Below are 144,179 nucleotides of genomic sequence, written 5' to 3' on the forward strand. Positions count from 1 at the left end.
CAAGAGCATCTGTACAGGGAATCTGTCACAAGCTGTTCAGTGATACGTTGAAACTGGTGCCAATGGTGCCTAAGGGATGCTTATTAGGTTCCAGGGATTTTCAAAGCCAGTTCTTTAACTGCTAACTTAAAACAGACTATAGGAAGAGAACTTACACCATGGAAATTGGTTCTTCCTAACAGTGCAGAAAATCAATTGTGAAATATTTCACTGCGAAGAATGCTGGTTACTTTGGTCTCATGACCCTCCTAAGAAAGTGGGTTTTAAAGGGAGATTAAGTTTCTAAACATAGGACTATTGTTTAAACACCTTTTACACTAACAAAAATAAAAGTCATTTGTAGCAACATTTACCGCCTTTGTCAAAGTATCTTTTGGTACCTAGTAATACAGAGGGAGGGAGGAGCTCAAGCTTGCCTAACTTTAAGCCAGGATTTACAGCCTTGATCCCTTTGATTGCACATCCTCTCAAGCAGCTCTATCTTTCCTAAAGGACTGTTTATTAAAAGATGAAAGGGAATCAAGTTGCCTTTGAAATGCCACTGAAGGAAGGGGCCACGGGCACCCTGGCCAAGTGTACTATTCTTTCAGTAGAAGGTCCCCAGGAACTGATTCCCAGGAGGGACGTTAAGAGAATAGACTCCAAGGATAAAACAACTGTGGCAGAAACGGTCACCTAAGAAATCTGAGAGATTATGGAGTCAGAGAGAAAGAAGAAAGAGGACAGGAGGGGGGGAGGGGGAGGAGTTGTTAGAGGAAGAAGAGAGATTTAAAATGAGGGATTTAACGGACAGGTTTTAGAGAAATGGTTTTGATGTTAGCCTCTCCTCTGGGAAAGAAAGTGCACATGCTCTGGTGGGGAGACAGAACTGTCTCTAAAGATATTGGAGAGGGAGAGAGTGCAGATCCTGAATGTGTGTGTGTGTGTGTGTATGTGTGTGTGAAATTTACTTTGTCATTCATCTTAGTATTTTTTTTTTATTTTTCCTTTAGTCATTTTGTGTGCGTATTCACATCTTATATGTTGTTAAAATCCTACTGTGTATTCTGTGGACTATATTCTTCTTAATCTTAGAGAAATTATTTCTAATCATCATTTGAAATAATCCCATGACATATTCTATTATGATGGTAGCCATATATATATCCTAGACTGTCAGCTCGACAGGGTTTAGAGTTTCTATGAAAATATACCTCTGAGGATTTAGTGTGGGTTGTCCTACCTCAACTAAATGTGGGTGGCACCATTCTATAGTCTCGGGGCTTGGACCCAATAACAAGCAGAGAGGAAGCTGAGCAGTGACATTTGTCTCTCCACTTTCTGGATGTGGTTAAAATGTGACCAGCTGCTTTGAGCTCCTGCCAGCAGCCATGACTGCCCTGCCTTGATGGACGTACTGTCAGGCTGTGCTACAAAATAAACCCTTTTTTCCTTGAGTGGCCTAAGTCCTATGACAGTGATACAAGTAACTTATACAACGTGCATATATAATATACACATCTGCCATCTCTTTGTCTAATCCTTGTAAATGTGATAACCTAAGTGAGTATGTTTTTATTATTTCTGTAAGAGTCACACTGCAGAAATAAAATTAGAAAGCATTATAAAGACTATGGAGATGTCTTCCTGAGCCGATTTCTTCAATTGTCGTTCGGTTTAATGTGATGCATCCCAGACTGGCCTCCAACTTATTATGCTATTTGAGGATGAATTTGAACTTTTTGATTCTCCTGTCTCCATGACCTGAGTGCTGGGGTTACAGGATTATTATGTCCAGTTTATGCTATGTGAGGGACTGAACCCAGGGCTTTGTGCATGCCAGGCAAGCATTCTACCAGCTGACTAGGAATGAGCTTTGAAAACAGAAAGAATTGAATTGATATTCCTACCTTGCCATTTCCTACCTGCCTTATTTTGAGCCTCTAACCCGGGCTTACTCAATTGTAAGATAGGTAACTACAACTGCCTTGAAAGATTGCTCTATGGATTATGTAGGAGAATGCAGAGGAAGCTTAGCCCATGGCTGGGCCCATAGCAAGTATACAGAACACTTCATCTACCTTAGCATGTTGTCAGAGTGGCCTTTGCCCTGGGGCTAGAATGGCAAGCAGACCCAGATCCCTAGGTACAGGTGCAATCAGACAGTTACTTTACATCGTCTTTTCCTGCCCTGGCTTCTCCAACCCCCTGCTGAGGCCACTCTATGACTGCAGTGTGGAAGCATGGGAGATTTAGTCCCTGTTGTGTGACAATACTCCTGGGGAGACATGAGCAAACACCTACTCACCCGAGACACAGCAAACCAAACTACGGACCATCAAAGTCCAACTTGGCGAACCAATGAGTTTTATTTGGGTTGCAGGAATCTGGGTGAGGGGTTACTTACAAGAGCAAAAATAACTCACAGACCAAAGCTCACTCCAGCCAAGGTGACAGCTCATAAAAGTTGGAAACTTGGAGTACTCTGCACAGCCTGCAGGCAGCTCAGCAGGCTGGAGAATGTCCTTTCCAAGCTGTTCGGTAGGTCTGAGCCTCTTACAGGCAGCTCCGCTGGTCCCTGCTTCTTCCAGGTGGTGGGGCTCCTCTGAGAGTGACGCTCAACAGTTCTTACAGCTTACACTTGCTTGGGGAGGGAGTGAATCTGGTTGGTTTCATGGACATCCTGAAGCTGTTTTGTGTTGTTTACAGTCTTTTTTAAAATATATTTTTATTACATATTTTCCTCAATTACATTTCCAATGCTATCCCAAAAGTCCCCCATACCCTCCCTCCCACTCCCCTACCCACCCACTCCCACTTTTTGGCCCTGGCATTCCCCTGTACTGGGGCATATAAAGTTTGCAAGTCCAATGGGCCTCTCTTTCCAGTGATGGCCGACTAGGCCATCTTTTGATACATATGCAGCTAGAGTCAAGAGCTCCGGGGTACTGGTTAGTTCATAATGTTGTTACACCTATAGGGTTGCAGATCCCTTTAGCTCCTTGGGTACTTTCTCTAGCTCCTACATTGGGAGCCCTGTGATTCATCCAATAGCTGACTGTGAGCATCCACTTCTGTGTTTGCTAGGCCCCAGCATAGTCTCACAAGAGACAGCTATATCTGGGTCCTTTCAGCAAAATCTTGCTAGTGTATGCAATGGTGTCAGCGTTTGGAAGCTGATTATGGGGTGGATCCCTGGATATGACAGTCTCTAGATGGTCCATCCTTTCGTCACAGCTCCAAACTTTGTCTCTGTAACTCCTTCCATGGGTGTTTTGTTCCCAATTCTAAGAAGGGGCATAGTGTCCACACTTCAGTCTTCATTCTTCTTGAGTTTCATGTGTTTAGCAAATTGTATCTTATATCTTGGGTATCCTAAGTTTTGGGCTAATTTATAATAACCAGAAGCTGGAAAGAACCCAGATGCCCCTCAACAGAGGAATGGATACAGAAAATGTGGTACATTTACACAATGGAGTACTACTCAGCTATTAAAAAGAATGAATTTATGAAATTCCTAGCCAAATGGATGGACCTGGAGGGCATCATCTTGAGTGAGGTAACACAATCACAAAAGAACTCACACAATATGTATTCACTGATAAGTGGATATTAGCCCAAAACTTAGGAGTTGTTTACAGTCTCAAGTAGTTTCCCTGCAGGATGAAATGTCTCACTTCCCTGTAAACATCCTTTCTTAAAATATCCTGTTGTTTCACATGCCCCTCCTCCTATGTTATAGGAAGTTACAGACATCCTCCAAGATGGAAGACTTTCACCTCTGGAAACTGCTACCTGATATCCCTGTGAGGGCATTGAGATGTCCTGCGCTTGACCAGGGCACGGGTATCTCACTGAATGAGCCCTGCCCGGTTTCACTGTAGATTGGGTACCTCGGAGAAGCTTTTCTGAAAGGAGGGGCTGGGGATGTAATGAGCAGTGGACCATATCAGAGATCAGAGCCATATGGCATTCCAGTGTCCTGCTTCCCAGAGACAACCACCTGCCCCACACTCTTGGCTTCTTGCATCTCACTCCCTTCAAATCCATTACGAGCTGTGGGGTTTTGTTTAAGGCTTTGCTTCTGAGGTAACATGGGCTAGAATAGGAGGCCTCATACTCTGACTTCACCAAATAAAGGTATTTTCCTTTTTTCTTAGAAAAGTACTAAAAAATTATTATGGCTGTTAAGTAAATATTGCTGAGACGTGCTGTCTTTTTCCAGAAGATAGATATTTTAATAAGGGAAGAGAATAAATGACAGTTTCAAAGGCAAAGGCAACAGCTGGCTTATTTCTCTCCTTTGAGAGCTTAAGAGGCTGGTTTTGTTCTCACTCAGGGAACCTCAGCTCCATCTCTGCCTTTCCTTAGGCTTCCCATGGGTTTGGTTCATTTCCTGAGTGACTGACTGGACTGGCCTATAATTTCCCTTCTCATTACCCTCCCATTTGTGATGTCCCTCATAAAGGACAAATAACGTTACTGCCACCAGGGCTTGGCATCTCTTAATGGGTCTTACTTTCCAGAAGGTGAGTGGTCTCTCTGTGGAACCTGGGTTCCCATATGTCAGGCCAATTCTATTTCTCAGGACATTTTCGTCTACTTTTGCTCACCGTGCTGCATGTAAACCCACAGTTCTTAGCACCAACATCACCAGGAAACTTGTTAGAAACTCTTATTTGTGGGTCCAGGTCGGATCCAGTCAGTCAGAAACAAGATGTGACCTAGTGTCCTTTGATCTAAGTCAACCAGGTGCAACGGCTGATGTCTGGAATGCTCTCAGCCCCTAATGCTTCAAGAATTTCCTGCTCATCCTTCAACAGCCAATTTGGTCATCACCCTCTTTCACAGAGACTTCTCTGCTTCCATTAGACAACATTTACTTCTCCTGGGTGAACCATTCCTACCCGCCTCTTCCACGGTGAAGCATAATGTGTAGTTTCAGAATTACTGCAATTTACCTGTCCATCTCCCTGACTAGGCTGTGAAATTCTTGGGTGAATAGAGACTGTCTAAAAGGTTTTAACCTCCCCCCTCCCCTTTCTGCTGAGGATTGAACTCAGAGCTTTGTACATGACTCAGACCGCTCTTTTATTTGATGTAGAACGAGTCCACAACACCTTTACATTCATGATCCTCCTGCCTCCATCCTTTAGTGCTGAGATCATTATTATTCACTGAAATGAAGTTGGAGTTTATTAATGAAAGGTTTTATTATAAACTTAGGTATGGGCACCAAGAGAGGTGAAAAGAGATGCTTAAGAGAAGTCTCCTGGAGTAGGTGCAGATTCTCAAGGGGATTCACCAACCAGCGCTGACTCTCTTTTAAAAATGGATTGTTTGTAGCTGTGGTCAATTGTCTTTTCCTTTCAATTTGAGAGATTCAGATAGCATGAAGTAATAGCCTCTGTATTTGCAATGCATGTGTTGCTGGGATAAAGTACTATACAGGCAATTGAAGGAAGGAAGGAAGGAAGGAAGGAAGGGAGGGAGGGAGGAAGGAAGGAAAGAAGGAAGGAAGGAAGGAAGGAAGGAAGGAAGGAAGGAAGGAAGGAAGGAAGGAAGGAAGGCAGGCAGGCAGGAAGGCAGGCTTGCTTTAGATTACAGTACTAGGGGACACAGTCCAGCATGGCAGGGAATGCATTCAGCAGGAGCAGGAGGTGGCTGCTTATAACATATCCACAGTGTGCTGCTCAGTTTTCGTCAACTTGACAAACTAGAGTCACTTTGGTAGAGGGAGTCTCAACTGAGAACGTGTTTCCATCAGACTGATCTGTGGGCATATTTGAGGGACAATTTTAAAACTGCTAATCAATGTAGGTTTAGCCCATTGTGGGAGGTGCCATCTATAGAGGGATAGATCCTCTGGGCTCCAGAGACTGTCCCACCTGGGGATCCATCCCATATACAACCACCAAACCCAGACACTATTGCATATGCCAGAAAGATTTTGCTGACAGGACCCTGACATAGCTCTCTCTTGTGAGTCTATGCCAATTCCTGGCAAATACAGAAGTGGATGCTCACAGTCATCTATTGGATAGAACACTGGACTCCTAATGAAGGAGCTAGAGAAAGTACCCAAGGAGCTAAAGGGGTCTGCAACCTTATAGGGGGAACAATGATATGAACTAACCAGTACCCCCTCCAGAGCTGTGTCTCTAGTTGCATATGTAGCAGAGGATAGCCTAGTCAGCCATCAATGGAAAGAGAGGCCCTTGGTATGCGAAGATCATATGCCCCAGTACAGGGAAATGCCAGGGCCAGGAAGTGAGAGTGGGTGGGGTTGGGGAGCAGGGTGGGGGAGGGTATAGTGGGCTTCAGGGATAGCATTTGAAATGTAAATGAAGAAAATATCTAATAAAAAAATAATATTTTTCTATCAAACACTATGTAAGCATATGAAACACCAGGTGGGTTAAAGGATAGAAAATTTGAGAGGTATTTCATTATAATTTCTGTCTTCATGATTTTAAACTACTATGAAAGCAAAATTACTGGACATGTGTTTTAAAATGCAGAAAGGAGAGCCCAAATCAAGTCCAACTCTTGTTTCCTCTGTAATTGATCCAACATGCTGAAGAGAGCAAGCCCGGAAGAGGAATTGCTGTGGAGGGAGAGACAGCCACTGTGCACAACTGAGCTACTGTGCACCTCCTGGGACACAGAGATGGTATTCTGATGTCATTTCAAGATGTGTTTACATTTATTTCTTCCTGTACTGTACTTCACACCATCCACTTGACTAATTCTTAACAATTTTGCATGGACTAAATATACATCAGTCACAGGCATATTCTGCTGAAGTTCTGGTAATAAACTTTATGCTTTTTTTCTTCTGCAAGAACTACATAAAGTATAAAGTAACATTAGTAGTTAGTAACATTTCTATCACTCATGTTGCATACACTAAAAGTTTATTTCGGATTTTTACTTGTATGAATAAAACTCTAGAGTTTTAGAAGTTCAGTTAAATTATGATTTTTTTTACATTCTGTGTTTGCTATGATTGATATGTACTATTGATAAAACGGCAAAATATTTGGAACAACAATAGCTAGAAATGGGGGAAAAACCATTACCAATTGAGATGTTTTCCATAACAGAAACAAGATATTTGAAAACATCTGGATGGGCCAGTTTTATATCATTTCACTTTTTGTAGTCATGTGAAGTTGTAACCACCATAATTAGGCATATTAAGCTGTTAATAACTGAGTCAGCTCTGAGGTACATTCCTGAGAAAATGGAATATCCTAAGTTACCTTTAAATGACAACTTGCAGAAGTTAATCATATTTACTAACAATGTGATTATTTGGTAAAGTTATGACACTTTTAAAAAAATTGTATTTTGTAATACTTCTTAAAATTTTATTTTAGTTTTTATTATATATTTTCTTTATTTACATTTAAAAAAAGAAAGAAAGAAAAGTAGCTGAGCAAGCAAGCTGTGGGGAGCAGGCCAATAAAAAACACTCGTCCATGGTCTGTTGTCCAGTTCCTGTTTCCAGGTTCCTGCCTTGAATTCCTGTCCTGAGTTTCTGGAGTGTTTTCTGGAAGCATAAGATGAAACAATCTTTCTTCCCTAAGTTGCTTTTGGTTGGTGTTTTACCACAGTACTCCAAGGCAGACCACAGCAGTTAGAAAGCAGAGAGCAATGAGTGATGCTAGGCTTGCTTTATTTTTAGTATTGCTTTTTGGAGTGTGTACATGTGCCAGTGTAGGAGTGTGAGAAAGTGTGTGTCTCTGGCATATGTACTTGTTAGGTATATTTATGTGTACGTGTGTGTGTGTGTGTGCGCGCGCGCGCGCGCGCGCGCGCGCGCGCGCGTTGTTTGAAGGCCAAAGGTCAACTTTGGGTGTCTTTCCTAGATAGATTTATTTTTTGAGATGAATTCCTTCACTTAACCTGAAGCTCCAAATTCATCAAGGACGAGCATCTCTGCTGTCTCTGCATGCTCCAGTGCTAGGCTTCGGCACACACACCATCCCTGGCTTTTTATGTGTCTTCTGAGGGTCCGAACTTAAGCCCTTGAGTTTGTGCAGCAGACACTTTATCAACAGAGCCATCCACCCAGCTGCTCCCCCACCCCCACCCCTGCATTCTTCAGCCCAGGATCCCAGCCCATAGCATAGTACTTCCCACTTCTAGGTAGGTCTTTCCTACCACAGTTATCTAATCTCGATAATAACCCATAGTAATGTCTAGAGTTTTGTTCCCATTTTTGAACCACCCATAGTGGTTCTAAATTCCTTTAAGTTGACAATCAACAGGATCCATCATAGCCACTCAAGAGAACTACATTGTCTGTTGAGAGTCAGTTGCTTGCTTATGTAGAATCTAGGACAGATCCATCTGATTCTACTCTGAGTCTAGCTTGGATTAGAGAAGCCTCTTCTATAGGACACTCAGAAAGGAGACTTCAAGAGAGCCAAGGATGGGGAGAGACAACTCTCTTTTGCTTGCTTCTACTAATGTCTTTATTATGGTTTGAAATTAAATGTCCTGTTGGGGGCTGGTCCTGCGCACTGTGTATTCAAATGCTGATTTCTATGCTCAAACATCTGTCTACAGTGGGGATGAATGATCCAGCATCTCTGGTCTCATTGTTATATAAAATTGTTTTTCATCGTCTCTGACTGAACCAATTCAGCCTATGACTGGGCAGAGGAGATAGGAAGGATGGACTTCTGATTCCAGCCAGGGGTCTCAGGTAACGAGAGGAGTAAGAGAAGGGCTATGGGGAGGAGAGAGGTGGCCATGAGTCAGAAGGTCTAGGAGGAGTCACGATGAGCAGGTAGCCAAGGGATTCTCCATGTGGACACTTATGGAGCTGAGCAAGCCAGGGAGAAATGCAGATTGAAGGTAAAGGACCATGTGGCAGGGAAATAGCTTTGAGGGTTAGAATAGATAATAGCTGCCTAAAGCTTGCTAATAAACTTTATAGGTCCTTATGTCAATTATTTGGGATCTAGAATGGGAACTAACCTCTAGAGCACACCTCCAGTGACCCACTCCCTCTACCTAGACCCTCTCCTTCATATCACAATAAATTATACATTTGTTAAAAGAATAATCCACTGATGCAACTGGGGACACTGTAACCCAACCACTTCACAGAAGCATCTACTACTAAACACTTTCACTGGGACCAAGTGACTAAAGACAGAAGCCTCAGAAACTGCGAGCCAAAACCAACATTCCTTCCATTAAGCTCATTTCTCTCAGGTGTTTTAGTCATAGCAACTAAAAGCTAGCTAGCACAGTCTCCTTAGCTAGAGAGAAGTTGCTTTATTACATTCAGTATTTATAACCAGGAAGGAGGATGCTTGTGTCCATTGGAAACGGGGAGGAGTTGTAAATATGCCACTTCAGGTTCATGGTCAAGGCTCCATTACATTTACCTTATGTAGCTACAGGTGGCCAGAAAAATGCCTAGTATATAATACATTCTAAACAGGCTGTGACTGAACTTTTACAATCATATATTCTAGCATTTGTGTGCAATATGATATAGAAATATTTACTTTTCCCTCTGGAGTTTGGGTTGAACCCTACCCTTTCTTGAAAAGTCTTAAATTGAAAATAAGCAAGAAGCCTGCAGCTGCATCACAGTTTTCTCTAGGCCAGAGCTTCGCTATAAATCACTCGAGGAAGCAGCAGATGGCAAAGTTACAACCTTTGTATCTCTGAGACTTAAGGAGCAATGATCAACTACAATCATGGGCTGCCTTGTAACCCAGATTGGTGCTTTTATTGTGGTCAGATGGACTTCTCACTTGTTCTGCCTCTTTGTTAATTGTGATAAAACCACTATCATTACACATATTGAACAGTAAATTTTGGGCCAATGTCCTTTGGATATAATTTGAGTAACTGAACACTCTCTTTTGAGTATCACTTTAAGGAAATAGATGGCTCTCACAAATCCAGGGCATCTCCGGATGAGTGTGAATTGGGATATAATGGACTGTGCTCAGAGGCTAGAACATGGTGAGACGCTTTGTATTCAGAAGAGCTCATCTGGGTCCTGGCAGCTAAGAATTCTGGGACACTGACTTTCTTCAGCAAAACTCTTTAATTTATTCCCATACTAGTCCGATTAAGGGTGTCTGTAGGGTGATGCGATGACTAGCTCAGCTTCTTCTGGCTGATGTGAGAGATCCCATGAGCCACATATTCCATTACTGTGCCGTGCTGCCTGACGATGGGACCTTCGAGGTGCACCAGGAGTGTGAATGGATGCCCCTCTGGTGTGAGGTATCTCAGACTGACAGAGAAGCCTGACTTTTGTCAGGCATTAGAGTCAGGAAGATGAAAGTATTTTCTCCGGGTTACAGTTTTTGCTTCTACTTCCAGTATGCTGTAATTAGAAGGCCGGACCGAGGATGGGGACATGAATAATGGCTCAGCTCAGCAGTAGCACAACACTGCGTTCATCACCGCTGAAGGGCAAATGTTAACCCTCAAAACAATCCCGGGAGAGGGAACAGAAGGGAAATGGTGATTTAACACTCAGCTGGGAAGGGGATCTCCATGGTAGAAGATTCTACATTTTCTGGATTTTAAGAAACGTACTGACATTTTTAATTGGACAATTATGGGGACTGATTAATCACTTTATCAGTGTAGATATTTTTCTAGGTAAGCATTTGATTTCATTTACATGTACTCCCTGTTCATGAAGGAACATTTATAGACCCACCATTGAATGGAAGCTAAGCTCAGATGTGCCATCACAGCAATCTGCTTTTCCTTTGTTTCAGAAGCCTTAGACTGTTCTTTAATAGCAACACAATTACATTAGAGCTTGGTTTATAGTTTGAAGGGAGGAAGCTGTGGATATGAGGTTTTGTGTTTCCTCACCAGTACAGAATATTCTGAAGCCTACTGCAAACCTCCTAATCCTCCCGGATTAAATACAAAGGCTTCACAGCAAAAAGGACAAGGACAATAAGTGAAGAATACAGTGTGAGGAAGGGAAAGAAAAGAGGATTTAGTTTCAAGGAAGCAAGGAGGAGTGTGAATGTAAGAAGGGGAAACTAAGGGAGGTCATGTCAGATAGTCTGGATTAACACTCCAGGGCAGGTGAGGGGAAAGAGGTAGGAAGGACAGCTGTGACTAGGGGGTCTACCAGATGGCCTCAAATTGATCCCAAGTCCATGGGTGTGGTGTCTACTTTTGTGTGAGATATAATACCTGCCAGGAAGCATAAAGGAGGGAAGATTTACTTCAGTTCATGTTTTCAGAGGGTTCAGTTCATTGTGGTGGAAAATAAAAGGTCACACCATGCAGTCTAGAACCTGAGAAAATAGGAGATGCAGGCTAAGATACAGCCTCCCGGGACCTATTCTCAGTGCCCTGATTAGGCCTCATCTCAGACCTTAGAACACCTCCTAATAGCACCATCGTATAATGAGTATATTGAACAGTTCATTAGGTCAGAGCCTTTATGGACGAGCAGTATCTAGAAACTCACTCGTACCCAGGAGTTTGCCTCACCACTCCTGTAACATCTCTCTATGTAGTCAGGTCAGAGGTCAAGTTTAACCATCACAATGAGCAGCAGAATCTGGTCCAGGCATGACCTTCTTAAAATCTAAGGCTGCTGTTGTTCTTCCTGCTCCTGCCACACTGGGCCTGGGGCTGAATCTTGAAATAAAGCCACAGTGAGCTAGCTTGCACATGCTGTTTCTCAGGCATCCCTTGACAGAACCTTGTTGGGAGAGAATTACAACTGAAAGGGAAACAAATTCCCTCTGGCAAGAAACTTGGCTTAGAAATGCTCATTTGGGGAAGCTCTTCCCCCCCCCCTTCTTCTTCGTTTTCTGTTTAAATAAACTCACTGCTATAAAATCAGTGCTTGTGAATATTAGAAAAGACCAAGTAAATAAATGAACCCCAACATATTTAGTACAAGCAGAAATGCCCTAGAGGTTCTTCAGGGGAAGAAGGAAAGCAGAATTATTATTTCTTACACAGAGAGAGTTAACTGCTTCACCAATTCAGATAGAAGCGCATCTTTATTTAAAAGTAGCTGCTACAGAGTTCTTGTCAGTGTTGTCCCTTGTATTGGGCCCATGAAGCATCAAAAACATTAAGTGCAAATAGCAGCATTGATTCTGTCCTCTGAATATAATGATGCAAAAAGAAACATACCTCTTGACGCAGGGGTAGTTAGTCCATGGTGCTTTTCTGCAGAGCCTGGAGAATTCATAAGACATTGACACTGGATGAGGGACCTTGAACAGTGCTGAAGAGAGAATAAAAAGAAGTGAAACAACTTCATAATGTTGTCCAAGAGCAGGGGGAACAAAACTAGTCATAAAGATAGTAATACTCTCCTGTCTTGGCTAATCTAAGTGATATCACGGCTTTGGCCTGGTCACTCTTCTTAACTTATAGACAAGATTTATTCAGATACCCAAGCTAGAGCTGTCTTTGATCTTACACGGCATCAAATTCATGGCAAACTTCTGCTTCCTTGAATCCTTCTCAAGTCACCCAATGCAAATTATGAAATTAATTCTTTATTGTCCTTCTTTACCGAGATGCTCTGTGGTTTTCCATGATGCTCATTCTCTGTTACGGCCATGAACACTTAAGACAGTTGGCTATCTGATAAGTGTATTGATGAGGGAGACGATGCTGGTGTTCTCGATTCGCTGGCTTCTCTGCAGCTAATCTCCTAGCCTATCTGTCTTGCAAAGAGAATCATAGTGTTATGGCCAGGTCTTCATCTCTCTCCTAACCCTGGAGAATTTGTGAGTTTTTTTAAATTTTATTTTTATAAATATTAGCTCTAGGGTGGGCATGACGACTAAGTCTGTTCATAAATTGCCTGTGCTCCATTTAACCAGAAGCGTGCCTTTGAATGACTCTGTTCTTATTTAGTCATGGGAAAGCCCTCACTTTTGGAAGATTAAAAATCTTTCACTTATGACCGAGAATAAAACTGAAGAAATCTAATTTATATTCCCATCCACTTACTTCATTAGGTCCACATAAGGATATTAAACATGAAATAGTATTTAAGATCTGGATTCTTATTACTTGATATTTTGTATCATTTCCAAGGATTATTTTTTTAACATGCTCTGTTTCATTGAACATATTCAAAGCAATACCTTTTTTTCTTTCTTTCCTTTTTTCTCCCCTTCTTCTCTTCTAACCCCTCCTCATTCAGTAGTTTGCCACCATTCCTTAAAGTTTTATTAATTCTTCTTTCCTATGAATTGTAATTTGGGGTCACAATGTTCTCTCCTCAAAGCTCAGTGAATGTCGACTCTTTACTTTCCTTCCCCCTAGAAACTATAGGGTTCTTAGTTCATTAAGGAGTTGGGAAGGCGAATGGAAATGCTGGCCTACACAGCTTCCCCTAACTTCAGATTCCTCTTCATTCCAGCATTCCCTATTGCCAACAAACAAGTTTGCTAAAAGGCTTTTTCTTCCTACTTAACATTGTCTGCCAACGAGGTGCCTGAAAAGAAGTTACTACTAACTCACATTTGCACTGTAGCCAGAGATCTTCCTCTCTCTAAGAAGTTTTACATATGCCAACAGACTCTGCAGCAACAGACAGGAGGGCAGAGTGCCAATGGCTGTAAAAGACTACAGGGGAAGCATCAGATACATTGTGTCCTTAGATCCCTGGCCATGCTAAGACAGGACTGATTAAACCAACCGAGCAGATCATACTGTGTCAAATGACTTTGGCATGGCTCTGTAAACATAGTCGCAAGTATTATCTTCAGAGACAACTCTAAGACACAATTGTAGTCTGATACAAAAGTACAGAGATAGGTGCAGGAATTGTCAGCCCAGGAGGAAAGAAGACCTCAATAGGAACCATCAGAAACTTGGCTGTTTTACATAGCTCATTTTGAGAAAGTCATATTTAGCACAAAAGTAATTATAGCATAAGCAACACTTCCTTCCCACGGCCCCCAAACTTGTCAGTCTTCAGGAACACTATAATCTTCAGGGAGCAGAGATGTGTAAGGTGGCCCTAGATCCTGACATGAATTTTAATCTCAAAAAGCTTGCCATTCTGAGGGTGACATATTTGAAGACAGCCATGACAGCAGCTTTGATAATGCTAGACATGGGGGCTGTGACAAACTGGGCCATAAAAAACGTTGGGAAAGAGCCACCAATCAAAGCCCATACAAGATGGAGTTAACCCATCAGCACCATAGAACCCAGGTTACAGAAAGGTACAGCTGGGAAGGTTGATCAGTCTGGTGCGAGTACCACGGTGAGGGCAGTTGCCAGTTTCATACTGATGCCACTAGAGAGTGATTGGCCTTGTGTCAGAGCTTTCCTCACAGCCTAGGTCATTTGTCTTCCCCAAACCCACAGGCAAGTTTAGATTCTAATACCATCCCAGAATAGGTGCCGTGGATACCATCACCTTTAAAGAGACCTCTGTGTCACAAACAAAGCAACCAGAGAGTGGCATTTGTTGATATATTTGTCCACAATGGTCAAATGACCTGAAGCAAGCGGCCAGGATCTCCAGGGCTTGGAAGAAGGGACTTCAGCTTTATCCCACAGAGTCACTGCCTCCTTTCCTTCACCTGGATCCATGTTTACATAGATGCTTATGTCCATCTCAGATGCCCAGTGAAGCTAAGACACACCACTGCATCTACTGCTATAATTATCCATCCACTCAATGGCTCCTTCATGCCGCAACCCTTCTGTAAACGTTCTCCCACATAGAATGAATTCAGGGGGATGGCATATTAGCACAGGGTAGAAATGAAGCTTTGCCATCGCACCTCATGGGCTTGTTACCATTTTGCCAGAGGAAGGTTATGAAGAAGTCTATTGTACCAGCCACGGCATGATGTGACTGCGGTGACCAGTGGTATTTACCTGATTTCTGGCAACTTGATTGTTCCTTGCTATCTCTGCCAGTCTCTTCTTTCACGTTTCTTAGGGAGAAAAGCCTCTGTCTCTGGAGCTCACTATAGCTGGTTGAGGTTGAGCAAGACTGTTATCTCTTTAACTGCAGCCTAGAAAAAGCCAGTGGCAGAGAGGACAGAAACAGCATCTTATTTTGGGTGTCACTGAGAACAATTTTGTTTTTTCCCAGGAGTCTTTCAAACATTGGTTTTGTTTTTTTTTTTTTTTTTTTTTAAACCAGAACAACAACAAGATTTAAGCTTCATTTCTTTCATTTCCCTTTTTATCTTGGGTCAAAGAGGCAGATGGTAAGGGCACAGGAAACTGCACATGCCCCTGAGCTATGGATGGCACCCCACAGAGGAAGCTTATGAAGGCACAACAGTGCAGTAGTCCTATGATGGAAAAGAAGTTTGTCCCAACTGTACAGGAATAAAAACATTGGTCAAGGTCACAGACCATTAAGAATTGGATCTGCTTTATGAAAGATGAGTGGGCGGACACGGAAGAGTAAATTCCAGAATAATACCAAAAAGCTGTTGAGAGACAACCCCCACCCCCAAAGTCATAATTTTGTCATCTCAGATCATTTGGTATCCTCTGCCTCTTTGCAGTGGTGAAGAAAACCTATGGTTGCACTGGCAACCCAATGGTTTCCAGAAATAAGAGCTTGTAATTGAAGCTACCATCTGTCATGCAGAACCTGACACAGGCTGGACGGCACCTCCATTCTACTGATGGAGGACCGCCATCAACAGTTTTTGGGTAGAGTTGTACATTGTCACATCAATGAAGTCCTTCTGGCTAGATTTGTTCGCTTTGACCCCTTACTCTACCCTGGTTAAACTGAGCCTACCATTTCAAAGATGCTCACTGGGATACAGGCTTGTCTCAGGGCCACTTATTGTTACCAGAGCTACATCTGTAGCACGTGGACTTGCTACATCACTGACTTTAGGGAGAGTGCCAAGACAGATGCAACAGTGAGGCCAGTGATGAGTATTCATGGGGAGACCACCAAGGACCAACAGTAACTGTAACAATCGAGCACTTAGCAGCCTTAAGCTTCCTCTCAAGGAATGATGTTTAAATTAAGAGAATTGTTGAGCAGTTTTGAAGATGTAAACAGGACCAGGGTTCAAAAATGCCACGATAAATAATAAACATGGCAGGATGAAATAACATGGCAAGCCCAGCCAGGGGGTTATTTCTTTATGGGCTTACTTCTGGAAGGTGCAGAAGAGAGGTCTATGCAGAGGACAGTGGGCATAACTGCAATCCAGAAACTGAATCAGAAGAATATAAAGTGATGAGTCCCATAGGTGCCAGTCCAGCATACCATTCTGCCTATTGGACCAGGACCTTGCTACTCCTTCTATCTGCTGCTCCTGTCTCCACAGATCACAGGAGATAGCAGGGCACATGGTGCGCAGAATCCCTCTTGTCTTTTTGTTTTTTGACATCTCAGTTGGGAAAGAAGTTTTATGTTAATCTCATAATTTTTTTCCTTTGAATGTATATTTTAAAAATAATCTTAATCTTAAAAAATATTTTAAAAGCTGTCTTGAAAATTCTGTCAGTTTGCTTCCTGAATAAATTATAGTCAGTTAAACTGTTGATGAAACTTCCTAGAAAAGAAAAAAAAAAGCAGTTCCCATACTGCATAAGTAAGGGTCTAGTTCTCATCAACTGTCAGCATTATAAACGTCAGCATCCTCATGGAAAGATAGTGGCTTCTCCCCGTGTTTCTGGCTTTGATTTTCTCGATGACAGATACTGCTCAGCATTTTCTCATACGTTCCCTCCCCATGGATATAAATGGTGCAGGATGGTTCAACTGAAAGATTTTTTTTTAAATTCTACCATGGTAGGAAAGTGTTGCATGAATTTCAACACCAATAAGCTCATATATAAACTACACCATCCAGTTATTATAACTAAGCTATGTGCCTCACTTGGGAAGCTCTAGCACTGGACTAACTTACTTCCCGGCTACTTTGCAACTTGCAGTTTCTCCTGGCCATGTGATTCTACTCTATCTGGGCTTCCTCTTCCTCTTCTTCTGGCCTCCCTCTCTTGCTTTTCCCTCTCCTCTTTCCTCTCCATAACCTCTCATCCCACCTTTCCCCTCCACTGCCCAGTCACAGGCTCTAGCCCTTATTGACCAGTTAGAATGGGGAGAAGGTTCACATGAGATCACCTGAATACGTGATCCCAGGGGCAACCTGTCTTGGGGAAGCAGAATTAACATTACAGTACAAACAGCACCAGGCAATCCACAACGGGAAAGAGGTACACATTTGGTTGATAGTCTGCTTTGATGTTTGTAATTTTATTTCCAAAAGTAGCCATAAGTGGGGCAGTGCTTTCTTGACACCCTAGACGGTGGCAATATGACCCAGTTCCTGAAGAGCTGCTCCATTGTCTGTGTGAATAACAGTCACTAAGTCATGTTCAGTGGGTTGGGTGTACTGAATGGATTCTAATATGGCATTGTAAATTTGCAATAGGCCTTATTAGAACTTACCGTAAGCTGAGGGGTATCTTCATCTTCTCTTATAAAATACCCTTTTAACTACTTTTCACATATGTTTGTCTTTCTTAGTCTTGTTTGTCTAGGTAGCTGTCTTCAGGGTCCTTGTCTCTGCCTCTTGAGTGCTGGTATTATAGGTAGCACCTGCATGGGTTTCTCCTGGGTTCTCGGGGGCTCAACTCCAGTCCTCCCTCCTTTACATGGTGAGCATGTTGTCAACCAAGCCATCTCTCTAGCCCTTAGTCTTTGTTTTAAGAGTGATTTTTATATTTGGATAGTCTTTTATTAGATATCTGCGTTATTTCAAAGATGTGACACTGGAAATTATAACCAAATAGAAGTCTAATTTAAGACTTCCATCTATGATATACATCTAAATAACAGTTTTGAGTGCTAGATCAAGTGAAGGTAATTACATGTATACCTGCCTCCCTTCCCCCCATTTTTCATTGCTGGTGCTTTCTTTGCCACTGAGAGCAAGGCATTATGGGCATTCCAATTTTCATGTTGTGACTTTTCAGTTTTGCTAAAACTACAGTGTTCTCATGGGTGGTAATACTATGCTGCAATGTGCAAATATACCACTATAGCTTGCCAAAACCTATAGAATAAATGACATATTTACTATATGTGTATTACTTTCTATTGCTGCTCTGGCACATTTTACAACTTAGCTGCTTGAAAAAGCATAACTGGAAGGCCTTCCAAGGTCTGTGATGTCTACTGGGTGACAGATCAAGTGTGAGTGGGGCTCCAGTCCTTGTGGAAGTCTGAGAATTTGCTCCCTGGGCTTTTTGTCCTCTGTGTTCCTTGGCTGTGGCTCCATTCTTTTACCCTCAGCAACATTAGGCTAAACCCTCCTCAGGTTGTCACGTCTCTGGTTGCATTACTTCTGTCACCCTTCTTTACTTTGTGATCTTTGTGATTGTGTTAGATCCATGTTTATAATCCAGGCTATGCTCCTGTGTTAACCTGAGTTGATTAAACTCCCTCTTTAGCCTTAATTCCCCTTTGCCATATACTCAAGATTTCTAGGAAATGAGATGTGGAGATTTTTGGGGAACATTATTACTTTGTGTGTGCATGTGGAAGAGGATTTTGTGAGTCCCGTGCTACTACTACTACTACTACTACTATTATTATTATTATTATTATTATTATTATTATTATTATTATTATTATTATATGTCAGGGTCTCTCACTGAATCTGGAGGTAGTGGTGGCCCTCAGGACCCAGGAATCTACTTGTCTCCACCCTCCATAATGCTGGAGTTACAGGTGTGAGCAGACATGCCTGGCTTTTTTTGTGAGTGCTAGGATCTGAGCCAAGGCTCTCGTGTTTGTGTAGCAAGTGCTTTTATCCACTGAGCCATCTCCCCAGCCCTGGGAAATGTTATTCTGTCAACTATGGAATATATCACTAATTCTTAACATGTCTATATTTAGCATTTTGATTTATCCATATAATTTGGAGCAGGTTACATTAAATAAGAAGACTTCTATAGTGTCTGAAGGGTGTTGACAACGGGCCAGAGAAAAGCTAGGCTAATTACCGTATTATGTGTGTAGGAGCTTCAGGATTTAGAGATGTTATTGCTGAATAACATTGAAAAGTGGCAAAGCCCAGATATGAATTCAGGTCTTCTGATTTCATGGGTATGCTTTTGATCAAGTCCTACTAGTCAAGGGATTAGAGAACTAAAATATGGGAGGCCAGAGGAAAAATTGTGTGTGCGTATAAATAGCATGAAGAATGTCAATCATATTTAGAAAGTTATTGTGGGTGCAATCATATGGATCATGTAGTGTACCATGTATTGTGGCAGAGACACGGACAGAGAATGTTGGTAAATTCCTCAATGCAAAGACAGTTAGAGACTGGCAGCAATACCACACTCCCTGTGGAAGTTGAATAGAGAAGTCTGTGGTGATGGGAGATGCCAGAAGAGTACTGTTCAAAAGGACTGTAGGGAAGACAACCACTGTACAAACACCCACCATAACAAAGTATGAATGACTGTGGACAGCAAGGGACTCAGCTGGTAGAGGCTGAACTTGAGTGTTATGGCTTGACTTCACGGACTTGCTGGATTGATATGTCCTGAGAATGGAGGTTCACAACACAGTTTGGAGCATGCTTGATAAGTAATGTGCCCATGATGCAAATAACAAAATTCAATGAAAACAACACATTCACGATGACAAATGCCATCACTCAGGAATGTGCTCATATTATAAGATTTATAAATAGATATAAATGCAATGTACGAGCACTGATCACAAGTTTCCGTGGCAAACAAAGTGTGCTTACTAAGGACCAGTTGTCCACCCCCTTTCTGAGTTTGTTCAGAGGTTTTGACTTTGTACTTGCAAATCTGCCTCCCGTATAGCTGCAAGAATAGCCTCCTGGGGTTCTTGGTTCCTGTGTGATCATTAGTGGCTAAACCACTAATGGTTCTATGGGTTACAGCAGAATACCCTGAATCTTTGAGGGCCATTTGTCTAAATGTAACCTTGCTTTTCTCACTGCTGTGATAAGAGTCTCCTGGGCAAGAGAGGGACTGTCTCAGGTTCAAAGTTAAGACAAGGGACTGTACTTGGAGGAGTAGTGATTCAAATTAGAATCTAGTTCTATGAAGAGTCACAAGCTATGCAATTAGGATTTTTTAAAATGAAAGTTAAGCAGAGCAAATAAACCGCAGGGCTTTTTCCCCCCACAAAAGCTCACTAAAAACAGACATTGGAAATTTAAAACTTCTTCCCTCTTTTCTCTCTCCCTTCGGCTTCCATTGTGTCCGTGGCTCTCACATCCTCTTTGTAGGTTAAAATGTACCATGTATATTAGGAGCCTGTTCTAAGTTCCCATTTTTAAATCTAATTTTTGGCTGGCTTTGATAAGAAGCGGGCTGCAGAGAACCTCCCCCAGCCGTGGAGAAGTGATTTCAGTGCTTGTCTAGTGCAGTGGAGCAGCCCCCTGCTCTTCACACTGAGGTGTACTGTCTAGACTCACTGAACCACAGCAAATTGACCGACTCGAGGACTCAGCAGACGGTTGACGCATTAGCCCAACTGCAGCGACGCTGTAGAGTACAACTTCTGATCACTGGGAGACTGTATGTGTCCAGGTTTCCTCCTGTTCCTGGGATCAAAGCTGAACTCTATTTGCTGTGCAACTTCCCAGAGGCTCGTAGGCAGTTTGTGTTTGTGCGCCTGAGTGCAGCTCAAAGGGCAGGGTAGACACTGTATTCTCCGTTGATTTCTCAGGTGGATTTTAGAGGCTACAGAAAAATTTCTCCCTCCATCAGTCAACCCTCTCTTCAAAAAATACCTCATTTGCAAATTGATTTATGCAAATTATTTCCTTTTGGTCTCCTACTCTTTCACCAGACATTTGCAGATAGATGTGTTAGGATCTCCACATGGGCCCATTTGTGATTAATAAACATTTGTTATGCTCGCATGATTTCTGATGATTTTGGTTTATTGTTGGCACACAAGATTGCCCAAAAAGTAGAGGGTTTTGAAGTATTAAAGCTAGTTTAATGACTTTTCACTTAATGTGAGCCAGGTTTGGCAAATGCCAAGAGTACTCTTGATAGCAAATTTGAATGACCCCGGTTCTCTGAGTTTGGACAGGACCCATCTGGATCTTTGAAGGTTTCAGCATGTGGGCCATTGTGTAACCAGTAACTGTTTGAATCATTCAGATTGCAAGCTAGCCTTCACATCAGTCAAAGGTGGGAGTTTTCACTGGTTCATTGCACTTGGCAGGAAGTCTCAGAGCAGATGTTTTTCTTTGGCCTTGATGTACGTTGGGTAGGAGGAACAGGATAAACCTGGCCTTTTTTTTTTTGTTGTTGTTGTTGTTGTTGTTGTCAATCTTCATAGTCTTCAGTCTAGAAGAAGAGGAGAAGTCCTTACAGAAAAACGTTAGGATCTCCCTAGTCTGAAGCCCCTTCAAGTAAGTGACAATTAATGATGTACTTCCAACAGGTTATAAAGAAAAGGATGATTGACTCTTGGCAGGGAGGAGCTGAGGGCAGATATTTGTCTTTGTTTCATTTTATGAGTTACCAGAAGGCTCGTTTGCATGCATGCTTAGGAACATATCACTCACATGTCAGTATTCTCTGTGTCTGGTATCTCTTCATGCCCAAACCACATGGAATGCTTGGAAGATAAGGCCTAACAAATATAAACAAACATTCACTAACTTGTAATCAACAATGAAGGGTTGTATTTGGAAGATCTCGTTGCTTTGGCATGAAGTCGTACTTTTATGCTCTGCGGTAGTATTGACCCATTTTATCCACAAACTGCCAGTGTGTCTGCAGGAATGCTATTTTATTCAATGGCTAATGATTGTGTGATGAATAAGACAGGTGCTGTTCTTCCAGATGAAGTGAGGGAGTGAGTCTGTCACAGACTCTGAAGGCTCCGATTTTGCTGTTCTTGTAATTTAAGAAGAAACGGCATGTTACTCTATGCTTTCTGGATGCTAACAGAAGACACAGATTTCCTGGACCAGGAACAGAGATGAAAATGAACAGCATAAGCGTTCTGCTGGTTTTACTCCTCCATGTCCTCCAAGTCCTGTGGGTGGCATAAAGAGGTCTACATGGATGCTGTGCCCCTAGGGAATGGTGCTGGACCACGATGGGTTGCTATAGGAGACAAACTATCTTATCTAGGTGGAGATGCTACCTACAGAGGTGCCTGTTACTGACACAGCTGAGCCAGTAGTTGAAAGAGGGGTACTGGAATTCCTAATATTGTGTTAAAATCTGTTTCCCCTCTCAGAGCGCTTAATACTTATTTCATGCATTTAGAGTCTCCGTGATGAATGAACATGTATTTTCAATTGTATATTATATTGCTGTTGATCCCTTTTATTATTTGACCAAGCCAGTTCAGTCAGTCAAAAGGTTTTGGGGGGGGGGTGAAGATTAAAGAAAAAAAAAAGACAATTAGACAATACTGTAGCATGACTCCAGCAAGTGCCAAGGAGGGTTTATTTTTTTCCAGTCTGCTTTTATTACATTCTAGGTACATGCAAAGAATAGGGTCAGTTCTAGGTCAGAGACAAAGTAGCCAAGGAACAAACAAGGCATAAACAGAATAGTTAAGGAACAAACAAGGCATAAATAAAGGTCACATGGTTACTGTATTCAGGGACTTAAGACGATCAAGTTACAAAGGACACCTTCCTCAGCTGTATTCATCTTGAGACTTGTCTTAGTCCAATATCAAACTCTTGCCTGATCCTACTTCCTTGTCCTAGCCCAATGTAAATATTCTTGCCAATATCACTGAAGTGGCACCAAGAGTTTACCACAATTATTATTATATAACGACAAAGAGTCTCTGTCAGTCATTGCATTAAAGTCTATTTATAAATATGAGAGTAGCTATCCCAACTCTATTTTGCCTCTCTTTGCATATAATATCTTTTTCTATGCTCAGTTTTCAGTATATGTGTTCTTAGCCAAGAGGTGACTCTTATAGACAGCACACAGTTGGTATTTTCTTTTTCATCTATTCCACTCATTCATGTTATATCTTTTTCTGAATAACTCAGTCCATTAACACTTAAGGTAGTTGTTTACAAGGAAGGACTGACCAGTACCATTTTGTTAGTTGGTTTTCAGGTGTTTTGCGATTCTTTGTTCTTTTATTCTGCTATTGTTGTCTTCCATACATTGATTTAGTATTGAGCTGTCTATGGAATCCATTAATTTTCATTTTGTGTTTCTGATAGAGAGTTGTTCTTCATGGTTATCAAGAGGTTTGCATAGGAATTTGGAAGAAAGATGTAGTATCAGTGGCACCCTCCAATCACTAGCATCTCCAGGGTGTAGGGCTGGCCCAGCTGGAGAATATTGTGAGACCATGAGAAGCAGCCTGGTTTCTGGTTGAGCTAGGTTTAAAACCCTGGTGACATAGCAGGTGACCGTAGCCTGCAAGGGACAGTAGGTATTTTGCCATGTTCCTAGACACCAGGCTCCTGACACGAGGCCTCAGCTCTACATAATTCTGTGTCCATCAGTCACGTAGGGCAATGCCCCAAGCCCCTCCACAGGTAGAGGATGTGACCACAGATCAGGTTGCCTCAAGGCAGATCTTCATTTTAATAAGGTACCTAAAGACTTGAAGGGCTTGGCAAATTAAGCTCTCCTTCTCAGAGACTCCTCTCTGTAAAAGGTATTTAACCTCAGGCCCACCCTGAGAAAGGGGGTACTGTTTTTAATCATAGTCACTCTCCACCATGACAACAAATGCCTTAAAACCGTCTCTTCTCATGGAGACCTGCTGTGGGGAACAATGGAGCAGGTCTTCATCTAAAAAGCTGAGTCTAATTTCCCACAGGAGACCTCTCAGTGTTCCCAGGTAGGGTCTCTCTCCACCAAGGCAAGCCACCCACTGAACAAGCCAAGGATTCTCTCATCCCCTTGGGACCCAGCCAGAGCCATCCTACACCTCCCTTTCCCTTTGGCCCTGGGCTAGATCCAGCCTGAGGGCCCTGACTCTGTTCTCAGCTCTTCTATGGCATCCAGTGGTGTCTGAGATCCCCAAGAGTCTGAGAACCTGACTTCCTTGGCCTCTGTGTAGGTCTATTCCCCCCCCCTCCCTGACTCCCCCCCCCAGCTAAATCTGGCAGTTCCCTGGGGACCTCAGACCTCATTCCTCCACCCCCAGAGTGGTGTTTTGTGGCTTCTCACAGCCCTATACCCACCTGGCATTGGCCTGGGGTGTGCATAGTCAAACTCCCCGTCCTACCTCGCCAAGTGGCCTGAGCCCCGAGTGGACGTGGGACCCCCACCTTTAACCCATGGAACATCTACCTTTTGACATGCATGACCTCATGCTAGGTTTGCTAGCATTTCTGCCTTCCTCACAGGCAGACTGGAAGGCCCACCCCACATTAAATTTCCTTGGTTTTTTATCTCAATTTTATAGAAAGTCTTTATTTTTCTTTTCATTTTTTGAAAGATACTCCCACCAGATACAGAAACTGGTATTGTTTTCTGCCTTCTGCTTTCCTGATAAGTCTTTGGTAATTTTTTATTTTTCTTCCTCATACCTGGCTGTGCTTTAGGAATTTGTTATCGTGTTTCTTCTTAGTAGCTCAGTGATAGTATTTCTACTTCTCTTTTAATTTATCATGCTTCCTGTTCCCCGAGCTGCTTAGGTATTCTGTGTCATGGCTGTCATTAATTTTAGAAAATGGTTGGTTATTATTTTTCCTAATATATTCTTTGCCTCTTTCTTCCTTTCTCTTATCCTGTTACCTGGTCTCTTTTTGATCCCCCTGCCACTGTCAAATAGCTCCATATATGAAGAAAGTGATGGGAATTGCTTCAGCGTGCAAGCAGTGCTCTGAGCTGCTTATCAGGATGTGTGTCAATCACCGGGAAGCACCGCTCCAGCAGCTTTCTGGAGTAGACAGGAGTAGCCCAACAGAAGACACATGATGCTCCATGCTAGAAAATGATTTTCACTAGAATAAAAAGATAAAGAGAGGTGGGGATATGTTTTGTGGAGGTATAGTCAGGTATGGAGAAAGGGGGTGCCTCCGTAGGCCCATGCTGAGGCATCCCTTCCCCCTGAGGGACCATCCACAGTACGTTATAGTATACAAGGATGGGGCAAGCAGCACCTTTTATGGTGAGTCAGGCCTACCTGGCTGTTGCCAGGTAACTTAGACAGAATGCTAACAGTAAGGGTGATTCCCACAGCACTAACTTCAAAATTTCTCTTTCTCAAAAGCTTTATCTCTCCTCTAACACACACACACACACACACACACACACACACACACACACACACTAATCTAGGTATAATTTTATACATTATTATGATTATTTATTTGTGTGTGTGTGTGTCTGTATGTGTGTGTATATGCATGCACATGTGCTCACACCTGCCACGGCATGCATGCAGGGGTCTAAGCACAACTTGCAGGAGCTAACTCTCTCCTTCTACCCTGTGGGTTCTGGGGAACAGAACTCAGCTTGTCAGTCTTGGTGGCAAGTGCCTTTTCCTACTGAGGCATCTCACTGGTCTTTATGTAGGAATAGTTTTTAAGACGTGTGTAATGGCTTCTTTTTCACTCAGTTTGTCACAAGTGTTTCCTCTCCTTGCCAGTAATCTCCCCTGAGGAGTCTCCGCAGGCCTTGTTTATCTAGACATGTTCCCAAGGCCCCAGTGTGTGTCTGGACAATTAACCTCAATATAAAGAAGCACAGTGGTGCTTTAAATCTTGAAGACAGTCATGGCCCAGCATTTATGCTGGTTGCTCTTCAGGATAAACTCGCCCCCCTCTCATTCTTCCCTTCTGGGTTGAGGTCTCACATTATTGTCCAGCCTGGCTTTGAATTTCCATGGTGAGGAGCTCCTCCTGCCTCAGTTTCCCCAGTACCTGAGAGCACAGGTGTGCATCACTGCACCCGATGATAGCTTGCTTTCTGATCTGTATGTGGGGAAATATGTATTTACCAGGGACTATTTTGTTTTGACACGTGAATAGCGCATTTCTTGAAGATCCCCCTTCACCTAACCCTATCCATTTGGCCTTGTATCTGCTTGTTTATTCATCTGACAGTCTTTGGATGCTTACTGCCAAATACTTTGCGAGTAATACAGAGGTGCTGCTTGTAGGGAGTTTATTATTTATTAGAGGATTTAAAAGTAGTAATAGTTACAATAATATGCAATTTGTTGTTTTTATTGCTCCTATGAAGCAGACAGAGGCTGCAAGGAGCACCTGTTTGCCCTTTCAGTTGCTAACTAATTTCCTGCACGCATTCTCTCCTGCATTCAGAATGCAACTGCTGGGGTTCCTTTCATGTGCTCCGGGGTTAAAAACCTCTCCCCGATGTACGCGTACAATTCCAATAATATTTATGAGAGTTAAGGGTGCCAGCAGGAAGATTTGGCTCTGAAGCCGTTGGAAGGCATTTAAACAGCTTTTCAGTGAAGATTAATGATTCCAGAAAAGAAAGAAAGAAAAAATAAATACACCCAAGTGTGGTTTGTCAGCCAGAAGTTAACTCGAAGGGATACAAGGTAAGAAAGGCAGCGAGGATGCTTCCCCAGTGAGGTGTGCTTCAGGACTTTGCTTTGCCACTGACGCTCTGATGAATTACATAGATAATGCTCCTGACAGGACGATGTCAAAGCTGGTGGATAACAACAGAGAAAATAATGAGGGTTACCTTCCCAAAATGCCAAATCACACCAACGATCTGTTTGCCCAAGAAAATAGGCGAGACGGTGCGTTTCCCTGTATTCATTTTCTTTGCTAAGGCAGGCCGAGAAAACCCTGACCCCCACTCCATCCCAAGTAGGACTGTGTTGTAAATGGCATGTAGGTATATGTCCAGGAAAAAACAGGCTTTAGACTTCCTGTGAGCGTAGCTTCCTGTACTGTTGACATCATGTCACCATGCACTTACTGTCTTGGCCTCCTGGCTCTTTCCACTGAGGTCTTCTTGCACGGAGAACTCTGGCAAGGGCCTGTGCGCACCTTCGTTCTGCAAACCATTTGGTGCCACCGTAACAGTCCCTCATTTTCCACTTATTGTAATGAACAGGTGGATCTCAGCTATTCTGCCACCTTTCACTGGGGTCAGTATTCTCACAATGAAGACAGACTGCTCTGCACCTGATACAGGCTCTGCAGTAAAGGTTCCTCTTACATCCCAGCTGTCCTGTTGCCCTGGCCAGAACGAGCTTCCCATGTAGACCTGAACAGATGGTCACTTTCAGCGATGGTCAGCTTCCTGGGGCATTGCTGTTGGTTTGTTTTGAAACGAACCCAGGTGCTCTTCCATTCCAGGCAAACATTCCACCACTGAACTAGACCTCTAGCCCCCGTTTCTGTTTTTCATAATTTCTTTAAAAAAAAAATCTCATTAGAGCAAGCAATTTTCCCTGGGCAACAAATATGACAGACTATCAATCTGTATGGCCTCTCTTGCATTTCACGAAGCACAATGAACTTAATATCCTTAAAAGAAAACGAGAAAGTCTGGTAAGCGAAGTTTGCCGTGTATTGTAAGAAACTAACTGTGCATTGGGAGACGATTATATTTTTTTAACTTTGAGATTTGGGCAAAGCACGCTCTGAATGATTGTGAGCCCCTATTTATTTTAAAAAGAAGTTCCGGGAGAAGAATTTTGTTAGTATGATACTCAGTCATACTTCATACTAAGATGTTCTTTTGAACGTAATCTGTTTCATGTAATGCTCAGAACACCTCTACCTACCAGGCATTGCACACAGAATACTCATTTTATAGACACACATAAAGTTAGGTGACTTGCTGATCTTTTTTGTCACACAGACTTTAATCATTCAGCCAGAATTAGAACCTTTTTGCCATTAACTGCATAAGATGGCCTTCCCGGTGCATCCGGTCAGTGCTGAATCTTAAATCCAAGTCATGGCGTCTCGGGATCTCACTGAACAGCCACTAGCACCTAGAGTTTACTGTTGCTTGAACATTAGCCAAGGAAGGACTATTCACACAAATCTGGGACAACTAAAGTGCTCACAGTAGAGTTGACAGGAAGTCCCTGGACCAAAGGGTTAACAGGGCAGACTGACTACACATCGGAGAAGAAAAGTGCCTAACTTTGCTTTTGGCCGTAGATTCTCATGTGGCTTCAGCTTCGCTCTGTAATTCACTGGACTGATTTGCTGACATTTACTTTATTATTCTCTACTTGGAAAGCGTGCTGGTTGTAGCTTTGTGCCTTTCCTTGACTTGTGCCGAAATTTTGTAACACATTCTACGATGCATTGAAAACTGAAGTATGAATATGTCGGTCTGCATTGTTTCCAAATAAAATACATTTCCCCTGATTTTAGGAAGCTTAGATAATCAGTGTCTTGTACCACAGGCTGCTCAGGGAGGCCTCCTCAGCCTGCCTCTGAGCAGTCAGCGAGCACCCCGCTGAGTCGAATTTGAATTTGCCATCAACAATTCATCACAAGGCTGGAACTAGCCCTGGGTTGTTAGGACTCTTTCTCTTGGCTGTCACAAATGTTGATTAAAGTTCTGTTTGGCTTCCTCTCAATGGTTGGCCAACTTTGGAAGTGCTATGCCTGCTCTTCAGCTGGGGATGACAGTTAAAATATTATAGACCAGAAATATGTTTTACTCTCTATATGTAGAGGGCATTTCTTTTTCAGGGGGAAGGTTTTCCTGTTGGCCTGTGCTGTTATTTGCAATAACTCAGATGGTTGTTGCCCTCTCAGTGGTCTTGTTGTTGTTTTGTTTGTGTGTTTTTACAGGGATGTTGGAGATTTTAACTCAAACCCACTGAACCATCACCCGTCCCCTACTGCTAAAATATAATTGAATGCAATTTTTTAAGATATAGAATTTAGTATCAGCTGGCTTTTTAATCTTCACAATGCTATTTCCTCATTTTGCAAGTGAGCATGCAGGCCTCTGAAAAATAGACTCACTGGAGGTCACACAGCTCTTACTGAAAGGGCTGCGATTCAAACTCAGCTTGCTCTGTGAGCCCCAGGATTAACCCGTGCTGCACTTTATTCCTCTTGACAAATCTTGATCTTAGGGCTCAGAACTATTTCTTCTGTCTTTTCCAAGGTGGTCTGCATCTCTGTAGATGAGCACAAATGTAAGGTCACGCAAGAGAGGCGAAAAGGGTAAGGCCCGAGGACATGAAAGCATTTTGGAAACCCTGATTCTGCCACCTGTGGCTGTGAGTTTTCTGAAGAGAAAGAAGTCAGGCTAGATTTTTCTGGCTTGAGGTACTTGAGACAGCCATGGGTTGTCGGAAATAGCAGTTTCTTTTATTTCTGTTTGGAGAATAGTCTTCCAGATAGAGCCTTCCTCACTGAGACTGAAGAGCCAGCCAACTCATTAAGGCTTCAGCTGGAAAGAAAATTATCCAACGTTTTGGAATTAACTGCATGTTCCTTGGGTTAGTGGTTTAGAACTAATTGGACCCAGAACTCGTGTAGTGGGGGACACAGCGTTCTCCTGGCGACAACTGAAAACAGATTGAGACCGCCCCTTTCGTCCCCATGCTTACCTGCTAGTGTGACAGACAGGCTGAATCCCATGGCCTGTGAAGGGCAACCATGTACATGCTATTTGTCCTAATCATTATCCTCTTGCTCACGTTCTGGCATTTTCTGCCAGCTCTACTTGCCAGGGATTATCCGCTGGCTCTCTGCCTTTCAACCCGGAAGCGCCAGGTGTTGCGCACACATGTGGGCCTGGGCTTCTGCCGTGGGAGCTGCGATGCTCATCTGCTAGTGCGCCAGGACAATTTCCAGTGGGGTAAAGATCAAGAAGAAAGGCAGCCAAGGATCTCTGTGCATCAGGGCTAGACCCTCTGACCAGATCCAGGCCTGTGTTGAGACCAGTTAAAGGGTTCAAAAATCTAGGGGAATAAAGGTCCCATTACACTCTCTTGCATCTCACAGACATGTTGGCTGACAGTTACCACTTTGGACGACACCAGGAGTGGTATCTCTTAATTTGTGAGACTCATGTCTCTGCGCTCAGCAACGCTTAAACAGCTGCACAATCTGGAACTGGTATTGTTTGGTTATTAAAAGGCTTACTTTGGCAATTAGCAAGTTCTGTGTCCACAGTGGTGCAGAGAAAAGTTAGCTCCTTTTCATCTTGAAGGAGTTCCAACACAGGGTGGACCACATTCCACAGATTTCACTAACAAGAGAGATCCCAGCCATCATGGCTTCTTTGTATATTGTTGCTGGCAGGTGGGAAAATATCTTGGAGATATTTTTTTTTAAAATAACATATTCATGGTAAACATTTGATTGTTGTATATGATCTCCTAATAAGAAAAGGACGGCAGATGAAATAAGAGTTACTCTCCCAGGATAACTATTAAATATTTATGCAGCATGCAGCAAATAGTCCACGTGAAGATACATCTTGATAAGTCAGCAGCACAATTTATCTTTAAAACACTTTACAGAAATGAACCGTTGGGCTGGAGTCACGACTTAACGGTTAAGAGCATTGGCTGCTCTTCCCAAGGACCCAGGATCTGTTACCAGCACCCACATGGCATGACAGCTCACAACCATTTGTAACCTTAGTTAGTTCCAGGGACTCCAATACCCTCTTCTGGCCTCTGAGTGCAATGTACACACATGGTACACAGACATAAATGCTAGCAAACACCCATACACATAAAATAAAATGACTAAATCTCAAAACATTAAAAGACCCTAGAGCTATTAATTTCCTCACTCTTTTCACAATAAAGCAAATATTGACCCTACCCTGCTACTTGAATATCAACTTAGTCTTATTTAAACAATCTGAAGTTTAAATGTAATTTCAATTCTCCTTGATGTCTTCCTAGTCATAGGTTTATTGATGACTCCCCTTCTCGACCCCCTGGTAAGTGCCTCTCCCAGAGAACATACACAGTCTAGTATGCTTGGTTCTTCATAATTCCAGAGTCCATTTGTAACTCTCCAAGACTATGGTTCAATTGGGAACACAGAGATCTCTGTGGCTGTAGACGAGTAAACAACCCCCATTACACATGAGTCATTAGAAGGGAAGTTATGATTGAACCCAATAGAAATGACTGCTATGATTTAATGAGACCACCCAGCATTTTCCCTGCTGATAGATTTGCCGTGTACTTACGTGAGGTGACATTGTGGCCAGTAGATCATCTTTAGTCTTAAAGTTCAGGCCTCCCTTCTATTTTCTAGCCCCCTTCCACACTTCATCCGATTTTTCGTTTTGTACAGATGCAATAGATCAATGAGTCAGACATCATTGGTTCTTTTTAACTACACAGAGAGTGAGCAGTTGGTATTCTCAAATACACTCTTCAATTGCAGTAGGGCTGGAAGTGTAGGACCTCCAAGCCTCCTGGACTACTTGCTATTTCTTCAAAGGCAGATCTGACCATGGAAGTCTTGATTACCATATAAAAATATCTCCCTAGAGTTTTCAAAACACAGACGAAACTCCTTAGCACAGGGGCAGAAATTCATTCCAAAGCTCTCAACTGTGCTTTATCATTAAAGATAAAGAGAAACAACCAAACCCTGAAATACCCTAACAAGAAGAAATCTGCAGAAAAGCATCCAGCTTTTGAAAGACATTTTCCCTGGTCTTTCTATCTCAGTCTGCTGCAGCCATGATGAATTACCTGTGCTCCTAAAGTTGCTCTGGCCATTTAGTGTGCCCTCAGTTGAGTAAGCCCTGTTTCACTCCCTAGAACACCAGCCTCCAGCGGTGCTCAGTTCTCAGTGCTTGACATGCAAGGGTGAGAGGTGTTCTCAGAGGAGTTCTGTACAAATGCCTACTCTATCTATCTATCTATCTATCTATCTATCTATCTATCTATCTATCTATCTATCTATCTATCTATCTATCTATTATTGTACCTGGAATGTGTCTTTGGAATTATTTACCACGCTGTAATCTCTGGGAGGACAGCAGTTATTGTAAAGCCTCTGGAGTCTGGTCTTGAACTTGACCCAAGATGCTCAGCAAGTGGTTGAAGTTTCTATACCAAAGAACTCGTAGTGCAGTTTTAAGTTTTCCCCTTCCTGCCTGCCTTCCCAACTCAGGCCTTGGGGTGGTAAAAGGAGACTTGTGGGCTCTCTTTGACTCCTGTGGTGGAAGGGCCAGTAGCACCCTAATACAGCATCCCCACCAACCCATTTTGGTGGGTGAAAGCTGTGATGGTTTGTATATGCTTGGCCCAGGGGGTGGCACTATTAGGATGTGTGGGCTTGTTGGAGTAGGTGTGTCACTGTGGATGTGGGCTTTAAGACCCTCATCCTAACTGCCTGGAAGCCAGTATTCAGCTAGCAGCCTTCAGATGAAGATGTACAACTTTCAGCTCCTCCTGCCTGTATCATGCCTGCCTGGATGCTGCCATGCTCCTGCCTCGATGACAATGGACTGAACCCCTGAACCTGTAAGCCAGCCCCAATTAAATGTTGTCCCTATAATGTTATCATGGTGTCTGTTCACAGCAGTTAAACCCTAGCTATGACAAAAGCAAATCAGAATGCCAGCAAAAAGGGATAATGGAAATTTGACATAGATCCCCTCCTGTGAGGGGGATCTTTCTAAGCCAAGAAGATTCTATTATGGCTTTCTTGCTGACATTCCTGCATTGATTCTGCGATGGAGGGAGGAAGCAGCACCAAGAACTAGCAGAGGGGATACATTGGGAAGCAGGCAGGGGAGCAGGGGGTGGAGGGCATGTCGGGAAGCAGGTAGGAAAGCCTCTGCCTGAGGACCAATGGCAGTTGACACCAGGCCTCCTTCTCAAATTCTTTAAGTGTAACTGGACCCCAGACCTTAACAGAATTGAAACCATGATGGAAGTACCATTCAGGCCTTGGAACCTGGCACATAGGCAGCACCACCTGTCAAAAGGAGAACAAAGACCTAGTCCATTAAAGTCCGTAGTTTTGGGAAAGTCCCTAAATATATTAACCTTGATTTTTGGCTTCTGAAGTTCTACTTCTGGCTGACTGAGGTTGGCCAATCCAGGATGTGGTTGTGCTTATAAGCTCACCAGTTGCTAGCTGGCTGATCAAGACTTTTGACTTAAACCTGTGTTAGAGTAGTCTACACTGGTGGATAACCACGACATAAGGGGTGAGGAATTAGTGGTTTCTCAATGATTTGATTAACCCACAGAAGATTCCCGTTGATAAGAATGTTACTTGACAGGTGTCCCTTGAATTCAAATGAGACCCTGTGAAAATTAGAGCCAGCTTCCTCAGTGCACTTTGCTGTCACTGAATATGATTTAATCTATGGTGGTTAAAGATGACTAGTCCTGCCTGGAGTCGTGTGAAGAACAATCTGAGGACTCATGAGTGCATGTGTGTGCACTAGGATGGACTCTATGGTTGAACTACAGAACCAGCTTGAATTCTTCCATTTCTTATTGTGTAATTTGGTTTCCTTTACAAAGCTCCCTTGGTCCTCATCTGCATGCAGTTTATATGGTGGCCAAATGGTTGTAAACCTCTCTTTGGGTTTCTCTTCATGCAACAATAGAAAGGGTGACTTTCTCAAGCCTTTTTGGCCTACATAGGCTTAGCCTAAAGATCTATTTTCTGTCTGTGCTTGGCATTTTCACGAGGTTGCCGGTTTTTTTTTTTTTTTTTGTGTGTGTGTGTGTGTGTGTGTGTGTGTGTGTGTGTGTGTGTGTGTGATTGAGGCTGGACTGTTCAAGGTGGCTTGGATGGGCTATTCTCTCCACAAGAGAGAGGAGGTGTTGCTCACCCTAGCATGGCGGTTGGATTTCTCACAGTGTACTTTGGGGTTCCCAAAAGCATCAGTGTGAAAACTTGTGGGCTTTCCTAAGGCATAGGGCTAGATCATTCAACAGAGAGTTCAGTTGTTACATTCTAGAGGGTACAGGCAGACATAGGGACATCTGGATCCAGTGTGGGAGAGAACTGCACATAGGATTGTGACAAAGTAAGTATTTCTTTGGGGGTCATTATTGATAACTTGCTGTCCACACAATACTTTGGTACCTTTTTTGACATCCACCATTAACTGCACACATTTTGTAAAGCAATAAAAAACAACGACATATTTGACTCTAGATGTGACTTTCATCACTGTCACATGACTCTGACTCATTAAGTCAGTGTTGGTGTCTGATATTGGGACCAAGTTGTGGCTCCTAAGTCACAAGCTTATGTTCTGTCCGCCTTCATTATCTAGAATCTTCTAGGCTCATCGTTGGGTAACTGCACCTTTATATGAACTGTTTTTTCCAGTGAAAAGGCTTAAAATGAAATCTGATTTTTCTCAGGAGGTATATCTGCATTTACTTATATACCTGTTTATTAAGAGGCAACAAAACTTCTTTGAAAAAAATGGAAGTTTTGGGCTAGTAAATGGCTTAGTGGATAAAAGTGCTTGACACACAGCATGATGACTTGAATTTGATCCCTGGAAGATGGAGGTGGAAGGAGAGAACTAACCCCTGAAGGTTGTCCTCTGTCCTACACAAGGGTGCCAGAGCATTTACATTGTGTGTACATACACACATATGTATGTACATGCATACATACATACACACACAGGCTCATAGCAAATGAAGTAAGATGGAAACGTGTGTAATAATTCTGTTCAACATTGAAAACAAAGACATACCTATAAAACAATTTCTGTTTGTTTGTTTTAATCTCAGGACTTTAATAATAATATTTAATAGGACCAACTAGGTCAAAAGTAAACACATATACTTTGCATTTGGAATAAATCCCTCACTGGTAGACTGCCTAGCATGCACAAGATCCCCAGCTCTATAAAGAGAAAAAAAGTTACCGTCAGCTTTGGCACATAGTAGGTATTCAGGTATTCAATGAGTAAATGATAATAAATAACTTCAAAGATAAACATTCCAAACTTGCTTATATTTTTTCAACATGCTTTAGGTGTCAGTTCCTTCCTGCCACCATGTGCATGAGATCTAACCCAGGTCGTAAGCCCTGCTCACAAGCACCTTTATTTGCTAAGCCTCTCAACATATCTCTTTTTTCCCCCCCAACAAGAAACGGATGGTAATAACCTTTACTCTAGCATTTTAATTTCAGACACAAGTGTTTAACCTTTCAGACTTGCTTAAAAATGCAAAGTAGGCACTAATAAGTCATCATTTCATTAGTGAATTAAAACATTGTTTTTTTTTTTCCCTTAGTGCTTGCTTCTGCTTAATAATGGAAAAAGCCATCTCATCCACAGCTACGGTAACTCTCCAGTCAATTCCTATCAGTCTGGCCTGGAATCAGAAATGGCAGACATCTTCCAGCAGGACAAATGCAATGGCAGGAAAGGTCTAAAAACTGCAAACAATTTGGAGACAATTTGAATACTTGGTTAAGGACAATTTTATTTTTATTTTTATTTTTGTCAAGGACAATTAAAATTGGCTGGGATCCCACACACTCTTGCTTTTTTTTTTCTTTATTTTCATTTCAAATGTTATCCCCTTTCCTGGTCCCCCCACCCCCGGAAAATCCCCTATTCCATCCCCCCTTACCCTGCTCACCAACCCTCCCAACCCCTCTTCCTTGTCCTGGAATTCCCCTACACTGAGTTATCGAGAGCCTTCACAGGACCAAGGGCTTCTTCTTCCATTGATGTCTGACAAGGTCATCTTCGGCTAAATATACGGCTGGAGCCATGGGTCCTTCCATGTGTACTCTTTGGTTGGTGGTTTAGTCCCTGGGAGCTCTAGGGGTTCTACTTGTTTCATGTTGTTGTTCCACATATGGGGCTGCAAACCCCTTCAACTCCTTCAGTCCTTTCTCTAGCTTCTCCATTAGTGACCCTGTATTCAGTCCAATGGTTGACTGCAAGCATCCACCTCTGTATTTGTCAGGCACTGGCAGAGACTCTCAGCAGACAGCTCTATCAGGTTCCTGTCAGCAAGCTCTTGTTGACATCCACAATAGTGTCTGAGTTTGGAAACTGTATATGGGATGGATCCCCAGCCAGGACAGTCTCTGGATGGCCTTTCCTCCAGTCTCTGTTCCACACTTTGTCTCTATATCTCCCCCCATGGGTATTTTTCCCCCTTCTAAGAAAGACCAAAATATCCACACTTTTGTCTTCCTTCTTCTTGAGATTCATGTGATCTGTGAATTGTATCTTGGGTATTCAGAGCTTTTGGGCTAATATCCACTTATCAGTGAGTTCATACCATGTGTGTTCTTTTGTGATTGGGTTACCACATTCAGGACGATATTTTCTAATTCCATCCATTTGTCTAAGAATTTCATGAAGTCATTGTTTTTTGTTTTTTTTCTTTTTTTATTCTTGCTTCTTTTTAAAGAGGAGTCTTCAATCAGTTGGAGTACAGAAATGCTTTGTGTGTGTGTGTGTCACAAAGTATCTGTTTGGCATTCCACTCTCCTTCTGAGTAGAGTTTATTATTGATATAATTTATCTATATTATCATTATATATCACTAGATGAATACTTTAATTAAATACATTTGTATAGACTGCAGGAGGGTCTGTATCATTTGTGGTAGAGTATGCCCATGATAGTTAGTTTATATGTCACCCTGATGGGCCTCCAGTGTACCCAGACATCTGGGAAAACTATTTCACTCTGTAAAGTGTTTTTTGGAGGAGATCACTATTTGAGTCAGGATACAGAGGAAAGCCAATTAACTCTCGTCCAATGTTGAAAACCCACATATAACAAAACAGAGGAGAACTTCACCTACCTGACTTCTTGGGTGGACATCAGTCTTCACCTGGAAATGACTGTGGCTTCTCCTGGTCCATCGACTTGCTGACAGGATCATTGGACTTCCTAGTTTTCCTAGTTGCAATTCATACTCATCTCTACCTCCGTCTCTATCTCTGTTATTTCTATCTCTGGTTCTGTCTCTATGGTGTCTATTGTTTTGTTTATGTGGAGAATCCACAACTAATACAATATTCCTTAGGGTATCTGTCTGGTCTGTAGTCGTTACTTTTTATTTGGCAACTGTCTGCTATTCTGAATTGATGTATCCTACCAACATTCTGTTTTATATGTCTCCACTTCTCAGTGACAGTTTTATATAGATTGCTTTTCATATAACTACACTTGAATATTAGAAATTCAGGTCAACATGCATCATTGTAATGTAAATTATATCAGTAAGTTGTCATGTGATTTTAACCTGTTAAAGGTCAACTTTGGGGAAGAGAGGGATCCCTGTTGATCTCCTCTAACCCCACCTCCCTGTCGTGGTCAGGGTGACTCCATTGTCCAGGAGAAGGAAACAACAAACAGCAAAAGGATAAGGGCATTAAAAGCATCGAGTCCCTGAGAACAGCTAGGAGGTAAAACATTTCCAGCAGCCTTTACTATCACTTACCTTATGGCATAGAACGGAAGCTGGAAGCTCATCCACAGAGAGAAAGCTCAATTGAGAAGCCACCTGACTGTTCAAGGTCCCCAGTGAAATCCTGATGAATATCCTAAGACCCTGATTTGCTGTTACCTTTGTTTGTTTTCCTGATCATGCTACTCCAGGTGTCCCTGTGGGATGTTCTGAACTGCTGGTTTGATGCTGTTTGGCTCCCTCTCTGTTGTATCTATCTATCTATCTATCTATCTATCTATCTATCTATCTATCTATCTATCTATCTATCTATCTATCTACTTGCTATTTGTTCTTTAATTGTTGCTTGTTATTTGTTCAACAAACCTACTCAAAATCAAAGGTTTAGCTGTCATAGATCATTCTTCAGGTTATTCAGAACATCCATTTGGCATGGGGAATGGTGGTTGGCTACTTTTTTGTTTTCTTTCTGTGATCAAGAGGCAGAAAAACTTGGTCTATGAAGAGAGTAAAAAAGGGGGCTCCTGACCCACTTTTCACTCATATTCCCATATATTGTTAGTGTCTGGAAGCTTCCCTGCCCAGTTCTGTATCTCTTTCCAACCATCACTATCTCATTGGTTATCACTGCTGGCTTGACTCAACTTCTATGAGCTCAGTTGCCTACCTGATATGCTGGCCCTGCTTCTTATGCTTCTTTAACTTGTGAGCTAATTAGAACCGAGAAAAAGAAAGAGTGGAAACCCAGGCAGACATGGCTCATTGAGTGGGAGTCATAAAAATTCCCTTGGAGAACTTCTCATCTCACTTCTTTTTTTTTTTTTTTTTTCGAGACAGGGTTTCTCTGTGTAGCCCTGGCTGTCCTGGAACTCACTTTGTAGACCAGGCTGGCCTCGAACTCAGAAATCCGCCTGCCTCTGCCTCCCGAGTGCTGGGATTAAAGGCATGCGCCACCACGCCCGGCTCTCATCTCACTTCTATTCCTAATATCACACACACACACACACACACACACACACACTCACTGAGTTCAATCAGTGTTGCCCATATTTGCATGTGCTTATGACTGACCACTTAAGATTGGATTCTTGTTCCTGAAAAGACAAAAACAGAATGAACAAACAAACAAAAAAACCACCCCAAAGTGGTTCTCCTTTCTGCAGCAGCCGTTGTTTATCTGTAGATCTTTACCTAGAGGTGGGGCCTTGTGATATTTTTCTAAATCCATGTTGGTCTGTTGATTGATTGTGGGCTTTGCACATCTAGTGCTGGCAATCAAATATATATATATATATATATATATATATATATATGTATATATATAATTATTTCATTTATTTACATTCCAGTTGTTGCCCTCCCCTACCCGGTTTCCCCTCCCACAGTTCCTCATCCCATTCCTCCTCCCTCTTGCTTCCAAGAAGGTGATCCCCGTAAGCCTCCCCTTCCCCTGTGACTTCAAGTCTCTTGAAGATAAAACACATATTCTCTCACTGAGGCCAGACCTTTGCCATATATGTGTCGGGGGCCTTGGACCAGCCTGTGTATGTTCCTGGTTGGTGGCTCAGTCTTTGGTAGTTCCCTGGGGTCTGGGTTAGTTGAGATTGCTGGCCTTCCTATGGAGTTGCTCTTCCCTTCAGCTTCTTCAGTCCTTCCCCTAATTCAACCACAGGGGTCCTGACTTCAGTTCAATGGTTGGTGAAAGTGTCTGCATCTCTCAGTCAGGTACTGGTAGGGTCTCTCAGAGGACAGCCATGCTAGGCTCTTGTCTGTAAGCACATCATGGCATCAGTAATAGTTTCAGGGCTTGGTGCCTGTCCCACCATGAGATGGATCCCCAGTTGGACCTGTCATTGGACTGCCTTTCCTTCAGTCTCTTCTACATTTTTGTCCCTGCAGTTCTTTTAGATAGGAACAATTCTGGGTCAGAAATTTTGACAGTAGGTTAGTAACCCTGTTCCTCCACTTGAGACCTTGTCTATCTATTGGAAGTGGATTCTACAAGTTCCCTCTTCCCAATGTTGGGCATTTTGGCTAAGATCACCCCCATTGAGTCCTGATAGTCTTTCACCTCCTGGGTCTCTGGTATTTTCTACAGGGTCCACCTCTCCCCCACCCCCAGCTGCTTATTTCTGTCCATTCTCCTGGCCCTCTGGGCTTCTCTTCTGTTCCTCTTCTCCCTTACCTGATCCTGTTCCCCTTTCCCTCCTTCCCATCCCCTTTTCCACTCAGGTCTCTCCTTCCCTTTGCCTCCTGTGATTATTTTCTTCTTCCTTTTAAGTGGGATTGAAGCATCTTCCCTTGGGCCTTTCTGCTTGTTTCACTTCTTATGGTCTGTGGGTTGTATCCCAATGGCTCAGGCTCTAAGATCAACTACAAAGCTTCTGCAAGGCAAAAGACACTGTCAATAGGATAAATCAGGAACCTACAGATTGGGAAAAAAAAAAACTTCACTAACCCTATATGTGATAAAGGGCCAATGTCCATAATATATAAAGAACTTCAGAAGGTAGCCTCCAAAAAAACCCAAATAACCCAATTTAAAAATGGGCTACAGAGCTAAACAGAATTCATAACAGAAGAATGTCAAATGGATGAGAAGCACTTAAAGAAATGTTCAAAGTCCTTAGTGATCACAGAAATGCAAATCAAAACAACCTGAGATTCCACCTCACACCAATCAGAATGGCTAAAACCAAAAATGCAGGTGACAGCAGATGCTGGTGAGGATGTGGAGAAAGAGGAACAGTCTTCCATTGCTGGTGGGGTTCAACCACTTTGGAAATCAATCTGGCAGTTCCTCAGAAAATTGGAAATGGTTCTACCTGAAGACCCACCAATATCACTCTTGGGCATACACCCAAAAAATACCCCACAAAACCACTAGGACATGTGCTCCACTATGTTCATAACAACTTTTTTTTGTAATAGCCAGAAGCTGAAAACAACCCAGATATCCCTCAACCGAAGAATGGACATAGAAAATGTGGTTCAGGATCAAAGAACTCCACATAAAACTAGAGACACTGAACTTTATAGAGGAGAAAGTGGGGAAAAGCCTCAAAGATATGGGCACAGGGAAAAATTCCTAAACAAAACAGCAATAGCGTGTGCTGTAAGAATCAAGAAATCAACAAATGGAACCTCATAAAATTGCAAAGCTTCTGTAAGGCAAAAGACACTGTCAATAAGACAAAAAGACCATCAACAGACTGGGAAAGGATTTTTACCAATCCTAAATCTGATAGGGGACTGATATCCAATATATAAAAAGAACTCAAAAAGCTGGATTCCAGAAATTCAAATAATCCCATTAAAAATGGGGTACAGAGCTAAACAAAGAATTCTCAACTGAGGAATACCGAATGGCTGAGAAGCACTTGAAAAAAATGTCCAACAGGAAATGGAAATCAAAACAACCCTGAGATTCCACCTCACACTAGTCAGAATGGCTAGGATCAAAAATTCAGGTGACAGCAGATGCTGGCGAGGATGTAGAGAAAGAGGAACACTCCTCTATTGCTGGTGGGATTGCAAGCTTGTACAACTACTCTGGAAATCAGTTTGGTGGTTCCTCAGAAAACTGGACATAGTACTACCTGAAGATCCAGCAATACCTCTCCTGGGCATATATCCAGAAAATGTTCCAACCGATAAGAAGGACACATGTTCCACTATGCTCATAGCAGCCTTATTTATAATAGCCAGAAGCTGAAAAGAACCCAGATGTCCCTCAACAGAGGAATGGATACAGAAAATGTGATACATTTACACAATGGAATACCACTTAGCTATTTAAAACAATGAATATATGAATTTCTTAGGCAGATGGATGTATCTGGAGGATATCATCCTGAGTGAGGTAACCCAATCACAAAAGAAGTCACTTGATATGCACTCACTGATAAGTGGATATTAGCCCCAAAACTTAGAATATCCAAGATACAATTTGCAAAACACAAGAAAATCACGAAGAGGGAAGACCAATGCGTGGATACTTCATTCCTCCCTAGAATAAGGAACAAAATACCCATGGAAGGAGTAACAGAGATAAAGTTTGGAGCTAAGACAAAAGGATGGACCATCCAGAGACTACCCCACCTGGGGGTCCATCCTATAATCAGCCACCAAATGCAGACACTATTGCATATGCCAGCAAGATTTTGCTGAAAGGACCCTGATATAGCTGTCTCTTGTGAGGCTATGACAGTGCCTGGCAAATACAGAAGTGGATGTGCACAGTCATCTATAGAATGGAACACAGGGCCCCCAATAGATGAGCTAGAGAAAGTACCCAAGGAGCTGAAGGGGTCCACAACCCTATAGATGGAACAACAATATGAACTAACAGGTACCCCCAGAGCTCGTGTCTCTAGCTGCATATATAGCAGAAGATGGCCTAGTCAGCCATCACTGGGAAGAGAGGCCCCTTGGTCTTGTAAGCTTTATATGCCCCAGTACAGGGGAACACCAGGGCCAAGAAGTAGGAGTGGGTGGGTAGGGGAGCAGGGCGGGGGGGGGCGGTATAAGGAACTTTTGGGATAGCATTTGAAATGTAAATGAAGAAAATATCTAATAAAAAATTCAAAAAAAAAAAAAGAAAATGTGGTTCATGTACACAATGGAATAGTATTCAGCTTTTAAAAATGAGGACATTATAAGTTTTGCAGGCAAATGAATGGAACTAGAAAATATCATCCTGAGTGAGGCAACTCAGACCCAAAAGGACATGCATGGTGTGTACTCACTGATAAGTGGATATTAGCTAAAAAGTACAGAATAGCTAGGCAATCATATTCTGAGAGGTCATGAGCACAACATCCATGCCCTGTTCAGAGGAAGCTATTATACAGCAGTCATTTCAGTCCTGGGACTATTACAATACAACAGCCTCTCTCCCCAGCACATGCACACAGTTCTGCCATGTTACCTGTGCCTTAAATGCAGGGCTTATATTATAGATATCGTATTTGTTCTGAGTATCCCACAGTTTCATATTATCTGTAGTTTGACTGGCTGTGGATCTTTCTCATAGTCTCTGTTGAAAGAAGCTTCTCTGATCAGATGTGAGAGCTGCAGTCATCTGTGGGCATAAGGATGAGGATTGAGAAGGCAGCTGGAAACTTCATTGCTTTAGTGTTATGGCAGTTGTAGATTCTCCCCTCTGGCCATAGGTTCTTAGCTAGGCTTATAGTTCCATGCATATATTTCCTCCAGGTGAGTGGACTTTGATTATAGTTAGATGGCTGTTGTCTCCAAGATACAAGGCACATTGAAGGATATCTTGCCATTCTTTTCAGTTTTATTGATAGCTTTCATCCCTTAGCTCCTTGCATAGCACCTTCTGACACTGTGAGAGCTAGTGTGTGTAGTCTAAGCAATAGGATCCCACTTTGATGTTCTAGCAGGCAGCAAAGAGCTATGACAATACTTATATTGTTTTGGGAATCTTTTGGAATTCCCTAACCAATGATTCAAAGGGAAGTACCCCTTGCCCAGCACTGGGGTTTTTGTTAGATTGTCTGTGGTTTGTGGAGGGGAACATATTGTCCTAACATGTGGGGTAACTGCATTAAAACTACATACATATTTTTGCACGTATATATGTATTTTAAAGTAAGCTTTTAAAATAATAGATTTCTTAGTGACTTTCCACATCTTCTGTCCTAGTTAGGGTTACTATTGCTGTGATGGAACACCATGACTAAGGCAGTTTGGGGAGGAACGAGCTTAATTGACTTACACTTCCATATTACTGAAGGAAGTCAGCATAGGAACTCAAACAAGGAAGGAACATGGAGGCAGAAACTGATACAGAGGTCATGAAGGAGTACTGGTTATTGGCTTGTTCATTGTAGATTGCTCGACGTGCTTTCTTAGAGAACTTAGGACTACCAGCTCAGGGATAGCGTCACCCACAATGGGCTGGGTCCTTCTCCATTAATCTCTGATTAGGAAAATGCCTTACAGCTGGACTCTATGGAGGCATTTTCTCAACTGAGGTTCTCTCCTTTCAGATGACTCTAGTTTGTGTCAAGTTGACATAAAACTAGCCAGGGCACCTCCTTAGTATTAGTCATCTCTCTTCCTTTCCTATTCTTCTATATTACCCTCCTGCTCCCTTCCAAATTAAGTACTGTCCCATTCCCCCCCTCCTAGTTCTTGCTATATGTCCTGCAATTCTTCTCTAGAACTGTTTCTCCCAGTTTCTCACGCCTCCAACCCCCATTCCCACCAAACAATCCCTTCCTACTTTCCTAGCTTCCATGGTTACCCCAGGTTACACATTGAGACCTTAAGATCTGTATCTAGCACCCTAAAGTGAGAAAGAACATGTAGCATTTACCTTTCTGGATTTGAGTTATTCCAACCAGGATATTTTCCAATTCCATCCATTTATCTGTGAATTCTATGTTCATACAGCTGAAGAAAAAGTCATTGTGTATGTATACTACAGTGCTACCATCTGTTCAGCTGATGGACACCTGGGCCGTTGAAGCTAATGTTTTTAAGTAATAGCCTGAGATGTTGCAGGACCACCCATATTAAAGAAACATTGATCACGCTAGTGTGCATTGTTCATCTCAGTTCTGAAATACCCATTTGTTGGTCAACAGAGATCACGATTGTACCTCAAAAGTTTCTCCGTAGCTTATTTGACCTTGAGAATGACCAATTAAACCTGTGCTTCTCCTGAATTAAAGTATTGTTCGGTAATTGTGAGCATGTATACAAATTCTTCTAAAGTATGAAAGAGGCATGAAACTCAGTAAGTGAGAATAATTGCGGTTGTTACCTTGGGATTAAATAAAGTAGGCATTTGAACCTGGAACTTCATGAATATTAGATAAAAGGTTTTAGATTTTGAAGTAAAAAGCTGAAGACTGTATTTCTAGTGTTCCTATGGGATTCTTCCCACACACTACTTAAGAGTCGTCATTATTTTCCACACTTATCTGCATGGAAAAGCAATGTAATGGGCATGGAGAAACAAAGCATCGTGGCTCTCACCAGCATCTGAAGACATCCCTGCCATGTAACGCCCAGAGCAGGGCTACTGGAGGTGATGGTGTAATGACCAAATGAGAATAGAATTTTGGCATCACAACCCCAACACTAATTTAAAGCAGCAAGGTCCTCAGTGCTGTGCTTAGCCAGCCCTCTCTTGGCCTCCGTAGACGTGCGGGAAGGGAAAGACAGGAGGTTCATGAAAGTAGCTCTATTTCCTACGTCACAGCTTGGTTATGTGGTGCACCATGTTTAACTGGAGGCTTTTTAAAAAAAGCGAATGTTGCCATATAATGAATACCAAATAAAACTGATAGGATCCTGATTAATTTTTAATAGGCAGAAGTTGTGTGCTGCATGTAATAATATTGAAATTAATACATAATTAAAGGAGATTTGTACAGAATAGTTCACTTGAGAGTTGAATGGTACAGAACAAAGCTGGTCATCTCCAAATGTGACTCACAGCACGGCAGTTTGGAGACATAAGTGAGACTGAGTTTCCTGAGGTAGAGTCACACTTACCAGAGGCCATTAGGAAATCTCCGGGAACTCTGACCAGAGCCAAAGCCTTCATGCTAGTTTATAGGAGGTGGCTTGGGACACTAACCAGGACAAAGTCAGCCATGTAACAGACTTCCCTGTCGCATCTCTCCTGTATTCACACTGGCTAGTGAGTTTTTTAGGTAGGGAAGCAGACTATGAATCCTACTGCTTAAATATAGCTTGAGTTTGTTATATCATTACTAGTAAATGGGGCAATGGCATCTTCCAGATGATAACCTGCAGCTCTGCCTCAATGGCTCACGAGTGGCCACGCTGCTTCAGAGTAGGGAGAGGACACTTGTGAGTTCCACAAGAAAGGTGTTTTAGGGAACAGCTTATGTCCCCTCTTTTGCCATGGCTCCCATTTTTTTCCTCCCACAATTTTTAGTTCATGAAAGCCGGATGGGGTTGATCTCACTCTGGCGTCAGGAACAGGCTCACGGTTTCCAGCTAGCTGTTCTGAAGGCTGCATTCACCCGTTCCCTGTGACTTGTTTAGGGATGAGCATGTTACCCAAACTGGCCCACATTGTCTATAAAGCTCAAGCTTAGTTTCAATTAACACTCTGGGAGAGAAACCTTTCTTTCCACAACTTTAGAGCTGAAAAGAGACAGATCTGGAAGTGAAGGTTGTGCTAAGGCACAGCCATCTACAGAAGAAGCACAAACAGAGAAGACAGATTATTTTAAGCACAGAAGCACAGAGGAAAGCTACCATAGAGAAACCATCTTCTAAAAGGTAGGTCCCTAGCTGTATCGGTTAGTTTTATGTCAACTTGACACAAGCTACAGTCATCAGGGAAGAGGGAGCCTCAATTAGTCGGCCATCAGTGGATAGAGAGGCCCATTGGTCGTGCAAACTTCATATGCCTCAGTACAGGGGAATACTAGGGCCAAGAAGTGGGAGTGGGTGGGTAGGGGAGTGGGTGGGGGACTTTTGGGATAGTATTGGAAATGTAAATGAAATAAATACCCAATTAAAAAAAAAAAGAAAATGCCCTTGTAAGATGTGGCTGTAGACAAGCTGGTAGGGCATTTTCTTAATTAGTGACTGATGGGGGATGGCCACCACTTTGGGTGGTGCCATCCCTGGCCTGTACAGCAGAGTGAGCAATCCACGAGGAGCAAGCCAGTACGCAGTGAGTGCTGCATACTGGCTTGCTCCTCATGGCATCTGCATCAGCTCCTGCCTCCAGGTTCCTGTCCTGCTTGAGTTCCTGTCCCGACTTCTTTCCATGGTAAACTGATATGGATGCATAAGCTGAGTCAACGCTCCGGTCACGATGCTTCATCACAGCATAGTAACTAAGACACACAGGATTGGTTAGTGCTGCCTAAATAACACAGGCTGGGGCTGTGCTTGCAGTCTGTCTCTGCCTTGACTTTTCAGTAACAGCCAATAAATCTCCTCGTCTTTTTTTGTCCAATCTAGTTTGAGTTAGAACTTCTATTACTGCAACTCAAAGATCCAGACTAACACAGCATTCTCAGAAGTCTGAGCCCCCTCTGTAATATTTATGAGTGAGAATTGTATGATTAATGAGAACGTATTAGGAGCTCATGACAGGGGCTCTCAGACGGCGCAGCAGTTAGGAGTGTGTAACGCTTTTGCAGAGGAGCGAAGTTCAGTTCCATGTCCTCTGCATACTCAGTGCTCACAGACAACCACTTGTAATTCTAGGTCCAGAGGATCTGATGCCCTGGAATCTGATGCCCCATTCTGTCTGCTTGCAGCACCTGTATTTCTGTGTAACACATGTAACCCAAAATACAAATTTATCTTAAAAAAACCTCAGGACACTCCTGGGTACACTGACAGTTTGTTGTTGGAATGACTCAAGGTCCCTTCTTCTCTGTGATCTTGGAAACTGGGGAGGAGGAGGTGGATATAAAGTTGGAGAAAATGATGACTCAGCAGTTCCACTCTTCTAGTTGCCCCCTCAGGAAAGGTTCTCCACACCAAAGCGTCCTGAGCTATAAGGAATGCTCGCATCCGTCAAGGATCTTGGAAAAGGCAGATAAGGAGTCAACAAGTCTAGGAAAGGGGTTGTGATTCTGTTTCTAATAAGTTTCTAGCTGGTCTGTATTTTACTGGTTTAAGGACAAAATTCCTGATTGGTAAGCAACTAGGAACTATGTAGCATCATCATCATCAATCATACAACGAAAGAAAGATGGAGAGAAGAAGGAGGATGATGGAGAGACAGATTTTTTTTCAAAGAATGATGATATTTCTTTGAAATATCAGAGAATGGAAGTGAGAATATTGGCATTAATCTCTGAACATATTCACTGTGTGTGTATGAGTGTATGTGTCTGTGTATGTGCATGTGTGTGTGTGCATGTGCATATGTGTATGTGTGTATGTGTGTATGTGTGTGTATGTGAGTGTATGTATACACACTGTGCTCAGAGGATAACTTTCCAGGTCCTGCCTCTCTTTCCAATATATGGGTTTAACTCAAGTCATCTGGTGTGGCAGCAAGCTCTGTTGGCCACTGAGTCATCTCCTAGTCTTTGGGAATTGAGATGAGGTGAAGTCTCTAAGGGCACTAGGATCATTTTGTACTTTGAAATGATGATCATTGGCACCAGGTTGAGATGGAAAAGTTGCTGTACAGATGCTTTTGTGGAAATGATTTTTATGCAAGGTCAAAGTGTTGGCAGTCTGTCACGACAGTGATTATCCCGATTGACCCCAGGCTTTACCTATGCTCAGGCTGAAACAGTGCCTCCATTTTCATTCTGCCAGTGCTTACACATTTCCATCTTTATCACCGTCCCTCAGCCTCTATCCAGGGTCTAGGCAAAACACCCAAATTCTTCAGGAGACTTTAAGAATGATTTTCAACAGGTTATTCTTTTCATCTTGCCCACCTTGTTTGATGACAAAGCATTTGTTTACTTCAGAATCTGAAACAACTCACCTAGCTTATTTTTAGAAACTAAACCAGAAACTCCTTCTTACATCCTTAAATTCAATTTTAAAAATTTTCTAGAAGACAAAGCACTTCTAATAGATGATCAAAAGCCAGTTCTGTCCTAACCAAATTGAGACACACAGGGTCTTCCTTTCCCTTCAGGCAACTGTGAACATCAATATAGATTTTTCCAGACCAACCACTATGTGCTCTTGGAGGAGCCAAAACTATTAGAGTTTCAGAGAAACACACCAGGAGTCAGTCCTTTATTTAATAAAGAAAAAGTATCAGTTCTGAACCTCCAAGATTTTCTTTTTAACCTTTCTTTCTAAAATGACAGATAATGATAAGAAGGACTCCACATCGGCACTGAGAGAACTCAGAGAGAGGGCTTGAGCGTTTTCTGGGATGTGGAAGGCAATGAGGGAGACCTAAGAAAAGTGAAGGGGAGATGGAGTCTTCACTGCAGTACAAAGGAAAGGGCCCTGGAAGGGAGAGAACAAACCCAGAGGGACCTGGGCCATGACCCCTGTCTGTCTGTCTATCTATCTATCTATCTATCTATCTATCTATCTATCTATCTATCTATCTATCTATCTATCTATCTGTTTACTATCAATCTATTAGTTTTTGAGATTATAATTACAAGATTTCTCCCTTCCCTTTCTTCCATGCAAACCCTTCCATATACCCCTTCCCATTCCCTTTCAAATTCATGGCCTCTTTTTTCACTAATTGTTATCGCATGCATATATATATATGTGTGTGTGCGTATGTATATATTACATATTATGGACAACCAATCTGTGTGCTTTTTCATTACCTCTCCTGTTCCCAGCCTTTCTTGGTTGCCTGCAGTTCTGTGTAGTGTGTAGTATGTAGTATCAAAGCTTTTCCTGTCCATTTTGCTAACTCTATTTTTGTCCTTGTTGGTAAGAATTCTGATATGACTAGGAGACACAATCTCACAGCAAAGTCCTTAATCCTTGGGTTTTTATAATCTTCCCTCCTCCTCCTCCTCCTCTTCCTCCTTTCCCTGAGTCTTAGGTGAAGGAGTGTTTTTAGTTGTATCCATTGGGAGTGGACGGGGCTCCACATTTCTGCATTTTGATTGGTTGTGGTTTTCTGGAGTGGTCTCTGTTGCAAAGAGGCGTTTTCTTTGTGAGGGATGAAGACTAAATTTATCTGTGTGTATAAGGACAAATGGTTATAGATTACTGTTAGGGGTTATGGTGGATTAGTAAATTAGAGGTTGTAGATTTTCCTCCAGTAGCTATGATGTCATTGTCACTGAGTAGTTGGCTAGGTTTGCATTACCAGGCATGGATTCCCTCCTGTTGAGCAAGACTTACATCCAAGTAGAGAGCTGTTGGTTACCCCCAAGGAATGCCCGAAATACAGTGTACCTGTAAGGTTGTCATTTCATGTTGGCCAGGATCTTGTTTTGTGAACCTGGCAGACTGGTGACCAGTTGGCACTTAAAAGGAAAAGTCAGTAATGATATTGTGTGAGCACACGTATGTGTGTGTGCATGTGTGTGTATAGGCATGTATGTATATGCATGTGTATGTGCATGCATTTGCATGTGTGTGTTTGTGAGTGTGTGTGCAGCTGTGTGTGAGAAGAACACTTTGAGTCAGCACCAATACTTTCTCAGAAGGAAAGTTAAAAGAGACAATGCTGCAATATTTAGGCTTCAGAAATCTGCCTCTTAGAATTATTAGAATAAGATACAAACTTGATTAGTATTCCTGCTGGGCCTTTTGTTTAACTTTCGGCAAAGGGTTTTATTTCCCTGAAATATGATTCCAATATGATGATCATAAGCCTCAGTTAATTCTGAGACATTTCCCTTCACTTATGAAAAAGGGCTCATCAGCAGTCCCTGCCGAAAACTCATTAAAATACCTTTTAAGCTCTACTTTAAGGCCATTTTAGCATCCGCTGAAGTGTTAATTAGGAAGCAGCGGTTCCCTCTTTCCCTGCTGAAACCATCTCAGGTAGCATCTCGGGCTTGGCAGCTCTGCTGACTGTTCTGTTCTCAGAGTTAACTTTTAACGGACACATGGCTCTAGCTTCACTTTGTCGTGTTTTCGTTAATCATTAGTTTTTCAATTTCTGATTAACTTAATTTCTGCCACTTATTAATTTATTGCGATGCTATTGACATTCTCCCCAGTTAAAGTAGATTGCCACCAAAGTGAGTGCCACAGAAAATATATGTATACACTCATAGCACCAACCTTTGCTATTCATTGAGTTCCACTTTCCCAAAAGTACAAAGTCCCCCTGTTTTTATTATTATTTCTTGGAAGACACTCAGCAAAATCACTCAGCCCTTGTCTTCAAGAAAATGCACAGAGGAAAATTTAAGTTTTAATTTGCATTTGAGGGAGTTAAGTTGAAGAGGACACAGGAACCCTAGCTTCTTGTTTAGATTTTGAATATTTCCATAGCAAGTCAGAGACCAATATGAAGCTAGAGGTTTTAAATGTGGTCTTGCTTCAGAATTACACTGTAGGATTAAGGCCCCGTAACCTTAGTGTGTCAAGACCCCTAGGTATCCTGAAAGCTATTCTCTCAGGTCTTTGGTGGTAGAGATAAATAGAAATAATGAGGTCCAACATATTTATCTGTATTAATTTAATCCAGGCAAAATGGTGCAGGTGCATCTCAGGAGTATGCTCTATAGCTAGAGATAGACCTCAAGCCAACAGATATTAACTCAGTAGACGCTAGGATCTTGCTATGACAAGAATGATCAGTGAATCTCTGGAACAAAAGAGCAGTTCCCTTCCTCTTCCTTTTTGTCTGCTTCTTCCTGTTCTTCCATCTTTTCTCCACTCCCCACCATTCTTAGAGGTAGGGTCCCTCCTTTTCTAGCTAAGGATGCTATAAAACGCTTCAATGGAGCATGGTACCCTAGGGTTCAGGCTTATAAGTCAGACTCTTCATCTGTGTAAGGGGATCTCGAAGAGGCAATAGTTTCCCATCTCTCCTAGTGACTCCCACATTGGACTCATCCATGTGTTCTGTTGGTTCATCCGCTGGCTAGTTCTGAGGCACGTGACTTTCTCCGGGCCCATAGCCACTTCCCTACTTCACCGTGTATTCTAGACACTTTCTCTACCTACAGTCTTGCTAGGACTCATTCATCTCACAACAATCATCTTTAAAAGTACAAGCTCCCCCATGGGCTTTCTGATTCTATAAGGTGAACCCCAAATACATGGATGTATGAGTATATGAGCAACACTCAATGGATAAGAGAGAGAGAGAGGAAGAGGCGAGGGAAGGGGAGATGGAGGAGAGAGAATAACAATAACAATTAGAGAAGAGGTCTCTAATTCTCGAGGGAGAGGAAGTTCATGGGAGGGGTTGGGGGGCTGGAGGGGCACAGAGGAACTGAAGCAGTGTAAGTATGACATTCTCAAACAGTTTCTAAGTTAAAAAGTACAAATCCGGTGGCACCGGACCTCTGCAGTAAGCATTCCCTGCTTCTGTGTGGTTTTAAAATGTAAGCAAGCTTCCTCTCTGGGATTGAGAGTCTTGTTGAGCTACCTCACCCGTGGTGTCCTTTCTGCGTGTCCATCTAGTCATTCTGTTTATCCTCCCCAGTCCTTCATGCTTATCCTCCTATCTTGGACGCCTGACTCCAAGTCTCTGCAAGGCTGTTTCCCTCGTGATTTCTAGGCTTTAGTTTATCTACCACTCCCTACAGATGTTTCCCTCATCACCAGGGATTACAACTCTTCACTTAACTATTTTCCTTTACAGCAATGAATCTATGCATAATCTTCCCACCCATTTAAGTTATTCCTGTCTTTTCTGCCTGGATGCCACACTCTTTGAGGAGTTCGCCCTATTTATTTGGTTTGCTGCCTGCTGTACCCTCAAGGCTTAGTGCAACCTCAGCCCACGCTCAGAAGTCAGTTATTAAGTAAATGAATATGTGGAAAAAGGCTCGTTAAGTGCTAATGTAATGCCTGGCACATAGTAGGAGTCAAGTATATGCTAGGCAATTGTGTACTGGCTATACTAATAAAGCGAGTCTTTAGTAGTATTGGAAAGACACCAAGTGTAGATCTTGACATGTTGAATTGTCCACCATGATTTATTGATGCCTAGCACTTTGCTCGTGTAATGAACATGGAAAAATGGCTACTCATTATGTATGTGTTTGTCAGCATGTATGTATTTGGGGTTCCCTAGCTGTTGAGCTGAACCGTCAAATCTTCTTATTGATATTATTTAGATATTTAAATCTCAAACTACCAACTGTTGTTCTCCATGTAGAGAAACATGAGACAAGTGAGCATGTTGTTACAAGGATTCGCTTTGTTCCACAAAGCAAGCCACTGAATAGATCTTATCACTGAAAGCATCATTAACTCACACACCATCAGTTTGCTTTTCCTACATGAGACAACATCAATCTCGCTTGTGCTTGCATGTTTGTCCTCCTATAACTGGGACATGGACCAAAAAATTTAGAATCAGAGAAAAGAGAAAAAAAAAACCCTTAAATATAAGGGCTGCAATTGGCAGAGTTTTCATTCTGGGTGCAGCTGCATCTTCTCTTGAGACAAACCAGTGCCACATCTCCTACTGGCTCCCCCGGCAAAGAGGCTAGCACAGGGAAGATGGTCAACTCATGTTTCTTAAAGGAAAGGAAGCACAAATCAATGCCAATGCCTTATGCACAGCCCAAGAACAAACAACGTGGGGTCCAAGCTTTTGAGAGTGGGATTCAGGCCATTACCACTTTGCTTACTAGGTGTGTAACATTGGGTAAGTTACTTAACTTCTCTGGCCTAAGGGTCTAAAACTGTAACTTGGAAGAATATTGCTAATTTTGTTGCACAGGATTGATGTGCTGAAAAACAGGAAACAAGATAGCTAATTGAATGAAGTCAATTATTTTTATTTTCTTCCCCTTCACTTGGTCTTGGAAAATGCCTTGCTTCCAACTTTCTGATGTTTTCAACCCTTCAAGTCATACAGGTGGCTGACGGATGTCAATTCCTCACAGACTGTTGGGTTGAAGGCCTCAGCTGGCTACTGTTGCTTAAAGAGCTCCTACATCCCAGGCTACCCTGGCCTCTGTGGAGATTACTCATAGTATGGTGATTTGCTTCACCACAGTGAGCAAGCAGTAAGGCAGGGAGAAACATGAAGCCTTTATCTTTTGTGATGCAGTCTCCAAAGTGGTGTGTGCCACCACCTTTGGCAGAGTCTATTCCTTAAAAGGAAGTTGGTAGGTTAAGCATGAGAAGATCATGCCAGGGCACAGCATTGCACATTACTGTGATTCACATTGGTACTTCCCACTGCAGACTTGCGATGGTGAAAAGATAGAGGCATGTTCAAGGGAAAAGCCCCCCAAATAAGCTAAGCCATGAAGAAATGAGTAAAAATTGACTAGAAATTACACATTTTTTTTTAATGCAATGCAGGTTTGATGGTGAGGTGCTCATTTGTATCCTCATGTGCCCAGGCTTGTCTTGAGTTTGTTATGTAGCTGAGTATAACTTTGATTTCTTTACCCTCTGGCTTCTAAATCCCAGGTGCTGGTATTATGAGAACAATCCCTGGTTAAGGTCAAAAAGAGTAAATCTTACAGGTCTGTTGAACAACACGCTACTTATAGCTAATTATATGGTGTTGTAGACTTAATAAATTCTTAGGATAGTGTATTAGCTACTTTTATATTGTTGAGACAAAATCCCAAGGCCAAAGTAATGTATAGAAGGAAAGGATTTATCTGGACTAAGGGTTCCAGAGGGTGAGCATCCATCACCCTCATGGCAGGGAAGGCTGGCAGCAGGCAGGCCTGTTAATTGGAGCAACGAGCTGAGAGAGCTCACATCTTAAACTGCGAGCAGAAAGTGGAGAGAACAAAGTGGGAATGGCACACGGCCTTTACACCTCGAAGTCCATCCCTAATCACCCACTTTGTCCCACCAGGCTCCACCTGCTAAGCCTGGCCAAAGAGCGCCACCAACTGGGAAGCAACTATTCAAACACCCAAGCCTGTGGGTGACATTCCAATTCAAATATGAAGTCATTTGTTAAGTGTTCTTGTTTCCTTACAGTTCTGAGGGCTGAGCCCAGGTCCTTGGGCCTAGCAGATAAGAGAGAAGAAGATTCCACAGGCTTCATGTTAGTGTTTTTCACTGCAAAAGGAAATAAAACGAACCCATAAAATAGCCTGCAGGGACACAGGAACCTTTTGGAAGTAGAGGACGTATCACTACCACGTGGTCATGGTATGTGACTACTTCTCTCCTCAGAATTCCTCCACTGCACCTCAGTACATAGGCAGACAGTTCAATTTTCTTTGTTTTTACATACACACTTCATAGCCTGATTTTATAAAACTGCACTATTGAGATACAGCTAACAAACAGAAGATGGGACATGGCTTCAGGTGTAGCCGCCTGCAGCCACGTGAACTGGGTTCCCCTGAAAGGTGGGCTGGGGCTAAAAGAGATCAGACGGTGAGAAAAGAACGAGGCCAAGACAAACCTTTCTGCTCAGAGCCTCTGAAGTTTACTGAGAGTCTGTGCTTATAAAGAGGGTAGGCCCATCCCCCGCCAGCCCGTTCTTGGTACCGTAGGTGATCTACAGGGTGTGTCTCCTGAACGTCTCAAGGACCTTTCAGCAGGAAGCAGAGTCTTGGAGAAGAGCAAATAGAGCCACCAAGGTCAGAAGGCTCTACCCTAGGTAATCTCCTTCTTAGTGGCAGCAAGGTCAAAGTCTGGATCAGCCTGCTTCAAGGCTGAGGGAGGCTACATTCAGGAGCACAGCTCTTCTATCATTGGATGTGTATGTCCAAGTATATAAGTTGTATAGATGATATACACATGATACACAAAGTAGTTTAGAAGATGTCCCATCTTCTGTTTGTTAGCTGTATCTCAATAGTGCAGTTTTATAAAATCAGGCTATGAAGTGTGTATGTAAAAACAAAGAAAATTGAACTGTCTGCCTATGTACTGAGGTGCAGTGGAGGAATTCTGAGGAGAGAAGTAGTCACACACCATTGTTGTTGAAAGGTCATTCTTAGAGCCATGGTGACAAAGGACACATTCATTTGTCTTACAGCCAATTCCATTAGAGTCTAATAACCAACATGCATGTCAGCCTTAGATCTGTAGGAGCAAAGAGATTCAAGGCTGTATAACATGCTGCTAGTAATCTATCACTTGATTATGAGGCCACATGAGCTGTATTGGTTGTAAGTGAAGGGCAGGAGATTGATCTTGTTACCAGAGAGGTAGGGGCTCTGAAAGAGACTCCTTTAGGTCAAGAGAATAGAAACCCAGGCTTGAGTAGAGACCTAACATTCCAGTTGGGCCAGGTCAATCACCTGCTAAAGGGCCATTGCTAGGAAAGAGAGATCACCTTCAGGCACACTAAAGAGGTAAAACAATTTCAAGTTTTTTCTTTTTATTAGTTATCTGAGAGTTTCATACAACATATTTTGATCATATTCACCCCCCCTCTCCACCTCTTTTCAGATATATACCCTCTTCCTTACCCACCCAAATTTGTGCCATTTTTTAATACTTCAACATTAATTTGTTTTGCTCATTCTTGGATGGTGGTCTTCCTCTGGAGACCACCAGTTCAGTTACCAGGAGATACTTTCTTAGAGAAAACCGTCTCTCCCTCTCCCAGCAACTAACAATTACCAATAGCTACATGACTAGGGGTGGGGCTGTGTGCCCAGCTCTCCTCTCCATGCTGGGATTTTGTATGACTTGGAATTGTATTGTATGTGTGTGTTGTATTGTATGACAGGTATTGTACATGCTTTCCATAGTACCATGATTTCATAGGTGCTGATAGTCATCTACCTGTGTCCAGAAGAGAACGTAGTCTTCTACCTTTTCTGGCTCTTACTTACTTGTGTCTTCATGTGTTAGTCAGGGTTCCTTCGGGGAACAGAACTATTTTGGAGTTGGTGACCAGTGAAGTCCCAAAGGCACGCACAAATCCGTGCCTGCAAACATTACAGGCATTGCTCTTAGCTACCCTGCAGAACTTGTCAGTAAGATGTTATTTTGCTGAAGACACCACATAGTTGTATCATAGAACATGGAGATAGCTCATTGATTTCATGATAGCATGAAATCAATCTATATATCATCTATCTATTCATCTATTTATCTATCATCTATCTATCAATCAATCTATCTATCTATCTATCTATCTATCTATCTATCTATCTATCTATCTATCATCCATTTGTCTGTCTGCCCAAAGGAAATATATGTGAATATGTATGTATGTTATATACCTCTCTCTCTCGATATATATGTGTGTTAGAAATTTTCTATGGAAGTGGTTTTCCATATATCTTTCTTGAAAAGTCGTTAGTGTTATTATCCATCCCTATACTCCCTCCTTTACCTACACTCTGCTCTACCACCCAAGTTTGACCTTTCCCATGGAACACACACACACACACACACAATTTATTTTATATTACCATAAATCTATTTAGATTTACATATTGATCGTAGGCCTTAACTTCTAGTAGAAAGTTGTTGGTTTACTCCCGTGATAGTCATGCCTCTGTTGTACTAGTGGGTGTGTGTGTCTTTTAGGATAGTCATTGTCATAGCTCTCAGACTTTATTGCTAGGGATGGTGAATACTTTTCTCCTCTGGTAGCTTGCGTAGCACCTTGCAGCACGATGAGAGCTAGCCAGTAGGGATGATGCTTCTAGATTGACACCAGTTTGATTTCTCCATGTTCTATGATACAACTATGTGGTGTCTTCAGCAAAATAACATCTTACTGACAAGTTCTGCAGGGTAGCTAAGAGCAATGCCTGTAATGTTTGCAGGCACGGATTTGTGCGTGCCTTTGGGACTTCACTGGTCACCAACTCCAAAAGAAGTAATTCCTGGCCCTGGGCTTTTTATTAGTTAGTCTCTGGTGTTTAGTAGGGATAATTTGTTGTTATAGGGTGACCCCATTTTAACTCTATGCATGTATGTATGTATGTATGTATGTATGTATGTATGTATGTATTTCATGTGTATGTGTGTGTGAGGAAGCATCTACAGTAGTAGGAGTCCATATATATTTTTGAAAGGTCCTTAGTGATATTACCCATCTCTAGCCTCCCTCCCTTACCCTCCTCTCTGATCCCCAGCCCCAGGTTGACCCTACTTGTGTGGAATAATACTGTATGTACTTCTCCTTCCTTAAGTCCTGGCTCTACAGCAGCAGCCTTCTGGAGTGCGGCCATGCAGCTCTGTGAATCTGCTCACTTCCCTGTGTAATTCAGGAGAGCATGGCTTCCCCTTTCTTGTTCTCTTCCCTAAGCATGCTTTCCCTACCATGTTGGGCTCCCCCTAACACCCCTGACTTTTCCTTGACACTTTCACCAACATTTTGAGTGTCCTCATTGTTTTTATGAAGCCTTCTTTACCGCCATATGACTGCTTGTCTGCCATGTGTCTGACTCAATGCCTGCTTAGATAGCTCTTTCCCATTTCTCCCTCCATCCCCCCCACCCTAAGTATCTGTAAGATTTACAGCTTGTCTGCCTTGGAGGTTTTTTTATTTTCGACTCTAATAAAATTGTCCCCAAGCTTCTGTTTGAATTAAATTAGGTTCTTTATTAATGACATTAAAAAACCCAAGAGGGGTCCCTTATTTCCCCTCTATTATCTGACAGTCACGGAAGGACCCCTGAATTTGAGGATTAATCTCTTTCTAGTGTTAATTTCAGGACAATTTAAACAAGAAAGCATAGTTGGTTCGTCCTGTGGTAGGACAAAATTTAATTAGCTTTATCCACTGCTCCATTTGGCCTCTCTGATCCAGTGCATCCAATTGTCTGCATCTCAAAACCTTAATGTTCTGCAGCCGGAAAGTTGTGCAAAGCCTTTAACCGAGCCCTGAGATTGAAATAAACATGGGTGCACTCTGGTGACCGTTTAGAGATTTAGAAAGGTTTTAAGCTAAAAACAATAAAGCGATCTTGTTGTAGTTTCGTGGTTGTTAAGCAAGAATCTTGGAGGCAGTAGTCTCTGAGGCCCCGAGCATTCTGCATCTGAAAGTTTCTGTAACTGGTATCACCGTTTAGGAATCTGCTTGTTTGTTTTGCTTCCCAACATTAATCTTAGGGCTTGGTGTATTTTTCCCATTTCAGCATGATATTAATTCTCAGATGTTTTAGGTTGTATCATTGTGGAGAAGGGCTTTTCTTGTATTATTGCAAAAATGTTTATCCAAGCACTTGCTAAGATAGTGTTGGCCCTTGTGAAAGGCGTTTGCTCCCCACTCTGTTGCTGACAGGCTGAACTCTTTTTTTTTTTATTTATTTTCTGGGAGAATTATTGTCATTTCCAACAGGGAGTTTATAACCCGTGAGGAAGAAGGACAGCCTAGGGTGATAAGGAAGAAGTCGGGTGCATAGCCCACCTTGTCAGTCATCTGAGGAGCTCAAAGCAGCCAGGACTGTATCTTTGTGTGCCCAGAGTCATCTCTGCCATGTGCGAGGCCCGTGGAGCGCAGCCCTGCCATGGCTTTGCAGTGCGGAGGTGGCGCAAACCCATCAGTTTTGAGCTGAGAGGAGGTCTGTGTGGTTCGATAAGGGATTCTCTATTTATGGTTATCTTGAAAGGCCCTTGAGCTTGACATCCTGTAAAGAGAGCAGAGTTTATACGGAACGACTAGGGCCTCCGTTCTCCTAGGAGCACTGCGCGCAAATTACCACACACATTCACTCACCATTGGGAGGTATGCAGTTGGAAAGGCCGCGAGTCCTTTTCGCAGAGTTGGTAGATCATCTAATCCAATCACCAGCTGCACTCAGAGACTCATTATCCATTAAGGCCCCTCCTCTGCTCTGCTCAGGCCGCCATCTCTGCAACAGCCTCCTCTCCTTCTTTCACAGATACCCACATCCTACAGAGATGTCTGTGAATCCCCAGCAGTCCCACTCCTTGCCTTCCTGGGAGTCAGAGGGTCTGGTTGCAGATACTTGTTGCGACACCTCTCCGTACCTCCATGAGCTCTAAGATTTTCTTCTGCGATGTGGGCTCTGATTTCCCGGCTATGCTGTCCCTGGGTCTGGGAGCTGAGCTTTCCTTGACGCTCCTGTTCTTCTGTCATACATGGCTGTCTGTCCATGTAGTTAATGACTTTTCTAATAATACCTTTTCCCCAGAAATCCATCTTCTTGAACATCAGAAAATCTGCTTTCCTCCCCTTTTGTTCCTCTCTGGCCATCCATACTTTTTCTTCTTAAATACAAGATGGCATTCCTATGTAGCCCTCCCCTCAGCGTTTTGCATATTCATATCTACCCCCACTCAGAGTCTTTCCTGTGGGAATAAACATGCTCTTGGTCATCTTGTCTTAGAATGCCCCGCTCAGTGGGACTCTGGGTCCCAACTACTTCCTCTTTGACTCGTGTTTGGGAAGAATAACATTGCTGTCTCTATCGTTCCTCTCCTGTCCTGGTTTCTGTCCCCAGCACTCTACCGAGACTGCTGTCCGATGGCCCTTTCATTGTCATATCTAACGACTTTGACATTTTCTAAGACTATTTTACTGAACTTTGAAGTTGTATTTACTTTTTTGTAACTTTGGCCATCATGAAAATTCCCTCCCTTGACTCCAGACTATTTTGTTGGGTTGTTTGGCTGCTCCTTCTCTGTTTTCAAAGGAGTTAAAATGACTTATTTAAATGAATTATAAGTATCACATGTTCACTGGAGCTATTTCTTGGGTTTTTTTTGAAAGCTTTTTAGGTTGGCTTCCCAAATGAAAACCTTATTGTTACCTTTAAACAAGGTTTAGTAGGTCATATATTCTAATTTTATCCAATTAATTTTGACATTGCACTAGCTTAGTAGAGAAAATATCTTCTTGGATCTGTTTATTTGCTCTTATTTGCAAAGGAGCTGGGTGGCCATTAAATCTGTACACTAGACCAGCTGAATCCAGAACATTTTACTCACAGGACAGAAATAACTTCAGAAATGTGTAAATGAGAGTTGAATTTGGGGACTAGAGGAGGTAGAGAATATGATTAAAAATATGTGTGCTTCTAACGATTGTTTTTTCTTGGGTAGGATTTATTTTTTAAAGAAAACTTTTATTTGTTTATTCCTATACTATCTAAAAAAGCAATACAAAGGTTTAGACATGCAAAGCTGCAGCTGGCATTTAAATATATATTTTTGGCATATGGTATAGTCAACCTTGTTTAAGTCAGCAATATAGTGTGGAGGCAGGGTGTTAAGGATAAATTTTTTCATACATACAATTTAATGTTACATTTAATAGAACAAGAAAAAAATTAATATGAACATTTTTTCCTTGTCAATACTATATTACCAGATAGAAACAATCTCTTTAAAATCCCACTTAAGGTAAAATACATTTTTAAAGTGCCTATGGTCACTTCATTTGTTCAAAAATTTCAACTGCACATTCCCCCAAATTTAACTGCACATCCCCCCTATTTAAATAGGTTGGAAGAGAGAGGATCCATGAGGGTCCATGAAAGCTTATGCAGGGTAAAACAACTGTGTGTATATTTATTCTCTTTTCTTAGTCACAAGAAATTGTGTTTCCTTTAGCTGGCTCACATGAAGAAATATGGCTGGCATATGCCCCGTAAACAGCCCAGTCTTCTGCAACCGAGAGGAGCCGGCAGCACGCATGACTAATGGCCGTTTAAAGCCTCCTGATGCACAGGGATCAAATTAAGTAAGGCTTTGTGTTGTCAAGATTTAGAATCTACTGATGCACCAACATTTATTCATCTGCCTTTTATTCAGCTCCGAAGGCTCACAGGTCAGCTGCATCTGATTGCTCTGGCTGCCTTCCAAAGTGGCAGCAGTGGGAGGAATGGGTTTCCTTACAATTCCACTAGGTGGCAGTCTTTGATGTAAAAACAATCCACTTATTGGAAACCACAGTTTTCTCTCTGCATCTAGTTTCCTCACTCCCTCTTCCTTCCTCGCTCCCTCTTTCTCTCTCATGATGTATATATGTATTCTCATTCCTATGATTCATCTTGTTTATATTTTTCACGACTGGATTTATTATATATTAACATTCTTGCAGTCACAACCCTCTTTCCACCTTTGACAGGACGCAGCGCTACGGCAGCACAACAAATGCACATAAAATACACAAATGTGACCAATCCGCAGCATCAACTATCAAGACTTCATCCTAAAAGGAGAAGACATAAAATAACCTGCTCGGATGTACATCCCAGGATCCCTAGAGACTCTCTCCCGCCTTTTGCCTGGAAGAACCCGCTCAACCTTGCTCTTCCCACTGGCCACCAGGAGACGATTTCCTGGTGTTTGAAGCAGACGGCTCCGACGGAGATCTGAAAGTCCGCGTCTGTCCATTTTGCTTTCAACCTCTGAAGGAATCTTCTATTTCTGACACTGCCTCAGGTCTGACCACAGGCCGCAGGGGGAAAGGGTCTGGCAGCTCTTCTGGACTGGTCACTGCGCAGCTGGAAGGACAGCGCTTAGACCAGCCAATGTGGCTTTACTAAGTCGTGATTCCAGCTCCTGGTGGGAAAGAGTCAGCTGAGCCCAATACTTTGATGCAATCAATCTTTTTCTCTTTTATTGAAAATAGATTATTTTCTCACATAATATATCCCAATTATAATATCCAATCCCTCTACTCCTCCCAGTTCCTTCCCATCCCCACTTCTACTTGGATCCACCCCTTTTTCTGTCTCTCATTAGAAAAGCACAGACTTCTAAAAGATAATAATAAAATATGACAAAATAAAACATAACAAGGTAAAACAAAACCGAATGGGATTGAACATGGCAAACAAACAGAAGGAAAAGAACAGAAGAGAAGGCACAGAGATGGGAACCCACTCACCTACACACTCAGGAATCCCACAAAACCACTGAATTAGAAGCCATAATACATGCCAGAAGACCTGGTGCAGACCTGGGCAGGCGTGCATACTACTTCAGACTCTTGAGTTTATTTGAGCTTTGTTCATATTGATTTGGAGGGCCTTGCTTCTTGCTTATTTTTGGTGTTCTCCATCCTGTCAGTGCTCGAGATGTGGAGTGGCCAGACCATGCCCCCTGTGTACCTCCAAATGCCAGGTTCCTCTCACAGAGCACTCTCCAGCCCACTGCAGACATGGATAGCTAAGCTCTGCCCTACAAAGTAAAAACCTCAGGTTCAGGACTTGAAAACGCTCCAGTCTCCATCCTGAAAAGCTCCTCCACTCTCCACAAAAAACCCCTGTATAAACCCTGTCTACTGCTCAGTTCTTTGATGCTTCTTGCCCCGGTATGGGCATCCACCCTCCTGGGCTTTTTCCTTCCAATAAATCTGGGTGAAGTTTGTTTTTGCAGTGTGACTTTGTGGTATTCCTTGGCTCCTGACTGCCAGGAAACCTTTCCCTTCAGAGCTGTAACATTTGCACTGGAGACTCCCACCGCCACCCTCAGAGCAGAGTTGTAACTCGTGCACTGGGAAAACCTTCTCCCTCTGAGCTATACCACTTCCACTGGGGAAGTCTTTTCCCTCAGAGCTGTAACACTTACACATCCCCTCTGGCTCTTACACCTTTTCTGCCTCCTCTTCCTTGGGGGTTCCCTGATTCCCGTGGGGAGGGATACGGCAGAGACATCCCATTTAGGGCTGAGTGTTTCAAGGTCTCTCACTGTCTGTGTAATGTCTGGATGTGGCTCTCTGTGTCCCCATCTGTTGCAGAAGGGAGCATCTCTGATGATGACTGAATAAGGGGTGGATCTGTCAGTATAACAGAATAGCATTAGGAGTCATTTTATCATTATATTATGTTTTAGACCAGTAGTATTTGGTTTTAGCCTAGGCCACTGGGCTATCTCGTTTCAGGTTCTTGGTCACCCAAGCAGCGTTGGGTATGGGTTTCATCTCGTGGAGTAGGCCTTAAGTCTACTTATATTACTACTTAGGTCTAAAGGTATTGGTCGGTTACTCTAGAGGGGCATGAGGAGGGAACAGAAGGAGAGACAGCGAAAGTAAGGGGCCACTTGAGAGGTAGTATGGAAAGTAATACAGTAGAAGATTCCTAAAATATGTACACATATCAAGGTGGCTTAAGTGAAATAGCCAAGTTATGAGGGAGACACAGTCCAAATTGGCCATCTCTTGTCACCGAATGAAGCTTCCAGGATCAGGATTGGGTTACATCAAATTAAGTTGTTGGCCAAGGGCATCCCTTGGGGATCCCCAAATAACCCCTACTGTTTCCAAGATTATAGGTTACTCTCCACAAACTGATGGCAAAGCCCCTGGCTGAAGACAACACCCACACAACTCATTGACCTTGGAGAGGTTAAGCTGGTACTTAGGGAGCCTCCTCCCCTACATCCTGGCATCTGTGGAACAGGAAGTTACTCTGAATGCTACCAAACATAATCACTGACCATGCCACAAAACCTTTGATCTACCATAGTGTCCTGTCTGTAAAATATGCTAGGGCAATGGTGGGACAAACCTTGTGGGGGAAACGAACCAATATCTGCTTCATTCAGTCTTAATAACCCTACTTTAAACCAAGGATGAGGAAGCAAAAACCAACCAGAAACTTAGCGAGGTGACTGAGTTAGAGATGAGACTCAAACTCAGGTTCACTCACACCTAAAAGACCTTGGAGCTTTCCTCCAGGGTAATTTTACCAGGCAATTTCCCCTGTTCCTCACGTTTCTACTTTGTTATCTCCTTTCCCAGCCCCACTGGCAGCTTCCTCAGACACCATCCTCACTCCTGGTTTAGTTCTCTTTGGTTAGTGGCTTGAGCTTTCTTTACCGGGGATTCATCTGCTTTGTATGCGTATAGCCCGAGCACACTCCTCACCTGTTTACCCCTCCTTGTGAAATCGTTATTAACGTCATACTGAGCACATTGTCACCCTGGCTTATATTTCCTTTTTTCTTTGTTTGTTTTATTGAGACAGGGTGTCTCTGTGTAGCCGTGGCTGTCCTGGAACTCACTCTGTAGACCAGGTTGACCTTGAGCTCACAGAGATTTGCCTGCTTCTGCCTCCCAAGTGCTGCAACTAAAGGCATGAGCCACCACTGCCCTGCTATATCCTGTATTTTTTAAAAGTAATTTTTCATTTCCTTCTTTCTTTGAAAGCTTGATTTTCTATACAACAGGCTTCAATGTTTGTGACTATGCATCTATTAGTTATTTCTGCTTTGTCGTCTTGCTCATACAAACTTACTTACTTCAAGACAGTAAAAATGCTTTCCTATATTTTCTGGCTAAGAATGTTTTCCCTTGGTAACTTCAAAATCTTCAAAAAGTATTTTTTTTAATGTGACAAGGTAAAGATCTAACTTTATTCCATTCTAAGAATAACTAAGTGTTTGAAATAGTAATAAAAAAAAACCCCTAAGTAATCAGGCACATAGTAAATTTATGGTATGAGGTAGGTATTTTTATTCTCATTTTCCAGAGAGAGAGAGAGAGAAGTCATAGCACATAAATGTTAAGTAACTTCCCAAATCTAATTAATAATCTTCGTTAGTTTGAGGATCCATGGAAGCTGTAGATGCCAGTATCTTTTAATAGGTAATATGACTTGAGAAATAGGATTCCGGGTCCATCCTCATAGATTTAAGTAAGATAGACTTTTCCTTATAATTATATTTTATGTTTTTCCCTTTACAATATTGAAAGGTAGGACGAAGGCTAACTTACTGCACTTTCAGACTATGTTATGAAAAACTGAGCTCATTAAACTGATTCATGAGGAGTCCAGTACCAAGACTACAACATTAATTCAAATATAAGCTTACAAATGTTAAGTCTAAATGAGTCTTCCAAACTCACTCAACACATTCAAAAATGTTTCACCCATTTCCATATAGTATCCAGTTATGAAGGCAATTGAAACTGTACCTGTGTATTTCTGGCTGTCTTTCCCTGAGCGTGATGGTTGGACAGCCAGTCCTTGCTGACTCTTTTGCCCCCAGTCCTTGTGACAAACAGTCTGGACTTCTTCCTGTTTGGGATGCAGTGTGTTGCTTTGGAGTCTGCCCAAGCTCACTCTCCTAAACTAATCTCCCATGTTTCAGGCTCATTAACTCTATACTCTAACAAGTTAAGTTCATTTGAGTTACATTTGTTAATTTACTCTGCCAGGGAATTTCTTATGCCGTGTGTGTGTGTGTGTGTGTGTGTGTGTGTGTGTGTGTGTGTGTGTGTGTGTTTATGCCTCAGTGGCCTGTGGGAGATCATTGTTTATTATCTGAGAGTGATTTTACCCACGAGAAGAGTTTGATTTCACCTATCACACTAGGACATCAGCATTCCATACAGGACTGTCTGAATCCCTAAACAACTTTTAAATAAAACAAAGCCACGAAGACTGTGGAAAAAATTAGCACATTTAGGGAGCCAGTATTGTGATGTGGACATTATAGCATTAAATCATTAAATAATTGATTTGAGCAAAATAATAGCCAAGTCCACATCCACTGTGGTTCAAACAGATTTATCTTTTAAAGTTTTTAGGATGCAAATTGCTTGTGTTCTGTAATAGCCCTGAATAAACTGAAACCAAGATAAAACCTAAGGATACTTCGAGACCACTTTAAGAGAGCTCATTCCCTTGAAGTGAGCTTTGAAGTTGGATTGCTTTTTGTTTTTAAGAATAATGACTGAATTTCATTTAAAAACCTGAGCCAAATTCTGACCTTGTAAGTAATACTGAGCATAGTTTATGATTGTGTAGGAAACGATAGCTTTCAAAGAAGAGGTTTCTTTGTGTCTGTCTCTCTCTGTCTGTCTCTGTCTCTTTTTGTCTCTGTCTCACACACACACACACACACACACACACACACACACACACACACACACACACACAGCAAAAGCTATAGACTCAGATGACAGCAGCCATATGTGAGGAAACTGTCTTGTGTGGTTTGCATAATAAACCCCACCAGAGAAAATCAAATCTCCATTAGTTTTGGCAGTGTCCATGGACGAGTAAGAAAAAGACATATAGTGAACACACGGAGCTTAGACACTGAACCTTGGGCAATTGAAACCAAGTGTTAAACACTCTCCATCAGTGCTTTAAGTACTGTACACAGCCAGAACACAGGGTCTCTGCCCTGGGAATGGGATGATACAAACCAAGATTCATTGACTCAGGGAGGGTTACAGGCTCAGAAAGATCAGAATGAGCGAGGTTCTAAACCATAGCTGGTCAGAACTATTTCCACAAGCCACACCCTACTAAGAATTCCCTGTTCTGACACCGAGGAGGAAACAGAAGCGATCACCAAACCTGTTATTCACTCCGTGTTGTTCATCATGTACTTAGTTCTGATCAAGTTAACAGCGGCCGGTGCGGTGGCAGTGTGGGCCACTGTTGGAGTCACCCAACACTTTAGACACACTGTCGTGCCTGTTGTCGGAAGATCCTTGGTAGAATCGGTTCCCCATCGGCCATTGCAGAGGGATGGTAGCACGTGGTGAACTCCTGTTGCTGCTGATTTTATTCAGGGTTCCAGCCAGCAGAGAAGGGTACGATTCCCAGAAAACAGCGCGGTTCTTAGTTCGAGCCTAGTGCTTAGATGAATTCAGAAGAAAGTGCATAGCATAAACCCAGAAGAGACTATATCCCGTTTCTTGGCAAACGGGAGCCTTTGAGGAATTCAGGTCTGGGATGGTAGTAACTTGTCCAAAGCCATAGGGGAACATAGATAGGCTAGGACTAGGTACAGATCACAGAATGGAGTTCCCTGCTTCCCGACCTCACCAAACGCACTTGTTCTAGCAAGGGAGAATGCCTCCTGTAATCTGTTTCTGGAATAAAATTTCCTCTGCCATTTGCAACACTCCAGAGAACAGAAATGTAACGGAATCATTGTTTTGTGTTAATACTTCCGTTTCGAGCCATCCCAGCCATCCATCAGAACTTTTATCTTGTTGCCTGAAGAGACAAGGGCATTTAATTCACAACAATTTCCTCCTCCCTTTCTTTCAGCGACTCTATTAAATAAAACATGAAGGATCACACTCGGTATTTGCATGCCAGCTAAAACCGTGGCCAAGGCTCTGCTGGAGCAAAGAGAGCACCGCTCTTGCCTAGCAGACAGAGGTGAAAGGGAGGTTGGCACAGGGGAAGGTTCAAATACCATGGTTGTGTTTCCTCACGAAGGGAGGGGGTGGGGGGACCAAAACCCAGGGAGAGAACTGGAAGGTAAACTGAAAATTAATAAATAAGTTCAAGTCAGCAAAGAGCATAACCCTTCCTAATTAAGTCTAGTCTTTTTTTTTTTTTTAATAACATTTGAGTCTTGGAGGGCAGAGCAGGGCATCTTGTGACTAAATATTCACGGTTCTGTACTTGACTTTTGAGTTAATTCCCTTCTTCCAGTAACAATCAGAGCAGAGGGTTTTTTGAGTCTGCCTCTGTTGAGAGTGCTCACCTTTCCTCCTCTTCAGAGCGAGAGTGCCGGGGTTGCCTGTCTTGCATGTGTTTTAGAGCAACTCAATGCACCTTGCAGCCTTTGGCATACTGGGTCATTGAGTACAGCACTGGCAGGACCTTGGGGGCATTGTTCAGCCCAGCCACCTGGCTGTGTGAAGACAGAGGGTCACGTTTTACTTGAGATTTACTTTGAGAGTCTCTTCTCTAGGTTTATGACTGAAGAGCGAAGGTAATTGGTGGAGGGTGGCCCCGAATGCAGGGCTCCTGTCCACGAGTGACAAAGGCATGCTGTCCTTTTATTTCTTCATCCCGGGGGTCCTATTTTGGCTGAGGATGTGAAAATGAGCTAGATGTAATATCTTGCCACAGGAAACTTACAGATGGTGTGAGGTTTAAATAAACAAGCGATTATAGAAGTAATTAAGAACCTTTTTAGGATGAACCAGGTTCTGTGGGACCACAGGTGAGTAGCTTGTGATGCAAGTGAGAGTTTAAGAGAGCTTTCTGGAGGATGCGAAGTCCAGAATTCACAACCTGAAGCATGGTGAGGAGCCTTTTTAGTAAAGTGGTGGCGGCACCAGCCAGAGGGCTCAGTCAAGAAAAGTGTTGTGCAGGTTGACCAGATAGCTGACAGTAGTAAAGGAGCCTGGGAGACAGATGGGTTAGGGCCTCATAAGTGATATTAAACATCTTGGGGTTTGCTGCTCGTTGCAGGAGAAATCTTGAACAAAAATGACCAAATTGTTAGAATAAAATGACCAAACTTTGTGTCGTGGAATATGAATAATTAATAATATGGAATTAAGAGACGTTGAAAAAAATATACCACCACCCCAAACCTACCCAAGCTTGGGATCTACCTGCCCCCATTACTCACAATTCATCAGGAGAAGTGTTAGCTTATTTAGGACATGAGCAAATTGTTAGAAATTCTACTGACTTGCTCAACAAAGCTCCCAGTGCTTCCAAGTTTCAAAAATATAGTTCTCCATTGAGACTTTTCGATCATAGTAACCAAACAATATAAAAAAATAAAGACCAGATGATTCATACATTCTAATATAGTCATACAAAATACATGGCTACACACAGTATATTCCACAGGGCAAGAGAGGTGGGGGTGGGAGGTGGGGAGAAGACTGTGGTTGATGTCTGGTAATAAATAAATGAACGAATCCTGAAATAAACACATAAATAAATAAATGCAGAAGATCCATATTATAGTATGCTCTACCACTAATACTGCAGCCAGAACACAAATGAAGTGCCCTCAGGAGGTCGATAATGGCTGTGCTCTTGTAATAGACCTCAAAGGCTGTAGAAGAGCTGGCACAGTTCACTGTGCCGTCTGTTCATGTGGTGGCTTGGAGCATGCAGGTTTGTTCCCAAAAGAAACACAAAACTTTACGTTTTGATGAAGAACAATAAAACTGTACAGTATACACAAAATGCAGCTCGCATCTTATTGTGATGCCTTCCAGCTTTGGAAAGCCAGTTTAAAGTGTGTGTGCACTTGTTCCTAGGCAGACACTTGCTCCTCCCATTATTGTGTTTCCTCATGAAGGGAGGAACATTAAGCTTGAACTGATAGAGCTCTGTACTCGGAAAGCCCAACAGAAAGACTTCAAACCCAAACCAACTGTCAAAGCATTAACACAAAGCTCATTCTTTTTCCTAGTCAATGAAAACACACGCAAAAGCCCATAAGTCACAACACCCATAGGGCTGGTTAGTTTTAATCAGTTTGATGCAATAGGGGAATTATCTCCATTAGACTGGCCTGTGGAACTGTCTGTGGGCCATTATTTTCTGTTTTTATTATTATTTATTCATTTATTTATTTAATGTATGAGTGGTCTATCTGCATGTACACTTACATGTTAGAAGAAAGCATTAAATCACATTATAGATGGTTATGAACTACCATGTGGTTACTGGAAATTGAACCCAAGATCTCTGGAGGAGTAGACAGTGCTCTTAACTGCTGAGCTATCTCTCTAGCCTGGTTTTTGTTTTTTTCGAGACAAGGTTTCTCTCTGTAGCCCTCACTGTTCTAGGACTAACTATGTAGAAAAAGCTGGCTTCAAAGAAACTGTTTATAAACAGGTCCACATCCTCCTTTGCCCTAATCACCTTTCCTTTCTACCACCTTTGGTGGGTAGTAATTTAGAAGGGAGGTTAAAGCATTTAAGTGTACTTATTAATGTATGTTTTGAAAAATATAAAGCCTACAACTTCCCACAGTGCACTGGGGCCTCTCCCATCAATTAGCAATTTAGAAATGACCCCACAAACCTAACATAATGGTATATGCCTTTAATTTCAGCACTCCAGAGGTAGAGGCAGGTGTTTATAAACAGTTCTGTGGGGTAAATCCAATCTGTGTTGTCAGGGTATCAGCAGTTCAATTCACAAATTCAGCAGCAGTAGCTTGATCCACTCTCAAACAACACTGGTTATGAATCAGCAATGGCAGTTCAATCCAGAATAACCCACGAGGCTCTACCAATCAGCCTGAAACTGCTGGAACACCATCAGAAGTTCTCTGGTATGTTTCTGTCTATGGAGTAAGTACAACAAATGATGATAAACAAAGAAAGCAAGGCAAACCAATGCCACAGTATTGTCAGAGACCAGCATCAGCAAAGCCCGACGAAGACCATCAAAGAACGGCAAGGTGAACCAATGCCACACAGCATCGTCCACTATCTGTTGGGTTACATTTACACACTTTCCAAACCTCACATATTGTCTCAAGTATCTTCTCTAAGAAAATATCGCATGCCTTTTTGCTAGGCAACTTTTAGAACAACACCATGTATCTGTTCTCAGCGAAACATCCTCCCATGTGTATGCTTCAGCAAAAATATCCTCTCATCAGAGAGTTCCCAGAAAAACATCACATGACACAACTGAGTCTCAAAACAAACAAGCAAAATCCCCCAAATTTCCACTTCAAGAGTAACAGCCCTAGGCAAGTGGGCCTAGAAGGTATGAAAAATGTAAGCCAGTAAGAGGCATTCTAACTGTCCTCCATGTACTGTGCTGAAGCTGCTACAGGTTCCCGCTGTAGCTTCCCTAGATAATGTAAGGTATAAGAGGAAATAAATCCTCTCTTTTCCAAGCTGACTTTGGACCTGGTGTGTATCATGGCTATAGAGAAGTAAGCTAAGGCATCTCCTACAGATAAAAACCTCACAAAGTCAACGGAGACATACAGACTTAGAATTGACCTGTGCAGATTTTAGTAAAGTGGCCAAATAGCAATGGAGTGCTGTGTCAAATGGTAATACACTTGGAAAGCCCCCTAAAAGTCATGCCCTGGGAGCTGGAGAGATGGCTCTGCATTTTGGAGTGGCTCTTCCAGAAGAACTGGGTTCCAACCCCAGCCTCTTCTAACCCTACCACCCATGTGGTGGCTCATAACTGTCTGTAAGTTCAGTTACAAGGGATTTGATGCCTTCTTCTGGCCTCTGTGATCATCAGATACACACGTAGTATACATACCCACATGCAGATAAAACACCCATACACATAAAATAATAAATTAGAAAAAGAATCATGCCCGACAAAGCAGTGACCTTTTTCTGTGCCTCCCTGAAGACCGTGGCATTTTCCTTCCCTGGTCCAGCGTTTCAATAGTGAGATATTGATGCTTTGGCTTTGCACATGTGGGATCTCATTTGTCCTGCAGACTTGCTCTGTTGGCCTAGGAGTCTCCATACTGTTTTAGAAGTTTCACACAAATTAAAATTTTTACTAAATGTCTGTATGAAGGGAAGCTGCACAGGATACTAGCATCCAAGCTACCCATGCAGGTAGAATGGCTTCCTCCTTTAAACTGTTTGCCCCAGAAATCTCAGGGTATTTTGCTTAACAACCAGCAGTACAGATTTAAGCCATAAGAAGCTCAACAAAGCCTTAATATTTCAAAATTATGAGCAGTTACTTCCAGGGGCAACTTGTGTTATTGAATTATGACCAATTTATTATCACAAGGGAAAGCAAGTGTAGCCTGACATCTTAAAACATGTCTCAACTACTGCTGTACTATAGAAAGAACAAAATTACATGTACTTTAACCTAGAACAAATCTCATCTCTTTCTTCCCAACTCCCCACATTCTATCCATTAAAAGGGAATAAAAAAGGAAAGACTTCAATAGTAGTATACAACAGCATCCAGCTCTCCTCTGAAGTACTTAACATGTGTGATTTACACACAGTTCTTTTTGCTTGTAGTAAGCTGGGTGTGGCTTGAAACTTCATAGGCCTCAGGGAAAACAATGCATACAAAAAACTATCTCTGAAAATCTCTTTTGGTCAGAGAACATGGGTCCAAGTAAAACGTGGGACTATGTCTTACTTTGTTGTGTTGCACTTCTTTCAAACTTTAAAAAAACCTTTTATGATTTTGACTACATGTACTTCAGTCACTACTACTGAAAGGCTAAAGTGTTTTCTGCCCATTTTTATATATGCAAAACTAAAAAGATACTTCTCTAACCCTAGTGTTCTGTTAGAGCCAGCAAGCATCTCTGCATAGGGTATCCTGCGGCTGAGCTGAGAGACTCCTGAGGATGTGTGTGTGTGTGTGAGCATCTTGAGGTGGTTTGAATGAGAATGGCCCCAAAGGCTCATGTATTTGAATGTTTGCTTCCCTGTTAGTGGAACTGCTTAGGAAGGATTAGGAGGTGTGGCCTTGTTGGAGGAAGTGTCATTGGGGGTTTGATGTTTTGAAAGCCCATAGGAGGCCCACTCACTAGTTCTCTGCCTCCTTCCTGCTTGTGGATCAGATGTAATCTCTCAAGCTACTGCTCAAGTGCTACGCTTCCTGACAGTGGTCAGGGGTTAACTCTCTGAAAGTATAAACAAGCCCCCAGTTATGTGCTTTCTTTTATGAGTTGCCTTGGTTATGGTATCTCTTCACAGCAATGCAACAGTAACTAAGACAACAGGTCTAAGATGTTTGCTTTCTCTGACGTTTACTGATTTGGCTACTTTTGTATTTTAAGTTTTAACAATATTTTCAAATACAGTTTTCACTTTCTGTGGTTTTAGTGCAGTCTTTAGTTCCTTGCATTAATTTTTTTTTAAAACCTTGCTGACAAGTTCCCTTTCATCTTCTCATGAGCAGAACACAGGGATTCCCAGACGTCTTCTGTGAGTCTCATACAACATCTAGCAGTTCTACTCTCCAAGGCTTCATTTGCTGTTAGTCACTAAAGCACTGGAGTTTTGGCCCTGCACACACAACAGTCCTCTATATTTTTGTGCACCCTGTAGTAAACAAACTTCCTCCTTCTGTGCAATAGTCTGTGTCTGAAGCATAGCTGCTGGGAGCCTATCCTACCAGATCTGCCCTGATGAATGGATTTCAGGCATGGCTGCAGTTCACTTCCATGGCAATTCACAGACCGGGGGCCACTAGAAATGGATTGAGAATTCTCAGCCATGCCACCCAGTCCTTTGGGTGTCATCACCTAGGAACAGTCAGAGAAAGCAGCCCACGTGGAGGTGTGTAGATGTCTCCCTTCTAGTCAGAGGGAATGGATAGCTCCTTCTGGGTCTTAAATTTCCTGTTGGTGCTGGCTGGTGTGCACAGCCCTAATAGCAGCCCTCACAGTTGAAGCAGTTAAAATGTGTCCTGTGTACTTGCTGGAGAGGAGTCTATCTCCAAGGGAGGGGTCAGCTTATAAGCTCTAGCACACTCAGGCATTTATGCCATAACACAGAATACGTTTCCTTCCTTGAAATTTTCTTTTGTTTGGCTCTTAACTCATTGTCCCTGATTTAGCTCTCCATCTGCTTTGGGGAGTTGGGGGGAGGTAGGGAGGATATATATATATACATATATATGTATATACATACATATATACATATATACGTATATACATATATATGTATATATATATATCCTGGGCTTGTTAGCCCTCATTGACTTTTCAAAAAAGGTTGATTTTACTTTGCCAAAGTGCTTGGCTCTGCTTATTTGTTTTACCAATCTACCTTAGGACTCATTATGTGTACCTAAGTGTACCTACATGTGTATTCCTATGTATATCTAGAGCACACACGTGAGAAGTCAATGGTTCTCACTAAATCTCATCAGTAATAGATGCCTTACCAGGCTCATTGGCTCTCCTTTGGCCTCAGGATTATACCATACCTAGTAAAGGCCATGCTTATGGAGGTTATGCAGAGACTATGTGGACTCTTCAATAGTCTTCTTGCAAGTCTCTTGGGCCCATTTATTCCCTTTGCTAGCTAGCATAGTATGAGACTGAATTTAGAAGCCAGGGGAGATAGCTTCTATGTAGATATTATGATAAACCTGTCTGAGGCTCATCAGATCTCAAGCCTCTTATTGCTTTCTATGTCCATTGTTGTAAGGTCAACTCAGAGAACATGACCCAGCACTGCGTCAGTCTAAAACTCAAAACCATTTTCATTGCCCTGTTGTCTCCAAGAAAACCTTTTAGACTTACACTATACACCCATTTCCTCAGGATTTACAATTTTATCAATTGATGTTCACTAAGTGGTTCACATGTAGCAGATGATGGTGCAACATTAGGGTGAGAGGAGGCTTAGTCCTTTAGGACCCAGAAATGTACAGGGCACCAGGCTGATTGTCAAGGCAAAGGTGATGGATGGGTTTGCACAGGGGAAGCAGTTATTTCAATAAGGTTTATCTGAGTTAGCCCAGAATAAACAGCTGCTGTTCTCTACAGGGAGAACCATTTGACATGAATGAAGACAAGGACAATGATCAGGACTGAAAGACACTTAATTGAAAAGGAGTAGCCAGCTCTGATCTGAAGACTGAGCTCCTTGGGAGGATTCATGCAGCCACAGTGAGTCAAATGCTTTTACATAGAAGGATTTTCCCAGGGAGACACAGACACCAGACTCCACTGACCTCAAATCAGGAAAACACTGACTTCACAGCCACTTAGAGGGGCCTGATTTCCAGGTGGTACATCTCTCAATTGCAGTGCTCATTAAAATGGCAAGTTCCCCCCCCCCCATTAAATCTGTAGAAGCCTAGAAATCAGAGACGAGAAGAATGAAAGAGCGTGTATTAAGACTTAATTTTCTCCCTTCCTTTTAACCAAGTACCTTAGGCTTTTGGTTTAAATATTAAAAAAAGTTTCTTTTTTGGTTAAGGACCCATTGCTTTTTGATTGGCTCTGAGAATCAAGAATGAACAACATCTGTCTTGGAAGAATCAATGTTAGTTAGTTCTGTCTGAATGGCTAAATAGTAACACATCACTTATTCTCTATTAGGTCATCCTAGTTTGTTCTATCATCTTCTCAGACAAGCCTTCAGACCTCTACTCTGACTACACTAGTGCTGTCTTCGTTCTGTCAAGAATTGCCTGAATGTACTTTCCTTTATGGTATGTAGTGTTATGTGAAATATTGTTGTCTTTTATCTGCCTATCTTTATAATGTAGTTAACTGTGACCTTGATCTTGTGAAGGTGGGACCTTGTTTCATTTATTGTTGAAGATATGAGGTGTGTCCTTAGCACCCAGACTAGCGCTTAAAGTGTTAAAATCAAATACCCAAGTACACTGGGCAAGGAATTCCACATTTCTCTCTAATAAACTGTATTCACTTTCCCATGTGTTTTGAAAGCTATGTCATTATAGGTGTCTTCCAGTCATTAGTGATGAAGTAATAAGAATAGACAAAATGTTATACATAATCAAGAAAATGCTAACGATAGCAGTTGTGCCTGAGAGAGAGATAAAGTTAACATGCTATTGTAAAAATAAATATCTCATTGTAGGCGTATATTTTTCAAAAACCTACTTTAATAAGAGTTCTTGGATGCTTCAACTTCCCTTATAGACCAGCAAACAAAAGAAAGGGAGAAAGATGGCTAACAAGATAGGGGCGGGTAGACCTGTTTAGAAGTAGTTCTTCGGCAGAGATTCCAATCTTGTCAGAAGTTCAGTCCACCAACAAATACCAAACACGAATCACCATCATTAGCTTGATCCATAAGAAACCACGATGCTCCAGCAATCAGCACCAGAATCTTATGTTCATTCTCTCTTATTCTCTCTCATTCCTTCTATAGTCACTTTTCAACAAAGCACATTAAAGAAGAAAAGGAGAGTTTCTGACTTCTCTGCTAAAAATGCATGATAAAACTGTAGCTTTAAAGGTGTTGTGATCTTGTGGAATTTGTGGATGGACTTTGAGACAAACTGACACCATATATCTTCTGATGTGATGTACTGAGAATATAATATCACTTATGTTGTATTTCTGCCAAAAAATTGTGTGACCTGAATCTAATTATGAGGAAAATAACATTCTTCTTAATACACGACCCACACTATCTATGGGGGATCCAGTATTGCCAGTATACTTCTGAATGTGCAGATACTATCAAAAGTATCTTACATACTTTTCTATACAAGTGGTAATTTTCTGTCCTAATTTTTCAAACTAGGTTCCTGGATGCATATCAAACTCTCCAAATTGGAGTATTGGATAAACATGTTTTGGAGAAAAGATTTCAAATGGCAGACACTGAAAGAATATGATACGGAGACATCTGTGTCTTCATAAAGTATCACTTGTTTATCCACAGAAATACTGTAAAAGTGCCCACATCAGAGTGTAGTGGTGCACAACTGTAATCCCAGTATTCAGGAAGCCAAGGCAGGAAGGTCTTGAATTTGAGGTGAGCTGGCAATATCCAGAGAGACCTATCACACAACAAGAAAAAAAAGCATGTGATTATTTTTAAAAGAGTCAAAAGTCACCTGGATAATTACATAGATGCTTAAACTAGGTAATATTACATTGATGCAAAATATAAGTATTCAGTCATAACACAAAGAATATGCAGTAAGATTAAACAAACATTGTTATGTAGGCCGAAAAAATATTAATTAAAGGCATGATGGTACTGTGTTTAAGAGAATACGTAAGAGAATATCTTTGCTTAAGATATTCCATTTGAATAAGCTATATGGAATATCTTGATATCTACAATTTAAAAATTTCTCAGAAACTATTCAAAATATTTTGTTTCCGTGTTAAATTTCTTTTGCTGTTATCATTCCTATGAGGGACAGCTTGTGCTTAGAGTTCATCATACTATTCAGGTTCCATTAAAATGTTTAACATCTTTCCAAATCAAAACATAAAAGGTAAATTCATAAGCCTAGGAAATGTTTCAGTAAACAATATAAACCATTGAGATTTATACAGACAGAGTCATAAAATATAATACCATCTTTTTTTTTTTTTTTTTTTTTTTTTTGTCAAAGTCTTTCTTTGTAGCCAATCCTGGCCTAGAAGTCCAGGTTGAGAGGTTAGGCTGACCTCTCAAGCTCTATGCTGGGTTTATAGGCATAAGCCTCAAGGTCTAGCTTAATTTAAATTGGCTTTTGGAGGAAGAGGCAGATAAAGTGACCAGGACTCCTGTCAGCCATGGTGAAGCCTTGGTGGTCTCCATTACAACTTAAACTCCATGGAAACAGAGAACAATGGGCTTGCTTTTTGTTTGTATCATAGATATTCAGTGCAGTGTCTCTAGGGTGTAGGGAATAAAAGTTCCCTTTTATAAAAATCAAACTACCAGCTTCACTGGCTTTCATGTACTAGTGACTGGAACCAACTGGAAGGTTCCAGGAAGGTGGTTCCATGTGTAAAGGTGCTTGCCACTAGGTGCCATGAACTGAGTTTGATTCCTGTAACCTAAATGATGAAGAAAAATATCACCTCCCCATCATTGTTCTCTGATCTCCACCCATGTACTGTGGTATATCCATGAATGTTTGCAAACACACAATATTGTGAAAAGTAAAACCAGTCAAACAGACAAAGAACCACAAGGTGTACAGGACCAGTATGCTGCCTCATAAGCCTTAATCTGCTGAGACAATGTATGGAGATCATATGCATGTCTTAGGATTCTACTGCTGTGAACAGGCACCATGACCAAGGCAAGTCTTATGAATGACAGCATTTAATTATGGTTGGATTACAGGTTCAGAGGTTCAGTCCACAATCATCAAGGCAGGAATCATGGCAACATCCAGAGAGACATCTTTATCTGAGGACTGCTAGTGGAAGACTGACCCCCAGGAAGCTAGGGTGAGGGTCTTAAGCCCATGCCCACAGTGATACACCTACTTCAACAAGGCCACACCTCCAAATAGTGCCACTCCCTAGGCCAAGTATATTCAAACCATCACACTCCACTCCCTGGTCCCCATAGGCTTGTTTAAACATATGAAGGCCATACCTAAACATAGCATAATGCAAAATACATTTAGTCCAATGTTCAAACTCCCCATAGTCTATAGCAGTCTCAACAATCTTAAGAGTCTAAACACATGAAACTCTAGAAGAATGAAGAACAAAGTGTGGTCACTTTGCCCCTTCTTAGATTTGGGAACAAAACACCCATGGAAGGAGTTACAGAGACAAAGTTTGGAGCTGAGACGAAAGGATGGACCATCTAGAGATTGCCGCACCCTGGGATTCATCCCATAATCAGCCTCCAAACACAGACACCATCACATACACCAGCAAGATGTTGCTGAAAGCACTCTGATATAATTGTCTTTTGTGAGGCTATGCTGATGCCTGGCAAACACAGAAGTGGATGGTCACAGTCAGATATTGGATGGAACACAGGGCCTCCAATGGAGGAGATAGAGAAAGTACCCAAGGAGCTAAAGGGGTCTGCAGCCCTATAGGTGGAACAGCAATATGAACTAACCAGTACCCCCAGAGCTCGTGTCTCTAGCTGCATATGTATCAGAAGATGGCCTAGTTGGCCATCATTGGGAAGAGAGGCCCCTTGGTCTTGCAAACTTTATATGCCTCAGTACAGGGGAATGCCAGGGCCAATAAGTGGAAGTGGGTGGGTAGGGGAGGTGGGGGGGTATGGGGGACTTTTGGGATAGCATTTGAAATGTAAATGAAGAAAATACCTAATAATAATAATAAAAAAGAGTCCAAAGTTCGAAGTCTCTTCTGGGATTTTTCCAATAACTTACCTGTAATTCCCAAAGAAAGACAGGAAACCAGTTGGGCAAACTCCAAACTCTACATCTCCATGTTTGATGTCAAAGTGGTCTTCAGATCTCCAACTCCTTTTTATCTTTGTTGATTGCAACAAACTTCTTTCTCCTGGGCTGGTTCCACTTCCTGTTAACAGCTTTCCTCAGCAGATAGCCCATGACTCTGGCATCTCAAACATCTTGGGGTCTCCAAGGCAACTTCAATGTTATAGCTTCTTGTTTCAATGTCTTGGATCCACACATAATCTTCTGGGCTCCTCCAAAGGGCTGGCATCATTTCTACAGCTCTGCCCTCTGTAGCATCCTAAGCTCAGGTTAATCTATTCTACTGCTGTTGCTGTTCTTAGTGGTCATCCCATGGTAATGGCATCTCCAATATGCTGGGGTCTTCCGTTGCGACTAGGCCTCAGCAATAACCTCTCGTAGGTTCTTTTCATGGTGTCAAGTCTCATCTCCTTTGCATGACCCCCTCAGTCCTGGGTCATGCAACTGAGACCTTGAACTCAAGAGTTCTGCATGCCTGTCTCTTGGGATTATAGATGTGTACCACCATGCCTGGATTTAAGCTTTTCTTCACCTGGAACTTGCTCTGTCCCAGGCTAGCCTGGAACTCAGATATATGCTTGGCTTTGTTTCCTGGGATTAAATGTGTGTACCATCATGTCTGAATCTAAATTTAACTAGTAGGATTTTGCCCCAAAGTAACACTCTCTTAATCTGCTATCTCCTAGAACACAGGATTCAGCTTCATTTCACCTCCTGGTGCCCCTTTGATACTTGAACCATATATTATATATTTTTCCTTTCTAAGCTTGCTATGCTTGTCTAAAGTGCTCTGCATGAGACTTAACCATAGAACAAAGTCTCTGCTGGGCTTTTTTGATATTTCCTTTGTCAATACAATTAACATAAATCTCTTTACCTTAGCCTCAGGTAGACTCTTCAGACAAGGTCAAAAACCAGCCACATTCTTCACCAAAATACCACAAAACAGTCTCTAGGCCACATATTGAAATTCTCCACTAAAACCCTTTGGGCCAGGTCTGCATAATTCAAATCACTATCGGCAACAAAGTCTTCCATATGCCTACTAGGATAGCCCACTAAGCCCCATTTAGAACATTCCACTGCATTCCAAATCCAAAGTCTCCAAATCCACATTTTTCCAAACAAAAGCATGGTCAGGTCTATCACAGCAATATCCCACTCCTGGTACCAATTTCTGTCTTAGTTATGGTTTTACTGCTGTGAACAGACACCATGATCTAGGCAAGTCTTATGAATGACAACATTTAATTGGGGCTAGCTGACAGGTTCAGAAGTTTAGTCCATAATCATCAAGGCAGGAAACATAGCAGCATCCAGGAAGTCATGGTGCAGGAGAAGCTGAGCATTCTATATCTTCATCTGAAGGTTGCTAGTGGAAGCCTGACCTCCAGGAAGCTAGGGTGAGGGTCTTAAGCCCATGCCCACAGTGACACACCTACTCCAACAAGGCCACACCTCCAAATAGTGCCACTCCCTTTGGCCAAGAATGTTCAAACCATGACAGTAGGTTAGGTTGATCTCTGAAGTTCTGTGCTGGGATTACAGACATGAGCTACCAGGGTTGGTTTAATCTAAATTGGTTTTTGGAAGAAGAGTCACATAAATTATCTAGGGCTCCTGGCAATTATACAGAGGCACAGAAGACCCTTTCTACATGATGCCCTCTAATGTGGTCATTCTAAGAAACAGTTTTTAGTTTTTGGTCTAAAAGAAGATTAGATTCATTAGGCCCTATATGTACTCAGCGAGCGCTTATATGAATTGATATCCATATGTGGATACCTTTCTGTAGAGCTGTTCTTCCTTAGGGACCCAGTTTATTTTGTCTTCACTTCTTTCACAGTACCTACTGGCCTTATCATGTGTTCCATGCTACAAAGCCATAGTCTAACCATGCAGGCAAAAATAAGATAACAGTTTATTCATGTCAAATGCTGAGAAAAGAGAGGTCTGAAGCAGAGTTGGGACATAAAACAGCTTGTCAGGGTGTCAGCTCAGGGGCAGTGTTGAGAAAGATTGTGTTTGTCTTTGAAGGATTAGGATTTCATAGCCAAGGCAGGCAGAATGTTCACACAGGTAATGCTGAAGGGCATGGACACTGAAGTTTTAGGACACAAATGCTCAGGGAATACAGAGGAACAGTAAGCAGTCTGGTTAGCATGAATCACAGAGTACATCAAGGACTTAGTAGAAGAAATGAACAGGGACTTAGAGATGCAAGTGACTCTTAGGGCTCTGCAAGTATGGGATAAAATGAGGAGAAGAAGAGGCAAAGAGGCTCATGCATTGTTTATTTGAGCGGTTCACAAGGTCATGAAGGATATGGAAATATACTGCATCTCACTGTAGATGAGACAGGCAAGGCAGATCTCATTTTGATTATGGAATCAAGGACAAATATTGGTCAAACAGAATTTCAAGATTTCATCTCATTTAGACTGAGAGAGTTATACGGCCACTCCAGAGACAAGGAAGTCAGGATGAGCAGTTACTGTGAGGGTGCTCAAAGGTGTTGAACTAGGGCAGTATGTGCTCAATATAAAGGATCACAAAGGTTCCTGGACCAGGTAGGATTCTCACAGGCAATGATACATCAAACAAGAGCAATGGGCTGGAAAGATGACCCAGTGGGCAAAGTGCTTGCTGTGAAAACTTAAGGACCCGAGATCAGATCCTAAGCATCTATGTAAAAGCTGCACATACAACCTCATACAACCTCATTGTCTAGGTTAGTCAACTGCAGTTGACTCCTGGTGGCTTGCTAGGCAGCCAATCTTGTCCAGTTAGTGAGCCATGGTGTCAGTGAGAGATTGTCACAAAAAACAAAACAACAGAACTGAAAAGCAACCAAAGAAGATGCTCACTTTGCTCTGCACATGAATGCAAAGACCTGCGCACAAACACAACACACACACACACACACACACACACACATGCACACACACACAAAATTAAAAATGGAAATAGGCTTATCTGGCGGTATGACTCAAGAGCTGGGAGAGCATTATGTACTAGAAGGGCAGAGAGAAGAGAATGTGGAGGATGCAGCTAGACTTGAGAAATGTTCTAGGGGCTCAGTCATGCTACCCCAAATCAGGCTATGAGATTTTTGTGCTTTACTGGATAGCAACTGCTTCCTAAGATCATCATTCAAACTGATGCGATTACTAGGAGAAGAATATAAATAGTCACCTCCTTCTCTCGCCTTTCTCATCTGGGCAGTGTGGAGTACATGCAGTCATTGAAGGGCAGGAGAGAAGAATCCCTTGAACTGTAACTTTCCTAGCAGAGTGACTTGATTAGCTCTGAGCTTCAGGGAGAGTGGCAGCTCCAATGTTTGGAGATGGGAAGCTGCAGCAGCAGTTAGGAGAGGAGGAGGCTGCAGTTCTGAGAACTATTTTCAGGAAACAAATGCCAGACACTTTACATGGCAACATGACTCCTCAATGGTGCTTGCTTGGCAGGATCTCCCTTCATGGAGACAGAGTTGATATGGGACAAATGGGCTTGAATTGCAGAAAATAGAAGAAAGAAATTTTTTTTTGTAGCTATTAATAGGTTTGATGGAAATGGAAAGAGAGAAAGTCATCTTCAGCATCGACATTTAAAATGGGACAAGGTACTGAGACACCATACTCCATTATTCAGAAATGAAAAAGCAATTTTCCATTTTAAGTTTTTTAGTCATTTTTTTAAAAAGTAGCAGAAGGTGACATTGACCCAATTTAGTGTTTCCCTTTTAGTGGGAGATTTTAAAAGGCACACTGAATTGGACCATTTGAACTTCTGCTTTAGAAACGCCCAAGAGCCTCCTTTCTTTGTTCCAGGTTTTTATATTCGTTTATATCCGCTTATATGTATACGTGAAGTGAGAAGCTGTTTCCTCACGGCGTGGGGCTGTGTCTGATTTGTTTTGAGCAGATGACTTGATGGCAATGGGCGTAGCACACCCAGCAGTGAGCATCATCTTTGTTCAGGACTATATGGCCGAGCAGTTTGCAAGCATTGAGAATTTAAAAGCAATCTTGTTTTCATGTGGATCTTAAACTTTGCTAGGTGTTCCACTAAATGACTTCTGCCAGGATTCACCATTATTTGAACCTAACAGTTTTCCCTAGGATTCCAGGAGCTAATCATAGTTCATATGACACTCAGCCTCTAGGCAGTTCTGCTGGGGAAAACACTTGCTCTCATTGCTATGACATGCAAAAACTCATGAAGACTGGCAGGAATCAAGTCAGATTTCTATGATCTCAGAACTTCAGGAGTGTAACCTTCTTCAATGTGATACATATATGCATACATACATATATGTATACATACATATATATGCATAATATATACATACATACACACATTATCAGCACAAAGATGTTAAGAACTTGTTTTGCATAGCAAACTGTGAACAGATAGCAGTTTCTATTTTCTCAGCCATATATATTAATATACTAATACGATTAATTTTATATTATTAATATATAAATATATATGTTTCTTTACATGGCTCTGTGCTTTATCACATGACTCTGTAAAAACCCTCACTAGAAGATATGAAATATCATCCCCACCCCATTGGTCTTATGCCAATCAGGAGGTCCTGAGGAGAGGTCTTAGAAGATATTGTGAGCTGCTTCTCCCATTACTGCTGTCTTTTCTGAGACAAACAAGTTGCATGTGACTGTAGGCTCAACAAGAGTGAAACACCTATAGAGAAGACCTCAGGTTCTATCTGCATCCTGAAGCAGACCCTGCCCAGCAATCATTAAATAAGCAAATGTAAAATTTAAAGCTCTTTTCGTTTCATGGGAAAAACTAACCACTATCGATGGGAATTCTCAAGCTTCCTTAATTGGCCTCATGGCAGATGTACAAAGGTAAAGCTCTGGTTAGCAGCAAATCCATGAGCCTGCATGTCAGAATCTGCTCTTTAGCTGCTAACCCACAGTGAATCAAAAGTCAAGTTGACTAAGAATCTCAAAAGTACCCAAGATTTGAACTTTAAAAATTGTATTTTCATAATTTTCTAAAATCTTAAGAAACTTTAAGTATAGAAAAAAGAAATTTGAGAATGTTTGCAAAGTGAATGATCTTTGATTTCTGATCATTTCCATCTACCAGAAGCAAGGAAACCACACTAGACAAGTACAGGCCTTAGAAACCTTGTTCTAATCCAATCTTCTTGCTGACACATCTTGGGTACTTTTCTTTGATAATAATTTTCTTTATTTTCTAAAACAGGGAAGGATCTCTGGATATTAAGGAGAGTTTGTCATGGTGGTCACATCACACAAATATCTTGAAAACTTGGAAGTGGGTCAAATATGTTGGATCTCCTAGCTACATCATGAAATATTCAGATAATCATTTTGGTTTTTAAGGTGTCCCATGCCACATGCTTTGAAGCTATCATTGAACTTAAAGTCTATTCCTGAACTCTTGGACCAGGAGCCACAACACTCAAGTTCTAGATTCTAATACTTTTTCAATTAGTAGTTGTCCTGGTCAGCTTTTTGTCAACTTGACATAAGCCAGAGTTATCTAGGATGAGGGACCTCAATTGAGATAATGCATCCACTAAATTGGCTGTAGGTAAGTCTGTAGGGCAGTTTCTTGATTGTTAATTGATATGGAAGGCCCTAGCCCATAGCAGACAGTCCTGGAATGTATAAGAAGGCAATGTAAGTAAGCCATGCAGAGCAAGCCAGTAAGCAGCACTGCTTTATAGACTTTGCTTCAGTTCCTGCCTCTAGGTTGAGTTCCTGTCATGACTTATCTTCATAATGGACTACAACTGTAAGTCAAAATAAACCACTCTCTCCTCAAGTTGCTTTTGGCTTGATCTCCCTGAGTGCCATTCATTGTGTATCACAGCAATAGAAGCATAACTCATAACAGCCTTTATGTTAAACCTGACATGCTGCCGGAATGACCTCAGAGAGTCTGAGTTTTCTCATCTGTTATAGAGTGAGAATAGCCAGGGTTGGGCTTGCCTACCATGAACCAAAAGGACTGCGCCCAACCTCTCAACTATTTTTTGATATTTATAAAAGATGGAAATACCCTTCTCAAGATAAAGAGTGTAAAACCTGAAGAAATCCTCACCATATGTTTATTTATTTATTTAATGTGTGCAGTGTGTGTGTATGCATGTGTATGTATGTGTGTGTGTGGGGGCGTGGGGGTGTAGGGAAAAAGGGGGGAGGGAGAGAGCCCACGTCTGGCCAGAGTTCCTGTGTTCTGGGCAGGCAGATGTGGGAGGACTGCTGGACGATTTCCACTGGGCCCCCGGTGGACATCTAAACCACTGACCCCACATGGCAAGGGGTGGGCAAAGGGTGACACCCTCAGCCCCAGAGATATAGGAGAGAGGGCAGAGGGAGAGAGGTTCCCATGCATGTGAGAGTCCTAAGTCCAGTCCATGGCTGTAGCACAGGAAGGCCTTCCATCGGGAGATTAGAAATGGCTCATTAGGAGAAAGTCTATCCTATTGTCCAAGCACAGTGGGCCTTGATGAACAGAGACAGCCTATGGTTTTAGAGCTTTATTGTTGAAGGCAGGGGGAAAGAGAAAAGGTAGAAAGAGAGAGAGAGAGAGAGAGAGAGAGAGAGAGAGAGAGAGAGAGAGAGAGAGAGAGAGAGAGAGAGAGAGAGAAAGAGGAGAGGGAGAGTAAGAGGGAGAGAGAGTAAAAGGGCGAGGAAGGGCCAAACAGCCCCTCTTATGGTGGGCTTGTTATCTTGTTGTTGCTAGGTAACTAGGAGGAGTCTAGCCTGAACTTCAGAAGCTTGGGACATTGTCTACGAGACTAAACATCATGCTTCTCCTGTGGGGGCTGTGGGGGCAGTAACTTTGATAGGAGCCAGGTGTCCAGGAGACATGATGGAACGCCTTCCTTTCCATGTAGGTGAATTATCACCACCACTGGGTTTCACCGGGGTTCACAACCTGAACTCGACTGGAGACCAGGCTGTCTGTGAATAGCCCATTGCCTGACATGTGTGGGTGTGCATGTTGGTGTGCAGGCCAGAAATTGATGTCTTGTATCTTCCTAATGCTCTTTCCCTTATTTCTTTCACAGCAGAACCCCTTATTGAAACTAGAGCTCCTTGACTCAGCTAGGCTCCAGGGATCTGTCTGCCCAACACTGGGGTTTGATTTAGGCACACTATGCCTAGCGTTTACAGGAGTGGTGGAAATATAAGCTCAGGCCCTTAGTTTTGTGTGCCATGTACCATATGAACAAAGCCATCTCCACAGTTTGCCAGGGATATTTGAGTATTAGCACAATTTTTAGTGTTACAGAACCCTATCTTGGGTTTCATTGTTCTTCGACCTTGCCATTGTTGTGATCACTCATGAGTTTGATTATGTGTTTATATTTCTGTCACTTGCTGCTTGTGTTCAGGGTAAGCTTCTTCCTTTTGCTACAACTTACTATCCTATTCTTTGACGGCAGGTTTTATGTTTGCTCCTGATCTCTCTGAGTGCCATTCATAATAATGACAACACAGCAATAACAATGCCAAAATGATTTATTAGTACAAGCTTTGGAACAAGTTTGCCTTTGTTCAAATTATAGTTTTGCATTTTAGTAGCTATGCAACTTTATTTTCTCTTTGCATTACATTCTTCATGTATAAAATGTTAATAGTTGTAGAGTAACCCTATCCTCAGGAGAATGTTGTCAGGAGTAAGTAAGCTGATACTTGTAACAAGTTTAGAACAGTTTGTTTTTCCTCCAGTTAGAATGAGAAAACATTTAACACACTGTATTGGGTTCTTAGAAAGGTGTTACCTTTTTTTTTTTTTTTTTTTTTGTTTTATAATGTTGTCTTCTTTTTTTTTTTTTATATATTTTTATTACATATTTTCCTCAATTACATTTCCAATACTATCCCAAAAGTCCCCCATAGCGCCCCCCACTTCCCTACCCACCCATTCCCATTCTTTTGGCCCTGGCATTCCCCTATATTGGGGCATATAAAGTTTGCAAGTCCAATGGGCCTCTCTTTCCATTGATGGCCGACTAGACCATCTTTCGATACATATGCAGCTAGAGACAAGAGCTCCAGGGTTCTGGTTAGTACATCATGTTGTTCCAACAATAGGGTTGCAGATCCCTTTAGCTCCTTGGGTACTTTCTCTAGCTTCTCCATTGGGAGCCCTGTGATACATCCAATAGCTGACTGTGAACATCCAACCCTGTGTTTGCTAGGCCCCGGCATCGTCTCACAAGAGACAGCTATATTTGGGTCCTTTCAGCAAAATCTTGCTAGTGTATGCAATGGTGTCAGCGTTTAGAAGCTGATTATGGGCCGGATCCCTGGATACAGCAGTCTCTAAATGGTCCATCCTTTCATCACAGCTACTAACTTTGTCTCTGTAACTCCTTCCCTGGGTGTTTTGTTCCCAATTCTAAGAAGGTGCACAGTGTCCACACTGTGGTCTTCATTCTTCTTGAGTTTCATGCGTTTATCAAATTGTATCTTATATCTTGGGTATCCTAAGTTTTGGGCTAATATCCACTTATCAATGAATACATATTGTGTGAGTTCTTTTGTGATTGTGTTACTTCACTCAAGATGATGCCCTCCAGGTCCATCCATTTGGCTAGGAATTTCATAAATTCATTCTTTTTAATAGCTGAGTAGTACTCCATTGTGTAAATGTACCATAATTTCTGTATCCATTCCTCTGTTGAGGGACATCTGGGTTCTTTCCAGCTTCTGGCTATTATAAATAGGGCTGCTATGAACATAGAGGAGCATGTGTCCTTTTTACCGGTTGGGACATCTTCTGGATATATGCCCAGGAGGGGTATTGCTGGATCCTCCGGTAGTACTATGTCCAATTTTCTGAGGAACCGCCAGACTGATTTCCAGAGTGGTTTTACAAGCTTGCAATCCCACCAACAATGGAGGAGTGTTCCTCTTTCTCCACATCCTCGCCATCATCTGCTGTCCCCTGAATTTTTGATCTTAGCCATTCTGACTGGTGTGAGGTGGAATCTCAGGGTTGTTTTGATTTGCATTTCCCTGATGATTAAGGATGTTGAACATTTTTTCAGGTGCTTCTCTGCCATTCGGTATTCCTCAGGTGAGAATTCTTTGTTCAGTTCTGAGCCCCATTTTTTAATGGGGTTATTTGACTTTCTGGAGTCCACCTTCTTGAGTTCTTTATATATATTGGATATTAGTCCCTTATCTGATTTAGGATAGGTGAAGATCCTTTCCCAATCTGTTGGTGGTTTTTTTGTCTTATTGATGGTGTCTTTAGCCTTGCAGAAGCTTTGTAGTTTCATGAGGTCCTACTTGTCAATTCTCGATCTTACAGCACAAGCCATTACTGTTCTATTCAGGAATTTTTCCCCTGTGCCCATATCTTCAAGGCTTTTCCCCACTTTCTCCTCTATAAGTTTCAGTGTCTCTGGTTTTATGTGAAGTTCCTTGATCCACTTAGACTTGACCTTAGTACAAGGAGATAGGAATGGATCGATTCGCATTCTTCTACATGTTAACAACCAGTTGTGCCAGCACCATTTGTTGAAAATGCTGTCTTTCTTCCACTGGATGTTTTTAGCTCCCTTGTCGAAGATCAAGTGACCATAGGTGTGTGGGTTCATTTCTGGGTCTTCAATTCTATTCCATTGGTCTATTTGTCTGTCACTATACCAGTACCATGCAGTTTTTATCACAATTGCTCTGTAGTAGAGCTTTAGGTCCGGCATGGTGATTCCACCAGAGGTTCTTTTATCCTTGAGAAGAGTTTTTGCTATCCTAGGTTTTTTGTTATTCCAGATGAATTTGCAGATTGCACTTTCTAATTCGTTGAAGAATTGATTTGGAATTTTGATGGGGATTGCATTGAATCTGTAGATTGCTTTTGGCAAGATAGCCATTTTTACAATGTTGATCCTGCCAATCCATGAGCATGGGAGATCTTTCCATCTTCTGAGATCTTCTATAATTTCTTTCTTCAGACACTTGAAGTTTTTATTATATAGATCTTTCACTTCCTTAGTTAGAGTCACGCCAAGATATTTTATATTATTTGTGACTATTGAGAAGGGTGTTGTTTCCCTAATTTCTTTCTCAGCCTGTTTATTCTTTGTGTAGAGAAAGGCCATTGATTTGTTTGAGTTAATTTTATATCCAGCTACTTCACCGAAGCTGTTTATCAGGCTTAGGAGTTCTCTGGTGGAATTTTTAGGGTCACTTATATATACTATCATATCATCTGCAAAAAGTGATATTTTGACTTCATCTTTTCCAATTTGTATCCCTTTGATCTCCTTTTGTTGTCGAATTGCTCTGGCTAGGACTTCAAGTACAATGTTGAATAGGTATGGAGAAAGTGGACAGCCTTGTCTAGTCCCTGATTTTAGAGGGATTGCTTCAAGCTTCTCACCATTTACTTTGATGTTGGCTACTGGTTTGCTGTAGATTGCTTTTATCATGTTTAGGTATGGGCCTTGAATTCCTGATCTTTCCAAGACTTTTATCATGAATGGGTGTTGGATCTTGTCAAATGCTTTTTCCGCATCTAAGGAGATGACCATGTGGTTTTTGTCTTTGAGTTTGTTTATATACTGGATTACGTTGATGGATTTCCGTATATTGAACCATCCCTGCATCCCTGGGATGAAACCTACTTGGTCAGGATGGATGATTGTTTTGATGTGTTCTTGGATTCGGTTAGCAAGAACTTTATTGAGGATTTTTGCATCAATATTCATAAGGGATATTGGTCTGAAGTTTTCTATCTTTGTTGGGTCTTTTTGTGGTTTAGGTATCAGAGTAATTGTGGCTTCATAGAATGAGTTGGGTAGAGTACCTTCTGTTTCTATTTTGTGGAATAGTTTGTGAAGAACTGGGATTAGATCTTCTTTGAAGGTCTGATAGAACTCTGCACTAAACCCATCTGGTCCTGGGCTTTTTTTAGTTGGGAGACTATTAATGACTGCTTCTATTTCTTTGGGGGATATAGGGCTGTTTAGATCATTAACCTGATCTTGATTCAACTTTGGTACCTGGTATCTGTCTAGGAACTTCTCCATTTCATCCAGGTTCTCCAGTTTTGTTGAGTATAGCCTTTGGTAGAAGGATCTGATGGTGTTTTGGATGTCTTCAGGATCTGTTGTTATGTCTCCTTTTTCATTTCTGATTTTGTTAATTAGGATGCTTTCCCTGTGCCCTCTAGTGAGTCTGGCTAAGGGTTTATCTATCTTGTTGATTTTCTCAAAGAACCAGCTCCTTGATTGGTTGATTCTTTGAATAGTTTTTCTTGTTTCCACTTGGTTGATTTCACCCCTGAGTTTGATTATTTCCTGCCGTCTACTCCTCTTGGGTGAATTTGCTTCCTTTTGTTCTAGTGCTTTTAGGTGTGTTGTCAAGCTGCTAATGTGTGCTCTCTCTAGTTTCCTTTTGGAGGCACTCAGAGCTATGAGTTTTCCTCTTAGAAATGCTTTCATTGCGTCCCATAAGTTTGGGTATGTTGTGGCTTCATTTTCATTGAACTCTAAAAAGTCCTTAATTTCTTTCTTTATTCCTTCCTTGACCAAGGTATCATTGAGAAGAGTGTTGTTCAGTTTCCACGTGAAGGTTGGCTTTCTATTATTTATTTTGTTATTGAAGATCAGCCTTAGTCCATGGTGATCTGATAGGATGCATGGGACAATTTCAATATTTTTATATCTGTTGAGGCCTGCTTTGTGACCAATTATGTGGTCAATTTTGGAGAAGGTACCATGAGGTGCTGAGAAGAAGGTATATCCTTTTGTTTTAGGATAGAATGTTCTGTAGATATCTGCCAGATCCATTTGATTCATAATTTCTCTTAGTTTCACTGTGTCCCTGTTTAGTTTCTGTTTCCATGATCTGTCCATTGGTGAAAGTGGTGTGTTGAAGTCTCCCACTATTATTGTATGAGGTGCAATGTGTGCTTTGAGCTTTACTAAAGTTTCTTTAATGAATGTGGCTGCCTTTGTATTTGGAGCATAGATATTCAGGATTGATAGTTCCTCTTGGAGGATTTTACCTTTGATGAGTATGAAGTGTCCCTCCCTGTCTTTTTTAATGACTTTGGGTTGGAAGTCAATCTTATCAGATATTAGAATGGCTACTCCAGCTTGTTTCTTCATGCCATTTGTTTGGAAAATTGTTTTCCAGCCTTTCATTCTGAGGTAGTGTCTATCCTTTTCTCTGAGATGAGTTTCCTGTAAGCAGCAAAATGTTGGGTCTTGTTTGTGTAGCCAGTTTGTTAGTCTATGTCTTTTTATCGGGGAGTTGAGTCCATTGATATTAAGAGATATTAAGGAAAAGTAATTGTTGTTTCCTGTTATTTTTGTTGTTAAAGTTGGCATTTTGTTCTTGTGGCTGTCTTCTTTTAGGTTTGTTGAGGGATTACCTTCTTGTTGTTTCTAGGGCGTGGTTCCTGTCCTTGTATTGGTTTTTTTCTGTTATTATCCTTTGAAGGGCTGGATTCGTGGAGAGATAATGTGTGAATTTGGTTTTGTCGTGGAATACTTTGGTTTCTCCATCTATGTTAATTGAGAGTTTGGCTGGGTATAGTAGCCTGGGCTGGAATTTGTGTTCTTTTAGTGTCTGTATAACATCCGTCCAGGATCTTCTGGCTTTCATAGTCTCTGGTGAAAAATCTGGTGTAATTCTGATAGGCTTGCCTTTATATGTTACTTGGCCTTTTTCTCTTACTGCTTTTAGTATTCTATCTTTATTTAGAGCATTTGTTGCTCTGATTATTATGTGTCGGGAGGTGTTTCTTTTCTGGTCCAGTCTATTTGGAGTTCTGTAGGCTTCTTGTATGTTCATGGGCATCTCTTTCTTTAGATTTGGGAAGTTTTCTTCTATAATTTTGTTGAAGATGTTTGCTGGTCCTTTGAGTTGAAAATCTTCATTCTCATCCACTCCTATTATCCGTAGGTTTGGTCTTCTCATTATGTCCTGTATTTCTTGGATGTTTTGAGTTAGGATCTTTCTGCATTTTACATTTTCCTTGATTGTTGTGCCGATGTTCTCTATGGAATCTTCTGCACCTGAGATTCTCTCTTCCATCTCTTGTATTCTGTTGCTGATGCTCGTATCTATGGTTCCAGATTTCTTTCCTAGGGTTTCTATCTCCAGTGTTGCCTCATTTTGGGTTTTCTTTATTGTGTCTACTTCCCTTTTTAGGTCTAGTATGGTTTTGTTCATTTCCATCATCTGTTTGGATGTGTTTTCCTGTTTTTCTGTAAGGACTTCTACCTGTTTGATTATGTTATCGTGTTTTTCTTTAAGGATTTGTAACTCTTTAGCAGTGTTCTCCTGCAATTCTTTAAGGGATTTTTGTGCTTTCTCTTTATTGTCTTCTGCCTGTTTAGCAGTGTTCTCCTGCATTTCTTTAAGTGTGTTATTAAAGTCCTTCTTGAAGTCCTCTATCATCATCAGGAGATATGCTTTTAATTCCGTGTCTAGCTTTTCCGGTGTGTTGGGGTGCCCTGGACTGGGCGAAGTGGGGGTGCTGGGTTCTGATGATGGTGAGTGGTCTTGGTTTCTGTTAGTAAGATTATTACGTTTACCTTTCGCCATCTGGTAATCTCTGGGGTTAGTTGTTATCGTTGTCACTGTTTAAAGATTGGAGCAGAAGCTGTGTTCCACTCACCAGCAGTCTCTAAATCCTGCGGCGGGGGTCGTGGGTAGCTGACGGTACCCCGGTGCTGGTCCAGCCGGAAGAGGCCTGTGGTCCTACACAGGCCGTTTTTCTGCTTCCCTAACTAATGCAGTCTCTGGTCCCGCGTGCAATTGGATTGGAGCAGAAGCTGTGTTCCACTCACCAGCAGTCCCAAAATCCTGCGGCGGGGGTCGTGGGTAGCTGGCGGGTGTCAGGCAACCCTGTGCTCCCGCTACCCCGCGCTGATCTGGCCGGATGAGGCCTGTGGCCCTACTCAGGCCGGTTTCTGCTTCCCTAACTAATGCAGTCTCAGGTCCCGCGCAATTGGATTGGAGCAGAAGCTGTGTTCCACTCACCAGCAGTCCCAAAATCCTGCGGCGGGGGTCGTGGGTAGGTGGCGGGTGTCAGTCAACCCTGCGCTCCCGCTACCCTGGCGCTGATCCAGCCGGATGAGGCCTGTGTTCCTACTCAGGCCGGTTTCTGCTTCCCTAACTAATGCAGTCTCAGGTCCCGCGCAATTGGATTGGAGCAGAAGCTGTGCTCCACTCTCCAGAAGTCTTAAGATCCTGTGGCGGGTGTTGTGGGTAGCTGGCGAGTGTCAGCCGACCCTGCGCCCCAGCTGCCCCGGTGCTTTTCTGACCGGAAGAGGGTTGTGGCCCTATGTAGGCCGGATTTCTCTCTCCCCAACCAGAGCAATCTCAGGTCCCGCGCAATTGGATTGGAGCAGAAGCTGTGTTCCACTCACCAGCAGTCCCAAAATCCTGCGGCGGGGGTCATGGGTAGCTGGCGGGTGTCAGGCAACCCTGTGCTCCCGCTACCCCGGCGCTGATCCAGCCGGATGAGGCCTGTGTTCCTACTCAGGCCGGTTTCTGCTTCCCTAACTAATGCAGTCTCAGGTCCCGCGCAATTGGATTGGAGCAGAAGCTGTGCTCCACTCTCCAGAAGTCTTAAGATCCTGTGGCGGGTGTTGTGGGTAGCTGGCGAGTGTCAGCAGACCCTGTGCGCCAGCTGCCCCGGTGCTTTTCTGACCGGAAGAGCGAAAGGTGTTACCTTAATACTATTGAAAAACATGGAGTAAAGTCCTTTTGGAGCTATCAGACAAAATTAAAGAAACTTTAAAAGTGTCAAACTGATCACAAAGTCCTCTAATATTTAAAAGAATACAAAAACATATAAACCTCTCAAGACCTAACTATACAAAACGTACAATGTCCAGAGGCAAATATAATTACCAAATGTACAATGAAGTAGGAAAAATTCAGTTGATAGCCACATGAAAAAAAAATCATCCAATAGCAATACAATGGTAAAGGTGATGGAGTGGGCAGAACAGTTATATGAGTACATCAACATCCTAGTATAAATATATGTTTAAGGACACAAAAGGCTAATATTGAACTTTTAGAGGAGAGTCGCATGAGTTTTAGAATGAAAATTATATTTGGGGGATTAATGGAAGCAAGGATTAGTGAATTTCTGGAGCAAAGACTAGTGAATTTAGAGACAACAATAGAAATTATCCAAAATGCATATTTACCAGGGGAACTTACTATAGTGGTTGTCATAGTAGATATATCAGGAGACTAACCAGGTTTCTCCGATGTGTACATCTAGCTCAGAACTTAAAATGAAGATGTAGAAGTGACCCAAGCTCAGCAATGATCTCTGCAGAAGGTCAAGATCATATAAGCAGAACATATTTTTGGAAGTCCAAGTTAATAGTACTGGAACTTGAAAAATTAAAAGTTGATAGCTAGAATTTTGGAAATTTCTGGTTGGTCTCCAGGTTGAGTATGTCTTTCAAGTTATCTTCTAGATGGTCTCTGGTGGTATTCATAAAATGTCTCTTCCTAAACAATGCTTTCAGTGAACGGCAGGGTATTCAAGGTGGAACTTTCTAGAGGTGATAGAAAGTAAACTTCTGACACTCATTTTGGAGTTATTTGTTTTGCACCAAAAGTACAATGTAATAACATTATGATATGTGTATGCTAAACATGCACACACAAAATACACACACATACACACACATACACACACACATACACATACACACATATACACACACATACATACACACATACATACAACACACACACATATACATACACACAAATATATACACATGCAGACAAATACACACACATACATACACACATACACACAAATATACACACACATACACACACAAATACACACACACACACACAACTACCAGAGGAAAAATGCAGGCTATATATGATGAACAGATGACATATGGCCAACTGCCCAACAGAAATAAGGAAGTCAGAGATGATAATAGGATGATGTTACAAAAGGCTGAAAAACCAACAACATCAGAGTACTGACTTTTAACTGGGAATTCTATACAAAATGGCTAAAAGCCATTCAAAACTGAATGGCTTTAATAAAGAATTTTTTAGACAATCAGCAAAACTCAATCAATTAAAATACAAGATAATATTAAAGGGTAGGTGTTATTCAAGCAAAAAGGAAATTTTCATAAGTGGATAGTGAATTGTGTGGGAAAATGAGAAACAATGTTAATAAGTACATAAATAAAAATATTACCTTCCAAAGCCTAACACTTGTGGATGTTGATGGGAAGGTGGGAGAATGAACAAGAGTACTTGAAGCTACAATAGCTTTTCTCTAAAACTGACAAAGGGTATTAACTCACATTCTAGAAGCCATAAGAATCAAATTCATCATTACAAAAGACTTTTTTGAGAATTTCATTCATGTATACCATGAAATAAAATATCTATCTCTGTTTTCCTTTTGCAACTTCCCCCATATTTCCCACACTTCCTCCTGCCCATATGTGAATGGGTGTGGGACCATTCATTGGAGCTTCAGCCCACTAGTAACCATATTTTCCAAAAAGAGCTATTATTCTTCACCTAGTACTATCTACTGCCAATCTCTTCCCAGTGAATGGGGAGGTTAGAAGATCATTTTTGCCATCAATGCCAGGATTTTGGCTAATTTGATCTTGTGTAGGTAACCACAGCATCTGTGGGTTCATGAGTGCAATAGTCAGTTCAGAAGTCTTCCTCATCCTTTGCCTAATATTCTTCCTGCCTCCTCTTCTATGATAGTCCCTGAGATTTTGAGAAGGGCATCAATACTGATGCCCTCTTTAAGGCTGAACTCTCAATTTCACATTCTCATCATCTCTTTGACCAGTTATGCATCTCTCCATTGATTTCAGCCCATTGCAAAAAGAAGTTTCTCTGACCGAGGTTGAGAGCAGTCTGGGTCTGTAGGTATAAATATATATTTTTTTAAATTTTTAATATTTTTATTACATATTTTCCTCAATTACATTTCCAATGTTATCCCAAAAGTCCCCCATAGCGCCCCCCACTTCCCTACCCACCCATTCCCATTCTTTTGTCCCTGGCATTCCCCTATATTGGGGCATATAAAGTTTGCAAGTCCAATGGGCCTCTCTTTCCATTGATGGCCGACTAGACCATCTTTCAATACATATGCAGCTAGAGACAAGAGCTCCGGGGTTCTGGTTAGTACATCATGTTGTTCCAACAATAGGGTTGCAGATCCCTTTAGCTCCTTGGGTACTTTCTCTAGCTTCTCCATTGGGAGCCCTGTGATACATCCAATAGCTGACTGTGAACATCACTCCTGTGTTTGCTAGGCCCCGGCATCATCTCACAAGAGACAGCTATATTTGGGTCCTTTCAGCAAAATCTTGCTAGTGTATGCAATGGTGTCAGCATTTAGAAGCTGATTATGGGATGGATCCCTGGATACGGCAGTCTCTAAATGGTCCATCCTTTCATCACAGCTACGAACTTTGTCTCTGTAACTCCTTCCCTGGGTGTTTTGTTCCCAATTCTAAGAAGGGGCACAGTGTCCACACTTTGGTCTTCATTCTTCTTGAGTTTCATGCGTTTAGCAAATTGTATCTCATATCTTGGGTATCCTAAGTTTTGGGCTAATATCCACTTATCAGTGAATACATATTGTGTGAGTTCTTTTGTGATTGTGTTACTTCACTCAAGATGATGCCCTCCAGGTCCATCCATTTGGCTAGGAATTTCATAAATTCATTCTTTTTAATAGCTGAGTAGTACTCCATTGTGTAAATGTACCATAATTTCTGTATCCATTCCTCTGTTGAGGGACATCTGGGTTCTTTCCAGCTTCTGGCTATTATAAATAGGGCTGCTATGAACATAGTGGAGCATGTGTCCTTCTTACCGGTTGGGACATCTTCTGGATATATGCCCAGGAGAGGTATTGCTGGATCCTCCGGTAGTACTATGTCCAATTTTCTGAGGAACCGCCAAACTGATTTCCAGAGTGGTTGTACAAGCTTGCAATCCCACCAACAATGGAGGAGTGTTCCTCTTTCTCCACATCCTCGCCAGCATCTGCTGTCACCTGAATTTTTGATCTTAGCCATTCTGACTGGTGTGAGGTGGAATCTCAGGGTTGTTTTGATTTGCATTTCCCTGATGATTAAGGATGTTGAACATTTTTTCAGGTGCTTCTCTGCCATTCGGTATTCCTCAGGTGAGAATTCTTTGTTCAGTTCTGAGCCCCATTTTTTAATGGGGTTATTTGACTTTCTGGAGTCCACCTTCTTGAGTTCTTTATATATATTGGATATTAGTCCCTTATCTGATTTAGGATAGGTGAAGATCCTTTCCCAATCTGTTGGTGGTTTTTTTGTCTTATTGATGGTGTCTTTAGCCTTGCAGAAGCTTTGCAGTTTCATGAGGTCCCACTTGTCAATTCTCGATCTTACAGCACAAGCCATTACTGTTCTATTCAGGAATTTTTCCCCTGTGCCCATATCTTCAAGGCTTTTCCCCACTTTCTCCTCTATAAGTTTCAGTGTCTCTGGTTTTATGTGTAGTTCCTTGATCCACTTAGACTTGACCTTAGTACAAGGAGATAGGAATGGATCAATTCGCATTCTTCTACATGTTAACAACCAGTTGTGCCAGCACCATTTGTTGAAAATGCTGTCTTTCTTCCACTGGATGTTTTTAGCTCCCTTGTCGAAGATCAAGTGACCGTAGGTGTGTGGGTTCATTTCTGGGTCTTCAATTCTATTCCATTGGTCTATTTGTCTGTCACTATACCAGTACCATGCAGTTTTTATCACAATTGCTCTGTAGTAGAGCTTTAGGTCCGGCATGGTGATTCCACCAGAGGTTCTTTTATCCTTGAGAAGAGTTTTTGCTATCCTAGGTTTTTTTGTTATTCCAGATGAATTTGCAGATTGCACTTTCTAATTCGTTGAAGAATTGATTTGGAATTTTGATGGGGATTGCATTGAATCTGTAGATTGCTTTTGGCAAGATAGCCATTTTTACAATGTTGATCCTGCCAATCCATGAGCATGGGAGATCTTTCCATCTTCTGAGATCTTCTATAATTTCTTTCTTCAGAGGCTTGAAGTTTTTATTATACAGATCTTTCACTTCCTTAGTTAGAGTCACGCCAAGATATTTTATATTATTTGTGACTATTGAGAAGGGTGTTGTTTCCCTAATTTCTTTCCCAGCCTGTTTATTCTTTGTGTAGAGAAAGGCCATTGATTTGTTTGAGTTAATTTTATATCCAGCTACTTCACCGAAGCTGTTTATCAGGCTTAGGAGTTCTCTGGTGGAATTTTTAGGGTCACTTATATATACTATCATATCATCTGCAAAAAGTGATATTTTGACTTCATCTTTTCCAATTTGTATCCCTTTATTGTATCCCTTTGATCTCCTTTTGTTGTCGAATTGCTCTGGCTAGGACTTCAAGTACAATGTTGAATAGGTATGGAGAAAGTGGACAGCCTTGTCTAGTCCCTGATTTTAGAGGGATTGCTTCAAGCTTCTCACCATTTACTTTGATGTTGGCTACTGGTTTGCTGTAGATTGCTTTTATCATGTTTAGGTATGGGCCTTGAATTCCTGATCTTTCCAAGACTTTTATCATGAATGGGTGTTGGATCATGTCAAATGCTTTTTCCGCATCTAACGAGATGACCATGTGGTTTTTGTCTTTGAGTTTGTTTATATAGTGGATTACATTGATGGATTTCCATATATTGAACCATCCCTGCATCCCTGGGATGAAACCTACTTGGTCAGGATGAATGATTGTTTTGATGTGTTCTTTGATTCGGTTAGCAAGAACTTTATTGAGGATTTTTGCATCAATATTCATAAGGGATATTGGTCTGAAGTTTTCTATCTTTGTTGGGATTTTTGTGCTTCCTCTTTAATGTCTTCTACCTGTTTAGCAGTGTTCTCCTGTATTTCTTTAAGTGTGTTATTAAAGTCCTTCTTGAAGTCCTCTACCATCATCAGGAGATATGCTTTTAGATCCGTGTCAAGCTTTTCCGGTGTGTTGGGGTGCCCTGGACTGGGCGAAGTGGGAGTGCTGGGTTCTGATGATGGTGAGTGGTCTTGGTTTCTGTTAGTAAGATTATTACGTTTACCTTTCGCCATCTGGTAATCTCTGGGGTTAGTTGTTGTCGTTGCCACTGTTTAAAGATTGGAGCAGAAGTTGTGTTCCACTCACCAGCAGTCTCAAAATCCTGTGGTGGGGGTCGTGGGTAGCTGGCGGGTGTCAGCCGACCCTGCGCTCTAGGTACCCCTGTCCTGGTCCGGCCGGATGAGGCCTGTGGCCCTACTCAGGCCGGTTTCTGCTTCCCTAACTAATGCAGTCTCAGGTCCTGCGTGCAATTGGATTGGAGCAGAAGCTGTGTTCCACTCACCAGAAGTCTTAAGATCCTGTGGCGGGTGTTGTGGGTAGCTGGCGAGTGTCAGCCGACCCTGTGCCCTAGCTACCCCGGTGCTTTTCTGACCGGAAGAGCTGTAGGTATAAATATTAACATTTAAAAGACCGTTTAATAGCAGAATCTACCCTCACACAATGACCTTTCTAGCCATAGGCTTTTGATTGCAGTTACAGTACTAGGCATGAAATTTCCTTCTGTGAAATGGGTTTCAAATCCAACCAGAAAACTGATTATTACCTATAACAATTGTGTCACTATTTCAGCAGTGGGAACATCCTGCATAGCAGGTTGGTATTACATACAGCATGTGGGATCCAGTGCAAGACAAGACCATTGATGGTTTTCTTCTCCAGCAGCTGGCATAGCACCTTCCTGCTCTATGAAAATAGCCATTCAGGAGGATGTTACCTGGTCAATTTGAGATTGATTTCAGCAAAAGGATCATAACATGTAGTTATGGTGGGAAAATAAAAGGAATGGCGTTAGCCCATGTTGTTTTGGAGACCTCTGGGCCTTCCCTGAGCAACAACTCATAAGTCAGTATCCTAGACCTTCTACTGTCACAGTCATCATTTGAATGATGTAATAAGAGTAATTAATGTCAGAGGCTACTGTTGCCTTCTTTGAGAGTAGAGTGACAAACCCTGTAACTAGGAGTAACTTACTTATTCCCCACCATTTCACCTAAGATACAGTTATTTGGGGCACCAACTAAAAATATGAACTCTTACTAGGTCCTACTGGTTTCCATTTCCAAAAGGTTCCAATTCGAACTTTTTCCTATTGAGTGCACTGAAAAGAGCTATCTAGATATTTGACTTTTACCTGACACTTCTCAGTGTGTAACAGTCTTCAGATGGAAGCAACACTAAAAACCATAGGGTTCTCACCTTCTGGATCACGGCTTGAGATTTTATTCAATGCCTTTTTCCCCCTGTGATGTCTTTAAGAAGATAGAAATGTGTGTGTGTGTGTGTGTGTGTGTGTGTGTGTATGTTGGTCTCAGTCACCAATTTCCTGTTTCCATAAGTGAAAACACTACTATAACTTCTATGTTTTGAAAGAGATAATATAAAACTTAATAACTATAATAAATGTCAATACCAGCAGCATTTTATGTAGACAAATTCTCTTACTCAGTTGCTGCCAAGATCCAGCCTTGGCTTGGAAAGGGGGTCCCGAGGAAGGAGTGTTTGGGAGCAGTGAAAGAACAACTCAATCATGAGTACAAGCTGACAGGTCTGGGTTCTGCTCCAGACAGCTCTCCAGATAGCTCTGTAGATAGATCTTGGATCTATGGTCTGCTCAAGACAGCTCCCTGCTAGAGATAGATCTCTGCTAGAGAAAGCTCTCTGCCAGAGACAGCTCTCACATGCCAGAAAAAAATTCTAAAAGCTCTCTAGACAGCTCATGGGCTTTTTGACCAAAGTCAGAAAAGCTGTAAGAAAAATTGTTGTATTTTTTTTTTTTATCAAAGTCAGAAATCCTGCAGGAAAAATTCTAAAAGACCTGTGTTTGTTCTTCAAGCAATTTTCCAGTTCTCCAGTTCCCCAATTCTCTCTCTCCCTCCTCTCTCTCTCTCTCTCTCTCTCTCTCTCTCTCTCTCTCTCTCTCTCTCTCTCTCTCTCACACACACACACACACACACCAGAGCCTAGTCTTTTATTTCCATTTCAATTCAGTCATTTACTCCAGGTTCCCTTTTTATTATCCCACAAATTGGTATCTTATGACCTTAGTCCATTGATTCTTAGAGACAGCAAGTACATTTTTTTTTTAACATTGAAGATGAATTCAGAGAGCTATCTGCCTTTGTAAGCACAGACAATAAACTAGCTGAGTGGGATCCTGTCCTGAAATTACCATTCCCACCATGCTTAGACCTAAACTTGCTCTGTCTCAGGCTGACCTTGATTTCAGTAATCTGCCTTTGTATTTTTCTAATAAGCTGGCTTATTAATGCAGCTGCCTTTGTTCTTTTAGATCTGTGAAGCTCCTCATACAATTTATATTGCTTTTCTATATTTTGCATAGTTGAGAAATCCTGTTTATGTATTTTTTAACTCATGCTTTTAGAGTTCTTTTCCACAGCCTTAAAGGCTTTCCTGATAGTCACAGAGTTTACATTAGACACACCCTTGCCTCCTGAACTTGTGCTACTTCTACTCACCATGAAGTCATTAGCTTTGGCAGGAAGAACATCTCTCAAAGGAGGAATATGAAGTAAATTACATATGTTATTATACAAATAAACCTCATACCCAGCAACTGTCAACACTTGTGGAGGCCCACACCCTGTTGGATCTGCTCTAGTGGCAGGAAAGTGTCATCCTGTCCCTTCCATCGCCATACAAGACTCAGCATCTCCCACTTTCTGTTTTAATTTGAGAGTGTGAATGTTGATCATAAGTGCAGTTATTGAGTGCATGACTTACTTGATGCAGACTGAAAGGAGAAACAAATTAGTAAGAATAAACTAACTGCAATTCTTCCATTTATCATCAAGGTCATCCAGGAAGATGAAAGGGTGTATTCATGAACAGCAGAGGCTGCAGACATTTTCTCAATAGAAGTGGGTCCTACTCTAGAATTACTAATGTCCATGATCTTATGATGTAGGCAATCTATATCCAAAGCTAAATTAGAATTGTCCCAAAGCCCCTTTAAATGAGACTGAATTTTATACCAGTCATGTTCAGAGGTATTGTACTCCAAGGGAGTTACACAAACCTAACAAAACAGTGAATGAGATTGCACTGAGATCCTGATATTAATATTTTAATCTGATTTCCCATAAATGGAACTGCTTCTTATAAAGCCTTAAGCCTATTCTAGTGCTGCTTGTCAATAGTCTCCTGGATCATGAGTGCTATTGACACATTTTTGGATAATTGATCTTCATGATGTGCTGTGTGAATCTCTTTCACCAAGGATGTAATGGATAAGGCAAAACTAGAAACCACACTTATTAAAACTCTGATCCCCAATATCAAGGCTACAACAAATCATTTAGATCTCTTGAGAGCCAAGGTAGCACCATGAAAAGCTTCTATACTAGGGTTGGAGAACCACAAGCCAGTAATATGGAGCAGGTCTCTCCTGGTCATTAGCTGGAGATGATTGAGAGCTTCCAGTACCTCCTCTGCTCCATCAGGAGAGTCAGAGATCTTCATCTGCCTCACTTCTGATGACTGATCAAAACTTTCTTTCCTTATGGCAATAGATTGGTGGAATAGTCATTACAGAGAAGAAGAGAGAGAGTAATGCACGTATTAATTCTGTAATAGTTTGATTGGCAGCATATTGGTGGTCTGTTGATATAGACCTAGAAAAGAGGCAAAGGTGTTCAGGGAATCTTGGTCCTGGAAGGAATCCTTTAACTGGAGAGTCACCTGTGATGCATTATGGCAAGCAGAGGGAAGACTTGGGAATTATTTATTTTATCTGCTTTAGGTAGCCAGAGAAGAAGATACCATGTTAATTATATATCTGGTAACAGCTTTTGCGTGAAAAAATTGGCTTAAGTAGATAATAAAGTAGTAATAAAATAAAATATTATTTTATTAATTAAGGATTAAACAATGGTTATCAATGTATTAGTTTTGACCTGTGGGAAATATATCCAATTTGATTTTCTTATGCTCAAAAGAATTTTAGACAAATTGAAAAAAATGTTTAAATAATTTAAAAGCATGAGCATTGTTTTAGGTGGTCCTGTCATGAGGGAAGAACAAGCATTTTATGTAAAGAAAAGACTGACCTTTGGTCTTCAAGAGAGAGCTACCCAGAAAGAACGACTTGGAGAGCAAACACAGCTCTTCTAGAATTTTTCTAGCAGGATTTCTAAATTTAGTTGAAATCTCCAAGAATTTTTTTTTCTAACAGCTTTTCTGATTTTGGTCAGAAAAAACCCATGAGCTATCCAGAGAACTTTTAGAACTTTTTCTAGTACATGAGAGCTTTCTCTGGCAGAGACCTGTCTCCTGAAGAGAGCTATCTCAAGTAGGGAGCAGTCTTGAGCAGAGATGCACCCAAATACCCCTTCTTCATGAGCCCCTCTCTAAGCCAAGGCTGGACCTTGGCAAGGAGAACACTTCCCAAAGGAGGAACATAAATTATGTACATTATCATATAAACAAGCCTTATGCACAGCAACCATCAACACTGGTGGAGGTCCACATCCTGCTGGCTCTTTGGGAAACAGTTTCACACCATCCCTTCCAAGGTCAAGCAGGGCTAGGCAGTTTGATTCTCTTTGTTTGTTTGTTTGTTTGGTTTTTTGGAATTAATTATTTTTATTAGGTATTTTGCTCATTTATATTTCCAATGCTATCCAAAAAGTCCCCAATACACTCCCCACCCCACTCCCCTACCCACCCACTCCCACTTTTTGGCCCTGGCGTTCCCCTGTACTGGGGCATATAAAGTTTGCAAGTCCAATGGGCCTCTCTTTCTAGTGGTGGCCGACTAGGCCATCTTTTGATACATATGCAGCTAGAGTCAAGAGCTCTGGGGACTGGTTAGTTCATAATGTTGTTCCACCTATAGGGTTGCAGATCCCTTTAGCTCCTTGGGTACTTTCTCCAGCTCCTCCATTGGGGGCCCTGTGATCCATCCAATAGCTGACTGTGATCATCCACTTCTGTGTTTGCTAGTCCCCGGCATTGTCTCACAAGAGACAGCTATATCTGGGTCCTTTCAGCAAAATCTTGCTAGTGTATGCAATGGTGTCAGCGTTTGGAAGCTGATTATGGGATGGATCCCTGGATATGGTAGTCTTTAGATGGTACATCCTTTCGTCACAGCTCCAAACTTTATCTATGTAACTCTTTCCATGGGTGTTTTGTTCCCAATTCTAAGAAGGGGCACAGTGTCCACACTTTGGTCTTCGTACTTCTTGAGTTTCATATGTTCAACAAATTGTATCTTATATCTTGGGTATCCTAAGTTTTTGGGCTAATATCCACTTATCAGTGAGTACATATTGTGTGAGTTCCTTTGTGATTGTGTTACCTCACTCAGGATGATGCCCTCCAGGTCCATCCATTTGCCTAGGAATTTCATAAATTCATTCCTTTTAATAGCTGAGTAGTACTCCATTGTGTAAATGTACCACATTTTCTGTATCCATTCCTCTGTTGAGGGGCATCTGGGGGCAGTTTGATTCTTTATTGAATCTTGAGCACCGTAGTTCTAGGGCTGGGAGAAATCCTATTGTTCACTTCGACTCAATTCTTATGCTACTGAAGACAAAGAAGAGGAAAGAATTTATACAGGAGCCAGTAAAGCTAGAGTTATTAGCCAGGTCTTCCTGTACTGCCCCACAGCTGCTCACCCAAGACAGCTATGGAGTGAAATAGAAGCAGCAACTAATGGGTCCATCAGTACCAGGTTATTAAACAGAATTATTTAACTTTTCATCCAAAATAGTCTTTGGCTTGAGGAGATGTCTAGTTTCAAGAAACACTTGAGTTATTCTTCTACTGTTTTATCAGGTTTTCTTTAGTAATTTCCCAAGAAATGTTTTTGTTTCCATACCCCAAAAGGTAATACTCAAATTTACAGGTCACAATGAAAGCAGTGCTAAGAAGAAAGTTCATAGCACTAAGTGCTTCGTAAAGAAATTAGAAAATTCTCATACCAGCAATTTAAAACTACACCTGAATGGAAAAAAGAAGCAAACACATTGAAGAAGAGTAGAAGTTAAGAAATAATCAAAACAGGGCTGAAATCTATCAATTAGAAACAAAGAAAACAATACAAAGAGTCAAGGAAACCAAGAGCTGGTTCTTTGAGAAAAATCAACAAGATAGACAAACCCTTAGCCAAACTAATCAAAAGACAAGAGACAGTATCCAAATAAACAAACTCAGAAATGAAAAGGGAGACATAACAACAAACACCGAGGGAATTAAAAGAATCATTGGGTCTTACTTCAAAAGCCTGAACTCCACAAAATTGGAAAATCTTAACGAAATGGATGATTTTCTGGACAGAGAGCACTTAAAATCAAGATCATGTAAACTATTTAAACAGTCCTATAACCCCTGTGGAAATAGAATCTGATTTTAAAAGTCTCCCAAACAAACAAACAAACAAACAAACAAACAAGCAAACAAACAAACAAACAGAAAACCAACAAAGCAAAGCAAAACAAAACATCCAGGACCAGATAGTTTCAGTGCAGAATTCTACCAGACATTCAAAGAAGAGCTAATATCAATATTTCTCAAACCATTCCACAAAATAAAAACAGAAGGAATACTATCAAACTCATTCTATGAAGCCACAGTCACTCTGATATGTAAACCACACAAAGATTCAACAAAGAAATACAATTTCAGCCCAATTTCTCTTATGAACATTAATGCAGAAATACTCAATAAAATACTTGCAAAACCAAATAGAGGAATACATCAAAAACATAAACCACCATGATCAAGTAGGCTTCATCCCAGGGAGCCTACTTTCAATATATGAAAATCCATCAATGTAATCTATCATATAAACAATCCAAAAGACCAAAAAAAAAAAATCACATGATCACTTCATTAGATGCAGAAAAAGCTGTTGAAAAAATCCAAAAGGTAACCTTAATTCAACACCTTTTAAAAATTAGCAGCTGTTTCTTTGAAACTTCCTTTTCCTCCTCCTCCTCCTCCTCCTCCTCCTCTTCCTTCTCCTTTCTCCTTTTAAAGTGCTATTATGATGATTTCCTGGGGAATCATGAATAAAATATCTATTAATCTCAGATAAGGCACCAACGAGGGACCAAAGGAATGGTTCTACCCATGTCTAGCTCAGTGAACCAGTAAGTTTATTTGGCTTGCTAAGAAAAGTATGTGTGAGAGGTTATTTACTGGCAAACAAGTGACTCCAAAACAGTGGTGTCCCCAACATATCTTACCCCAGCACGGCGGTCCGCTTCCCCTCCTCACTAACATTTCATCCTTTATGTGTTCTAGCAGCTGCTGAAAGTTGCATCCTGTTGGTGGGAGGACAGAAGGGAGTGGGGATTGCAGATGAAGGTTTAATAATACTCCATAGTCCAGATCTTGAGGGTCTCTTGTGGGTAACCACAGATACTCTGATTAATGTGATAATGGTCATTATGCTCAGAGGTCAGAGTCTCACAACAGAGGTTTTTCTTTTGAAAATGGTGCTCTCTTCTTGATCATCTTCTTCTGGACAGTAGTCAGTTTGCATTTGATGTCCTGTGAACTCATTCCTTCACTAATATCATTTCTTTTCATGTGTTTATTGAAATGTAATACATGTAAATAAACTCCTTCCAATTCTAGCGAAAGGAATGCTTGTTCTTTAATAAAAATGCATTAAATCCAAATGATCCTTTCAACCACTTTCAACAAAAGGTAGACTAAAGACTCTAAACCAAATAATAATTATGATGCATAAGTGACATGTCATGTGTGTCAGAAACATAATTAAACTGCTTATTATTTACTGTCTTCATCATTGCACTATAATGAGTAAAGCTTAATCACTTAGTTGCTTTTAACCACATTTAATTTATAATCTTCCACACACCAAACTTTACAGCTATGCTTAAATTACTATAAAATAGCTAAAATCTCATAGCAATAAAATTTTATATAGTATGCATATAGGATTACAGGATTATTTATATAATGAATCTGGATTTCTGAAACTTCTGAATTCAAAACTTTTTTTTTTCAGCCAGAGCTATGGCTCAGCAGGTAAAGCTGTTTGCCTGAATTCATTCTCCATGGGTGAAAAGAGAACTGACTCCTGCAAGTTGTTTTCTGACTACCCCATGTGCCAAACATGTATCCTTCCCTTCCTCTGACACACAAACTAAATAAATGTAATAAGGAAACCCCTTTGTATAGATAACATAAGACCATTACTCTTTTTCCTCTTCTATTAAAAATAGATTACTTACATAATATATTCTGATTATGGTATCTCCTCCTTCTACTCCTCCCAGTTCCTCCCCATCTCCCCTCCAATGTATATTCACTCCCTATCTACCTCTCATTAGAAAACAAATAGGCTTCTAAGAGCTAATAATATATAATATAACTAATATAATATGTAATGTATCATGCATAATATAATATGTTATATATAATATAAGATACAACAAAATTTAACACATTTGAATTGGAAAAAACAAACAAAAGGGAAAAGGCAAAAGAAGGCACAGAAGCCCAAGACTTACTTGTCCTGCACACTAAAGAATCCCATAAAGACCACTGAACTCAGAGCCATAATTATACATGCAGAGGATCCGGTGCAGACCCATGCAGACCCTGTGGATTCTGTCTCAGTCCATGGAAGTTCATATGAGCCTTTCTCATGTTGGCTTAGAGGGCCTTATTTTCTTGGTGTTCTCCTTACTTCCTGGCTCTGACATTCTTTCTGCCTCCTTCTCCTCTTAGTTCTCTGAGTCCTGAGGGGAGGGATTTGATGGAAACATCCTATTTAGAACTGCATGTTCCAAGGTCACTCACTCTCTGAATACTGTCTGGCTGTGAGTCTCTATGCTTGTTCCCATCTGTTACAGAAGGAAGCTTCTCTGATAATGGCTGAATAAGGGGCTGATCTATGAGTACAGCAGAATGTCATTAGAAGTTATTTTATTTCTATCTACCCTCAGCTTCTTAGCCTCCCATGCAGTGTTGGGTGTGGCTTCCATCTCATGGAGTGGGCCTTACGTCAAATCAGACATTGGTTGGTTCCTCCCATAAGTGTTGTGATACTATTGCCCTATCCTATCTTTTAAGTAGGATAGCATTGTAGAGATAAGATTTTGTGACTCAGGTGGTGTTAACATTTCTGTTTTGGTAGTCCACAGGGTACCCTACCATTCCAAAGACACTAGAACATAGGAATAAAGGTTCTATGTAGGTAGCAGTTCAACTTCTCCATGTTCAGTGAGTTGTATAGGTGTTGTCTTCAGCAATGTGTCAGTTTGTGGATAGCAAACTATTGTCTTGGCAATAGCTTGAATTGTTTGGGGATTCCTATGGGACCTTTTTTTTGTGACAAGACCATTACTCTTATTGATCCTTTCTAACTGAGATGTACTGGAGAATTATCTTCTAAGTGCTTAAAGCCAATTATTGCAAATCTTTGTGAAAAATAGAAATCAGTTTCACAGACATACAAACATTACAGGATGTTCCCATTGCTCTTGGTGACCAGAACTTTACAGTAAGAGATTTTTTGCTACAGACATCATACATTTGAATCATAAACCAGGTAGAAAGCAATCTGGTACTCATCTGAAAGCTTCTTCCCTACTGGCTAGCTTTCATAGTGCTAGAAGATGCTCTGTGTGCTATTAGAGGAGAAACGTAATTATAAATCTTACCCAGCTGTAAACCCTTAGAGCTGCAATAATAAATGACTTGGCAAGATAGGTCCACCAGTGCAATAGTGGCATGAGTATTATTGGAACAATGAACTGCTTTCTGATTGGATTTAAGACCCCTCCACAAGATGGAAGTCATCACTGTCACCATTATGAGGTACACCAACTTATAGCTAGATAGATTATAGACTCTAGGGGAGAATCTGCCATTTCTACTATTCTGATAATAGAAACAGTATTAAACCAACCTCTGATGACTTAGTAAATCCACCATTTGGTGTATCACTCAGACCTTATTAGAAAAGCTTCTTGGAATACATGGTGATCAACAGAGAACTCCATAACTGACCAAAGGGCCATGATTAAGAGACCAAGAGTGTTCGGCTCTAAATGGGACATCAATATGACACAACTCCCCACAAGACGCAAGAATCTTCACAGAAGAGGGAAGAGGAAGATTATAAGAGCCAGAGATGGTAGAAGCAAGGAAAGTATGTTTTCTATGTGCAACAGGGTGGATACATGTATGAACTCACAGTAGGTGTGACAGCATACACCAGACCTGTACAAACTCACACCAGACAATATCCCAGCAGAGGGGTGGAAATGAATTCCCACTCTTAGCTAAGGAGCTATTGGCAATTGCTAGCTGCTGGGAGAGGGAGGGTCAGTTTTCTTTAAGGGTGTGACTCCTTTTTAGGTAGATCACACTCCAGGCATTAACCCCACATCCCCAGAGGATTTGAGCAGTACAAAATAGGACTCTATGCTTTTAGAAGAAAAAGAAGAACACGAAGTTGTGTGGGTAGGGAGGTGGGGATGCATCTTAGAGGAACTGAGGGAGGGAAGTAAATACTATCAAAACACATGAAATACGTGTATGGCATTTTCAAGCAATTAACAAATACTATTAAAAGGAAATGTAAAAAAAAATTACCGTTATTGTTTCAGGCTTTGTGATGATGTCTTTGACTCACTTGGAACTGATTTGAGAAATAAAGGTGTAGTTTCATTCTTCTTCATGTAGACATCCAGGTTTTCTGTCACCATTTCATTGAGTGTGCTCTTTTCCCTCCAGCTTGTGTATTTTTCACCTTTCAGATTGCTGTGGTTACATGGACTTCCGTTTTCTTCCTCTAAAGTTAGCCTTCCAGCAATTCCAGGCGTGCTCTCCAAACAGCACTGAGTCTGGGATGAATGGCCGTAACTCTTTATGAGACCACCTTCCCTAGAAGGATTTCTTGTTTAGGGACCAATTAATCCTTTCACATCCTACGGTTGCCTTTCCGTGAGACAAACTCATCAGAGTGCTAGCCAAGAAATTTCTATGCACAAAGAAATGTATCTGTGAGGCAAAACCTAGGGCATGAGAGGGCAGCCAGGTGAGGGAAAAGTGTCCTCTCTATTATCTTTAGGAAAAACCAGGTTAGATATGTGGGCTGAAGTAGATGAACCTATGTGATGATAGGGTGTTTGGGCTGAGAATTGCAAGAAGATAAAAGCCAGTTAGGGTAGAATGAAGAAAGGGAGAAGAAGACAGGAACACAATGAAGCATACTCACTGTCCCTGCAGCAGTCCAGACAGGAAGAAAAACATCTCAGAAGATATTTGGGGTGCTCCTAAGAAAAACGGATTATCCCGTAAACAATTTTTAAGATGAAGCACCAATACACAAAGAGAGCAGACATTCAGGGTCTTACTCATGCAAAAACACTGCTAAGTTACCAGCTACCTAAGAAAGGCTTTCCAAATGGAAGACTGAGAATTTAAGGAAAAAAAATGAATGTCAACATGCAGGAAAACTGGAGCCATCAGGAAAACAAACCTTTAAAAACAGAGAGATAGACCTATTATTAGATAACACAATATACTTCTTATTTGAACCATCGATAAAATATCATAAAAGTGGTCCATTGATGAAAAAGAAAGTGCTTTTGAAAATTGAAAATGATTTCCCCAACCTGGAAACTTGAGTAGAGGCTTTGAAAAATAATGTTCAGGGAATCGTTAAGACAGAAAACCCAACTGACAAAATGGTGCACAATTTAAGATAAAGACTGTCATAATTGTGTCCCAGAAAGCCAACATCCAACAAATTATGACTTTCAGAAAGCTTGGACAATGTGCAGAAGATGTTATTTTTACTATGTTAGCAATAGTATGACTAAGGGCTGAAGGACTGTGGTTTTTGATGGAAAGGGCCCATGAGAACGGTGAGCAGAGACTGGCACTCCAAGCAAGGCATATGTGCATCAAACTTTAGAATGCCATGGAGTCAAAGAAGATGTATATGTGTCACAGACAAAGCAGCACACATATGAAGTGGTTGGAAAGACTGGTGAGGATTAAGTTGTTCATGTTAGTAGCTTTGGTGATAATTCAGAAGTCTACTTGTGATAAAAGATAACAACCATAGTACTACATCATCATGTACCACAATGGCAGCTTACAGCTGTTTTTATGGTTCTGCAGTCATAGAAAATATATTTAAGGAAACATCTCATGTAAATTACTTTGAAATTAAAAAAAGAAAGAAAACCTCATTCATTATTGGTGAGAGCCACATCTTGGCCACATGGACTTTTTGAAGAAGGACAGAACATCTCTCTCTCTCTCTCTCTCTCTCTCTCTCTCTCTCTCTCTCTCTGTGTGTGTGTGTGTGTGTGTGTGTGTGTGTAGGCCAGGGAACAACCTCAAGGGTCATCTTCAGGAACATAACCCCTTCCTTTGGGATCTCTCTTTAGTCAGTTAGACTAAACTATCTGGTCCAGGAGGCCCAAGGATCCTCCTGACCATGCCTCCCCAGTAGTGTAGTACAAACCTGCTCTGTAGATGGCAAATGAGTTCTTGGAATAAAACAGAGGTCCTAGTGTCCTTGAGGTAAACACTTCACCTGCTGAGCTCAGGCAGAGGCAATTTCAGTACTCCCTCCTCTGCATAACATCCTTTAGTGGCTTCCTATCCACAAAGGAAGTGGGACTTATATTGAAGCACTGGGTATAAAATCAAGTATAATTAACCAATAGTATGCAAAATAATAAATGGAAAAGTACATGCTAATATCTTTAGTTGAGTCTTGTTATCCATTTTTTAATGCTGTTAATTTTTCTAGGAGTGTCCCCAAATTACAGCTTTTCTTTAACTCTGAGGAGGAAGAATAATAGATGGCAACTTATCCTGAAATCTTGTAAATGCTTTTGTTTAAGGAGGATTTAAAATTTTAATCTGATAGCTTTTGAAATCAATACAGTCCAAATTGGTAATAGCCTGCTATTACCAGTTCTTGGAATGTACTGAGACAGTTTCCAAATGTTACTTGATGTCAGAAAAGCATTGGCAAATGCAGCATGCTATTTTATTTCCACCAGTTTTAATGAAGTTATTAAGAAGTAATACCAAAGGGGTTAATAACGTTGTACTTTTTCTGTTATGTCTCTATTGTGGTACATACATACACACACATATACATATATATACACACACACATACATAGATATTTACATACATACATACATACATACATACATACACAGTCTTTGTAGCTCTCAAGCAAAAAAAATTCAAGGAAAATTTCCTATTTATTCCATATTTCACTTCGACTCTTTCCTAAAAATTCTCACAGGATTTATTTTTCTAAAAGGTATTTACAAAGACTATTTTGGATTTCATGAAAGAACATAATCCTAAGAAAAGAACAACAATATAAAGTTAGAAAGTAATACTTCTGTAGCTGCTTTCAAATAAAATGCTCGTGTAAGTTAGATTTATGAACCAAACCTTACACATTTTCTAGAGGCCATAATTTTACCTTTCAATACATCTCATCAAAAGAATAAGATGTGGGGAAGGGTTTCAGGTTTCAGAGAGAAATAAATTAAAGGATGAAAATGTATTGAGCCAGATTAAATGGGCAAATAAAATTTGAAAACATTGCAGTTGTTAAAAATAGAGTTCCTTTTACTTTATAATGACAGAAATATTTTGTAGGCATGGGAGTGGCTGCAGGGCTTTGAGCTCAAAGGTAAGGCTTTGGAACAGTCACAATAAAGTGGGAGGAGGGAGATAGCCTTCTACTGTCCTAGAGACAGAAATGCTGGGTGAGATATAGAACAGGAAGCATTAAGTTAGGGTTGTTTTCAAAGTTAAGAAAAGGAAACTTCATGCCCAGGCACCAGGAACTCAGAACATCTGAAGGATATCAAAGACTCAGGAGGTAAAACCAGAACTTATTCACAGGATTATTTCTCATGGGAGAAAAGAAAAATGCCCACAAAAGATGACTTTTCTGTCACAAGTATCAAGTTCTTGAGGAAACAACCACGACGAGAAAGCCATTGCAGGGTACAGGTAAAGGCATGATAGCTTAAGGATTTCCAATCATGAGCAATCTAGAGAAGACTGAAATAGACATAGTCAGCCCCTGGTATGTACGAGGGTGAGCATGGGTTATATACAAATAAGCTGACTCATTTAAGCGTCTGGGGCATCCCCTCATTTTCATGTTCATGGGAATCCTGGAGCTAATGACCACAAGGCTACTGAGAAAAGACTTGACTGTGTGAGGTAAAATCAGAGATGATCAGGGGAGAATTATAAGCAGGATATGAGGAAAAAAGAAACATTTACATTGATAGGACTAAGCAGAAGTGTAAATAAGGATGCTAATGAGTATGCCTTTATATTTAAACAAATAAATAATAATAACAACATACCTGGGAGTGTAAGTGGAAGAGATCCTGAAATATTGGTGCTATTAATAAGGATAAGGTAAGGGGTAACTGAAGTAGGTCAGTATGTCATAAGCACACTAACGCAGGGGAAGAACTGAAACAAGATTGGGAGTTATCATTTGTGTGAAAGGGTGGGCTGTGGCATAGGTAGACACAGGAATGCTGTCAAGTGTTCAAAAATCATTGACCTCACTAGGCGGCAAGATAGGTAGAACTCAACGCATCCTACTGAGAATGAATTCAAGCAGTAATATGCTTTTAGCATGTTGCTATATATGGGAACTTGATAAACTCGTGACACAATATCTTAATGGAAATACAAGTAGTTAAACATGAAAAAGGGAAACTATGGAGATAATATGCTCAAATATTGTATAAATATTTGCCTATGGGGAGAAATGGGGAAAATAAAATGAGTGATTTTCAGTAGGAGTTGGAATTGCATCTGAGATATTTTACTAATTTACAAAGAATGCAAATTGACCTATTCTTATTTCCTTGTACAAAGCTCAAGTCCAAGTGGATCAAGGACCTCCACATAAAACCAGATACACTGAATCTAACAGAAGAGAAAGTGAAAAAGAGCCTCAAACACATGGGCACAGGGGAAAATTTCCTGAACAGAACACCAATGGCTTGTGCTCTAAGATCAAAAATTGACAGATGGGACCTCATAAAATTGCAAAGCTTCTGTAAGGCAAAGGACACTGTCAATAGGACAAAACAGCAACCCACAGTTTGGGAAAAGATTTTTACCAAGCCTACATTCGACAGAGGGCTAATATCCAATATATACAAAGAACTCAAGAAATTAGACTCCAGAGAACCAAATAACCCTATTTAAAAATGGGGAACAGAACTAAACAGATAATTCTCAACTGAGGAAACTTGAAGGACTCAGAAATACCTAAAGACATGTTCAACATCCTTAGTCATCAGGGAAATGCAAATCAAAACAACCCTGAGATTCCACCTCACACCAGTCAGAATGGCTAAGATCAAAAACTCAGGTCACAGCAGATGCTGGCGAGGGTGTGGAGAAAGAGGAATACTCCTCCATTGCTGTTAGGATTGCAAGCTGGTACAACTACTCTGGAAATCCGTCTGGCAATTCCTCAGAAAACTGGACATAGTACTACCTGAGGACCCAGCTATAGCACTCGTAGGCATATACCCAGAAGATGTTACAACATGTAATAAGGGCACATGCTCCACTATGTTCATAGCAGCTTTATTTATAATAGCCAGATGCTGGAAATAACCCAGATGTCCTTCAACAGAGGAATGGATACAGAAAATGTGGTACATTTATACATTGGAGTACTAGTCAGCTATTAAATACAATGACTTCATGAAATTCGCAGGCAAATGGATGGAACTAAAAAATATCATCCTGAGTGAGGTAACACAGTCAGAAAAGGACACACATGGTATGTACTCTTGATATTTGGGTATTAGGAAAAAAATCCCAGAATACCCATGATACAACTTACAGACAATATGAAGGTCAAGAAGAAGGAAGGCCAAAGTATGCATACTTCAGTCCTACTTAGAAGGGGGAAGAAAATAATCACAGGAGGTAGAGGGTGGGCAGGACTTGAGAGGAGGGGGAGAGGGAAAAAAAGGGGAATCAGGATCAGGTGTGGGAGGAGACGGGGGAGATGTACAGAGGATCAGGAAATTGAACAGAGGCCTGTAGCAATGGGGAATGGGGACCTGGGGGTACCCAACGAAAAGTTCTAGACTCCAGGAAAGCAAGAGGCTACCAGGACCCAACAGGGATAACAGATGAAATACCTAACAAAGGGGAGAGAGAACCTGTAGAGACCACATCCAGAGGTTAGGCATGGCTTCCTGTTGAAGGATGGACTCCCACTCCCTTCTCAAGTTTTTAAACTTAGAATTGCTCCTGACTAAAGGAAATATGGGGACAAAATGTGGATCAGAGACTAAAGGAAAGGGCATCGGGAGACTGCCCCACCTGGGGATCCATCCCATATGCAGACACTACTGTTGATGCCAAGAAGTGCTTGCTGACAAGAGTCTGATGTGGATGTCTCCTGAGAGGTTCAGCCAGAGCCTTACTAATACAGATGTGAGTGCTTGCAGCCAACGATCAGACAGAGCAGGGGGACCCCAATGGAAGAGTTAGAGAAAGGGTTGAAGGAACTGAAGGAGTTTGCAACCCCATCAGAAGAACAACAATATCAACCAACCAGAGCTCCCAGGGTTTAAACCACCAACCAAGGAGTATACGTGGAAGGACTCATGGCTCCAGCTTCATATGTATCAGAAGATCGCCTTATCTGGCATCAAAGAGAGGTCCTTGGTCCTGTGAAGGCTTGATGCCCCCAAGTAGGGGAATGTGAGGGCAGGGAGGTGGGAGTGGGTGGGTGGATGGGGGAACACCCTCATAGAAGCAAGGAGGAGGGAAGATGGGATAGGAAGGTTGAGGAGGGGAAACCAGGAAAGAGGATAACATTTGAAATGTAAATAAAATAACCAATAAAAAAAAGCAAATCAAATAACTAACCAACGTAAGGAATTGATACTTCTAGAAGAGAGGTGTCAGTATTTGTTATGATAGACTAGACTTTTTCACGCATGCAAAGTTCTTTTTAACCATTGAAAATATGGAGATAGATGAGAAATTATCAAACTGAGTAACTTGAACCTGAGATTTATTAAAGCTGATATCGTGTCTGCTTCCCTGAAGGGAAGTGCCTCTATCTTTCATGGGAGATTCGTGGAAGCACTGTGGGCTTATCATTTGCAGAAATGAAGCTATGGGGGCTTACCCCAGCCTACCTAGGTCGGAAAACAAAACAAAACAAAACAACCTCCCCCCAAAACACCCCAAACCCCCAAACCCTCTTTCAATGGAAGAGTTTTTGTTTATCTTTCTCCAGTAATATGGGCCCCTCCTTTGTTAGTCTTATTACCAAACCGTTTTCAGCATAAACAGAGACATAAGTAAAAAAAAAAAACCAGAGGTGGTGATACCCTGTGGGTGGAAGCTCACCTGCTTCTCAGAGGAAAGGCATCGTTTGCCTTTGGCTTAGCATGGCCTGTGACAACTGGTGAGCGCCAGGGCTCAGCTGCACAGAGCTTCAGGGATTCGGAGAATGATGGAATGAAGCAATTTGAAGACTCTATTGTTATTCAGTATCAATGAGGGAAAATCTTCAACATTCAGTGACCAAAGAAAAACAGTGTGACATACAGGAAGTCTGCTTCTATAGTAAGGGAAAACAGAGAATTCATAATTAAATCATTTTAGGCAATTAATAATTTAAGAGACAAGTCTAACACACCCTTTGCCTTTGATGTCAACTAGAGTTTAACATATTAATTGCCCCAACCTGAGGTGAAATAATGCAAATTTAATCCTGAAGCTGTTTTTCCCTGTTTGCTTTAACTGACAAGTCTTTTATGCTTTTCTAGTATGAGAATTTTCTCTTTAAAATATTGATGATTGTGCCAAATATGTGTAGATCCTTTTTTTTTAAAAGAACCTCTCATTTTTCAAAGCAATTAAAAGTTAGACTATATCCCATTAAAATTCAGGACTAAAACTTGTCATTAAATGGAAATAATCTGTGTGCTGCATACCAAAAGGAGGAGAGCTTGATGATGCTGGCCCAGCTATAGCCGAGTGAGAAGGCATCAGGACTGACACAGCAGTTATGCTGGAATTCTAAAAAGCCAGGGTGAGCTTCATTTGCATGTATGAAAAATAGAATGAGGTTTCAAATTTTTTTAAAGAATATTTTGAAATTCAGTTTGAGCCAATGCATGCGGAAAATGGAAAAGTGCTTGGGACTTAGAATAGAGGATAATAGAGAACATGTAACAAAAAGAGATGATCGGGCCATATGTCCCTTGAAATAATGTCTCCATTCTATTCAGGGATGGATGCTGCCTTGCTGAAGGTATTCTGAGCATAATGAAATGGCAGAGATTGGCACCTTCTTTGCAATTAGGCTTGGAAACCAGAATGAAATACTAAAGAGTCTTTTAATGTTCTTGTCCAATGCCTGCAAAAAAGGATTTATGTGACTATCCTAAACAGGATTTGGTTGCTCATTGGACATCAAGCAATTTACACACAGAATCTCTTCTGTCCTTTTCACTTCTCTCAGCTCATTTATTTCTTAAAAAAAAATCTTTAAGGGGCATTTTGGTTTACTGTCTGTGGGTTCTCTGTTCATTCCTGGTATAACCTCTATGTCCCTGGGTCTTCTAAGTCATTAGGTCATGTAATTCCTAGAAAGATAATCTGGGGCCCTAACTTTGCATGTCTTCTTGTGAGCACTCACTCTGGGAGCAGGGTATAAAAACCTCTTAGATCTTAACCAGTTCTACAGAGAGATTTAGAACAAGCCTCATTTTGAGATACTGGATGTATCAAAATCAGCAGCTGACTGAATAAAAATTGTCTAAGGAGAGTCCATTTTTGGACATAAAGATTATGCATTCACATATTCTGTTAAGGTCAGAGTCAGTGCTACTTGGCAGCATCATGCTCCTTTCCTGGGACCAAGATATTCGGGAGAAGTGGGCGGTCGACCTTGTGGTTTTAAGATTATTAATGATGTAGATTAATTGTGCAAAATGATGAGTTTTATGACAGTTTTACACAGGTGTATATTGTATTTGATCATGCTGGAAATGGGAAATTGTGAAGAGAAGCCACTGTGGACTGCTGTTGAGTTTAAGATGGAGTTTACATCTCTGCTGGTAAAGGACACTCTGTTCTGTTCTCTTCCTCCTAGTCGAACCCAGGTGTTAATGCACAAAGGTGTCTGTCACGGTGAGGAGAAAGGGAGGACCAGCAGTGTTCCTCATTTCACAGATACCCATGGAGACAGTAAGTGTATGAGGCCATGTGCCAGGCACTGATGTCACTGGGGCAGACCCTATGAATGCTCACTGCAAACAACAGCCTCTGCCTCCTGTAGATTTGATTTCTGAGGAGGAAGCCTGGAGCTCCTAACTAATCATTCCAACATTTTTGGCCAAATCAAGTCCTTCATTCCATAGACGATTATGCTATCAAGGTATATTTCTAACTATATCTTTTAGATTTTATCTTATGATGCCTTACAGGTAAGAGATATAGAATCAATTTTTGCTTTTTGAAAAAATAATGTACATAGTTGAAGAGAGTCTTCATTTTTCTGACTTATGTGTTCTTTCCAGGCAGCATTTTCTCATTGCGTCAATTGCATTTTTACTTGTTCTTTTGATTTTTTTGATAATTTTATACATAATCACAATGTATTGTGATTATGTTCACCTCTGCTTCCCTTCTCCAACTCCCCCTGAATCCCCTTTTCTTCCTATCAAGGTCCCCCTTATTTACCATTATTGGTTTCTGTCTTCTTTTTTTTTTCTTATAAAAAAACCCATTTAATTTGGGCTAGCTTACAGGTTCAGAGGTGCAGTCCATTATCATCAAGGTGGCAGCATGGCAGCATCCAGGCTGTCATGGTGAAGGCAGAGCTGAGAGTTCTACGTCTTCGTCCAAAGGCTGCTAGTGGAAGACTGATTTCCAGGCAACTGGGGTAAGTCTTAAGCCCACACCCACAGTGACACACCTGCTCCAACCAGGTCACACGTATTCCAACAAGGCCACACCTCCAAATGGTACCACTCCCTGGTCCAAGAATATACAAACCATCACATTCTACTCCCTGGCCCTCATAGACTTGTTCAAAAACATGAGTCTATGGGGGCCATACTTAAACATATCATAATGCAAATGCATTTAGTCCAACTTTCAAAGTCCTCATAGTCTATAGCAGTCTCAACAATGTTAAAGTCCAAAGTTCAAGGGCTCTTCAGAGATTCATCCAACTAATTAACTGTAATCTCCAAAGCAAGGCAGAAAACCAGCTGGGCAAACTCCAAGCTCTGCGTCTCCATGGATGATGTCAAAGCAGTCTTCAGATCTCCACTCCTTTTTCATCTTTGTTGACTGCAACAAACTGCTTTCTCCTGTGCTAGTTCCACTCCCTGTTAGCCACTTTCCTCAGCATGTATCCCATGGCTCTGGCATCTTTAACATCTTTGAGTCTCCAAGGAAATTTCAATGTTAAAGCTTCTTGTTTCAGTGTCTGGGATTCCACTTGATCTTTTGGACTCCTCCTAAGGGCTGGCATCACTTCTCCAGCTCTGCCCTCTGTAGCACTCTAAGCTCAGGCTGATCCACTCAACTATGGCTGCTGTTCTTGGTGATCAACCCATGGTACTGACATCTCCAATACACTGGGGTGTTCCACTCCAACTAGGCTTCACCAATAGCCTCTCATAGGCTCTCTTCATGGTAACAAGCCTCAAATCCTTTGCTTGACCCCTTCAGTCCTGGGCCATCAACTACAGCTGAGGCTACACCTTCTCTAATGGCCTTCCATGACCTCTCACAGTGCCAAGCCTTAGCTGTTCTTCATGACAACTTCATGCCTTCAAAACCAGTACCACCTGGGTAACTCTTACACATTACCAAGTCCAGCTGTAGCACGAGGTACAACCTTGGCTATCTCTGGAACACAGCTTCTTTGTGCTCCCAGAAAACAACTCCCAGGTTTCAACTCAGTAATGCTGGTCTCTTCTTCATCATTACTAATGTCTTAGCTCCAGCTAACTAGCATCAATTGTCTCAGTAGTTCCTTCCATTCTTAACTCTAGAGCCAGAGCCACATGGCTGAAGCTGCCAAGTTCTGCTGCTTACAGGAACTAGAACATGATCCCCTTGTACTACACATTATCACTGGCTTTATGTTTTCTAAATCCTTCCCTGCCTAAGCTTGGCTATCCTGGTTCTTGCTCTGTAGATTGATCTTGAATGCAGAGATCAGCATGCCTGTTTCATGGGATTAAAGGTGTGTACCACCCTGCCTGGATCTAAATTCAGCTGGGTAGGATCTTGCCCCAAGGTCCCTCTCCCTTAATCTGTTATCTCCTAGAACACAGAATTTTGCTCTATTTCACTCCCTGGTACTCCTTTAATACTTGAACCATGTATTTTATATTTTGCCTTTCTAAGCTTGCTATACTTGTTCAAACTTCTCTTTGTGAGACTTAATCAGAGAACAAAGTCTCTGCTGGGCTTTTTTGATATTTCCTTTGTCAATGCAATTAATGCAATTAATCCAATTCTCTTCACCTTAGCCTCAGGCAGACTTTTCAGACAAGGGCAAAAAGTAGCCACATTCTTCACCAAAATACCACAAAACAGTCTTTATGCCACATACTGAAATTCTTCTCCTTTGAAATCTCTTGGTCCAGGTCAACACAGTTCAAATTACTCCCAGCAACAAAGTCTTCCATATTCCTACTAGGATGACCCATCAAGCCCCATTTAAAGCATTCCACTGAGTCCTAAATCCAAAGTCCAAAAATCCACATTCTTTCAAATAAAAGCATGGTCAGGCCTATCACAGCAATATCCCACTTCCAGTACCAACTTCTGTCTTAGTTATGGTTTTACTGCTGTGAACAGACACCATGACCAAGGCAAGTCTTATAAAAAACAACATTTAATTGGGGCTGGCTTACAGGTTCAGAGGTTCAGTCCATTATCATCAAGGTGGGAGCATGGCAGCATCCAGGCTGTCATGGTGCAGGCAGAGCTGAGAGTTCTGTGTTTTCATCCAAAGGCTGCTAGTGGAAGACTGGTTTCTGTCTTCTGATCCACAAAGTTTTATTAGCATTGCTTGTCTGATCTCCAGAAGGGGGTTATTTGTTACAGCATGGGCAAGATCCCAGTGGCTATACACCACCGAAGAAAATGACATTTCCTCTTCTGACCACCATTGACTGTCAATAGCTTCCCAAGAAGGGGTGGGAAGCTCATGAGTATGTACTCCATGATGAATGTCATACTTTCTGATCCATGATGGAATGTCCAAGGGCCCTTTGTGCAGGCCTTAGGCAGGTACGCACAGTGCAGTAAGCTTATGAGCACGTAACAGCCATGAGTCAGATCAATGTCTAACTCTGACAACGCCATCTACTATCATCCTTTACGGATTCCACATAAAACACACTGTGTCCACATTCCTGTTCCTTACACTCTGGGCATGGTCCAAATTCTGTAACTCCACCTTCAAAAATAACCTTTCACTGGAATTCACTGTGTATTTTATATGGATGACCTTGTGGGTTCTGCTTCCATGGCTTTAGTGTCTTCTTGCCTGGATTCTGGAGGAATTAATCTATTCTATTCTTTGATCCCCCCCCCCCCTTTTTCTTCTTTTTTCCTCAAAAGATTCCATCCATGCAACACCCTGGTATAGTAACCAAACAAGTAAAGACCTTGCTTAACTATTGCTTCTAAACTCGTTTCTGTGTAGGTACCAGTTGGAAAGTTCTAAAGTCATGGATGTCAGATCTGGTCTGCAAAATTTGTGTTTATTAGCTGTAATAGTCCCTACTGGTTATAGTACCAGCAATATTGGAAAATGACTGAACTACTTTTTTTTTTTACAAGATAATAAAAAAATTCATGTTTGCTTTTGTTGATCTTTTCCTTCCTTCCTTCCTTCCTTCCTTCCTTCCTTCCTTCCTTCCTTCCTTCCTTCCTTCCTTCCTTCCTTCCTTTTCCTTCCTTCCTTCCTTCCTTTCTCCCCCCCCCCCCCCATGTGTGACTGCAGGTATGCTGTGCTGTGGAGATCAGAGGACAGCTTTCTTGGGTCTGGTCTAACCTTCATTTGCTGAGGTTGAGGTGGTTGTCTCTTCCTGTTTCTGCTCTGCAGTATATTCCAGGCTAGCCCACAGGCTTCTAGACCCATTTCCAGCTCACATCTATCTAGTTAACCTTTGCATTCTGAATTTCTTGGTTCCTGTGTGGTCTGTGTGTTCATGTCTCGAACTCTCTCAGGCATATCTTATCCCCTTTTCTTGATTCTGCTTACTAAGTGTGTGTTTGATTTTCATTCTTCAGTCAATTTCATTTCTACTTGGAAGACTGAAGCAATCAATAGTGCGTCACATTTTCTTAGGTCTTTTTATTAAGAAATTAACAAAATCTGATTGATACTCGTGTCCATTTTGGGTAAAAAAAAAAGTTAAAAGCCAGCTTCAGATCCAATGGCTGGGTGATTTCTAAGGCCCAGTGGCTAATTGCATGATTTTAAGGTCAATTGCCCAGCACCTTCTGCTTCCTGAATGGAGAGTGGACTAAAGGACTGCTCATCAGATATGGTGCCAAAAGTTGAAGCTGGAACTCCTTATTCATGCTGTGAAATCAGCCGCACAACAGATTTGTGTGCAAAACAGTGAGATGCAAGACTATTGCCCACTCACTGTTGCCTGAGGAAGGCTCACCATGGTACCACAAAACTAGTCAACATGAGGCCAAACCACAGAGGCAAGCCAGGTCAGGAGAGCAGTGCCTGAGAGCACGTGGTAGGAAGAGGCCTGGAGTCTGTTACCAGCAGCTCAGCCTTTCCAGATTCACTACTTATGCTTAAATCTGTCACTAACTTAAATGACAAGCAAGCTGTAAGTGCCACATGCTAAAACTTACCTTGAAAAGTGTCCATTAAGAACATATAATTAAGAAAAAAACCCAAACCAGTTAAACCCAAACAAAACAAAACAAAACAAATCAAAACAAACACAAACCTCTAGTTTTTGGTAGCATAAGGCAGTCTATTAAAACCATGGATTCAGAGAGTTTCTGGTTTTGGTTACAGTGGATGTTTCTACCCATGTCTACTTTTCTACTACCTGAGTTCTACAATATGTCCAGTTTCTTTCTTTTTTCTTTTTTTTTTTTTTTGTGGTCCAAAAAATGATCAATACCTAACATGGCCTTTCTCCATTAAAATTAGAGACAAAAGAAGGGGAGAAGTCTAAAGCATCAATGTGTTATTAATAGTGTTCTTTTTTATTATTTATTTTATTTTGGAGATTATAAAATAACTATATCATATCCCCTTGATCTTACCTCATTCCAGACCCTCCCAAATATCCCTCCTTGCTCTCTTTTATATTCATGGCCTCTCTTCTCAGTAATTGTTGTTATATGAATGTATGTACATGTATATTACTAAATATAACCTGCTTCATCTGTATAATGTTCCTGGCATGCATGTTTCCAGGGCTGAGCACGTGGTATTGGATAACCAGCCCATGTGTTCTTTGCCGAGGAAGCCTAGCTCTCCCCCTCTCAGCACTTCTTAGTTGCTGTGGTTTTTTTTTTTTTTTTTTTTTTTTGTGTGTGTGTGTGTGTGTGTGTGTGTGTGTGTGTGTGTGTGTAGGACTGCGGCCTATGGGTTCTCCTCTCTTCACTTTGGCATGTCTGTGCAACTTTTAAGATCATGACCTGGTTTTGTGCCAACATCACCTTTTTGATTACTTCAGGAAGATGCAGGCTTGCTCAATCACAGATAACCAGAAAAGCACAGGCAGTGTTTGAATGAGAAGCTCTGGAGCAGAGAGTTTGGAAGAACAGACCATGGCATGTGCTTCCCGAAACTAGGCTAACCCAAATTTAGGCTTCATCTTCAATACATCAGTTACCCAAGAGTGTTCTGCTAACAGAAGTCTAGAACTCTCCAGGGCAGAGGAGGTTTCCTCCAACAAGGAGATGCTATTTGAACAAGTGTCCTTTACAGCAGTGAATATACAATTATTTTGTACAATGACTTTTTACTAAGGTAAAATCTTTTTTTTTTTTTTTTTTTCTTTTTTTTTTGTTTATTTTTTTAATATTTTTATTACATATTTTCCTCAATTACATTTCCAATGCTATCCCAAAAGTCCCCCATAGCGCCCCCCACTTCCCTACCCACCCATTCCCATTCTTTTGGCCCTGGCATTCCCCTATATTGGGGCATATAAAGTTTGCAAGTCCAATGGGCCTCTCTTTCCATTGATGGCTGACTAGGCCATCTTTCGATACATATGCAGCTAGAGACAAGAGCTCCGGGGTTCTGGTTAGTACATCATGTTGTTCCAACAATAGGGTTGCAGATCCCTTTAGCTCCTTGGGTGCTTTCTCTAGCTTCTCCATTGGGAGCCCTGTGATACATCCAATAGCTGACTGTGAACATCCACTCCTGTGTTTGCTAGGCCCCAGCATTGTCTCACAAGAGACAGCTATATTTGGGTCCTTTCAGCAAAATCTTGCTAGTGTATGCAATGGTGTCAGCGTTTAGAAGTTGATTATGGGATGGATCCCTGGATACGGCAGTCTCTAAATGGTCCATCCTTTCATCACCGCTACGAACTTTGTCTCTGTAACTCCTTCCCTGGGTGTTTTGTTCCCAATTCTAAGAAGGTGCACAGTGTCCACACTTTGGTCTTCATTCTTCTTGAGTTTCATGCGTTTAGCAAATTGTATCTTAAATCTTGGGTATCCTAAGTTTTGGGCTAATATCCACTTATCAGTGAATACATATTGTGTGAGTTCTTTTGTGATTGTGTTACTTCACTCAAGATGATGCCCTCCAGGTCCATCCATTTGGCTAGGAATTTCATAAATTCATTCTTTTTAATAGCTGAGTAGTACTCCATTGTGTAAAGGTACCATAATTTCTGTATCCATTCCTCTGTTGAGGGACATCTGGGTTCTTTCCAGCTTCTGGCTATTATAAATAGGGCTGCTATGAACATAGTGGAACATGTGTCCTTTTTACCGGTTGGGACATCTTCTGGATATATGCCCAGGAGAGGTATTGCTGGATCCTCCGGTAGTACTATGTCCAATTTTCTGAGGAACCGCCAGACTGATTTCCAGAGTGGTTGTACAAGCTTGCAATCCCACCAACAATGGAGGAGTGTTCCTCTTTCTCCACATCCTCGCCAGCAACTGCTGTCACCTGAATTTTTGATCTTAGCCATTCTGACTGGTGTGAGGTGGAATCTCAGGGTTGTTTTGATTTGCATTTCCCTGATGATTAAGGATGTTGAACATTTTTTCAGGTGTTTCTCTGCCATTCGGTATTCCTCAGGTGAGAATTCTTTGTTCAGTTCTGAGCCCCATTTTTTAATGGGGTTATTTGACTTTCTGGAGTCCACCTTCTTGAGTTCTTTATATATATTGGATATTAGTCCCTTATCTGATTTAGGATAGGTGAAGATCCTTTCCCAATCTGTTGGTGGTTTTTTTGTCTTATTGATGGTGTCTTTAGCCTTGCAGAAGCTTTGTAGTTTCATGAGGTCCCACTTGTCAATTCTCGATCTTACAGCACAAGCCATTACTGTTCTATTCAGGAATTTTTCCCCTGTGCCCATATCTTCAAGGCTTTTCCCCACTTTCTCCTCTATAAGTTTCAGTGTCTCTGGTTTTATGTGAAGTTCCTTGATCCACTTAGACTTGACCTTAGTACAAGGAGATAGGAATGGATCGATTCGCATTCTTCTACATGTTAACAACCAGTTGTGCCAGCACCATTTGTTGAAAATGCTGTCTTTCTTCCACTGGATGTTTTTAGCTCCCTTGTCGAAGATCAAGTGACCATAGGTGTGTGGGTTCATTTCTGGGTCTTCAATTCTATTCCATTGGTCTATTTGTCTGTCACTATACCAGTACCATGCAGTTTTTATCACAATTGCTCTGTAGTAGAGCTTTAGGTCCGGCATGGTGATTCCACCAGAGGTTCTTTTATCCTTGAGAAGAGTTTTTGCTATCCTAGGTTTTTTGTTATTCCAGATGAATTTGCAGATTGCACTTTCTAATTCGTTGAAGAATTGATTTGGAATTTTGATGGGGATTGCATTGAATCTGTAGATTGCTTTTGGCAAGATAGCCATTTTTACAATGTTGATCCTGCCAATCCATGAGCATGGGAGATCTTTCCATCTTCTGAGATCTTCTATAATTTCTTTCTTCAGAGACTTGAAGTTTTTATCATACAGATCTTTCACTTCCTTAGTTAGAGTCACGCCAAGATATTTTATATTATTTGTGACTATTGAGAAGGGTGTTGTTTCCCTAATTTCTTTCTCAGCCTGTTTATTCTTTGTGTAGAGAAAGGCCATTGATTTGTTTGAGTTAATTTTATATCCAGCTACTTCACCGAAGCTGTTTATCAGGCTTAGGAGTTCTCTGGTGGAATTTTTAGGGTCACTTATATATACTATCATATCATCTGCAAAGAGTGATATTTTGACTTCATCTTTTCCAATTTGTATCCCTTTGATCTCCTTTTGTTGTCGAATTGCTCTGGCTAGGACTTCAAGTACAATGTTGAATAGGTATGGAGAAAGTGGACAGCCTTGTCTAGTCCCTGATTTTAGAGGGATTGCTTCAAGCTTCTCACCATTTACTTTGATGTTGGCTACTGGTTTGCTGTAGATTGCTTTTATCATGTTTAGGTATGGGCCTTGAATTCCTGATCTTTCCAAGACTTTTATCATGAATGGGTGTTGGATCTTGTCAAATGCTTTTTCCGCATCTAACGAGATGACCATGTGGTTTTTGTCTTTGAGTTTGTTTATATACTGGATTACGTTGATGGATTTCCTTATATTGAACCATCCCTGCATCCCTGGGATGAAACCTACTTGGTCAGGATGGATGATTGTTTTGATGTGTTCTTGGATTCGGTTAGCAAGAATTTTATTGAGGATTTTTGCATCAATATTCATAAGGGATATTGGTCTGAAGTTTTCTATCTTTGTTGGGTCTTTTTGTGGTTTAGGTATCAGAGTAATTGTGGCTTCATAGAATGAGTTGGGTAGAGTACCTTCTGTTTCTATTTTGTGGAATAGTTTGTGAAGAACTGGGATTAGATCTTCTTTGAAGGTCTGATAGAACTCTGCACTAAACCCATCTGGTCCTGGGCTTTTTTTGGTTGGGAGACTATTAATGACTGCTTCTATTTCTTTGGGGGATATAGGGCTGTTTAGATCATTAACCTGATCTTGATTCAACTTTGGTACCTGGTATCTGTCTAGGAACTTCTCCATTTCATCCAGGTTCTCCAGTTTTGTTGAGTATAGCCTTTGGTAGAAGGATCTGATGGTGTTTTGGATGTCTTCAGGATCTGTTGTTATGCCTCCTTTTTCATTTCTGATTTTGTTAATTAGGATGCTTTCCCTGTGCCCTCTAGTGAGTCTGGCTAAGGGTTTATCTATCTTGTTGATTTTCTCAAAGAACCAGCTCCTTGATTGGTTGATTCTTTGAATAGTTTTTCTTGTTTCCACTTGGTTGATTTCACCCCTGAGTTTGATTATTTCCTGCCGTCTACTCCTCTTGGGTGAATTTGCTTCCTTTTGTTCTAGTGCTTTTAGGTGTGTTGTCAAGCTGCTAATGTGTGCTCTCTCTAGTTTCCTTTTGGAGGCACTCAGAGCTATGAGTTTTCCTCTTAGAAATGCTTTCATTGCGTCCCATAAGTTTGGGTATGTTGTGGCTTCATTTTCATTGAACTCTAAAAAGTCCTTAATTTCTTTCTTTATTCCTTCCTTGACCAAGGTATCATTGAGAAGAGTGTTGTTCAGTTTCCACGTGAAGGTTGGCTTTCTATTATTTATTTTGTTATTGAAGATCAGCTTTAGTCCATGGTGATCTGATAGGATGCATGGGACAATTTCAATGTTTTTGTATCTGTTGAGTCCTGTTTTGTGCCCAATTACGTGGTCAATTTTGGAGAAGGTACCATGAGGTGCTGAGAAGAAGGTGTATCCTTTTGTTTTAGGGTAAAATGTTCTGTAGATATCTGCCAGATCCATTTGATCCATAACTTCTGTTAGTTTCACTGTGTCCCTGTTTAGTTTCTGTTTCCATGATCTGTCCATTGGTGAAAGTGGTGTGTTGAAGTCTCCCACTATTATTGTATGAGGTGCAATGTGTGCTTTGAGATTTACTAAAGTTTCTTTAATGAATGAGGCTGCCTTTGTATTTGGAGCATAGATATTCAGGATTGATAGTTCCTCTTGGAGGATTTTACCTTTGATGAGTATGAAGTGCCCCTCCCTGTCTTTTTTGATGACTTTGGGTTGGAAGTCAATCTTATCTGATATTAGAATGGCTACTCCAGCTTGTTTCTTCAGACCATTTGCTTGGAAAATTGTTTTCCAGCCTTTCATTCTGAGGTAGTGTCTATCTTTTTCTCTGAGATGAGTTTCTTGTAAGCAGCAAAATGTTGGGTCTTGTTTGTGTAGCCAGTTTGTTAGTCTATGTCTTTTTATCGGGGAGTTGAGTCCATTGATATTAAGAGATATTAAGGAAAAGTAATTGTTGTTTCCTGTTATTTTTGTTGTTAAAGTTGGCATTCTGTTCTTGTGGCTGTCTTCTTTTAGGTTTGTTGAGGGATTACCTTCTTGTTGTTTCTAGGGCGTGGTTCCTGTCCTTGTATTGGTTTTTTTCTGTTATTATCCTTTGAAGGGCTGGATTTGTGGAGAGATAATGTGTGAATTTGGTTTTGTCGTGGAATACTTTGGTTTCTCCATCTATGTTAATTGAGAGTTTGGCTGGGTATAGTAGCCTGGGCTGGAATTTGTGTTCTTTTAGTGTCTGTATAACATCTGTCCAGGATCTTCTGGCTTTCATAGTCTCTGGTGAAAAATCTGGTGTAATTCTGATAGGCTTGCCTTTATATGTTACTTGGCCTTTTTCTCTTACTGCTTTTAGTATTCTATCTTTATTTAGTGCATTTGTTGTTCTGATTATTATATGTCGGGAGGTATTTCTTTTCTGGTCCAGCCTATTTGGAGTTCTGTAGGCTTCTTGTATGTTCATGGGCATCTCTTTCTTTAGATTTGGGAAGTTTTCTTCTATAATTTTGTTGAAGATGTTTGCTGGTCCTTTGAGTTGAAAATCTTCATTCTCATCCACTCCTATTATCCGTAGGTTTGGTCTTCTCATTGTGTCCTGTATTTCCTGGATGTTTTGAGTTAGGATCTTTTTGCATTTTCCATTTTCCTTGATTGTTGTGCCCATGTTCTCTATGGAATCTTCTGCACCTGAGATTCTCTCTTCCATCTCTTGTATTCTGTTGCTGATGCTTGCATCTATGGTTCCAGATTTCTTTCCTAGGGTTTCTATCTCCAGTGTTGCCTCATTTTGGGTTTTCTTTATTGTGTCTACTTCCCTTTTTAGGTCTAGTATGGTTTTGTTCATTTCCATCATCTGATTGGATGTGTTTTCCTGTTTCTCTTTAAGGACTTCTACCAGTTTGGTTGTGTTTTCCTGTTTTTCTTTAAGGACTTGTAACTCTTTAGCCATGTTCTCCTGTAGTTCTTTAAAGTCCTTCTTGATGTCCTCTACCATCATCATGAGATATGCTTTTAAATCCAGGTCTAGTTTTTCAGGTGTGTTGGGGTGCCCTGGACTGGGCGAAGTGGGAGTGCTGGGTCCTGATGATGGTGAGTGGTCTTGGTTTCTGTTAGTAAGATTCTTACCTTTACCTCTCGCCATCTGGTAGTCTCTGGAGTTGTTATAGTTGTCTCTGTTCAGAGGTTGTTCTTCTGGGGATTCTGAGTATCCTCTGTCAGCAGACCTGGGAGACAGGCTCTCTCCTCTGAGTTTCAGTGGTTAGAGCACTCCCTGCTGACAAGCTTTCCTCTTAAAGGGAAGGTGTACAGATATCTGGGGTTTGGACCTCCTCCTGGCCGAAGAAGAAGGCGGAAAACAGGACCTTTCCCAGATGCTGTGTTGCTTTGGCAGGTCACAGAAGCTGTAGGCTTCTGTGGTACACACTCTCAGCTGTGCAGACTAAGTTCCTAAGTTCAGTGGAGTCCTGGATCCAAGATGTGCTCCCTGCTCCTGAGGCAGAGGGCTCCTGTGCAGGGCAGACCACTGTCTTCCAGCTAGGAGGGTGCTGGATGTCTGTGGCCCCAAAAGGGTGCTGCCTCAGTGGCTCTGTGGCTCCCGCCTGTCCCAGAAGCTGTCTGCCTCTGTGGTCCTCACTCTAACCTGTACAGACTAAGTTCGGCGGAGTCCCGGAGCCAAGATGGCGCTCCCTGCAGGGCAGGTCACTGTTCTCCGGCTGGGAGGGTGTCGGATGTCTGCGGCCCCAAAAGGGTGCTGCCTCAGCGGCTCTGTGGCTCCCGCCTGTCCCAGAAGCTGTCTGCCTCTGTGGTCCTCACTCTGACCTGTACAGACTAAGTTCGGCGGAGTCCCGGAGCCAAGATGGCGCTCCCTGCAGGGCAGGTTACTGTCCTCCGACTGGGAGGGTGTCGGATGTCTGCGGCCCCTAAAGGGTGCTGCCTCAGCAGCTCTGTGGCTCCCGCCTGTCCCAGAAGCCGTCTGCCCCCGTGGTCCCCACTCTGACCTGTACAGACTAAGCTCGGCGGAGTCCCGGAGCCAAGATGGCGCTCCCTGCAGGGCAGGTCACTGTCCTCCGACTGGGAGGGTGCCGGATGTCTGCGGCCCCAAAAGGGTGCTGCCTCAGCGGCTCTGTGGCTCCCGCCTGTCCCAGAAGCTGTCTGCCTCTGTGGTCCTCACTCTAACCTGTAGACTAAGTTCGGCGGAGTCCCGGAGCCAAGATGGCGCTCTCTGCAGGGCAGGTCTCTGTCCTCCGGCTGGGAGGGTGCCGGAAGTCTGCGGCCCCAAAAGGGTGCTGCCTCAGCGGCTCTGTGGCTCCCGCCTGTCCCAGAAGCTGTCTGCCTCTGTGGTCCCCACTCTGACCTGTACAGACTAAGTTCGGCGGAGTCCCGGAGCCAAGATGGCGCTCCCTGCAGGGCAGGTCACTGTCCTCCGACTGGGAGGGTGCCGGATGTCTGCGGCCCCTAAAGGGTGCTGCCTCAGCAGCTCTGTGGCTCCCGCCTGTCCCAGAAGCCGTCTGCCCCCGTGGTCCCCACTCTGACCTGTAGAGACTAAGCTCGGCGGAGTCCCGGAGCCAAGATGGCGTTCCCTGCAGCTAAGGTAAAATCTTTTAGACAACTTGCATCCTAATAGAGTAGCATTTTAGTTTCTCTTATAATATTTAGTTAGACACTTTGAAAAGACAAAAATCTAGAATTATGAAGTATGCAAATTTCATACATTAAGAATTCATATTCGGTGATAGTGGAGAGGTAAGCACACTAGAATGTTAATCATCTTTAAAGGCAGTATCTTCATTCTTAAACAGCAGCTCTCATTTGCAGATCTTGTTTGGATCTTTGTCTTCCTGGCTCATTACCTCCCGCTCCTGGAAACATCTAAACCAATCCTTTGTGACTTCCAATGCAGGTATCCATGGAGTAGTCTTTCCTGGATGCTAGACTTTAATTTTGCTTAGCTGTCAGGCCCTAACTGTCCCAGTGCTGATAGCTGAGCATCTGGACCTTCGTCTCAGAGGCTGGCCTCTGCCTGGACCTAGCCTCCTAAGTGAGGGGTAGCTTTGTGTTCTTTCTTCTCTCCCCACAACCCTTTATGTGCAGTTCACAGACCTCTTTATGCCTTCCTAGACCTTGCTTCTACTTTAAACATAAGGGGACTTCTTTCCTTACATGCTCTGTGGCAAGGATTCAATGTGTGCGATGTCATCTTTCAGGTAGATACTCCACATAAGCTCCTACAGCCCCCCACCTCTCTGAGTAGGTATTCACTGGAGAAGGAAAGGTGGTACTGTAATCTTCAGAATCCGAGGGTAATTAATCTGCTTGGCTAGGAAGGGTAGCATTTAGACTTTCCAGTGTTCAGCCAATGTAGAAAAGAGTGTTTCAGGCAAACATGCTACAACCTTTGCTCAGGCTAGCATGCACTGATAATCAGATTCCACAGTTGAACTTGTGGGCTTCTAAAGCTGCCCTGGAGCTGACCAGTCAGAAAGGTGTCCTGAAGACTTCAGATCCTTGCACATTTGTCTTTTAATCAGCATCTCTTATGTTTTCCTGTTTTGCTTGCCTGAGTGCAGATATTATTTTAGCATCATGTACCTTCTATAAGTTACTGATCTTCTCTGAAGGTCAGGTAGTTCATTTGAAAATATATGTTTATGTTTTAAGACTGGGTGAAGATAAAATCTACTGGATAAATCTAAAATATCAGATCTCAACCCATTTTTTTTTTGTTTGTTTCAGAAACTCCATCACCCAAAATGTATTTTAGACCTAAGAAAAATAATGATGATGATGTTGATGATGAAGATGATGATGATGACAACTATCAACTGGGATTTAACCTGTGGCCCAGTTCAATTCTGTCAGTTACTGAACTACTAAGGTAAACTCCCAGCTCTTTAGAATGATTTGAATGAGAATGACCCCCTATAGATTTGAATGTTTGATCACCAGTGAGTGGTATTATTTGAAAGGATTAGGAGGTGTGTGCTTGTTGGAAGAGGACTATCACTGGAGGTGGGCTTTGATGTTACAAAAGCCCATGCTAAGCCCAGAGTCCTTCTCTCTGTCTTGGAGGAGGATGTGGCTTTCAGTTTCTATGCATGCTACCATGAAGATAATGGACTAAACCTCTAAACTGTAGTCAATTCCACAATTAAATGCTTTCTTTTATAAGTGTTGCCTTGGTCCCCTGACCCTTGATGACACTAGCACTGGGAGAGTGAGTGCACCATTCCTGGACAGCACAGTAGAACTGGCTTTGATGTCATGGGCACTGGAAGGCTGGTCCCACTCCTTGCCAACTGAGGCACTGGGTGAGCAGCCAGGGCAGTGCTAGAGAGCTGGTTTTGGTAATGTGGGTGTTGGAGAGCTAGCAGGCTGACTGACTCAGCTACCACCCAGGCCCAGATTCACAGCTTTGAGTTGGTCCACCCCAACATCTACCATATCTGTGCACTTCCTGAGTGCATATAGGGGCTGGTCCTCCAGATCCAAAAAATGCAGGATCTTCATGACACATGGTAACAACAGGGTATATGAGAGAAATCCTGGTAAGGATTCAGTATTGATAGTGCAGCAGAAGCCTGAGGCCTCGAACTACACCAATGATTCTTTGCAATGAACGCTTGCAAGTAAAGATGTGTAGATAAAAGGGTACACTGTGGGATACACTGTGACACAAGCTTTCACAATGAGATCTTTTTTCTTTTTTGGACAAGAGGTTGCAAGGGCAGAAGGCAGGCATGAAGGGTTGGGGAGATGAATGGGATTAGGATGCATGATGTGGAATTCACAAAGAATCAATATAAAATTAAGTTGGTCATGGTATCTTTTCATAGCAATATATCACTGACTAAACACATGTATGTCATATATATATATATACATATATATATATATACATACATATGAACACACACACATATATATACACATTATATATACATATACACACATATACATATACATATATATATACACATTATACACAGATACACACACACACACAGACACTCACAGACACAGACACACAGACACATACACACAGACACACACACATTATACACACACACACACACACACACACACACACACACACACACACACACACACATGTACACATTGGTTATACCTACAGGTATTTTTTGTATTAGAAATTAAAACTAAGAGGTACTTTCATATTTATCAATTCATCAAAAATAAGAATATGCACATGATGTGTTAACATAAAACCTATTTTTAAACCAAAATGTTTTTTTCAAAGGATTTTAGAGAGTGGCAACATTTCAACTTTATTTATCTGAAGAGAAGACAGCTGGATCATCTTCTATGTCTGCATTTGACCTAATGCAGTGGCTGACTGGGTTGGCATACACAAGCAGGACAGACTCTCACACGATATGCTGCTGGAAATGAGGAAACCCTGGGAGTCTTTCAGATAATTGTTTGTGTTTTCTTTCAATAATTCCCACAAAACAAATACAGTTCATAAAAGCCCAGTTTCAATCTAGACCCATTTAAAAATATGGTCTTAAGAGAAACCCTGTCTCGGAAAAACCAAAAAAAAAAAAGATTTATTTTATATTAAATTATGTGTATATGTGTCCGCCTGCAGGTTGGCATGTACATGGGCAACTTCAGGTGCCTGCAGAGTCTGGAAGTAGGCATCAGATCCTGGTGCAGCTGGAGGTACAGCCAGTTATGAGCTGCTCGCCATGGGTGCTGGGAACCAAATTCAGGTCCTCTATAAGAGCAGCACATGCTCTTAACCACTGGACCACCTTGGCCTATAATATAGAATCTTAAGCCCTATTCAATGAATATATTATATTTTGTAACATAAAAATCCATTTCCCTCTGAATGGGTTTTTCACCCACACATGAGTTTTTACAATGCATATGGCTTATATGAGAAATACTGATCTAGTGAGTTATCAGCTCCTCTAAGAATTGGCATTTTATTGCAGGCCATTTAAAAATCATTTTTGGTAAATCATTACCCTTCAGATCAGAGACGTCTTTATGTATTGGAAAGCTATCAAGCTCATGGTGACAGATGGGAGTTTCGGAAACTCTAATTCTTTTTTCTTGAATGCTTAAATGTTCTCAGTGGCTACGGATTTTGTTAGTTGTTTTTTGGAAGTGACAGTTTTACTTTGATCATTTTCAAGGCAATACCTGTCAAATACTCCATTCTGAAAACCATTTATCAGTTATTTTCTTTTAAGTCAAACTGGTGTCCCATAGAAAAGTAGGATGTTTAGCATGCAGCACAGACACACAATCTTTGTCAATGTGCCCATTGTCAGAGAGGCAGTAGGTATGCACTTCCGATCTTGTCATACTGAAATTTACCTTCTTTCCTTTTTACCTCTGCAAGTCCATGACTACAACGAAGGCAGGAATGGGCTGGTCATTCAAGGATTTGAGTTCAATCCCCATCATTGGCTCCTCATTCTTCCCAAAGTACAATCACTGTTGGTACATGTCTAACGTGGTGCCTCTTCTTGGTGCCATTGCCTTGACTGGTGTGTCATGCCAGCCTTTTTTTTTCCGATCTTGATGAATTTTATATCATAAGTACATATGCCAATATAATGAAGAACAGCATACAACTTCTTAGCAAATTAGTTTTGAAATAGCAGGGCTTCTCAAAGGGTCTTGAGGATTCCTGGGGTTCTCAAACCATATATCTAATTGCTAATGTATGTTGTAGAATTACAAGGCAGAATCCAGAGTAAGAAACCTCAATTCCATTATGATGACCTATGAACTTTACAGCATAGTGAGATCATGTGCATGCATGTGAACCAAAGGGTACACAGGTCTGTGAGGAAGCTCCCTTGTCCACGTTTCTAACTTTAACCAATCCTATTTGGTCTGTAAGTTTTTATAGTCACAACTTCTAAGATAACATTAATGTTCCTTTACTGTCATTTAAACAAAGCAGAAATAAGCAAAGGCTGCCCATTTGGGAATAATGATGTCACTCATTCAAGGGTTAATATCTCCAGGGAGATATGACTACTTGGATTGTCAAAGGCACCTCATATGGATAGGAATATGGGGAGAGAGGCTTTAGGTAAGTGCTGATCAAAGGTTGATAGCCCGAGGAAGCTGGATGTAGACTGTGATTCTGTGATTGGTTTGGAGAACATAGTAACCCTTCTCTGCTTGATTCTGAGTTGGAAGCAGGGATGAAAATACGGTAGTTGATCATCACTGGCTGGCATAGTTAGCTTTACTCGTCGGCTTGATACAACTCGAGTCTTCTGAGAGGAGAACATTAACTGAGCAATTTCCTAGTTTAGACTGCCTTATGGGATTATTTAGGAGATGATATTGATCATTAATTGATATGGAAGAGCAGAGCCCATTGTGGACAACACCATTCTCTGGGCAGGTAGCTCTGGGCTGTATAAGAAAACTAGCTAGGTATGAGCCTTTGAGTGAGACAGCGGGCAGTGCTCCTTCATGGTTTGTGATCCAAATTCTCACTTTAGATTCCTGCCCTGACTTTTTCAAAAATGAAATATGACCTGAAAGCAAAAATTAAGTAGATGTTTCCCTCCTCTGAATTGATTTTGGTCAGAGTGTTTGTATCACAGCAATAGAAATCAAGCTGAAACCTGACCTTGATTACTCTTGATTGTCACTGTCATAGATGGTTGGACTGTAGTCTCTATGTAGAATCTTTTACTGTTTCTTCCTTTTACTATGACTGATAAATATGCTTTTCTTAGGTAGGTCCTGAGTGAAATCACTCAGGTGTATATACAAAACAGCCAACCCAGCTATAGTTAATGTAACGAGACTACGATGTCGTGAGAACAATGAGTAAACGTTTTAATTATCATAGTTCACTACGAAGATGACAAATGACTAAGGACAAAGGTAGAAGGTGAGTGTTAGGTCACCAGCTTTCTGCTCTGCCAGGGATTTAAAGACTTTCAGTCTAACACTGGAGTGGTCCAGGCTAATTACTCTAATTGGATGCGCCATTAACAGTGGGTGGACTTATACGTCACAAATTCACAAATAATCATTGTTTTCTCTATCCAAACAATACAAAGTGCTCCAACCCATAAGAGCAACACTGTCTCTCCATGGGGGGGGGGGGAAACCAGATATCAACTTTGTAGATGGGGAGCATGAGTAATTTGACGGCTCATCTTCTGCTGGGAGCACCACGATTCCTCTTTTTTCCAGGTAAGTATAATCTGAGTTTTGAGAAGGCAAATTATTCACTTAATCCAATGTTGCCATAGCTGTTATTTAAATAGTTCTTCTTACACAGCTAGATAAGTCAATGAAGAAAAAAAAAAACCCCTTCAGAAGCAATGCTGGTTTTGGAAATTAGGAGTACTCTGATTTTTTTTCTCTCTCACCTTCTGACCCACCATACCCTGATGATGCTAAACACTCACAAGTGACATTTAAATTTGTCAAAAACATGTACTCATTCCCAAACAATAGAACAAGGAAGAAAACCGAGATAAACATAGACCATTTCATCACTGGAAGACATTTCCTCTGGCTCTCTAGCAGAGGGCAATTTAATTCCGAGAGATTGCAAGTATTGATTCAAGTGTGGGCCCCTAGATACTTAACAGATGAATGAAACCAATGAAAAGGGCACTCAGTGTTCTCATTTCCCAGGACGAGGGAACAAGTATTAATAAAGGGAGAGAGTTAATTTTAGAAAATGATACTTCCCCCCAAAGATTGCATTTACAGGAAATGTTTAATGAATGTAGGTTGGAGGTTATTAGCATACAACAATACATGACTTTAGAAGAGAAAGAGAGCAGACAGTAGCTTAGGGAAAAGGCCTCCTGATGAGGCACTGGTTAAAGATGATAGCTGGCAACCTGAAGGGGAACTGGGCCTTAAGGGAGTTTTGATACTGGGGAGGGTTGTGAAGATGTGCGTATCTCTACATTTCATTGTTAGTGCTTTTGCTCAGCCATCACTCTTCTCATCTGGGGGTCTCTTCAGCTGCACCAGGTTCTGGGATGCTTAATGAGTACCAAGATGATACACACAGGGAGGCAGATCTCTTCCAGGTGTTTATTCCTTATATCTATTAGTACACACGCACACACATGCGCATGTGCAGACACACACATACAGACATGAAAGAGAGAGAGAGAGAGAGAGAGAGAGAGAGAGAGAGAGAGAGAGAGAGAGAGAGAGAGAGAGAGAGAGAGAGGAGATTTAATTGCTGGGAATTGAACCCAGGGTCTTATGCTAGGCAAGCACCCTACCACTGAGCTATATCCCCATCGCTCTGTAACTACTCAGGTATTAGAAGGTCCGAGCTTCACTGAGGATGGAGCATCTATCCCTCATAAGTAGCAGCTTATAAAATCAGGATCAAAAAGTGCAGAACTCCAACAACTGGTCAAAAGAATTGGATCTTCACTGTATCTAGCTATGGATAGGATGTTCTAACTACTTGGAACATTTCAGGATTACTGTGTAGTTAGAGGCTTTTTGGTAGAGAGCAAAGGCATGTTGTAGTCCCTTCCTTAAGAGTTAATCAAAAAAAAAAAAAAAACAAAAAAAAAAAAACAGAGCTAAACAAAGAAAAACCAAAACAGAAAACCATCACCACCACCACCACTCACAACAACAAAAACATAATACAACACAAAAGATTAATACAAAGAGACTGTTTTTTCCTCTTAAACAATTTCTATGTATAGTCACCCTACTTTTGATCAATGATAATCAAAGTAAGATTATCCAAATCACAAAATAAGTCAAATAGTAACTGCTTTTCAGTTAGTTTTCCTTCCTTCCTTCCTTCCTTCCTTCCTTCCTTCCTTCCTTCCTTCCTTCCTTCCTTCCTTCCTTCCTTCCTTCCTTCTCTCTCTCTCTCTCTCTCTCTCTCTTTCTTTTAAGGTAAATTCGGGGAGGTGCACCATTAGAGGGAGCCTGGTAAGGTTGAAGACTAGAAGCTCCAGAGATCCAGAAGGGATGGTTGGAGCTCTGCCTGCTCTCCACCCCAGGCCCCTGTCACTTAACTGAAGCTCCAATAGATTTGTGGCCATCAGTCACACAAAGGCAACACCCTTTCACATGTAGATGAGGCATTCCTAACATTTCAGACCAAGACATTAGGAAGAGACCACAGTTACGTAGTCTCAAAACAGAGTTCTCCATACTAATGAGACACTTAGAGGCCTGGAGGGCTTAATCACTAAGCTTTCCTTCCCAGACATTCCTCCCTGCAAAACGCATTTAATCTCAGGCTCACTCTGAGAAGTGGGGTATGGTTTTATGCATCCACCTTTCATCATGACAACAAACTGTTTAGAGCCATGAACTGTCTCTTTTCACCAATATCCTCACTGGAAAGTCATGAAGCAGGCCAGAGCCTGAGAACCTTGGCGGTGGCATGGTTAAGTGCAGTCAAATTCCCAGCATTCCTCCTCCCTAAGCATGCGCCCAGTGGCAGAGTGGGCCAACAGCCCTACAGGTAAGGTCTCCTGATAAAGGCCAGGCTGACTTTAAATTCATCATCCTCCTGTCTCAACACCTTAGTGCTGAAGTTATAGGTATGTGTCATCATACAAATTTTTAGAAGAGTTTGGAGTAGTCTTTACAAAGCCCTTGAAATTAAGCCCAGAGCTTATTATCATCAGATTTCACCCCCAGAGCCCATGTGTTTGGAGAAATTTCTACATCTTCTTAAAGTTCTTGGTCCTGCCCCAAAGTGCTTTCTCTGCTTTGTGCAAGAGAGCCTTGTAAGCATTGGTCCCAGAACGTTGACTCAAGTTCCTGGAAACGGTCTGCTCATGTCTGATTTGTGCTTGTCATCCTGAAATGTGATGATCTAGGAAAAGTCTTGGCTATGTAGTCAATATTTCTAATTATTCTGTCACAAGAAGGACAGATTCTTATTGAATCTATGCAAATAATTACATTGTCAGGAAAACAAGAGAATCTCAGAACTCCTGTCCTTCGGGGATCAGGCAAAATGTTAATAGATAAATGCTTCATTTCTGATTAAAAAATATAATCTACCTAATTTTAATGAATTATAGATAACTTAAGAGAAAAACCAAATCACTTGTATCAAGAATACAGGACATGCCAACATCAGGAGTATCCCAAATAAAAGCAATAGTCGTGTAAGTCCAGCCTTGTGTTGAATGCCTATCATTTTAGCTGCTTAGGGAAACTGAGGCAGAAGGACTGTAAATTCAAGGCAATCCCCATCAAAATTCCAACCTAATTCTTCATAGCGTTAGAAAGAGCAATCTGCAAATTCATTTGGAATAACAAAAAACCCAGGATAGTGAAAACTATTTTCAACAATAAAAGAGTCTAGTTTAATAACACTTCTCATGAAGTTCAGCTTCTCAGCAAAACCCAATTATCTTTTGAATCCTGTGCTTACATGCAAAAAAGTTTTTTTTTTAGTGAGTTTCCAGGGGCCCTCTGGGACATCTGAGTGAGTTTTAAGTGCAAATGATACCCTTTAGGAGATCTAAGGCAGGAGCCTCTCACATTCAAGGTCCATCTGGGCTAGGGAATGAGCTCAAGGTCAGCCTAGGAAACTTAGACACTATCTCAAAACAACTAATAAGCTGCTAATAGTAATAATAATGGCAAGAATATAATAATAATAACAAAAAGAGGGCTGAGAGGTCAGTGGTAGTATGTTTGTCTAGCATGTTCAAGGTCTTGGGTTAAAGTCATAGTACCTTTATCACCACCACCACCAAGCCCTCCAAACCTATTTACAATTAGGATTTTAGAAGGAAAAATATTAGATGTTACTGGGAGATTTGAGTACTTCATGGAGTTAGAACTTGGTATCCAGTAACAAAAGACTTCAGTTCACGATGTACCATGCTTCCCTAGCCATACTAGCTGCCTGGCATCTTCTCTTCTTCTTTTCTGCAGTAGTCATCTCATTTTAGATTTTCCCCAATAAAGTAACATTTTATGGTTCTTATAGAGTTTGCAACAATGTTGTTTCCTTTTGTCCTTATTGATTTTAGTAGATGTACTATTCTATTTGTTCCAGTGTTACGTAGTTTCTCATTGTGACAAAGAACACATTTATATGAACAGATTCAAATGTCTGCACACTTTTGTACCATACAAAATAAAGTTGAGGGGGATAATATAGAGTAACTGTATAGAGCTTGACAACTATATGAACAAGGTTCTCAGGCTCATCTCCACACAAAGATGTCTAAGTGTAAAGTTAAATTTAGTCTCAGTAATTAATATTTCAGTACTTACTTATCTTACTGAGACACAGCATTGATGTCTAATGAATTCTTAGTACTTAATTTAGCATAAATCTAGTACTGTATATGAGCAGGAAGTTTTAGAGGAACTATTTTAAAGTAGACATGAAAGATATTATTACTGGTATAAACCAATTCCATTAGATGCTTTACTTGCTAACCACTGGTACCTTGAATCATCTTCATAATATTCTTTCCCTTTCCACATGGTTTCAACTAGATATCCTTTTCCACTGTTAAGAGCCTTTGGACGTAAAGCCTGTTGTCCCTTCTAGTTCTGTCTTATCTACTTGCCAGCCTCTCTTGCTTGGACCAACAACCTCTTCCTACCTGTATCTTTTTTTGCTGGTCATACACATCCATCTAGTCTCCATGGATATACCAAAAAGATCTTTGAAGTCACATATCAGCTCACTGGTCTCTCCCTTAAATGGCTTCCCTTTCCACACAATATCTGACTTTGGTCTTTATCCCAAATTCAGAGACTCCAGCCTTCATCTCTGTCTCTAATTTTGCCTTAATTTACTCCTTTCTCCACATGCTGGTCTATAAAGTCTTATTATTTGTCTTGTTTTGTACAGGTGAGCAGACTTGTTTTTCCATCTAAAAATGTTTATACCTGACCATAATCACAAATTCCTCCAAGATTACCACCAATCTCAATCTTTTTTGGCAATGCCCCATATCTATTCTTATTCTGTTATCGATTGAATATGAAATGACCATTTCATTCTCAGCTGGTAGTGCTGCTTTAGCTGTTGTGGAACATTTTGCACATGGGGACTTGCTGGCAGATGTAGTATTTTAGGAGTGGTTAACTCTGCTCAACCCAGTTTCCTTATCTGGAGATGTGAGGAAGTCAGAATAATTCCACTGTGGACCAAAGCAGCTGCCATGCCATTGCAGCCATGATGAATCATATCCCTTTAGACCATGAGCTCAGATAAGGAATTCTTCCTTTGGTTAGGCATTTGTCATGGCAAAGAGAAAAAATAACGAATATACATTCCATGAACACATCTTATCACCTCTATTTTTTAGCAGGTTTGCAAACTCTACCATTACTATATCATCCATCATATATCCTGGTCCAAGTCAGCATGTATTTTTAAATAGGATATTTTCTTTATTTATATTCCAAAATTTTTCCCCTTTTCAGGTCTCCCCTTTGGAACCCCCCATCCCATCTCCCCTCCTCCTGCCTCTATGAGAATGATCCCTGACCCACCCACTCCCGTCCTCCTGTGCTGGCATTCCCCTACATTGGGGCATTCAACACCCTCAGGCCCAGGGGCCTCTCCTCCCACTGATGTCCAACAAGGCCATTTTCTGCCACACGTGTGGCCAGTGCCAGGGGTCACTCCATGTGTATTCTTTGTTTGGTGGTCCAGTCCCTGGGAGCTCCAGGAGGTCTGGCCTGTTGACACTGTTGCTCCCCACATGGGGCTGCAAACCCCCTCAGCTCCTTCAGTTTCTTCTCCAAATCCTCCATCAGGGACCCCCTGAGCTCAGTCCAGTGGTTGGCTGCGAGCTTTCACCTCTGTATTTGTCAGGTTCTGGCATAGCCTCTCAGGAGACAGCCATATCAGACTTCAATCAGCAAGCACTTCCCAGTATCCACAATAACATCTGGGTTTGGTGGCTGTATATGGGATGGATCCCCAGATGGGGCACTCTCTGGATGACCTTTCCTTCAGTCTCTGCTCCACATTTTGTTTCCATATTTCCTTCTGTGAGTATTTTGTTCACTCTTCTAAAAAGGACTGAAGCATCCACATTTTGGTCTTCCTTCTTCTTAGGCCTGTGATTTGAATCTTGAGTATTTCAAACTTTTGGACTAATATCCACTTATCAGTGAGTACCATGTTTGTTCCTTTGTGACTGAATCAGCTTACTCAGGATGATATTCTCAAGTTCCATCCATTTGCCTGCGAATTTCATAAAGTTATTGTTTTTAATAGCTGAGTAGTATTCCATTGTGTAAATGCACTACATTTTCTGTATCCATTCCTCTGTTGAGGAACATCTGGGTTGTTTCCAGCTTCTGGCTATTATAAGTAAGGGTGCTATGAACATAGTGAAGCATGTGTCCTTATTACATGTTGGAACATCTTCTGTCTAGGAGTGCTATAGCTGGGTCCTCAGGTATGCCCAGTTTTCTGAGGCATTGCCAGACTGATTTCTAGAGTGGTACCAGCTTGCAATCCCACCAGCAATGGAGGAGTGTCCCTCTTTCTCCATATCCTTGCCAGCATCTGCTGTCACCTGAGTTTTTGATCTTAGCCATTCTTACTGGTGTGAGGTGGAATCTCAAGGTTGTTTTGATTTGCATTTCCCTGATGACTAAGGATGTCTTTAGGTATTTCTGAGTCCTTCAAGTTTCCCCAGTTGAGAATTATCTGTTTAGTTCTGTTCCCCATTTTTAAATAGGGTTATTGGGTTCTCTGGAGTTTCTTGAGTTCTTTGTATATATTGGATATTAGTCCTCTATCGAATGTAGGCTTGGTAAAAATCTTTTCCCAGTCTGTTGGTTGCCCTTTTGTCCTATTGACAGCGTCCTTTGCATTACAGAAGCTTTTCAATTTTATGAGGTCCCATTTCTTAATTCTTGATCTTAGCACATAAGCCATTGGTGTTCTGTTCAGGAACTTTCCTCCTGTGCCCATGTGTTTGAGACTTTTCCCCACTTTCTCTTCTGTTAGATTCAGTGAATCTGGTTTTATGTGGAGGTCCTTGATCCACTTGGACTTGAGCTTTGTACAGTGAGATAAGAATTTATCAATTTGCCAGCATGTCCTTGATGTAATTATTGCAATAGATTTTGTGTGGTTTTTTTCAACAGTCTTGCTGGCCAATTTATTAGCCATACTTACGGGTAAGCCATTCTCAGCTCCAAACCTTCCCATTATGTTAGGCTATGTTCAAAATCTTTGCATTTCATTTACAGTAAAATATAACACTCACATAAAGAAGTCACCCTACCACCTCTCATTCTCTCTTTCCTCATTCTCTCTGACCCCCTTCCACTCCAGAAAGATAGGTTTTCTGCTGTCCTTTTAATGTGTTAGCGAACTCTTCTGTTTCAGGGCATCGACACACTCCAAATTGTCTGTCTGGAATGTTTTGACCATGGATCTCCTCATTAATTCTAAGTCCCTATCAGTAGTAGGTTAACTATAACCTTTTCTTATCACCAACAACCTTGGTTCTATGGCCTAATTACTCATCCACATTTTCTCCCTTAAAACTGTCATTATTTGACACGTTTCATATTGGCTTGTCCTACTTCAGTTGTCAAGCTGACATAGCCTAGATTTGTTCAAGGGAGCCTCAACTGATGGATTGTCCAGATAAGACTGGCCTGTGGCCATGTCTTTGAGAGACTGTCTCAGTCGATAATTGATATGGGAGAGCATGGTGGACAGCCACATCTTGAAGCAGGTGGGCCTTGGTTGTAGAAGAAAGCTAAGTATGAGTCAGAGAGTGAGCTCGCAAGCATCACCCCTCCCTGATTTCTGCTCCAGGTCCCTGCCTTGAACTGCTTCTCCAACTTCTGCCACTTCTGAAATGTTACAAGGAAGTATAAGATAAAGTTAACCCTTTCATCTCCCAAGTTGCTTTGGTCCGTGTTTTACTACAGCAATGGAGACTAAACTACACTTGTTGATTACTGGCTTATGGTCTACACAGTAATACTGATCCCAATAAGATGTGTGTTCTACAATGGCCTAGGCTTTTTCTGTATTGTTTACACTTTATGTCTCATACTTACACCATCACTGAACACCTAGGGAGTTTTCAGTATTCATGTCTAGTG

At 41.6% G+C, this 144,179-nt stretch overlaps 1 long non-coding RNA gene and 1 other non-coding gene across 3 annotated transcripts; both read left to right on the top strand.

The window, feature by feature from the left end:
- Positions 1-2,409: 2,409 nt before the first annotated feature.
- On the top strand, positions 2,410-62,157 carry LOC115030878 (uncharacterized). Of its 2 annotated transcripts, XR_003836461.2 has the most exons (5): positions 2,410-2,520; positions 6,501-6,652; positions 35,150-35,198; positions 60,383-60,512; positions 60,900-62,157. It is a non-coding gene; the product is annotated as an uncharacterized LOC115030878 (long non-coding RNA). The 2 variants fall into 2 exon arrangements; XR_003836460.2 differs by lacking the exons at positions 60,383-60,512; positions 60,900-62,157 and having other exon boundaries at positions 35,150-36,179.
- A 40,426-nt stretch (positions 62,158-102,583) lies between these two features.
- On the top strand, positions 102,584-102,644 carry LOC115030949 (U7 small nuclear RNA). Its single transcript, XR_003836545.2, has one exon. It is a non-coding gene; the product is annotated as a U7 small nuclear RNA (small nuclear RNA).
- Positions 102,645-144,179: the final 41,535 nt, after the last annotated feature.

The sequence above is a fragment of the Mus caroli genome, unplaced genomic scaffold (genome assembly GCF_978045245.1).
Source record: "Mus caroli unplaced genomic scaffold, Mus_caroli_1 scaffold_6, whole genome shotgun sequence".
NCBI lineage: Eukaryota > Metazoa > Chordata > Mammalia > Rodentia > Muridae > Mus > Mus caroli.